The 121,397-nt window shown below is 43.2% G+C and overlaps 6 protein-coding genes across 6 annotated transcripts in view; 1 reads left to right on the forward strand and 5 right to left on the reverse strand.

Moving 5' to 3' along the window:
- Window positions 1–18,048, reverse strand: part of ATP6V0A2 (ATPase H+ transporting V0 subunit a2) — a 40,895-nt gene extending 22,847 nt beyond the window's left edge. Inside the window, exons 1-6 of the mRNA XM_052655058.1 lie at window positions 17,932–18,048; window positions 13,069–13,147; window positions 9,936–10,033; window positions 8,212–8,349; window positions 7,038–7,126; window positions 5,703–5,829 (exon numbers count right to left, since the gene is read on the reverse strand). Coding sequence (XP_052511018.1) covers window positions 5,703–5,829; window positions 7,038–7,126; window positions 8,212–8,349; window positions 9,936–10,033; window positions 13,069–13,147; window positions 17,932–18,048 — 648 coding nt within the window. The remainder of the gene's footprint in view (window positions 1–5,702; window positions 5,830–7,037; window positions 7,127–8,211; window positions 8,350–9,935; window positions 10,034–13,068; window positions 13,148–17,931) is intronic.
- Window positions 18,049–23,173: 5,125 nt separating this feature from the next.
- TCTN2 (tectonic family member 2) lies at window positions 23,174–51,776 on the reverse strand. The gene is made up of 18 exons (XM_052654766.1): window positions 51,695–51,776; window positions 51,421–51,528; window positions 50,914–50,990; window positions 49,428–49,623; window positions 47,356–47,456; window positions 42,219–42,409; window positions 41,044–41,170; window positions 39,933–40,074; window positions 39,646–39,711; window positions 37,972–38,106; window positions 37,641–37,718; window positions 33,694–33,774; window positions 32,684–32,795; window positions 29,046–29,152; window positions 25,619–25,775; window positions 24,727–24,852; window positions 23,995–24,083; window positions 23,174–23,337 (listed from the first exon to the last, which is right to left on the reverse strand). Exons 1-18 carry the CDS (start codon window positions 51,774–51,776, stop codon window positions 23,234–23,236), a joined length of 2,079 nt encoding a protein of 692 aa, XP_052510726.1. The 3' UTR covers window positions 23,174–23,233.
- Window positions 51,777–54,561: 2,785 nt separating this feature from the next.
- Window positions 54,562–74,154, reverse strand: GTF2H3 (general transcription factor IIH subunit 3). The gene is made up of 13 exons (XM_052654861.1): window positions 74,101–74,154; window positions 70,497–70,576; window positions 66,449–66,555; window positions 65,855–66,018; window positions 62,656–62,718; window positions 61,384–61,413; window positions 61,187–61,215; window positions 58,755–58,829; window positions 57,569–57,622; window positions 55,577–55,645; window positions 55,040–55,175; window positions 54,724–54,760; window positions 54,562–54,631 (listed from the first exon to the last, which is right to left on the reverse strand). Exons 1-13 carry the CDS (start codon window positions 74,111–74,113, stop codon window positions 54,562–54,564), a joined length of 927 nt encoding a protein of 308 aa, XP_052510821.1. The 5' UTR covers window positions 74,114–74,154.
- Window positions 74,155–74,275: 121 nt separating this feature from the next.
- On the forward strand, window positions 74,276–86,903 carry EIF2B1 (eukaryotic translation initiation factor 2B subunit alpha). The gene is made up of 9 exons (XM_052654668.1): window positions 74,276–74,403; window positions 75,266–75,367; window positions 76,982–77,118; window positions 77,233–77,349; window positions 79,377–79,493; window positions 80,152–80,216; window positions 81,759–81,834; window positions 83,711–83,836; window positions 84,549–86,903. The coding sequence occupies exons 1-9, from the start codon at window positions 74,391–74,393 to the stop codon at window positions 84,711–84,713; spliced, it is 918 nt and encodes a 305-aa protein (XP_052510628.1). The 5' UTR covers window positions 74,276–74,390; the 3' UTR covers window positions 84,714–86,903.
- Window positions 85,611–102,453, reverse strand: DDX55 (DEAD-box helicase 55). The gene is made up of 14 exons (XM_052654667.1): window positions 102,346–102,453; window positions 99,284–99,334; window positions 99,105–99,191; window positions 97,728–97,819; window positions 97,585–97,647; window positions 95,230–95,379; window positions 94,472–94,661; window positions 91,666–91,748; window positions 90,342–90,473; window positions 89,394–89,486; window positions 88,336–88,450; window positions 87,710–87,878; window positions 86,743–87,038; window positions 85,611–86,346 (listed from the first exon to the last, which is right to left on the reverse strand). Exons 1-14 carry the CDS (start codon window positions 102,451–102,453, stop codon window positions 86,170–86,172), a joined length of 1,806 nt encoding a protein of 601 aa, XP_052510627.1. The 3' UTR covers window positions 85,611–86,169.
- Window positions 102,454–105,638: 3,185 nt separating this feature from the next.
- On the reverse strand, window positions 105,639–115,156 carry TMED2 (transmembrane p24 trafficking protein 2). The gene is made up of 5 exons (XM_052654521.1): window positions 114,900–115,156; window positions 112,998–113,190; window positions 112,584–112,604; window positions 110,383–110,490; window positions 105,639–107,143 (listed from the first exon to the last, which is right to left on the reverse strand). The coding sequence occupies exons 1-5, from the start codon at window positions 115,077–115,079 to the stop codon at window positions 107,019–107,021; spliced, it is 627 nt and encodes a 208-aa protein (XP_052510481.1). The 5' UTR covers window positions 115,080–115,156; the 3' UTR covers window positions 105,639–107,018.
- Between the last annotated feature and the right edge of the window lie 6,241 nt (window positions 115,157–121,397).

A 121,397-nucleotide genomic window follows, 5' to 3' on the forward strand; every position in this document is an offset into this window, starting at 1 on the left:
GGTCTGGGAGGCAGGGGAAGATTGGGAGGGAGTTCAGTTTTAAGCATCCTGTGGAAACGTCTTCAGCGAACTTCAAAGTTACGGAGGGGCCAGTTCAACAGAAGTCTGGTATTTGGGGCAGAGGTCCAAGCCAGTATACCCATTTGGGAGATGGTATTTAAAAGGTGGCTTCAAAAGCCGTGAAATAACGTGGGATAGGAAACAGGCCGGGGACCTTCAGGCAAAGCAGAGGCGGTGGGATCCTGAAGGTAAGGACACAAGGTGGCTGGGGTCGGGGGAGGCGGAGGGGGGAGGCGACGGCTGATGTGGCTGGATACACTGAATAAATACCTAAATTACGCAATTCGTGAACTATATTGTCGATAAGGGAAGCCAGATTTTTCACTATCAGAAGAGAGTGAAAAAGACAGAAAAAGAGACGTCTAGAACTGTAGCATATAGTCTGCACAAATGGCGGGTTTGGAGTTGCTGTTTTTCTTTTTTTTTTCACTCTTTTGGCTGCACCACAGGACATAAAGGGTCTTGGTTCCTGACCAGGGATTGAACCCACATGCCCTGCACTGGTGGCATGGAGTCTTAACCACTGGAACACCAGGAAAGTCCCTGAACAAATGGTCTATGATAAATGTGCGCAGGTAGCTGCAGAAGTGGTTACAGCTGTGTGTGCGTGTGTGTGTGTGTGTACATGTCTGACTGCTAAAAGGGCCCAGAAACAACAGCACTCCAGTACACAACGAGAACTCGAACACCCAGAACCTGGTTTCTAAATTCCATCCTCTACTAAAAGGTACCAGCGGTCCTTGAAGGAACAGCTGACTCCAGGCGGAGACCAGGACCATCCTATGTGACAGGAAGTAAGGGACTCCCTGCTGAATGCTGAGAACGTGCCAAAGGCCAGAGAAACGTGCACAAAGGGACTCCCAGTGGCCAAGTCACGGACCACAACAGAACACAAGTCATCCAACAAAGAGGAAGGTCTGACTGAGTTCGTGGATGAATAAGTGACTGTGAGGGCAGGGAAAGCACTGCCTTCTGCAGGATGATAACCAGTAAGCCCAGAAGGGAAAATGATGGCAACTGTGAGTGACAGAGGTGACAAGTTCCAGAGAGTCGCCACGGAGGCCGAGGCTGGTGGGTAGAAGTTTGGTGAGGATTGACGCCCCAAAGACCAATAACCTTGGAATATCTCCTAGCAACCACTTAACAGTTAAATAGGGCAGAAGGGAGACATGAACGTGGAGGAACCTGGCGGACACCAACATGACCAGGCCAACATCACATGCCCCCTGGTGGGAGGTGCTGAGAGGACCAGAGCATCCATGTTCCCATCAGCAACGTGTGCTCAGAGCCTGGTCGTGAGGAAGCACTGAATGGACCCCAAAGGAGGGTCGTCCCACAGAACACGATGTCTGTCCCGAATGCAAGTCACAGTCTCCCCTAGGGCAGTGGACTAGCAAGGAAACAAGGCAAACTGTGAGGAGTCTGCAGGGCATGTTTGTACTGCACCAAAGTGTTGTGTGCATGTTGATTTTTCTCATTTGGAGGGTTGTATCGTGGTTACTGGGCTTCCCCGGGTGGTGCTAGTGGTAAAGAACCTGCCTGCCAATGCAGGAGACATAAGGGACATGGTTCCATCCCTGGTTTGGAAAGATCCCCTGGAGGAGGGCATGAAAACCTATACCAGGATTCTTGCCTGGAGAATCCCATGGGCAGAGGAGCCTGATGGCTTGCAGTCCAAAACAGCATCCCTGTGATGGGCAATGGACACTTTCCATGGCTTCCTCTCAGAAGGTCTGCAAGGAGACGAATGAAAATGGGGATGGGACTTCCCAGGTGGTACAGTGGGTAAGAATCAGCCTGCCAATGCAGGGGACATAAGTTTGATCCCTGGTCCGGGAAGATCCCACATGCTGAGGAGCAACTAAGCCCGTGTGCCACAACTACTGAAGCCCACGTGCCTAGCGCGTGTGCTCTGCAACAAGAGAAACCACCACAATGAGAAGCCTGCACACCACAACTAAAGGGTAGCCCCCACTCACTACAACTAGAGAAAGCTTGTGCACAGCAGCAAAGACTCAGCGCAGCCAAAAATAGATACTTTTTTTTAAAAAAAGAAAATGGGACTAGATATGCAGCAAGTGGGTAACAGTACATGCAGCAAAACGTAACAGTTGGGAAGGAGCAGGGGAAGTCTTTGTTCTCTTCTGGCAACTTTTCTGTAAATTAAAATTATTTCCAGATAAATTATTAAAGAAACTACACTGGAAGAGAAATGGCATTTATAGTGACTTTTACTTTGAACATTCCTTAATGATTTTAAAAATAGTACTGTGTCAGGGAATACAACCACCTAAGACATAATATGGAACAGGGATAAATATAATATAAAAAACACAGATCCGAAACCACATGCCTGAGTCTAGCTTTGACAGAGAGACTGGTCAGCGTCTAAAAATGATACTGACAAAGGAGAAAATGGCTAGAAATACACTCTGGGGTTCATAAGGACTTTCAGAGGTCAGACATTGGACCCAAAAGATACTAAACATGACGCTACAAACAAATCCTAGAATCTGAGTAAAAGTTGTCAAACCAAATCCCACATCCTCCCCAGAGTAAGGACTAACAGAACACACACGGAAAGGTAAACAGTAGCCCTGTCTGAGCAGGGGGATTACCGGTGACTGACTGATTTCCATCTCTGTGTTTTCTATGTTATTCTCAGTTTTCTAGAACGAGCTCACATTTCCTTCATAATCGTTGGGAAGGGAGGAATTGTGGCTTTAAGATACACATTTCTATCAATTATACTTCAACAAAAAATTAGAAATAAAAAAAGTTTTTAAGAAAATTAAAACTTTTAAAATTTTCCCTGGTGGTCCAGTGGCTAAGAATCTGCCTGCCAATACAAGGGAAGCGGGTTCGATTTCTGGTTCAGAAGATCCCAAGCGCCACAGGGCAGCTAGGCCACAAGCACTGAAGCTCAAGACCTAGAGACTATGCTCTGCAACAAGGGAAGCCGCCGCAATGGGAAGCTCATGCACCACAACTAGAGGATAGACCCCACTTGCCACAGCTACAGAAAGCCCCTGCAAAACAACAAAGACGCAGCACAGCGCAGCCAAATACAATCAAAAATACAGAAATATTTCATTTTTAAAAAGAAAATTAATACATATATATACACACACACACATCTCTATCGATGTCTCTGTATTTCTTCACAGACATTTAATGCCCTTTAACCTACTGGTATAAACTCAGCACCAAAGAGCTTAGAAATTGTATTTTTAAAAATTTTTATGTTTTGCATGAGAATGATAACGTTCTCAATAAAGAAAAAACTCAAAGAATATGTAAATGCTACTTCAGAACAGTTTTAATCTTCAGCTTTACATGGAGAGGTCTCAGAGGTCACAGGTGATGGATAATTAACATATTGCTAGTGGCAATTTTAGGAGGCACAAAAAATATTCTAAGTGTATGGTTAATGAACAGCTTGACCGATTAGATTTTCCAACATGTGTGATTTACTCAGGCTAAACCTTATAAAAATCATTTCACAGCCAAAATCCTTTATGTCAAAACTATTCCCTCGAATCTGCCTGCAATATAGGAGACCTGAGTTCCATCCCTGGGTCAGGAAGATCCCCTGGAGAAGAACAGAGCAAACCACTCCAGTATTCCTGCCTGGAGAAGAACAGAGCAAACCACTCCAGTATTCTTGCCTGGAGAATCCCATGGACAAAGGAGCCTGGTGGATTACAGTCCATGGGGTCGCAAAGAGTCAGACACAACTGAACAACATTACAGCCAGAATTCCTAAAGCAAATCCAGGAAAGAACACATGAACACTTCTCTCAAATTAAGAGGCCCAAGTCCCTTTTCTACCTTTAGTAGATCAGTTCATCTTCATTTAGAGCAAAACAGTTATTTTTATGGTTAAAGTCTTCAAAAAAAATTAAAAATCACAGCTATTTTAAAAGGTGATTATGGCTCTTTCTTCTCTGGCTCTTCTGCTTCCCTTCCTGAATAATTCATTCCTGAAGCCTTAGACGTGCGTTCGGGGATGGACCTGGAGAGGGGAGGGGAAGGGCAATAAGGGCCCAGGGCAAAATCAGAGGCCAAGCAAAGGGAGGCAACATGCCGCAGGGGAGCCACCCAGGCAGGGTGAGCAGGGCACCCACACCAAGGAGCCACTCAGTCCAGGGGCTGGGGAACTTGAAACTCCGTATGGAGAGAAGGGCAGGGCAGCAGAGATAGGAGATCAGAGGGCAGACTGGTCACATACAAGGGGACTGATCAAATAAGTATATTGACAATAATGGGAGTTGAGTTTCTCCCCACTGAAGAAAGGAGTTACAAATCTAGAAATGAACCCTACAAATGAACTCTACAAGTCAGGATGAACCAACCCTATGGCGCTGGAGAGAATTGGATGTAAAGCCACAGCTTTCACAGACACACACAGGTACAGAAATAAAGTTGTGAGTGGGTGAGCCATTTGCACGTGTGCACCCTCTGTCCACTGACAGAGCTGGGAACAGCATCACCTCGTTCACAACGGGCACACCCAGAAACCACGGCGTGGCTTCTAATTACCATTCTCCACTATAGAGAACTAAGCTCCTTAGAGAAATGGCTAATTCCAGAGCTGCATGAGGGAAATCACAAAATGAATCTGCATATATTGTTATCAGGAAAGCAAAGAAGTATTCAAAAGATGATGGGAACATGCAAAAAGAATATAAAATCTAGCTGAATAGGCTCCAGCTGGCTAAATCGAGAGAATTTGAATATCAAAATAAAAAATTTAAGTAACAGAGTATAACTCATTGAATAAAACAGGAAATAAATTAACTGATTGAAAATGTGATGAGGAACTGAGTACTTACAGAGTTTCAAAGCACTTCCTCAAAAACATGTATTAAATACAAAGGAAAAGGAGTTACAAATTCACAGCGGAGATGACTAGGAGTCACTACCTTGATCAAGAGATCAAAGTGAACATCACCAGTATTGATCAAGAGATCAAAGTGAACATCACCAGTAATGGGACAAACGAATCGTGTGCCCCTGATGGGAAGCAGTGAGAAGGCAACATCACTTCCAGGACATTCTTGACAAAGACACATAACCTGAATCTTGTCATGAGAAAACATCAGACAAACCCAAACGGGGGGCATTCTACCCAAAACACTGGTCTATAATAATTTTTAAATGCCAAGACGATGAAGGTCAAGGTAAGACTGAGAAATTAGCCCAGAATGAAGGAGACCAAAAAAACATGACAAGTAGGAATTCCCCGGCAGTCCAGTGGTTAGGACTCTGCACTTACACAGCTGAGGGCCCAGGGTTCCATCTCTGGTCGGGGATCTATTCAATAAGATTCTGCAAGCCTTGCAGGGCAACCAAGAAAAAAGACATGACAAACAAATCCAAAGTGTGATTCGTAACCAGGTCCTTTGCTGTAAAAGACAGTACTGGGACAACTGCCGAAACCTAAACTGGATCTGAAGCTAGAACGCAGTGGTGTGACGACGTTAAGGAGAAAGTCCTTATTCTCAGGAACTCCCCCCAAACGTATCCAAGGGTAAGAAGAGATCCGGTCAACAACTCACTCAAATGCTTCCCTCCGGACTGTGCCTCCAGCTCTGGGGCAAGTCTGTCACCGCTGAAAGGAGATGGTGACATTTACTCACTGTTTCAGGGTCTTCCAGGGGCTCATCCAGCTCTGCATAGGTCACGATGGTATACCCTTTGCAGACCCTCCACAGCATTTTTTCAAATGCTTCAACTTTTCCTTGGTTAATTAGGCCAGATACAAATCTATGGGACAATAAAGGCTGTGGTCAAGTAAAAGCAATGAATATTATCAAACTGCAGTAAAAGGATGATGAAGACATTTATTTCTGGCAAAATGGGGAAGATACCCTGAAAGCTCTCCAACTGAACAATATCTGAAATGCTGGATGAAATATTTTTGAAACATCCTCTTCAATGTAAAGCTGAGCTCATAATTTAGAGAAATTCTTGAATCCAAAAGTAAAACAGGACTTCATAGTTATGTCCTGATGTATTATACGGAGCCAGTATCTATACGTAACCAGTATCTCAGGGCCTTGAGTTTCAAGGCCACCATGGCAGAGGAGCCCTGGGTCTATATCAGGTGAGGAGTTGGAACTAAAGCCCCACAATCCCCTCAATGTTGGGACTCTCACCCCCCTCAACAAAGGACTACACCTTAAGTGAATGGGTAGGCTAGAAAAGAATCCATCTTGCAAAGGAGCCTACATGCAAACTTGTTCATTTCCATTCAATTTTGAGAAGGGGGAGAATATTCCTTGATGATTTACAACCACAGGTTAGAACGTACTCAGATTTGTGGAGGAAACTCATATTATGTGCAGGGTGAATAAACAAACAGGAAAAAAAAAAACCTCAAGCAGAAAAATTAATGTAAAATGATTCCAAATAGGTGGAGTGCTCCCAAGTACCTGACATATGTAAAATTAAGTTCTTTCTGAAGGATATGGCCTCACACTAAACATCATGGAATTCCTACAGATAAGCAGCAAAGGAACCGAAGTTCATAGTAAAAAGAGATTACAAATCACATGAGGAAACAAGTTGCCATTAGCTCAAGTAAACAGACAGAATAAATAGTAGAGAGAGCCCCTTAAAATATGATTAATAAATTACCCAATTCAGTTTAGCCCCTATGTTCCCACCAAACAAAGCAGGGCTTTATGCTTCAATAACCAACTATTTGAAGCTTATGGAGTAATGATGAATGGGATAAATGTTCTTTCTTTCCAGTTCATGATACCAAAAGAAGAAATTCCCATCATATTTACTTAAAAAGTCAATACAGCTGAGTGATTCAACTCAACATATACTAGAGTACAGTGTTTTCTTATACAAATATTCACTTTCTTTCATTCCACACAGGCTTGCAGATGGTGGCTGCTCATCTACTCTCATCTCCCACTGACAAGAAGGACAGTGTGAAGCTGGCCAGGCCAGGTGTCACCTACCCCAGTTTCGCTCCCAGCCTCTGCATACAGCTGTAGTCCAACAAAGACTCGTTTTCCAAGGGAGGGAATTCTTCGTAAGTGGGTTCAAACTACAAAGAGACATGAAGCCAAGTGTGTCTCACTGAAAGTGACACTTTAATTCCCAAGTCCTGTTTCCAAACAAGTCTGCATGGCATCAGAACTACTCAGATCTGGGTGCCAAGGTAACTCAGACATGTGAGTCGGCTCTGATAAACAAAGAGGATAACCTCCCCATTCCTTATTTGTAAACTACTTGATGACATTTACGTATAAAAAAAGTCTGGTTATAACATATGTCATCATCTTAACCTAACACAGAGTAACTGTATCAGAGGTCACACCTGGCACAGGAAGTGAAACGAAGTTCAGAAGGAATATACTTTGCCCCTCTCTGATGCTCAGCTGAGTACAGTACTGTTGCATACGCTGTTCTTTATTCCTATATAGATTTTCTTTTTTAAAAACTTCCATTACTTTTAGGAATTTGAGAAGAAGGAAAGAATAAAACTGAAATTTTGGAGTTTGATTTTCACCATTCAATTTTTTCTCATGATCATAAAAAGTCTTTTTTTCAATTGTAAACTAAAGCATTTTACAAATAGGAAGCTATGGTTAAAGCCGGGGCTTCCCAAGTGGCTCAGTGGTAAAGAATCCACCTGCCAAGCAGGGGACTCTGGTTTGACCCTTGGATCTGGAAGATCCCCTGGAGGAGGAAATGGTAATTCACTCCAGGATTCTTGCCTGGAAAATCCCATGGGCAGAGGAGCCTGGCGGGCTACAGATCATGGGGTCACAAAGAGTTGGACACGACTTAGCAAACTAAACAACAGCAAATGGTTAAAACCAACATGGAATCCAACTGAAAAATACAGCAAAGATCAAAATGTATCTCTTTCATTTTTTAAAGATGTATCTCTTTTAAAAAGCAGTATTTCTACAGGAGTTGATAACAAAACCTGAAAACCTTACGGGAATGAGATTTGTACAAAAGAAACACACTCCTGGGACTTCCTCAGTGGTCCAGTGGTTAAGACTCCACTCTCCCAATGCAGGGGGCCTGGGTTCAGTCCCTAGCCAGGGAACTAAAATCCTGCATGCTGTGTGGCCAAAAGAAAGAGAAAGAAAGGCACTTCCTCCCAAGCATCACCAGTACCTCCACATTGCGCTTGACGAAGGTCTTGGTCACTCGCAGCATGTGGGTGTACTCAATCAGCTCCAGCAGGTTCTTCCTCAGCTTCTCCTTGTTCTTAGTGACCTCTCTCAGCTCAACCTCCAGCTTCTGCAACTGCTCCTGAAATGAAACGACAGCTGGGTTACTTCCAAGTCTGGCTCTAACACTCTTTTCACAGCACCCCAGAACCAGGAGAGGTTTTAAAAAGCCAAAATGTATATGAGAGTTTGATAGGGATATGAAAACATGCTCAGGTTTCCAAAGTTCATCATTTTCTGTTTCGTATTAATTCAGGTACCCGTGATGGCAAGCACTGGGGTGCCATGCTGACTCCGCGTGCTAATCTTGGGTCTTACCATTTCTTCTGGTTTCCCTTCACCTGCTTACAGATTACCACACACTAAAGAGTCTTCCTCTTTTAAGACTACATTTCCGGGAGAATGGCATTCTATCATGTATACTATCATGTAAGAATTGAATCGCCAGTCTATGTCTGATGCAGGATACAGCATGCTTGGGGCTGGTGCATGGGGATGACCCACAGAGATGTTATGGGGAGGGAGGTGGGAGGGGGGTTCATGTTTGGGAACACATGTAAGAATTAAAGATTTTAAAATTAAAAAAATAAAAAACTATAAAAAAAAAAAAAGACTACATTTCCTTTTATTTGTAACACAGAAAAACACTCTTTCCCAAACATACCTATTCCTAGTCTCTAGCCTGAGTTTCTATGCAGTTGCACTTATTCAATTAATTAGACATAAAAATACTTGAGACCAAATCTTTTAACAATTAGTTGTGTACTAAGCATCCTTACCAATACTTTAAGTATTAAAACAGTAGAAGCAGAAATCTGTAAAACAACCCACTGACTCAATGACAACTTGTATTCAAACAAATCCCCTGACACACTACATTTATTACTTGTGCTCTGCTTTACAGAATTGATAACAGCTAGCAATCACCGTATTTGTAATTACATCACAACCAACACACCAAACAGGCCAAACCAGCTGACTGCTCTCACTGGACTGTAGAGTCGTCTCCAGAGTCCGTTCATATACCAACTGCTAAATGACTTCCTCCCAGTAAAACAAACAGAGCAGTCGGCAATGGAATGGTCCTAGTTATACAGTACTAATTGTTTCAGAAGGGCTGTAAAAGCTCTAGCCTATTTCCAAGTGTGATGAATGCTCAGATGAGGAGACCAAAATCTCAACAGATAATTCATGCGGGATGAGGGGGATGCTAATAAATGAATGACCCCATGCTCTCACAGTGTATCCCCGACACTGAACTCCAAGAGAAGGAATCCTGCTGGCTGACCATGGGGAAACACTTTCACACTAGCTCCTGATAATTCGAGGGGAAAGGGTCAGAGTGAATCAAGGGAGAATGTGAAGGGCACAGGCCTGAAGCCTTGATGACCTGCAAAGCATGCTAAGACCTGCAGAAGCCCACAGGTTACATGACCAGATCTCATGATCTAATTCTTGTCAATCTCTGTTCAATACCACCTGTCTTACACTAAGGGGAAAACACAGTGGTAAGAAAATCTGTTACCGAGAGTTCATCATAACGTGGTGCTTTGACTTTCATTCCACAGTCTTGAGAAGAAAGGCAGAAAAGCACTAGACAGTATAGAGCAAGTGACCAAGCCCAATCTGAGGTTAGTGACCCAAAACCCTCCTTCCGAACCAAGTTACCTGCATTTCCAGCACTTGTTTCAGAGGCGGTGCCGGAGGACTGGTCTCCCCCTCAGGGAGGGGAATATCAGCTCTACTGATTTCCTGCACCAAGTAGGCTGTGGAAAAGTTAAACAAATTAGACTGAAAAACTTACTCCAGGACATTTCAGTGAGAACATTTCATGTCCCCACTTTTCCCAGGTCATCTAAAGGGACGAAAGTCTTCACTGTCCCAACTGACAGATGACTTTTGTCACCTTGCTTCTGAAGATCTGTAAACCAATTCTGCCTAGAGAGAGCAGCACAGAGTGACAGTAACCTATACACAGATTTTCTGAAATTCCCCACCCTTCATCACTAGAACTCTAGTTAAAGAACTTTGGAGTCACACTTGCCTCTGCCACCTGTAGATGAAGCAGGAAGTTAAGAACACACTCGGAAATGCCAGGAATAAGCCACCAGAGATGTCAGTGTGAACTCCCTACAGATGCCATTAGGAGGAAATATACATCCATCAGGAAAAACACAACAACCTTTCTCAGTAAAAAGAGCAACCTCAGGGCAAAGAGCCTGGCTCTCCCAAGTCACCAGTTAGCTGTGATGCTTTGACTTAGGACGATTTACATTAGATTCATGAAACTAATACTCAAACAGCCAAAAATAACTTAAATTCTTTAGTTTACATTTTCAGTTCCTTGAAGCATCCTTTTCTGTAGGATAAAAGTCATAATACCTGGTAAAAAAATCATTACCAGATACAATATTTTAGAGAAGTCTTACTAGTTATTTTACTAGGCAGGAAGGAAGGAAGGAAGGAAAGGAGGGAAAGAGGGAGAACGAGAGGAAGGAAAACAGGCAGAATGTCTTACCAATAAGGAAGCAATGGGCTTAAGAGTTTTTTGGAAATGGATGTAAATTTTTTTAACCTATTTTACTTAAATTTGGGCTTCCCCAGTAGCTCAGCTGGTAAAGAATCTGCCTGCAACACAGGAGACCCCGGTTCGATTCTTGAGTGAAGAAGATCTCCTGGAGAAGGGACAGGCTACCCACTCCAGTATTCTTGGGCTTCCCTGGTGGCTCAGACGGTAAAGAATCTGCCTGCAATGTGGGAGACCTGGGTTTGATCCTTGGCTTGGGAAGATCCCCTGGAGGAGGGCATGTCAACCCACTCCAGTATTCATGCCTGGAAAATCCCAATAGACAGAGAAGCCTGGCGGGCTACAGTCCATGGGGTCCAAAACAGCAGGACACAACTAAGCACAGAATAACAAGGCACATACCTAAATGTACTTGATGGTTCATTTTCTTTTTAAGTCTGGATTCTTTATGAAACAGTTTAAGCTACAGGAGAAGGCAATGGCACCCCACTCCAGTACTCTTGCCTGGCAAATCCCATGGACGGAGGAGCCTGGTAGGCTGCAGTCCATGGGGTTGCGAAGAGTCGGACACGACTGAGCGACTTCACTTTCACTTTTCACTTTCATGCATTGGAGAAGGAAATGGCACCCCACTCCAGTGTTCTTGCCTGGAGAATCCCAGGGACGGGGGAGACTGATGGGCTTCAGTCCATGGGGTCCGCGAAGAGTTGGACACGACTGAAGTGACTTAACAACAATAACAAAGCGACAGGAAGCCCTGGGCATGTCTAATGTCCTGTCAATCCTGCTGTGTCTTTGAAAACTCATTCCAAATATACAACCTGTCCAATGACTCATACACGTGGCAAAGAAGGAAGTGTGATGTTGCCCTGTCTTTCACGATCCACCCAAATGACTGGGATCTCAAACAATATGCAGAGGACTAGGCTGCTGATGACCCAAAGGTTTCTTTTGATCTTAAAAATCCTGGGTAAAAAATATAAAATCCACAATAATTAACTATTAAAAATCATTCTAAAAGTCACATTTATCTCACTTCATCAACTCTCTCATCCTCAGGTTTTTCTGACAGTGACTTTGGAACTGTTCCCCTCTCTGTATTTCAATCAAAACTTCAACGTTTGAACTGATAAAGACTATTTTATTTTAAAAGATGCTTGCTCCTTGGAAGAAAAGCTATGACAAACCCAGACAGCACATTAAAAAGCAGAGACATTACTTTGCCAACAGAGGTCCCTATAGTCAAAGCTTTGGTTTTTCCAGTAGTCATGTATGGATGTGAGAGTTGGACCATAAAGAAGGCTGAGTACCAAACAACTGATGCTTTCGAACTGTGGTGTTGGAGAAGACTCTTGAGAGTCCCTTGAACTGCAAGGAAATCCAACCAGTCAATCCTAAAGGAGATCAGTCTTGAATATTCACTGGAAGGACTGATGCTGAAGATGAAGCTCCAATACTTTGGTCACCTGATGTGAAGAGCGGATTCATTAGAAAAGACCCTGATTGAAGGCAGGAGAAGGGGACAATAGAGGATGAGATGGTTGAACAGCATCACCAACTCAATGGACATGAGTTTGAGCAAGCTCCAGGAGATGGTGAAGGACAAGGAAGGCTGGAGTGCTGCAGTCCGTGGAGTCTCAAAGAGTTGGACTTGACTGAGCGACTGGACAACAACATTTTATTTTAGGCTAAGATGTTAAAAGTTTTACAGATGAAGGAAGTAGCCTTGAGCTGCTGAGTTTTAATGGTTAACAGTCAGAGAACACTGATGTATGCAAAGGAAATAATGCCTGAGGAAAAGGAAATTACTAACCAATCTATCTACCACTTCCTACCTCCCTTGTGCTCTGATTCAATTTTAAGTAATATATTAACATGTATATGTTGTTTCTAAGTTATAACAAACTACAAGGGATTGGCTAAATAACTCATAGTATATTAATACCATAAAATACTATGCTGCTATTAAAAACAATGATGTGTCAATCTGTTTACTGACATGAAAAGATGTTAAAGTATCATTCAATGAGAAACAAAGCTAATAACAAAATAACCTGATTATTATATATGTAAATCCTTAATTTTATAGATGAACAGTAAAAAGTGTGGAACGATATTATAAACCTACATAACAGTGATTACATGGGGAGAATACAGATGACTTCTTTTTTCTTTTCTACGTGTCTAGATTTTCTAATTTTTCTAAAGTGAACAAGGTTTGCTTATATATTCAATTATACAAAATAATTATTTAAGTTGTTTAAAAAAACTTACCCAATATTCGCTCCAGTTCTTCACATCGCTTCACCTCACCAACAAATTTTCTTTGGAAAGAACTTACATTCTGGTTGAGCTGAGAAGAAGGATGAAAATTTTGCTCTGAATTTTCTAAAATTTAAAAATAACTTCGATTTTATAAATAAAGTACGACTGTCAGGGTTTAAGGGAAAAGCATATCCTTGTATACTACTGAGTGGGAGTATAAACTGACACATCTTTTCTGGAAAGCAATCTGGCAACTGTTATCCAAAAAAGCCTGGGGACTTCCCTGGTGAACCAGTGCTTAAGAATCTACCTTCCAATGCAAGGGACACAGGTTCGATCCCTGGCGGGGGAACTAGAAGCCCACTCACCACAACTAGAGAGGGCAGGCACCACAGTAAAGACCCAGCTCAGCCAAAAAAGATCCCCCCCCCGCCAAAAAAAAAAGCCTGAAAAATATCCTCTAGTCCAGAACGATCCAGAAAATTAAACCTCAAAGAAAAAACTATGGATACGGACAAAAACGTATGAAAAGGATCAACTTCAAGGATAGAGAAAAAACTACTGACCGTGGAAAACCGGCTAAGGAGATCACCGTCTACATCCACACCGCGGACCAGCAGTGAACAGAGGGGGGAAAACAACCAAGGAGATCACCGTCTACATCCACACCACGGACCAGCAGTAAACAGAGGGGGAAAAACAACCAAGCAGATCACCGTCTACATCCACACCGCGGACCAGCAGTAAAAAGAGGGGGAAAAAACAACCAATACATCAGTATCAGGGAGAAGACACCCAGAAACGATGCAAATGAAAGAAGACACGAAGGGTCACAGATTGTGTGACTGCATTTCTATGAAATGTCCAGGCAAGGAAAATCTAGAGGCAGAAAGTAGATGAGTGACCGCCTGGGTCTTAGAGTGAGGAGGGGGATGACCTGTAAATGAGCATAAGGGACCTTACTGGGATGGTGTCATGTTCTAAAACTGGCTTGTGGCAACGGACACAGTACTCAAAAAATTTTCTAACCAACAAATTGTACACTTGCAGCAGGTGAACTTTATGATACACATCAATAAAGTTGTATAAAAATTATGGGTCAGTAATATAATTGATTACTATACATTTGTTAAAAGTGATGTTTTAAATGACTAGGTATTTGATTATATTAAGAAATTATTATTAAAAATTTAAGGTGTGATAATGGTATCTTTTTAGTGTCCTTACCTTTTAGAGGTACTTCTTGAAATATTTATGAATGAAATAATATATCTGGGATTTGCTTCAAAATGATCTTGTCTGATGGGAGTTTTCTTTTTTTTTCTTTTTTGCACCATATGGCTTTCTGGGGTCCTGGTAGTAAAAGCACCAAGTCCTAACCACTGGACCACTAGGGAATTCCCAACATGGGTTTATACAAATTCACTGTTTCTCTCTACTTAATATCTTATCATACAAAGCTTAAAACAACAAAAAATACTACAAAAGAATATTTAATAAAATGAGGAAATTAATCACAACTTGTGTGTGGGAAGAGGAGATTAAACATATTATCAGTGTGGGGCTTCCCAAGTGATACAGTGGTAAAGAATCCACCTGCCAACACAGGAGACGCAGGTCTGATACCTGGGTCAGGAAGATCCCCTGCAGGAGAAAATGGCGACCCACTCCAGTATTCTTCCTTGGGAAATCCCATGGACAGAGGAGCCTGGCAGGCTGCAGTCCATGGGGTGACAGAGTCAGACACGAATGAGCACGCACGCATGCACACATTATTAGTGTGGCTCCAATTATATAAAAATATCTATGCATGTACTTTTTAAAATATTATTAGAAAAATAATGTTGGCCAATGTTAACCAAAATGGTAAAGTGTTTATTTCTAGCTAATGGGATTATGGAAATTATCTTAGGTTTTCCAAATTTCCCACAATGGACATATACTACCATTATGACTTTTTAAATTACAGTAATTATTTACATTGAAAGGCACATGGGGCAAGAATTTTACATTTACTCCACGCAGCGTTATATGGGGTGGAAAGTGAAAGTTGCTCAGTCGTGTAGGACTCTCTGCCACCCCATGGACTATACAGTCCGTGGAATTCTGCAGGCCAGAACACTGGAGTGGGTAGCCTTTCCCTTATCCAGGGGATCTTTCAAACCCAGAGATCGAACCCAGGTATCCCACATTGCAGGCAGATTCTTCAACAGCTGAGCCACAAGGGAAGCCCACATGGCATGGGGCACTCTCAAAATAGAGAATTACAAACAGCGTGGCATGCAGCTGCTTGAACAACCTGAGAACATCTACCCTAAAGCCTCAGTTCTTGTTCAGTTTTCCAAACTTCTATAAAGAACCAGAAGAAAGGCAAAAATTCTCCTCTCACTTCTGTTTGTCACATGTGCACTCATTTCTGGACGTCACACTAATGCAAACCAGTCACCACTTTCGAGTTCCTAGTGATTCAGATACCCTCTGTCTGGTAAGAACTAAGAATGAGCAGAGGAAGCCACCCATGAAAAGCTGTCTATAAATGACATGGCTTCTCAGTTTTGATGTCTTTTTCTTCAATATCAAACACTAGTGAATTCAAATCGGACACCAGGGTTCCACAAATAGTAGGATCTTCATGAAGAGGCAAATTTCTGTGGCAACAACACACACGTGACTGGCTATGATATCTGCCTTCGCCGGCTTACACAGCATGGTAACTGGTTTTTCCTATTGTGTGGTTTCTTGTGTGAAGTTTAGCTTCTGTTTTCTTTTTACGTGGTAACAGCACCTTAATTCCAGGCTAATGCTACGAAGTACATTTTAACACAGATTCATTTTAAGGCTAATAATTAATCTAGAAAAACCTGCACAGGCTGCCTAGTGCTGTTTTCACCAGTATCCACACCTGCGATCCTAACAGACAGAAGGTAAACACTGTCCCCAGACTCCAGACCCTTAGAAAAGTGGGACGGCCTTGCCCTTCGCTGAGTCCTACTGGTGAGGTGAATCACCTTTCTTTTCCAGGTCTTCTCTTTGGCTATCATTGCAGAAACTCTGGTCTTGCCTCTCTTCCCTTAGAAGGATCGCTAAAAGGGGGAACAGCTCCCACCTGCGCAAGCCAGAAAAGACTGGCGTCAGTGATCCCACCCGTTGAGCACAAAGTCAGTAAGAAACTCCAGAAGAGAACAGAAAGTCAGGTATGATGGAGCTCTCTGCTCTAGATGCTTGGCAGTCATCCTGAAGACAGACACACATACACCCTTGAGCTCTGAACACCAAGCATGTGAGCATTTCCACTTTATTTCACTTCTGAAAAAGATGAACAGCATTTTCTTTTTCTTTCCCTGATTTTCAGTTTAGAAGAATCGCAAGTGTCCTCTACTACCTAATGTAATGGCATTCAACAAAACTTGAATCTTCACAGTAATTAGAGCATTTGTTCAGCTTGACTGAAGTCTCTTGGCCTGAGGACTAACAGGATGGAAGAAATCTATTATAAAGAAGGGAGCCTGTTTCTCAAACAACTCTTCACTGAATCTCTCTGGGGCTCCTTATTCACAGTTCAGCACAACCCCTGACAGCAAAGTGGGCATCATGTGCTGAAGCCCAAGTGGCTCCAAGAACCAGGACAAGCTGGGCCCTCTCTGTAGCCTCACCTGTCATTCAGGAGTTTCTCTCTGACCTTGCAATTGCCTTGGGGGACCAACCCAAGGATTGCTGATACCAAATATTGCATAGAAGAGTTCCCTCTTGAAACTAAAGCACCCTCAGAAAGATGAAGGGAAACCAAGGCAATGAAAGGTGGGTCCCAAGAAATAAAGTGTTCACTCAAGTGACTTCGAGCTTAATCAGCCAGGTCCTGCTTCATAATCTCCTTTTCACACTGTTTTTTCCTGCATGGCACTTATTACAGCTCATAATCAGAGTGTGTTTGTTAACTCTCCCAGATTGTGAGCAACAAAAACACAGGGACTTTGTCCATCCTGCATCCAGCACCAAACTCAGCAAGCACTTGATACAAGCTTGTTCATTCATGCCTATTAATGCCTACAAAGCCAGGGGCTGTACTTAGGAATCAGGAATGAACAAGACTCTTACCCCCAGGGGTAGACAGTCCATGGTGGAGCCAAACAAAAAACAAATAAACAGATATATAAAACAAGTATTTATTACTACTTGTTGTGGGGACAGCTCCCTTTCAACAAAATCTGACTTTACTCCTATTCCGTACGAGGTAGTGCTATGTATCAATACATCAAAAGGCAGAGTGAACGACAAAAAATCCCGCCGCCCGGGAGTTTACACCAAGTTCATTCCTAATTCAGGTTCCTGGCTCTTCCTGTTCCCTCCACCTGGGTCCGTGTCCCCCAGAACTTCCCAGGACTGGCTCACTCCTCATTCAGGTCTCAGCCCAAGGACACCTCCTCAGAGAGGCTTCCCTGACCGCCCCTACCGGGGGCACCATCTCACCATTCCCTTTTATTGTCAGTACAGCAAACGTATTCCTGTTTACGTATCATTACTTAATATTCCTCCCCTCCTCCGTAAGTTCCAAAAGGGCTTCAAGAGGCCTTAACAGATTTGTTCTCCCGCTTAATTAGCCCAGTGCCTGGCTCCGAAGCATCAGATGGCACGACCCGAGCTGATGAAGACAAGCGTTCCTAACTAACCCAGCCAGGGCGGCGGCGGACCAGACATCCGGCGACCCTGGGCTCGGGCCCCGCTCTGCGGAAGCTCTGGCCGGAAAGTGGACCTCAGCTTCCCTGTCTAGGAAATGGGCGCCCTTGCTGCCCGCGGAGGAGGAGGCCCGAGCGAAAGGTGCAATGAGGCCGCTTGGCGCGGAGCGACAGCCCGCATCTCCCGGGCGACACTCACGTCTCGGAACTCGACCAGGCCCTTCTCGCCCAGGACGCTGAGGCACTCGTAGGCCGTGCCGGACTGCAGGAAGAGTTGCGCCAGGCACATGGTCTCGCTCCGGAACAGGGACCCCATGGCGGACCGGCCCGCGCCCCCCGGCGGGACCCGACGGGCGCCGGCGGCTCCGGGCTGCGCGGGCCCGCACAGTCAGCCGGGGTGACCAGGGGATCGAGCTTCTCCTGCGGCCTGGCCGCGGCTCCGAACCATGGGGCTCCGGGCTACAGCAGCTGTCCCCAGTCCAGCCACCGCGGCCGCAGCTCCAGCCGCCACCAACGCCGCCCTCGAGGCCCCGCCCCCTCGGCGACAGCCGGTTCCGGTTCCGCCCCCACGCGCACGCACGCGCGCTCCCGCCGCCCGACCAATGGCGCCGGGAATTGCGGCCGAGGGTGGCTGCGGGGCCAACTGGCGCTAACTAACTCTGCGTCAATGCGGAGGATTCACGAACTCAGCCCCAGCCTGACCAAAAGCTGCTCCTCTCTCTGCCGTTCACAGCTTTATAGGAGGAGTTTTATTGATTTCACATGCTAGAAAGTTCACCCGACTAGAGTATTACAATTTTGTGATTTTTAGTAAAGTTACTGAGTTCAGTGTCGGGATCAATTTGAGAACGTTTCCATAAAGATTTCTCCCGCTCAGCTACAGTCAGTCCCCTTATCCCCTAGGTCCCGACAACCACTAAACAACCTTTTCTCCATAGATGTGTCTGTCAAGATATTTCTTGTCAACGGAATCACACCCCCTGTGGTGGTTTTTTCTGGGATCCTGGCCCCTGTGCGGACAAAGCAGGGTCTGGTGCCAGGCTGCTCTTGCTAGGATCCTGCACACAGCAGCTACAGAGATCTCTAACAAGACGAAAATCGGATGTGAGCTTACTTAAAATCTTCTGACTTCTCCCACTTCGTTCTGAATAAAGTTCAAACTGCTTACCAGGGCCAGCAGACACACCACCTGGTCTAACCTCTGCCTTCCCCAAGCCCTAGTCTCCACCCACCCACCTGCCTTCTTTTTCCAGGTTGGTGCACTTGAACTTGCTAACTCTTCCCTTCTCTCTGCCTAGAACATCCTTCTCCAGGACCTTCTCAAGATTAGCTCCTACAAGTCTCAGCTCAAATGTCTCGGCTTCTAAGAGCCTGGTCCTGACCACTAGCAGAAGCGTCCCTCCACCCCACCCTAGGCAGTCCTGTTTTATTTTCTCCATAGCACCTACCACTGTCAGACATTATCTTGTCTATGTTTATTGCCAATTTTCCCCCAGTAGAATGTAAAACTTCCTGGACAAAAAAAAATCACCTGCCATTTCAGTAAGCAACGATGCCACAGCCATCAAGCCATTAGCCACTGCAGCCACCCCCAAGGGTTAATCCTGAGGGGATTCAGAAAGGAGAAAAACAAGTTACCAGTCCTAAATAGTTAAGATGCATATCTAAGGAATAATTTCCACCAACCCAGAGTCTTCCACCTTGCCACATGTGGAAAAGTGTTGCAGAGAAGAACCAATTCTGACTCCATGTTTCAACTGTTTCTTTGCCTTATCATTGCTGTTGTTATAATCATACAAAATGGCCTGCCTCAGAGGACCACTGCGCCTCTGCCTGTTAAACTAAAGTGCCTTTGTTCAGCTCAAAGAGAGACTCTGACCCTTTGCACCTGTGAATGGCTGTGAGAAAAAGAGATTAACACATGCCTTCCTGAGGCTGGCTGTCCTGGACATGTACTGCAAGCCTGATGGCCCTTTTTACTTTACTTCCTCATTGCTTTTCCTTCTCTATTCTGTCTTTTGACTTTAGTTCCTCGTGGCTTCTCTCTCTGGTCTATAAAAGAACCTGGCATCCAGACCCGGACAAGATGGTTATTTTGAGACATTAGTCTGCCATCTCCTCTATCAGCCAGCTTTCCAAAAAGTCATATTCCTTGCCTCAACACCTTGTCTCCAATTTACTGGCCTGTCATGAGGCAAGCAGAGCGAGCTTGGACTTGTCAACAAAAGCACTAAAAATCATTAACTTGGGGTGGCTGTTCTTTGTGATTACAGTAATCTTTTGATGTACAGCTACATGGTTTTTCCCCTTCGACAAAAACTCTTGTATATCCTGGCTTCTCCCTTACCATTTCAGTTTCACAGCAATCTGAGAGGCTGCCTTCCTGAGCTATAGCCCTCAGTAAGATCCCCAAACAAAACATAACTCTCAACTTTCAGAGTTATGTTGAAGTTTTTTTTTTTTTTTTTCAGTCAACAATTCTACCAGACAGGGGACATTGCCTTGGTATCTCCAGGGTTCAGGGCAGTAGTTGATCAGTAAATACTTCCCAAATGCATATATGAACATATAAACTCTATATAGTAAGGTCTTCCCTGTAGCTCAAATTGTAAAGAATCTGCCTACAATGTAGGAGACCTGGGTTTGCTCGACCCTAATCCCCTTCCACTGTCAAAGTGAGTTTTTCCCTTCTCAAGTGCAAAATCACCCTAACAAAGCCCACAAAATCAGGCTAAATTCCCTGTCATTTGGAAATTTCACATTAACTTCTCAGACCTAGTTATGCTAACTGCCAGGGAAAGACTCTGAATCACTGCAAAGAACCAGTCAGTTGGGTATTTCCTTTGCTTTAATAAAAGACAATTTTCAATTCCTAGGGGGTGTAATCACCTCAACCCACAGAGATCCACATCCAAGAAAGAGTGCAGCAGAGTGGGGAGAAATTCAGTGTTTCCATGATGTTGAGGACTTTAAAAAAAAGTATTCACAACCTAAAAGTGGAGAGTTATGTTTTATTTGGTGGGAATTTTTAGGACTTCAAGCCCAGGAGACAGTGTCTCAAGTAATCCTGAGAGAACGGTTCTGAGGAGCAGGGGGAGAAGTCAGGTTATAAAGAAGTTTGCAACAAGGGGAAGGTAGTCTGAACATCGAAAGATTATTGTTAATTAAGAAAAAACAGATATCTGAAGTTAAGGAATTTAGTGATTTTCTATGTATGGCAAGATGCAAGAGTCTGGGCTCACTGAAACCATTCCTTTCATATGCATCTCACCTATCTGGGGCCAGTATCCTGTTTTCACATCCCGAGCTTCCCTTCCTTGGCCTCACCACAGGGAGCAGCTACAGTCTTGGCTGTTAGATAGCAGGTATTCATCTTCCTGAATTCCCTTAGGGCTCAACAGCTCACACTGAAGGGCTGCAACTGCTATTAACTGTGACATCTTTATTTACTGATATGGCAGGAAACACTCTATTTCACATCATATTCTGAGGTTCCTCAAGGCTCCACCATAGGGAGTGGCTACAATCTTGACAGCTTCTAGGTGGCAGGTATTCTTTCCTTCCTGAGTTCCCTTGGGGCTGAACAGCTCACCAGTCACTGCAATCACTGATCACTGTGACATCCTTTGTTTACTGATACGACACAAAATATTCCATTTCTCACTGTATTACAAAACAGTAGTTTGTAGTGCATGGGTTTGATCCCTGGTTGAGGAAATAAAACCCCACAAGCTACATGGTGTGGACAAAAAAAAAAAAAAAGATGCAACACCACATTGTACATAGCACCAGGATGTCAAGAGATGCTCAGAACTCAGAGAGAGAAGAGAACTGCTTTAGAAAATTCCATTTACCCACAGTGCACAAAGTCCATCTGAAACAATGACTAAATTTATCTGGCCCACCAAGAAACCTCACTGGAGGTGGCAATGTGGCCACATGGCTGTGGTTGGAGCCAGCCGCTCTGCGCCCCCTCCCCATGCTGCATCGTGCTGTCTGTCCCTTTGTAAGAGGCCCCAGGAGGAATTTCTCTCAAGACTCAACTAGGAAAAACTGTACTTCATTGAAAGCCAGATTATTTTTTAATCAATAGTCCCCATGATTCCTATAGCTAATCATATTTTGGATTTTTTGCAAACTGAAGACTATATTAGGGACCTACCTTTACTAAATGCAAGGTCATTGGCATATTTTTTCATGGGCTTGTGTTCAATCCTGGTTTTGTTTTACTTACCTCCTACGTTAGGTCCTTTCTCCTAACTCCTACATCTTGCCTCATCCATTTTTTTGGATTTTCATATTATACACACTTTTTAAGACTTCAGAAATGGACTATTTCCTGCCATATCAAAGACCTCCTGGAGAAGGATATCACAGCCATGAGCAATTGCAGCCCTCCAAAGTGAGATGGTGAGCCCTAAGGGAATTCAGGAAGGAGCAGAACACCTGCGATCTAGCAGTCATCAGACTACGGCCACTCCCTACAGTAAGCCCTGAGGAAAGCAACCTCAGGGTGCAAAACCACAGGCTGTGCACACATGCTCAGTCATGTCCAACTCTTGCAGAAGTGGACTGCAAACTGTAGCCCACCAGGCTCCTCTATCCATGAAACTTTCCAGGCAAGAATACTGGAGTGGTTTGCCACTTTCTACTCCAGGGGATCTTCCCGACCCAGGGATCAAACCCTGTCTCCTGTGTCTCCTGCATCAGCATGTAGATTCTTTACCAATGAGTCACCTAGGAAGTCTAAAAATACAGGAGAGTGGCTCTATTTAGCTGAAGTACATTTGAAAGGAATGATTTCAGTGGGCCCAGACTCCTGCAACTTCCCATATACAGAAAAGTGCAAAATCCCTTAACTTGGGATATCTGGTTTTAATTAACAATAATCTTTTGATGTTCAAACTACTTGCCCTTTGTTGCAAAACTTCTATATAACGTGACTCCTCTCCTCACCTCCTCAGAGCAATTCTCTCAGGATCATTCGAGACGGTGTCTCCCGGGCTTAAGTCCTAAAAATTCCCACCAAATAAAACATAACTCTCAACTCGGAGGTTGTGAATATTTTTTAAGGCAATAGACTTTAATGCATGTCTAATCCTTTCTTTGGAATAGTGGAAACTTATCATTTCAACAGAAATACATAAAAAATTCAAGACTGACTCTCTATGGTAGGAATAACATTTGGACCAAAACTCCTATGACTTTCATAATCTGTGATGAAACTTATCTGTAATAGGTTCCTAATTACACTTATTGACACAGTTGACCCTCTCATGCATTTTGCTCACTCTGGTGCATCGGTGAGAACACCCACTCTGAATTGCTTTGAACGTCTGGATAGCTACATATGTGAATTTAATTTGTGGAGCACTTAATAAAATTTCCTATAAAAATAAAACATTTCATTTATTAAGATTTTACAGAGAGGCACACAGGAGGACAACAAATCCCTGACGTAGAAGCTGATGATCTGTAAGAAGTCAGACGGTAGTTGAATTCTACGCTTTGTGTATTCTGATCCAGGGGTTACTGAGGAATACAGCTAATATGATGAAAGATACCAGTAGTAAGCTCTTGGCAACACACTGAGAGTAAGGCTCTCCTGCAAGACAATGAATCAAACTAAACAACTTTTTTTTTTTGTCATTTTCATCATCATTATTTTATTTTTTAAAACTTTTTATTTTGTATTGGGGTACAGCCTATTAATAATGTTGTGATAGTTCCAGATGAATTGCAAAGGGACTCAGCTATACATACATACATATATATACATCTATAGATGTATCCATTCTCCCCTAAATTCCCCTCCCATCCAGGCTACTACATGACATTGAGCAGCCTTCTCTGTGCTGTACAGTAGGACCTTGTTGGTTATCCATTTTAAATACAGCAGTGTAAGCAACATTTTTTTGGTCTTGTGGGCATTCCTGGCTGAGCCATACAGCCTGTGGGATCTTAGTTCCCTGATCAGGGATCCAGAGATCAAACCCATGCCCTCTACAGTGAATGAAAGTCTTAACCCCTGGACCACCAAGGAATATCCAGGAATGTTGTTATTTCTTAACTTTTTGGGTAACTAGGTAGAAATAAGCCAAAACATAAAGAGTGATCATTTCTAAATGGCAACATCAGTACATGTTTTCTTTTTAAAACTTTGCTATACGTTTTAACTTTCCTGTGACATTTATACTTTTTTCAAAAGTTTTTTAATTAACGTAACATAATGATAAACATTTCAGAAAAGGGCTTTACCTACCTTGATAATATTGGGTCAGTGGATACAGAAGTTGTGGCCAACAAACCTCATTTCTGTTACAGTCGTACTCTGTAAAATTGATCTGGAATCTACAGAACATTTTAGAAGGTTATAATAGCTATAACAAAACATGCTTTTGATGAGTTGCATCAAAACCTCATTAAAGGGCTTCCCTGGTGGCTCCAGTGGTAAAGAATCCATCTGTCAGTGCAGGAGACGTGGGTTCAACTCCTCACCAGGGAAAGTCCCATGTGCCATGGAGCAATTAAGCCCGTGTGCCACAGCTCCTGAGCCTGTGCTCTAGAGCCCGAGAACTGCAGCTACTGAGCCCACGTGCCTAGAGCCTGTGCTCTGTGACAACGGAAGTCACTGCAATGAGATGCCCGCAAACCAAGACTGCAGAGTAGGCCCTGCTCTCGGCAACTAGAAACAGTCCCCAGGGGCAGCAGTGAAGACCCAGCACAGCCAAAAACAAATAAAGAAAGCTATTTTTAAAACCTCATCTAAAACTTGATTAAAGAAGTGAAGCGTTTGTTTGTTTTCTACTTATTCAGCAGCACTACGTGGCATGTGGGATCTTACTCCCCCCACCAGGGATCAAACTCATGTCCCCTGCAGTGGAAGCATGGAGTCTCAACCACTAGATCGCCAGGGAGGTCCCTAAACTTCTTAGTTTTGAACATATATTTTTCTGCTTCCTGATCATGTCACTGAGGTCAGCAAACAGATTACCTTGTAAGGGGACGGGGTAACTGTGCGGGTATCTTAATAAACTGGACCGATGCGCTGATGGGGAAGAGGTCAGCCTTGTCCTCACAAGTCAGTCCACACTGGAACTGCCAGGTCACGGAGGAGAACCTGGGAGGGAAAGGTCACGCAGGCGACAAAGCCCCTGCTCACTTCCGGTCTGCTAAGAACACTGGGTAACTGACACAACAACAACATGACCTGGGCTTCTCCTACACACAGTTCACGTTTTCCTGGTGCTGCCTTTCCCCCTTTGTAGTGTGTAAATTTTCAAATGCACACACAAGCTGAGACAGCTGTATAATGAACCCTTGCGGACCTATCACAGGCTGCAACAACTACCAGCATTTTGCCAGTTCTGCTTCTTCTCCTCTCCCCCGTCATCTCATTTCATTCTGGTGCTTTTAAAGTTCATTTGCTTTATCACTTGTTTGTCTCAGACAACAGTGTAATAGTAGTAACAGCAGCAGTAGCTAACGATTTTTGAGGGCTTTCTATGTTATTGCTGCCTTTTTGCCTATCCCAGCAGCCCTTTGCCTTTCTTCTAGTAATTGTGCCCCAGTTTTCCCCAGAACTAACCCTCTCCCACTCTCAGTTGAGCAGACCAGAGGGGACTCGCCTGAACCTAGGAGTGTGCCCATCAATCAGATCTGCCTACTCTCCTGGCCATAGTGACTGGTTCAGAATGGAGCACATGACTGAAACTGAACCAACGAAAGTCTTCCTAGACCATTTTTGAGAAAGATGGGGAAACGAGGCACCCTCTTTCCACTGGACTTGCTAATCTGCTATAAGCCTGAAGTTGCTGGTGTTCTTCTTTGCCACCTCTTGAGGAAACTTCCCTGCGAATGCACAGTTAGCCTCGATGCCATCATACCTCGTCTCGACGCCAAGTATCTCCTGCTGAGTCATCCCTTCCACGGCTCCAGCATCCGAGAAGAGGATGCGGATGTTCAGCTGCGCAGGAATGTCCAGGCAGATGCCACTCACGTTGCTGTCGGGTGGGTCTGCGTCTGCATCAAGGGCATCCGCACCTGGAGAGATGTTAAGTCGTTCATTTTGGAAAGAAGAAGTTAGTTTCAGTTTTCCTACAGTACTGTAATGTAACCCCCCAGATTGGAAATATTATTAGGCAGGAATCAGAGGATTGAGCCTTTAATCTCTAACAGGCTCTAGTTATATGCCTCCCATGGCTTCCCTGCCTGCAATGTGGGAGACCTGGGTTCGATCCTTGGGTTGGGAAGATCCCCTGGAGAAGGAAATGGCAACCCACTCCAGCACTCTTGCCTGGGAAATCCCATGGATGGAGGAGTCTGGTGGGCTACAGTCCATGGGGTCGCAAAGAGTTGGACACAACTGAGCAACTTCACTTTCACTTTTCGTGTTCAAAATGTCTCCTTGGGCTTCCCTGGTGGCTCAGTGGTAAAGAATCTGCCTGCCGATGCAGAAGACGCATGTTCAATCCCGGATCCAGGAAGATCCCACAGACTACGGAGCAACTATGCACCACAACTACTGAGCCTGTGCTCTAGAGCCCGTGAGTCGCATCTGCTAAGCCCACGTGCCACAGCTACTGCAGCCCGAGCGCCCTAGAGCCCGTGCTCCACAACAAGAGAAGCCACCGCAATGAGAACACCCAGCATAGCCAAATAAATAATTTAAAAAAAATACTTAAAGAAAAGTGTCCCCTTGTATGTTAACTCAGTCACTGGAACTTTAAAATCTTTGACTCACCTAATAAAACCATATATCATGATTCAGTTCCCAAGCTCCTCATTGACATCTACCCAGAGTTTGAACAGAAATATTGACTTGCAGTAAAAGGCCATGAGACTTAGTCTATGTAGTCACTGTTCTAATAAAAGCTTGTGTGAGACACTTAGAATCCATACTAACAACTTTAGTTACTACAGATTAAACTGTTCAAAAGCAATTTCCTGGTGTGCTGCCATAGCAGTAATATAAATGGAAGAGGATAAAACTGGAAAAGAGATGAATTATCATTCATCTCGAAAACTGGCCTCTGCGGGGGTGGGAGGAGAAGAAACAGCAAGGTCAGTCGCAGGATGTGAAGCCCTAGGGCCACTCTGGGGGCATTTCTTTGTTTCTTCAGGGATCCGGAAGGCTGTCACCAACAGGTTCCTTCTCCTTGATACATGGGCTCAGCACTGTTCCTCTTCTGCTCATTAACAAGGACCAGGGCTGACTTGCAGCTTAGACACAAAACACAAGCTAACAGCTTCCACCATGAGGGCAACACAATGCCATCACCTCTGACTTCCCAACTCTGGCTTTCTGTCTTGAAATTTCCCATGGTTTTTACTTCTCCGGTGCTTTATTGACCCCTTCCCTGCATCCCACAGGCACCTCCACGGCCCACCTCACTGGCCGGCAGGTTAACAAGGAGTTGACAAGCCCCGACCCCTGGGTTCTGTTTCCAAATGAGAATCTAACTCTGGGCTTAGGGTCTTGAGCACAAGTGGGACAGGCAAACCATGTGTCTGGCCAGACCCCACTGCCTGAGTCAGAGAGTGGTCAGCAGTACCTCGGCCAGGTGTACATATTACGTGATCCCTGGCCACCCCCAGGGGAGAGGACAGAGGGGGTTGTAATGATTCAGACCCTAATCACAAGGGGTGGGGAAAGTGCAGGGGCATGTGTCTGGTTGGTCCTTTGTATGAATCCCAGCCTGATGAGCTGAAGTGACTTCCGAAGGTGTGGAAAGGGTAAAGACAGGACTCGGTGTGCGGGGGGCAGGGGGAGGGTTTGCACTCCCAGCAGCATCCACAGGGACGGGAGGGGACTTAAGAAAGCAGATGCCGCAGCATCAGATAGCTCGTTCAGGCCCCAAGAGGCAATCCCAGGAAGGAGAGGAAGAAAAGACGCTCTCTCTCTATTCAAAGTGCCTTTATACACTCAAGCATGCATGCTCAGTCACTTCAGTCATGTCTGACTCTTTGTGACCCCATGGACTGAGAAGGCTGGCAGGCTACAGTCCATGGGGTCGCAAAGAGTCGAACAGGACTGAAGCAACCTAGCATGCACACATGGACTGTAGCCCGCCGGGCTCCTCTGTCCATGGGACTCTCCAGGCAAGAGTACTGGAGTGGGTTGCTGTGCCCTCCTCCAGGGGATCTTCTCCACCGAGGGATCGAACCAGAGTCTCTTATATCTCCTGCATTAGCAGGTGGATTATTTACCACTAGCGCCACCTGGGAAGCCTCTTATGAATTCCAGACTCCCTGAGAAATCAGAGCAATGCTACCAGACTTGCTGGCTGGGAGGAGAGGAAGAGCTGGGAACCCTGGGTTTAGCTCCAGCTCTGCCACAACAAACTGTGACCTCAGACCACCCCTGTGAGGCACAGCTCAGTGACCAGATGGACACTCTGTAACTGGAGTGGAAATCGGGCTCATCGGGGCTAAGTCTGTTCCACGTACTCCCTGCAGTATATCTCTTCTTCACACACCAAACCCCTCTGACCCCAACACTCAGAGCAAATGCCTCTGACCAAAGACGCTGGAACATCAAATCTTTTTATCTGGCCTCGGTGACTCCACTATTATTAGCACTGTTACACCTTAATTTCTTTCATTTTTAATAGCTTTACTGATATGCCAAATAGTTCACCTACTCAAATTTAAATGTATAATTCAATTCAATTATATTCACAGAGTTATGCAACCAGCAGCAGATTCAACTTTAGAACATTTTAGTCACCCCGCCAAAAGAATTCCTATACTCACTAGCAATCACCCTTCATTTCCTTCCAACAGCCTGAGCCTTGGGCAACCATTAATCTGCTTTCAGTGTCTATAGGTTTGCCTTTTCTGGACACTGCATTATAAATGGAATCCTATAGTATGTGCTCCTTTGTGTCTAGCTTCTCTCACTTAGCACAATGTTTTCTATCACCTTTTAAGTTAACAAAATCGCTTTTGTAAATTATAAAACCAGTTCTCAACTGTCCATATTGCTGGCAATCAAAAATAGGAATGCAGACTGACATGCACTCAAAATCCTTAAATTTTATTAAGACTTCCTTTTCCAAAGACCGTTAGATTGTAAAACAACTGGGCAATTTGAACTTCCTGTAGATTTCCTCTTTAAAAAAAAAAAAGCCATTGTGAATAAGAGGCAAAAGACATGAAACGCCTCCTATCTGGAGAGCTAACCTCTAAACAAATGTCTGTTGGGCACAGCAAAGAAAGACGGCTGCTGAGTCAGGCTTTAATACCACATCTGACACTATATAGTCACAGCGACCGAGGTACATCTTTTACACGCGTGCAGCTTTGACTTACGTATTATTTCAAGCCAGCCATCACTGAGATCGTTGTAATCGGAGTTGCCTCTCATTGCAACATGAGTCACTTGTACTAATGAATCAAGCAGTTCGACAGCATTCTCCCTGCAAGAGAGGAAGACATTTCTCAGCTCCTGGCCAGCAGGTCTTGTCCTGAAGTCCTTTCTGAGGGTGCCCAGGTTGTGCTTGCTGGATGCCTAAACAAACAAAAAAAATGCCAGGGGATCTAGGCTGGGAGTCTCACCCCTCAAGGATGGTCTTCCCGAGATGAACTTACACAGCAAGGGGAGGATGTATGGAAGCAATCTCTCACTTCAGACTTAGAACATTAGTAACTTACACTAGAATCACGTGCAGGCTCCTTTGAGTGTCACAGAACTTGGCAGGTGGGTAGATCACATGTCAAGTTACCAGGATAAGTTCATGGGCCAGAGTAACCCCATAGTAAAAGGAACCTAAATAATTAGCTAGAAGTTTGAGCTATGAAATGAGGTGAAGAGGACTTCTCTGGTGGTCCAGTGGATAAGAATCTACCTGCTAATGCAGGGGACAGGGTTCAACCCCTGCTCTGGGAAGATACTACATGCCAAGAAGCAACTAAGCCCATGCGCCACAACCACTGAGCCCACGTCCTGCAGCCACTGAAGCCTGTGTGCCTAGTGCCCATGCTCTGCAATGAAGAATCACCCCTGCTCGCCACAGCTAAAGGAAGCCCAAACACAGCAACAAAGACCCAGTGCGGCCAAAAGCAAATTTTTTCAAAATAGGTTTAAGATTAAGAACTAGAACTTAGCATCTCTCTTGTTCCAGTGACCTCACTGGAGGTACAAATCTTATGAACCACAAAGGAGAGACTTTGACTGTTGACTCAGGCCTCGCAACCCTTCCATCAGGAGCCACCGTGGGTAACTTATTCCCACACTTTTTCTTCCCTTCTCAAGGTCACCTCCACCTTTTTTCTGCTCTCCAAAGAAGTACACCACTTGGGATATATTTCAGATGAGATGGGTGTAAGAACGAAAGTGAAAGTGTTAGTTGCTCAGTTGTGTCTGTGTTGCTCAAATTTTGCGACCCCATAGACTATAGCCTGCCAGGCTCCTCTGTCCATGGAATTCTCCAGGCAAGGATACTGGAGTGGGTTGCCAGTGTATTTATTTCCTTCTCCAATACATGCAATCAAAACCACAAGAAGATACCACTTCACATCTACTCAGTTCAGTTCAGTCGCTCAGTCGTGTCCGACTCTTTGCGACCCCATGAATCGCAGCACGCCAGGCCTCCCTGTCCATCACCAACTCCCAGAGTTTACCCAAACTCATGTGTATTGAGTTGGTGATGCCATCCAGCCATCTCATCCTCTGTCGGCCCCTTCTCCTCCTGCCCCCAATCCCTCCGAGCATCAGGGTCTTTTCCAACGAGTTAACTCTTTGTATAAGGTGGCCAAAGTATAGGAGTTTCAGTCTCAGCATCAATCCTTCCAATGAACACCCAGGACTGGTCTCTTTTAGATGGACTGATTGGATCTCCTTGTAGTCCAGGGGACTCTGAAGAGTCTTCTCCAACACCACAGTTCAAAAGCATCAATTCTTCGGCGCTCAGCTTTCTTCACAGTCCAACTCTCACATCCATACATGACTACTGGAAAAACCATAGCCTTGACTAGACAGACCTTTGTTGGCAAAGTAATATCTCTGCTTTTTAATATGCTATCTAGGTTGGTCATAACTTTCCTTCCAAGGAGTAAGCGTCTTCCCAAAAAAATAAAGTCTGACACTGTTTCCACTGTTTCCCCATCTATTTCCCATGAAGATATATATGGGACCAGATACCATGATCTTAGTTTTCTGAATGTTGAGCTTTAAGCCAACTTTTTCACTCTTCTCTTTTACTTTCATCAAGAGGCTTTTTAGTACCTCTTCACTTTCTGCCATAAGGATGGTGTCATCTGCATATCTGAGGATATTGATATTTCACATCTACTGGGTTGGCTATTATTCAGAAAACTGAAAAATAACAAGTGTTGGGGAGGGGGAATTCCCTGGCAGTCCAGTGTTTAAGTCTACAAGCTTCCACTGTAGGGGGTGAGGGTTCAATCCTTGGTCAGGGAACTAAGAGCCCTCCTGCTGAATGGCATGGCCAAAACAACAAACAAGTGCTGGCAAGGATGTGGAGAAACTGGACCCCTTTTACACTGTTGGTGGGAATGCAAAATGGTACAGCCTCTGTCGAAAACAACATGGCAGCTCCTCAAAGAACGGAACACGATGATCCAGCCATTCCACTCCTGCGCACACACCCAGAAGAGCTGAGAACAGGCGCTCAGACAAAAAGTGACCCAAGGCTGTTCAAAGCACAGTTCACAACGCACTATTCCACAAATGTGGAAATGTCTCAAATATCCATCAACTAAGGAATGAATAAACAAATGTCACATATATAGATATATATCTATATCTCCATACAATGGAATATGATTCAGTCGTGAAAAAGAATGAAGCACCAACACAGGCTACGAACATGGATGAATCTCACCAACAGAATGCTAAGTGAGAAAAGCCAGACATAAAAATTCACAAAGTACAGGAGACCATTTATATGAAATATTCAGAATAGGTAAATCCACAGAGACAGAGAGTGAATTGGTTGTTGCCAGAGCTGAGGGGAGGGAGGAATAGAGAGTGACTTCTAAAAGGTACAGGTTTCAGGGATGTCCTTGGTGGTTCAGCAGCTAAGGCTCTGAGCTCCCAGCACAGGGGGCTCCAGTTCAATCCTTGGTCAGGGAACTACATCCCACATGCTGCAACTAAGACCTGCTGCAGCCAAATAAATATTTTTTTAAATTAAAAAATAAAAAGTATAGGTTTCATGTTGCAGAAACAAAAATGTGTTGGAACTAAACAGAGGTGGTAGTTGTACAACATTATGAATGCACTAAATGCCAGTCAACTGTTAAAATGCTTATGTTGTGTGAATTTTGCATCAATTAAAAAAAAAGAATGCATATGAATATCCATAAATTTTCCAAATCCCACCCAGATAACCTTTATACATCATGTAACAAAGCTTAAAAATTCTTTAAATGTTAATCACCAATGACACTTAGCTCCAACCCTTTCTCTGATTTTCTAGGAATGTGGGGTTTCCAGTGATGTGAACAAACTTCCCAGAGAAATTTGCATAAATACGGATGAAACGTCCAAGAGTGTCTATCTGCACTTATACGGAGGTTTGAATCAACTCTAAACTGTACTGGAAGTTTGTACTGTTTTTTGTTTTTTTTTAATTTATGTGTTATTTTTTGGCTGCGCTGGGTCTTTGTTGCTGCATGTGGGCTTTCTCTTGCTGCAGAGCACAGGCTCACTAGCCGTGGCCTGAGGGTTTAGCTGCTTCGAAGCATATGGGATCTTCCTGGACCAGGGATCGAATCCATTTCCCCTGCATTGGCAGATGGATTACTAACCACTCGACCACAGGGAAGTCCCTGGAAGTATGTACTGTTTACTATCACATAAGTTTCATTCAGACGGAAGTTTTTCATGCTGTCTTTAAATACTCATGGTGTGGGGGAGGGGGGCAGTGAATTAAATTTAAGCAAACCACTCAAAATGTAGATAAACCCATCAGTGAGACACTCACCTAAGCCTAGTACAGTTTTCATTAATTCCAACTTCTAAAAGGCACCCAGATAGTGCATTTTCTCCAAATAAAATGGGTTTGACAGCTGCTGTTGAACACAAACTCCTTCCGGCTATAAAATAGAAAGATTATTTTCTTGCTATTTTTGCAAAACAAAATTAAGTAAAAGATTTACCTCAAAGTTTTTATTAAGAAAAAAACAAACAGAGAACAATAAGCAGAAATAGTTTCCAGTTCTCTAGAAATGAGGTCATTGTTACTCTAATCCTTTGAAAGCTGAACAAAGGCTTCTTTCTGTATCAAAATACCTGGACAGGGATCAGGGGTTTATTCTGAATCTGAAACTTCATGCCTTCTGGCACATGTGGGTAATTACCACTGACGCAAAGATTTTCCAGTTTGGAATGAGACTATTTTTCTGTCTCCGGTTAGCACCATCTTGGGTTAATCAATGACAACAAGGACAATGGACTCTCCAGTCACTTTCATATTTAAATCTCTCCTATTGAAAGTCAGCACTTCAAGTGAAAACGATGTTAACATTTTTTATAGAAAAAAAGAAAAAAGGAAAGGAAGCTGTAGAAGCATGGAAAACAACCACCCCTAGGCTAAATAAACACACCAGGCTTTAAAGTAATTGGTTACTCGATCAGATTCAAAATATGGCAATATTTCCAATTATAGTTCACCAGCTGCTGCTGCTAAGTCATTTCAGTCCTGTCCGACTCTGTGCAACCCTATAGATGGATGGCAGCCCACCAGGCTCCACCGTCCCTGGGATTCTCCAGGCAAGAACACTGGAGTGGGGTGGCATTTCCTTATCCAAGGCACGAAAGTGAAAAGTGAAAATAAAGTCGCTCAGTCGGGTCCGACCCTCAGCGACTCCATGGACTGTAGCCTTCCAGGCTCCTCCGTCCATGGGATTTTCCAGGCAAGAGTATTGGAGTGGGTTGCCATTGCCTTCTCCGCTAGTTCACCAGAAAGCTAGTCATATCATCAAATCAGATTACCAGAATACCAAAGGTGTAAAGTTGTGACATTATTCGTCCCATTGGTGCTTAGAGCTCGAACAGGCTTGCCAAGTTGGTAACCTAGACAAACACAACACAGGAGAATGAGCATCTTTCCCTCTTAGTTTATTTCAAAGCAGCAGGCGCTAGCTCATCAAACAACAGAAGGAAGGAATCCACAACGAAAGGAAATAGGCGCTCAAAGTTCTTTTTCAGAATAGCTTCGAGAGAAGGACATCAATATCACTCCTTTAATTTGTTTCGTTTTTTATTGAAGTATAGTTGATTACAATGCTGTGTTAGTTTCAGGTGTACAGCAACGTGACTCAGTTATAGACATGTTCTTTTTCAGACTCTAAAACACAGATGTTAGTGTGGCTCTTTGAAGACACTTTTAAAGTGAAATCTGAGAAGTGAAAACTAGGCAGGAGTCAGTCTTAGAACTCTCACCTTGGAGAATAAGCTGCTGGGCAGGCCAGTTCATGAACACTCACTGAGTGATTAGTACAGCTTATCACAGGGGCTCATAGAGGAAACGTAAAACCAGAGGAACTTTCCCATGTAGCCTTTTTCCAGTAAACTAATTCAACCCCAAGGTCTGATTTAGCTCCTATTCCCATCCATTTCCTAGCAATCTAGCTTATGGTTTCCACCTTTTTAATGTGAAAAAGTTCAAAAGCACAGGAAAGTTAAAAGTAACACCATGAACCTCACTTAATATAGCCGCCACCTAAAGTCAACAACTGTTAATATTTAGCTGTATTCTTCTTAAGTAAGTGTCAGTCGTTCAGTCATGTCCAACTCTTTTCGATCCTATGGACTGTAGCTTGCCAGGCTCCTGTGTCAGGAAATTCTCCAGGCAAGAATACTGGAGTGGGTTGCCATCTCCTTCTCCAGGGCTCCTGTAGGGAAAATTAGAATTGGACACCTCAAGTCCAAGGGAACCCCTGGGCCTATTCATTACCGGAGTGTTCCTCTCCTTTGTAAAGCGTGTCTGACTGCTAGATTGTGAGCCATTCAGGGCCCACTGCTCTTCTGATCGTAACATATCTAATGTGCACCCCAAAGGTCTTTCCTTCAGGATAGATCAAATATTTCCCATTTTTAGAAGCTTTATAACACCAAAACACATATTTCAATAAAAATAGCACAAACAATATATTAATTTATATTAATATGAAATATAATAGATATTTGTTTTATCTATTATAAAAGTATATATATTTGGGGTGAGAGGGGCAGGACTATTTGAAAATAAGTTGTAGGCATCATGACACTCACATCATGAAAGCTCCATCAGACATCTCTCAAAATTAAGGATATTTCTCTACACCATCGTGATGCCAATATTTCTAAGAAAATTAATAATAATCCCTTATAATCATATCATATCATATCCAGTTCATATGCATATTTCCTATGTCCCTTCCAAAAATGCATATTACAGGAGCATTGTTCTCAGTTGGTAAAAAATCTGCCTGCAATGCATGAAACCCTGGTTTGATTCCTGGGTCGGGAAAATCCGCTAGGGAAGGGAGAGGCTACCCACTCCCGTATTCTTGGTCTTCCCTTGTGACTCAGCTGGTAAGGAATCTGTCTGTAACACAGAAGACCTGGGCTCAATCCCTGAGTTGGGAAGATCCCCTGGAGAAGGGAAAGGCTGGTACTCCAGTATTCTGGCCTAGAGAAGTCCATAGACTGTATAGTCCATGAGGTCACAAAGAGTCAAACACGACTGAGTGACTTCCACTTTCACTTTGTTCATATAAACTGGGATACCATTGAGGTTCCTGCATGGTGTTTGCATTTCCAGCTTTACGCCCCACCCTTCCCAACAAGCAGCCTCCCCTCTGGCCATGGGTCTAATCCTGCCAGAGTACACCTCATGCTCATGTCTGCCTCCTTGGCTTCCCCCAGGTTATTCCTATCCCCAGCACCCTTTCCAATTATCTGCTTCTCAAGGCACAGTCTCCTCCTCCACGCAGCCCACAGTGGAAACACACCCAGGGCAGGGTTCTGACTTGCTCGGTGCTTTTCCTCCAGTCTAGGAACAAAACCTGGCAGGCGGGTTTTCCTGGTGGCCCAGTGGTTAAGAATCCGCCTTCCAACGCAGGGGACTTGGGTTTGATCCCTGGTCGGGATCCCACACGCCTCAGGGAAACTAGATCCCACATAGCAACCCAATACACCCAGATAAATAAATAAATATTTTTTAAAAAACAAAACAAAACCTAGCACGTGCTGGACATTCAACACTGTTCCTTAGTGATGCAGTCTGGGTAAATGGTCAACATTCTACTCCTCTGAATCCTGGAGTAACTGAGCCTAGTAACTGACCTCATTTATTAATTATCTTGGGTCGTTTACTGTTGTTTCCTGTGACTTAGTGCTGTCAGCTCCAAATAAGAGCGTCCCTGAGAACAGGGCCCGTGTGAGATAGTCCTCGAAAAACCCCATCCAGCCTCAGAAAGTATTAGAGAGACACCGCCTCTGTATATACAAGCTGCGTCTCTGCCTGATTGGTTCTGGCTCCTGATGTATTCTTTGTTGATGAGAGCATCAACATTTCTCATATATTCTGACAGGTTTTCTCAGAAATCTTCTCAAATTAAGTCAATGACATTAAAATTCTTAAATTTCAGGAGCCTGGTCTCTTTTTTCTTCCCCCTCAGTTACCTTGGAGTTTATATAAACTAAGAGAAAAAAGTCATAATGTCTTCATGCAGTACATACGTCATTCTTTAAATAACAATTGTGACTTATAACAGCAATAATTAAGGAATGCTGCACTTGTGATCCATACAAAACACCAACATTTAGGGTGTACATAATTTAAAGAAATGTCCCAAACACCTCTCGAAATACTGTAGTAGCCAATAAATACATAGAGGAATGCCTTAGGTGGCCATAGGCATGCAGTTTAGAAAATAAAGAAAAAAAAAAATCTCACTAGAACTACTTCATTTCTTCAAAATCACCAAGTAGGAAAAGCAACATTGAACTTCCATACTGATTTTACATAACTTCTATACAGTACCTTGACTTAACCAGGAGTCTGCTCTTAAAAGCCAACAATAAACCCTAACATTAAAAGCCTATTTAAAAGGAAAATATATATATATAAAGAGTTGTGTATAATTAAATTAGTATATATAAATATTGAAGATCATGCAAAGCAAAAAGTTACTAGAAAGTTTAAAAATGTGGTTCCTTCATGATTAATTACTGCGTGGTGAAGAATAGTAAGGGAATTCTCTAAAAGTTTAAATAAAAGTTGTTCCTTCATGATTAATTACTGCGTGTTGAAGAACAGTAATGGAGTTCCCTGGCGATCAAGTTTAGGACTCCACACTCTCACTGCTGAAGCCCAGGTTCAATCCCTAATCAGGGAATGAGGATCTCAGAGGTGGCAGAGCACAGCCTCAACCCTCCTCCACCAAAACCAAAAAAAAGAGGGAGGGAGGGAGGAATTAGGAGTTTGAGATTAGGAGATACAAACAATTATATACATAAAACAGATAAACAGTGGGGACCTACTGTGTATCACAGGGATCTGTATTCAGTGTCTTGTGACAGACCACAGTGGGAAGGAATACAAGGGAGGAGTATATACACGTGTATGTAACTGGGTCACTGTGGTATATATCTGAAAGTAACATAACACTGTAAATCAACTATACATCGATCAAATAAATTATTTCATTTAAAAAAAGGCCAGTAGCTAAAGAGAAAGACTGTTTTAGCTTTACAACTATGACTATATATAACACTTCGTGAAAAAAAAAAGTAAGCTGTTAGCAGGAAAAGAATACAGTGTCACAAGGGAAAAAGAGAAAGGTCAGAGTCACAGGCTAAAATTGGAAACAATTACTTACAGTCATCGTTATAGCACAGTAGTGTCAAACTAAAATGTGTTTGTAAGAGCAGTGATTGATATGCACTCTCACCTGGGTTTCCAGACCATTCCTGTTCATTACCACTGTTATAGCTTAAAAATTTCACTGTAAATCTCTGTGTCATGATTCCTAGAAATAAAATAAAAATATAATGTCACCAATTTACTAAGAAATTATCCACCACAGTGTTGTTTTCTTTACCTTATAATTGCATTTCAACATGCAAAAAAAAAAAAAAAAATCACTGTTTTCTGATTAAATCATAAACACAAATAAGAAAAACAGGTCTGAATTAGTTTATCTGTTATAATTATGAGAATCGTGAAGAAAGGAAAAAAACGCTTTAAATTAAAAGCATTCTCGCTGCCCTTCACAAAGTTACCTTTCTGCTGGGCATTAATTTCTGCCCTAATAATTCTGACGTTTATTTCACTGATTGTATTATTATTCCACCTGAAAATATAGTGTTCTTCCATGTTCACGTTCCTGGGGGCTGGTCCAGTACTTAAAAGTGTTTCTGGAAATAAGAGAGTACTTACATAAATTAAAGACCTAAAAATAAAAAAAAATTAAAGACCTTCTTTGGGTTCAAGCCTATTATTGGCAGTTCCCTCTGCCTGGGTGGCCATCCCCCACCCCCATCCCTGCCCTGCAGACCCAATTCCTTTACACAGCAGGGTCATAACCTCCTCAAGAAGCTGTCCTCAGATCTCCACCCAAGACAGCATTAGCTACCTCCTCTTTCCACACCATCCCAATAAACTGAGTGAGCTCCATCCCTTCCCTTTCTTAAAAATATTTACTTTTTATTTATTCATTTATTTGGCTGCTTTGGGTCTTAGTTATGGCATGGGAACTCTTAGTTGCACCATGTGGGACACAGTCCCCTAACCAAGGATCAAATCTGGGCCCCCTGCATTGGGAGCATGGAGTCTTAACCACGGACCACCAGGAAAGTCCCTGTCCCTTTCATCTTATTTCAGCCTCCCTGGTACCCAGCTCATGGCCTAATGCAGAGCATGGGCTTGGAAGAGTATCTGTTAAATGCAAGATTACAGAAAGATTATATCTGGTAAAGATTACATCTGTTAAAGGAAAGATTACAGAATGTCAGCTCTTTAAGAGCAGGGGCCTGGTGTCTAGTTCACTAGTATATTGTACTAATAGCTAATGAAGGAAAGAGTAAGTTCCAAGAATTATAACACACTGAAAAGAAACACAAGTAGTATCTTTCATGGAAAAACAAAAGTCCTGGTAATACTGGCCAAATTCTATGTACTTTAGTTGGCTGCATTACAATAACAGAGTTTAATGACTGGAAAAAGAAAAGCAAGCAAGAAGTGAAAATGCTGGGTCCTAAAGAACCCTTTAACTCTCTGAAAAACACTTAAGAAAAAGCCCACACACCCAGAGAACAAGGAGGGACCCTGGAACCCACATAATCCAGGACTGAGAAGGATTGGGTTCAAGGTCACAGATGTTACTTCACAGTAAGTCAAGACGGAACAAGGAACAAGCAAAATGCTAGCAGGATATTTCTCTAACAACTACAAATCTCCTAAAATTCTTAATGAAAATGTGTTCTGCTCTGGGACTACAGTAAGTCCCCTGCATACGAACTAGTTCCATTCCAAGGGCATGTTCAGAAGTCCAACACGGTTAGCCTAGGCACCCAGCTGATGCAATTGGCTCTGTACTGTGATAGGTTAATAATAGTTTTCACACAAATAATACATTGAAAACAAACACAAAAAATGAAGAAAACATTTCTAATCCTTCAGTACAGGACCTTGAAAAGTGCAGTACCAGAGCTGGCATACAGGACCTGGCAAGGAGGGAGAGGAGCTGGGAGATGGTAGAGCTATAGGATCGTCAGCAATAGGAGACAAAGGACAAGATGAAATTTCACTCAGGCCTGATGGTGGTGGAACACGCGTTTGCATCTTGCAAAGTTCAAAACCTGAAGGTTCGTATATAGGGACTTACTGTACATATTCCGTGTGAGAAATGATATATATTTCCATAGAAATGGTATAAAAGTATAACATTAAAATACCTGTATTGGTGATGAATCTGTCTAAGTCAGTTGCTTCCTCATAGATTACTTTCGGTGTAACTATGCCTGAAAAAACATACATAAATGAACTTCCATAGGAGTACATGAACCTTACATGTTCACATTTACCTACAAAAATGAAAGTTTGCCAAACAAATACAGTGCCTATGCCTGCCCTGTACGCCAACTACTCAGCTCCCCTCCACTCCCCAAACACCATCAAACAACCCACTATTCTTGGCATCTAATTGGCATCTAAGGTCCACACTCAAATGGACGTAACTTACCTCCCATAGCACCATTCTTTATCTTTGCACTGGTAATTCCATCTCGTTCTAGGTACTCCTCCAGGCTAGTAACGCACTGAACATCAAAATTTTGCAGGAAGGCCACAGGAGCGTTGTGCACACACTGCCCAGCCAGGGACACCTGAGGGCCGGGGGGAGAATGCAGACAGATTTATGACCTCCTTTCTGATCATAAAAAAAGAGATCAGTGTCTTGGAAAAGCATCCTTTCTGCAGCCTGCTTCTACTGCTGGGTTAGCTCCAACAAAGGCTAGGGCATTCACTAGTTAACTGACTTGAGCAGAGTATCTACTTGACTTGCTAATCAAACTCTGGAAGCCACTGGCTGCAGGGCCACAGTAAGCACAGTTTCTAAGGAAAATTCCCTGCTCTGCATCATTTACTTTGCAGAAACATGATTACATTTGGCTTCAGTTTCTTTTCTGTTGTTTTTTGTTTTTTCACTTTGGCCATTCCAGGCAGCATACAGGATCTTAGTTCCGCCAGCCAGGGAGGGAACCTGCGTCCCCTACAGCGGAAGCACAGAGTCTTAAACACCGGACTGCCAGAGAGGGTCCCTCAACTTCATTCTCTCTCCCTCATTACAAATGCATTTTTGTTAAAGCCGTAAGAATGGATTCATATGGATAGTAAAGAGAAACAGTTTAGCCTCCCATGTCTTCTTCCCATAAATACTTTTTCCTCACAATTTTGAACTTAATAAAGTTAAGATTTCACATAAAACTCGAGTCTTAAAATATTTTTCAAAATTCTATTTAATATTTAATTAACACAACACCATAAGCCAAATATACTTCAATAAAAAATAAATAAAATTTTAAAAGTATTGGCTGTTAAACTAATACAAGTGAGAAATGATAGTTATTTTCATGGAAACTTCTAGACAGTCTTTTGGTTTTATTTAGTAAGTTCACTCTGAGATTTAGCAAAGACAGATTGATTTAACAGTGACTATCAAAAGAAAAAAACACAATCCAGAGACCTTAAATGGCTGAGGAAGAGATTTTTTTTTAGAATAACATGAGTTAAATTAGTAAGAGGAAGGGGAAAGTGAGAAAAAGCCTCTGGCATATTAAAACTGAAAGGATTACCTGCGGAATAGTAAAATATGCCTTATCTACTGTCATAACGGGGTCTCCTTGTTTGTAACCAAAGTCTGAAAAGTCTTTTAGATCAGTATGCAAGTACAAGTCAAAGGAAACTTGATGTCCAGAGGAACTGCAAATCGACGACAGAAACCACCATTAACATGATAAAAGCAATTCTTTTAAATTTTTTCTCTGCTTTTTAAATGATCAAAATCATACTTGTACTAAGTGCCACTGAACTGTGCGTTTTAAAGTAGTTAATGACTAATTTATGTTCCATGAGTTTTACTTCAATGCTAATAACAAAGTTGCTTTAGAATGTCAACAAGACAGAAATGTAAAAGACAGAAAGTTAAAGTCCCCCATGAGCCCATCACTCTTTCCCCCAACCCAGAGAATCGCTATTAACTATTTGTCGTATCAATTTCTTTTCAGTGAGGGCTCCAAAATCACTGTGGATTGTGACGGTAGCCATGAAATTAAAAGACGCTTGCTCCTTGGAAGAAAAGATATGACAAACCTAGAGACATGACTTTGCCGACAAAGGGCCCTATAGTCGAAGCTATGGTTTTTTCAGTAGTCATGTACGAATGTGAGAGCTGGTCCATAAAGGAGGCTAAGCACAGAAGAACTCATGCTTTAGAACTGTGGTTCTAGAAAAGACTCTTGAGAGTCCCTTGGACTGCAAGGAGATCAATCCAGTCAATCCTAAAGGAAACCGGCCCTGAATATTCATTGGAAGGACTGCTGCTAAAGCTGAAGCTCCAGTACTTTGGCCACCCGAGGCAAAGAGCCGACTCACTGGAAAAGACCTTGATGCTGGGAAAGATTGAGGGCAGAAGGAGATGGGAGCAACAGATGATGAGATGACTGGATGGCATCATCAACTCAATGGACATGAGTTTGAGCAAACTCTGGGAGATAGTACAGGACAGGGAAGCCTGGCATGTTACAGTTCATGGGGTCACAAAGAGTTGAACATGACTTAGCGACTGAACAACAACCAGCTCTTTCAAATACTTAACACAAAATAAACTTACTATGTGAAACCTAGAACTGAATCTAGAATGGAGGGATTGAAGCATGGAGCCTCTGGAGAGGTCCTGAGGAGGACCTGGCCATATTCCAGGGCCACCTGGGTGCACACCCCTCTCCCGGGGTGCCCTTCGGACACTTACATGGAACCATGGTAGAAGTACCCGAGGAAGGGTGAGTTGGCGAGCTGCACACACAGGAATGGAAACCAGTCGGGGACTCCATGTGCCATCTGCACGGAGCAGAGCTGATCAAAGGGAGGATTAACATCTCCTCCAAAAACACCAGGGAAACAGGACTCCCTGAACAGTGCTGTTAAATCTGATGAGCATTCCTGCAAAGAAGACGTAGAGGAGCTCAGAGAAGATTAAATCCCCCCTCTGCCCACTGTCAGGATCTCCTGGCCAGCGTGATGCACTTGCTGCTGGAGACCAGCAGGACGCAGTACAGGAAGCAGGAAACAAACAGCTGGCCTCCAGGCTAAGAGTGTTTGCGCTCACAGCAAGTCACAGCAAGTCATCTCCCTACGAGGCTCCAAGTCAGGAACTTCAGACCTTCACAGCATTTACATCTTAACTGGGGACCTAAGATATGCCTACAAATAAGATGAGAAAAAGAAAAGGTAGTATGAAATAGACCACAGGTGGAGAATTTTCAACTGGCATCACCACTCACGCCAGTATTCTTGCCTGGGAAATCCCATGGACAGAGGAGCCTGGCAGGCTACAGTCCATGGGGTCGCAAAGAGTCGGACACAACTTAGCCACTCAACAGCAGCAGCGTTCAAATTCCTAGTCCAGAGAAATCTAAGGACAATTCCAGAAGAATCCTTGAATCATTCTTGTTATATCACGACCCGATTGGTATCATCAAGAAGTCACTTTATTCGGATGGACCTAGAGCCTGTTATGCAGAGTGAAGTCAGTCAGAAAAAGAAAAATAAATATCATATATTAATGCACATATGTAGAATCTAGAAAAAAGACCCAGAGGAACCTATTTGCAAAGAAAAACTAGAGACACAGAGGTAGAGAACACACGTATGCACACCAATGGGGAAAAGGGGAGGCAGGATGAACTGGGAGATCGGCACTGACATATACACTACCGAGACTATGGATAAAATGGAAAACTAACGAGAACCTAGGTAGAGCACAGGGAACTTTACTCAGTACTCTGTGGTGACCTAAATGGGAAGGAAATCCAAAAAGGAGGGGATATATGTATACACATAGAGCCAATTCACTTTGCTGTACAGTAGAAACTAACATAACATTGTAAAGCAACTATCCTCCAATTAAAATTAATTTAAAAAATAAAAATTAAAAATATGTATTTGATCTGGGATTAGACAATGGATTCTTAGAAATGACACCAAAAGCATAAGCAACAACAATGACCAAAAAATGGAAAAAAGGGAGGGAAAATTAGATGAAAGAGGTCAAAAGGTACAAATTTCCTCTTGTAAGTACACACTAAGGATGTAATCTACAAGGACAATATAATTAACACTGCTGTAGACTATATGGAAGCTGCTAAGAGAGCAAATTCTAAGAGTTCTCATCACAAATAAAATTTCCTATTTCTTTTTGTCCTTTAAAAAACTTTTTATTTTATATTGGAGTATAGCTGATTAACAATGCTGTGATAGTTTTAGGTGGACAGCAAAGGGACTCAGCCATACATAAATACGTATCTATTCTCCTCCAGACTCCCCTCCCATCCAGGCTGTCAGATAACATTGAGCAGAGTTCCCTGTGCTACACAGTAGGTCCTTGTTGGTTATCCTTTTCAAATGTAGCAGTGTGTATAGGCCACATTCCTCAAAATGGTAAGTGAACTGGAAAACCACAGAGTTCAAGTAGTTCAAGGTCAAGAGAGAAAAAAATACGTTTAGTTTTCAGAAAACTAAATCCTCTCCAAATTGATTTTAAAATATTTTTAAATTCTGAAAATCTATTGTAAACCATGCGTTCTGTAAACTATAACAGGAATGAAAGTTCCTCACCTACAACATAGGCATATATACACAGCTCTAAATGGGTCTATATTGGATTCCAGAATGCACGTGCGTGTGTACAGACGCTCAGTCATGCCTGACTCTTTGCGATGCCATGGACTGCAGCCTGCCAGGCTCCTCCGCCCATGGGATTTTCCAGGCAAGAGTACTGGAGTCGGGTGCCATTTCCTTCTCCAATCCATGAAAGTGAAAAGTGAAAGTGAAGTCGCTCAGTCGTGTCCGACTTCGCGACCTCATGGACTGCAGCCCCCCAGGCTCCTCCGCCCGTGGGATTTTCCAGGCAAGAGTACTGGAGTGGGGTGCCATTGCCTTCTCCGACAGGCATATATACACAGCTCTAAATGGTTCTGTATTGGATTCCAGAATGCATGTGCATGTGTACAGACACTCAGTCATGCCTGACTCTTTGCGACCCCATGGACTGCCAGTAGCCTGCCAGGGTCCTCTGTCTATGGGATTTTCCCGGCGAGAATACTGGAGTTGGTTACCATTCCTCCTCCATCTATTTCTTTAATTTTGTGTCCATATGAGATGATAGATGTTCACCAAACTTATTGCGATACCACTTCATGATGTATGTAAGTCAAATAACCATACTTTAAACCTTAAATTTGTACAGTGACTGTGTCAATTATATCACAATAAAACTGCCAACAAAGGTCCATCTAGTCAAAGCTGTGGTTTTTCCAATAGTCATGTATGGATGTGAGAGTTGGATTATAAAGAAATCTGAGTGCCGAAGAATTGATGCTTTTGAACTGTGGTACTGGAGAACATTTGAGAGTCCCTTGGACTGCAAGGAGATCCAACCAGTCCATCCTAAAGGAAATCAGTCCTGAACAGTCAATGGAAGGACTGATGATGAAGCTGAAACTCTAATACTTTGGCCACCTGATGTGAAGAACTGACTCATTGAAAAGACCCTGATGCTGGGAAAGACTGAAGGCAGGAGAAGGGAACAACAGAGGATGAGATGGTTGGGTGGCATCACCGACTCAATGGACACGAGTTTGAATAAACTCCAGAAGTTGGTGATGGACAGGGAGGCCTGGTGTGCTGCAGTCAATGGGGTCGCAAAGAGTCAGACACAACTGAGCAACTGAACTGAATTGAAAACTGGAAGAAAAAAATTGATAAAGTGGACTTTATCGAATTAAAACTTTTGGGCTTCAAAGAACACCAACAGGAAAATGGACTTCCTAGACAAGTAGGAGAAGTCTTTGGCATATCATATATCTGACAAGGGACTAGAATCCAGAGTGCATAGTGAACTTTGAAAACAAAAGACAATTTAATTTAACAACAAAATTAAACAACAAAAAGACAACCTAATTAAAAACTGGCCAAAGGGTCTCAACAGACATTTCTTCAAAGAAGACATATAAACATTCAATAAGCCTTTAAAAAGATGTTCAACATCATTTGCCACTAGAGAAATATGGATCAAAATAACAATGAAATGCCACTTCACACCCTCAAGGAAGGCTGTAATCAAGATTATTATAGCCATTGTTGGTGACATCATAGAAAATTAAAACCCTTATACACTGCTGATGGGAATGTGAAATAATGTAGCTACTTTGAAAAAACAGTTCCTCAAGGGAATTCCCTGGCAGTCCAGGGGTTAGGACTCATTTTCATTGCCAAGGACACAGGTTCAATCCCCAATCAGGGAATTAAGATCCTACAAGCTATGTGGCTCACCCAAAAAGAAGAAAAACAGTTCCCTAAAAGGTTAAACATGCAGTTACCATGTGACAAAGCAATTCCACGCTTAGGTAACATAACCAAGAGAAATGGAAACACACGTCCAAACAGAAACTCGTATACAGGTTTATATTCTTGTATCATGAAGCATTCTTCATAGTAGCCAAAAAGTGAAAACAATCTAAATGTCCTCACTTGATAAATGGTTAAGCGCTCTGTGATATATCTATACAACAGAAGATGATTCGGCCATAAAAAGGAATGGAACACTAACACATGCCACAACGCAGGTGACCCTTGAAAGCATGATGCTGGGCAAAAGATGCCAGACACAGGGACTTCCTTGCTGGTCCAGTGGCTAAGACTCCAGGCTCCCAGTGCAGAGGGCCAATCCCTGGTCAGGGAACTAGACCCCACATGAGGCAACCAAGACCTGGCACAACAGAATAAATATTAAAAAAAAAAAAAGCCAGACACAAATCCTACAGACTGAAGGATTCCATTTACATGCAATGTCCAAAAGAGGCAAATCCACAGACACAGAAAGTAGATTAATAGTGACCTGGGAAAACAAACTAGTGAAAATAACAGAAAAGAAGCAGACTCACAGATACAGAGAACAAACCAGTGGTCACCAGCGGCGAGAGGGGTGGGGCAGGGGGCAACACAGGAGTAGAGGATGAAGAGGTACAAACAACTACATATAAAATAAATAAGCTACAAGCATATACTATTGCACAGCCCAAGGAATATAGCCAATATTTTATAATAATAACTATAAATGGAGTATAACGTTTAAAAATTGTAACTATGTTATACACCTGAAATTTACATAATTTGCAAATCAACTATACCCAGATAAATATACTTAATTTCTAGTGAAAACAAACAAACATAAAACAGTCTGGGGATGATGGGCATGAGTGAGAGTGACTACAAATGGACACATGGCTTCTTTTCGGGGGTGCTGGAAACATCCTCAAATTAGATTATTGCGATGGTTAAATTTACTAAAAAAAAAAATCACTTAAAACATCTATTTTTCTCTCCTTTTTATATTTTCTTAAAGGCTTCCAAGTAAGACATTAAAATCATCCTCTCAGTATCATCACAATCAGGACTTTATTCAAACAGACACATTTTTTTTTGTCCGTAATTGCTGCTTAGTCACTCAGTCATGTGCAACTCTCTGCAGCTCCATGAACTGCAGCCCACCAGGCTCCTCTGTCCATGGAATTTTCCAGGCAAGAATACTGGAGTGGGTTGCCATTTCCTATGCCAGGGGATCTTCCTGATCCAGGGATTGAACCAGTGTCCCTTGTATCTCCTGCACCGGCAGGTGGATTCTTTACCACTACCGTCACCTGGAAAGTCCTTTGTCCACAAACTAGGCTGAAAAGGCTAGATAAGAAAACACTCAATTGGAAAACATGACATACAATCTCAGCTTTTGAAAGACCATGCACTAAAATGCTATTGATGGGGACCTGCTGGTGCCCTCTACATGCTATCAGGTACCACAGTTTTGCACCCAATAATCAGAAAGACCATACCTGGTCACAGCAGCAGCGAATGTCACAGGCCTCCGCTGTCAAATTACAAGGGCAAGGACCAAGGGGCTGATACACCTGGTTAGGAATGACAGTCACATTTTCTGAAAAGTACAAACAACAGAGAAGTTCAGCTGTGAAACACTGATGAGACATGGCCACATTTTAGACACTCAAAGAAAGCTGAGTTGTATCACAAATCACCATTACCAGTATTCCACATCAAGGTGTCCCTGAGATGGGCTATATCTACTAAGGCCTGCATCTACTCCTCCAACAAAAAGCCAAATAGAAGAGAAGGTCCTAGTTATACAAACTGAAGAAGTCACAGTTGATCTTGAAGATGATCAAGTCACTAAGATTTGCAAGTTAAGACAAATGCAATGCACTGACTTTTCAATACACTGCCCAACTCCTTTCATAACACAGACTGATTGTTAGCATTTACTCCTCCAAATCCATTACCTCTTTCAACAGATAAACCTGAAGCCATGACCTAAATGTCCATTGACAGATGAATAAAGAAGACGTGGTACATATAGACAATGAAATATTACTCAGATGTGAAAAGAACAAAATGGGGTCATTTGCAGTAATGCAGATGGACAGAGTCTGTCATACAGAGTCAACTAAGTCATAAAGAGAAAAACAAATATTGTATATGAACGCATGTATGTAGAATCTAGAAAAATGATACAGATGAACCTATTTTCAGGGCAGAAATAGAGATGAAGACGAAGGGAACAAATGTGTGGACATGGAGGGTGGAGGAATTGGGAGTGGGTATGCCCACTGCCACGTGTAAAACTGATAGCTAGTGGGAACCTGCTACAAAGCACAGGGAGCTCAGCTCGGCGCTCTGTAGCGACTAGATGAGTGGGAAGGGAGACCCAAGAGCAGGGGGTTGTATCTATACACATAGCTAATTCACTCTATTGTACAACCTTGTAAAGGAACTACACCACAATTAAAAAAAAAAAATCTGAAGCCATGGTGACATTTCAGTTTATCTAGAAGCCATCTGACCACAAAATCTCATTTAACTGAGCTACACACTCAACCTCAAGTCCCATCACACTGTGAATGCAAATTTTCACATCCTGATTCTGGTTCAAGTGTGGGGGAAATTAGTAATTTTCACACTGATTGGAAAAGGAATATGTTATATTACATTTTAGCCTCCTAATTCGGAATCCAGAGACTAACAGTTGGAAAGCTATGTACACGACTATTTGTGTAAACTCTATGTATCAGTCAACTTCAATAACAGGATAACTGAAGCTTCTAAAGAACAACAATTATATATTCTATGCTATAATATAGTAGAACCCTAGTATGTCAGTGGAATCAAGAACAAGAAAGTCCGAATAAGAGACCATGTCACAAGGGTAAGGGTTTGACCCTCAGTATAATCAAATCCATGAGATGTAAGCAAGGCACTTTAGAATAGGGTTTTACTATGTGATATATAGATAGATATTTGTGAATCTATCTATATGCCTCCCACATTGTTGGCTAGCTTCCTTGTTACCAAGCATACCGCTTACCTCCTGGCTGTCCTTCCATCTTTTTTCTTGTTCTGATCTCTGTCTGACTGGGTGCAAAATTTTTCATACCTTCATGGGGTCAGAGTGGACATCTCATAATTACCAATATATACAGACTCTAATTTTCCTAAGTTTGGCTATTTGTACAAGGACATTCTGAAATATTACCTAACTATATTTAAGCATATTTTTTAAAAGAAAAAAAAGTTGCTGCTCTGAATGGTACAGTTACTATTAAGCCCTCCTGGGCTTAATAATTTTCTTTTTTGGCCATGATGTGTGGCTTATGGGATCTTAATTCCCCAACCAGGGATCGAACCCATGCCCCTTGAATTCAAAGTGAGGAGCCCTAAATCACTGGACCACCAGGGAATTCCCTGGAAACTGTTAAAATAAGAAAATTAAACAAAAGAAAAATAAGTTTAGGAAAGCAAGACAGACTCACAAGCGAAGCACACAAACTGCATGGCACACACTTACATTCAAACGTCTGCAGTAAACATTTTGATAGTCGGAGACTTTACTTGCCTGATGCATTTTGGCCCAGAGAGGAGTTGGCATAAATTTCCACATGAATGAGCAGATGTGCTAAACAGGATGTATTATGAAAGGCTGAAACAAGAAGAGTTTGGACAATACACGGGGCCTCCAGGAAGGGATCTGTCTCATTAGAGGAACATGACTGCAGATCCCTCTTCAACCTCACGGTCACTTCCAACGAATTCTGAAAGGAAAATATCACTGTACTTCATATGGTGACTCAAAACAGCATCTATAAGAACACATAAGGTTAAGTAAGCTCAACCTGCCTCCATTCATTTTACAAAAGGCAAACTGGACCAAGGATGACATCATTCTGCTCAATTTTACCCTGTAAACCTACAGTAGTACACAGGCCCTGATTCCTAATCCTCAGCTGAATATACAAGCAAACAAGTTGTGGCTGCTTGTTGTTTGGTCACCAAGTCGTGTTCAACTTTTATGACTCCATGGACTGTAGCAGCAGGAGTCTCTGTCCATGGGATTCTCCAGGCAAGAATACTGGAGTGGGTTGCCATTTCCTTCTCTAGGGGATCTTCCCGACCCAGGGACTGAGCCCAGGTCTCCTGCATTGGCAGGTGGATTCTTTACCACTGAGCCACCTGGAAAGCCCTTTGGCTGTTTAGAGAAAGCTGAACACAGGTCTGATAAAGGTATTTGTCTGGCACCTTTATTATCCTACCAGCAGAAGATTAAATACACACAAATAAAAGTCCATGGAACAGGCCCTGGTTCCTAGGGTGCAAGCAAAGTCTGTCTGTCTCTTTTATGTTCGGAGTTGATGTTTTGCAGATACTAGGCACTCTATGAAGTATCTATTAAGTGGAAAATATTTCATTTCTCCAGGCTTGAGTGTGCTTACACATAAGCCCAGAGTTGGGTGAGACCAGCAATTCATGAAGCTCTTCTGAGTCACAGGTTCATTTGATAATCTGACAGAAGCTGGAAAGCCTCCCATCAGAAAAAAATGCACACACATATAACTTTATACACAATTTTAGAGAGTTCACAGCTTTTTTTTTTTTTTTTTTTGCCTGTGCCATGCAGCTTGTGAGATCTTAGTTCCCCAACCTGGGAATGAACCTGGGCCCTTGGCAGCGACAGCATGTTGTTCTAACCATGGGACCACCAGGGAATTCCCTCACAAGCTTCTTGAAACTCGTCCAAGAACCTCTGGGCTGAATGAGTGCCTACAGGATCAGATAGCCTACAGTTTCATGGTGGTTCCAAGCACTAAGTTCTATCTTGTCTGATTAAAAGAACACTGCAGGGGAAGTTCCCTGGAGGTTCAGTGGTTAGGACTCGGCGCTTTCACCGCCTTGGTCCAAGTTCAATCAATCCCTGCTCAGGGAACTAAGACCCTATAAGCTGCTGGGCGCAGTCAAAAAGAGAGAGAGAAAAAAACAACACTGCAGGAGCACCAGATGCAGGACTCCATAGATGCTACTGAGAAGGTTTCCACCTCTGGCCTTACCACAGTCGGGGTGACAGTCAAACTCCAGTCTCCTGTCTCATTGTTCAGCTTGCCACAGGTGGGAACTGGCAATACACCTACAGGAGAGATTAGAATGCAAGAGAGTATTGTCCAGCCACCAAGGTATGCACTCTGGAGTCAGATTTCTTAGGATGGAACACCTTTCCAAGCCTAGGACTGGACTCTTTGCAAGCTGTGTGACTTTTGACCTGTGACAACCTCTCTGAACTTCAGTGTCTTCATTTGTTAAAAGGAACTAAAAGACATTACTGTTCTTATTAGGAAAATGAGGTGATGTATCTAAGTACATGAGATAGCTCAGTGAATGCTAACTTGTAATTTCAAGCTTTCTTTTACTCATCCTGTCTGTTGGTCCTCTGGTCCACAGCAGCCCCCATCCCGACTTTGCAGGGGACAGCTCCAAGGGACTCAGAGGATGCCACCTGGCCAGGCTTCTTGGGCGGCCTGAAGCTGGCCCAACCTCCTCCCTCCCCACAGACTCTTTACCCATCTCGTCCCGCAGCTGGGTCAGGGACACAGTCACATCCTCGGTGCCTCCGACCAGAGACGCGCTGACCACAGGGCCGGACATGCGGATGACAGAAGGAATGAAAACTAGGCGGGAAGAAAGGGACAAGGAGGAGTTAATAGTTGCAGAACCGCTGGGTGATGGCTTTCTTTGCGGTGTCTTCCGCAGCTCTGGCGGCAGTCCCAGATTTGGCCTCAAGAATCGTCCTCTCCCTCATCCCCGTCTTGCAGGCCCCTGCCCCGCCTTACACACCCAGATCTCCCCTCAGCGGCTTCAAGACGCCTTGCAGAAGGAGGAGTCCCAAAAGCAAAGGGACCGGCGGCGACAAACGCATGCCTGGGGGCTCGCCGGGCCTGCACAACAGGGCTGCGCCCGCCTTAGAAGACTGGAAGCGCGGGGACTCGGAAGCACTGCCCGGGTGGCCTGGCCGCCACCATCTTGTCAAGCGAACGCCTGGAGCTATGGCAACCACCAATTGGCCGCCGGTCTGACGAAAGGCGAGCCGTGATTGGACCAATCACGAGCCGAGAGAGCCCGCCCTCAAACCCATCCGCGGCAGCCTAGCCCTGCCACAGGCCTTAGGTCCTTCTAGCGGCATCACTCCATGTAAAGTATCACGAAAAAGTAGGAGTCCGCGTCTAGTTTAAAACCCCGAGTTTCTCCAACATGGAGTTAATTCAGTCATTCTGGAGTTAATGCAAATGCGAGGCCGCAGGCACTGGGTTCTAAACAAGCAACTTTTAAACTTGATTTTTTATGAGAATTTGGGGGGAGGGACAAAAAGGGGGTGAAGTTGCAGCGCTGTAATTGTTCTGTTGTATTGTTTTTATTATTCTCCGTTTTTCAGAGGTTTTGTCTGTTTCTACCACACAGAGTGAGACAGTGAAGGATAGGGAAGCCTGGCGTGCTGCAGTCCGCGGGGTTGCAGAGTGGGACAGGAGTTAGCGACTGAACAACCACCACATAGAGCTCTCAGATCTCTGAAAGTAGGTCTTCTCAAACTACACACACGAAGTTTTAGCACCATTAGAACAGATGCAAAATTACCAAAATTCTGCCTGGGAAAAAAAAAATTCATTTTTCTTATGTCAGCAGCCTCAAAGGATCGCAAGCGTTATCATAGCTCAGTGACTTAAAGGTGCAGGGTCTGAGGTTGGACTGCATGGTTTGAATTTCACCTTCCTTTATGTTAAGTGATCTTAGGAAAGTCACTTAACCTCTCTAAACTTAGGTTTCCTCAGCTTTATTTCCCCCCCCCCCCTCATCTTTAAAGGAGGTAATAGTCTCTCCCAAATAGGGTTGTGTGAGAAGTGAGGCAACACACCTAATAAGCTTAGCCTAATGCCTGATGTACAGTAAGTACTCAATAAATGTTCACTCATTTTGTTAGCTATTAGATGAGTGGTAAACCAATTCACGGGCAGAATCCATGTACGGTGCATAAAAAATCTTCTATTAAAAACTTCATACCAATCTATAGTTGTATAGTATTTGTAACAATATTTTTGTGTATAGTTTTAGCAAGATTGAAATTAAAGTTCTTCAGAGTTGAATAAAAAATTGACATGTGAACAAACCCAGTTAAAAAGTACACAGTTGAAGATGAATGAGCATGAAATAACCAATAAGAAGAAATAACTCAGGGAAATATGAAATTTTTAATTATTTTATTATAAAAATTTATACAAAATAAACCATAAACACAACAGCTAAAATTTAAACAGAATTAAGACAGCTCATAAAACATTTCAAATGAAAAAGTAGTAACAAAAACCTTATAAGCTTGTTTGAATTTAGTCATCTTTAGATATATGATGCTTTATTTCCTAGCCTTAAAAATAGTGATCTCCATTACACTTAGGCTGTGAAACATTAAATATTATTTTAAAAAGACATTCTTAAACTCAGAGATTAACAAATACTTGGAAAGTGACCTGATCACCAAAATCTTCATGTATCTGTTAACAAAATTGTAAATCCAGAATATAAAACCTACCTGAAATAATCTAACCAAATACCAAATTATTTAAATATTTGAGATAATTTTTGAGATGGTATCAAAAGAAAATTAAAATCTTATTTATATATAATGTTGTATACACATATAGGTTTCTGTCAGTATATTTTCTAAAAACAAATCAAACTGGCCACCATTCTTGAAAACCCTTCCTACACTATGCTGGAATTTATAAGGACTTTTAGTAACTTCCAGGTTACATAGAAAAATAAGTTGTTTACTGTTGAAATTACAAATAATTTTTCTTTTGAAATGATACAAGTTTTCAGTATTAAGCCCAAAGTTTCCAAAGAACCATTCTCCAGTATTAACGCTTTGTCCCTCCTCTAAAAAGGAATGAATTCTATGTGGGGAAACACTTAGCTTGAAAGAATCCATTCTCCCGAAGAAACTCCCCTTGTGAACCCAGACTTTGGCTTTCACAAATAAGCTCTTCACACAACTGGTTTTGAAAAAACAGTTCCTTCCTGACTACTGTACTCGCTTTCCATACTCGTTTAAAATCAGATTTTGGAGATACTCAGTGACAAACTCTCATTTAGGTAACTGTTCAAACATGTGCTGTCAGACAAAAGAATAAATACCTGATTATAAATGGAGCTAAATCTCAATTGAGAAAATAAGGATTTTATGAATACTGTTGAAGCTAAGTGTTGACTCAAGTAAGATGTTCTATCTTGATTGATGCCATTACTCCATAAATAGTCACTTTTTTCCAGAACTGGGTCCAAATTTCATGTTGTACATTTCACAGTAAGGACCCAGACTTGGGTAGGTTCTGATACCTTCCATCAGTCAGGACAGACTGTCTTTGACAAATGATCATCTCATTTAAAAAAAAAAGTCTCAAATTTGTGCTTTCTTCCCCCATTTCTGGACAAAAACCAGCCAGAAAAGACTTTAGGGTATATTGCATAGAATGACTCCCTCAAATAAATCAGCCCCCCAGAAGCACAGGATAAGGATGATGTTTCACAATATTTCCTGTAAGAAAGCTCATTATCTTACACACATCTCTATTTTTTTCAGAGCCTCCCTAACAAAGATTCTGCCATATAATTTCTATAACCAGCCTTAAGTGATAGGGAAATGATTTTTATTATCATGAGGACATTTTCAGTTTCTTTTTCTTGGCCTTCAGTACAGGAGGCAGAGAAATCTTAAAGGCTGTCCTGAAATAATACACAGAAAAAAATAAAACATTTTTTAGTGCTCTAAATCTCTGGTAAGTGGGAGCCAGCCACATAACCCCAAAGATACTTACTCGCATGTGGTACAGATTGGGCTGAAATTGCAGAATACTGTACATTGAAACAAACAAAAAAAACACCAGGATGATTTAGAAGCAACACAGTTGAAGATATCTTCTGCACACTCCCCTCCAACATAGAAAAACTGAGTATGGACTCAGTCCTCAGTAAGGACTTCCCTGGTGGTCTAAGAGTTAAGACTCCACTTCCACTGCAGGGGGCACGTATTCAATCCCTGGTCAGTTAGCTAAGGTTCCACACGCCACACAGTGCTCCCTGGCCCCCACCAAAGAAAGACGTTAAAAAGAAAAACTCAGTACACGAACTTACTTGACAAGCACACAGAACAGACGTAGCCGATTTCAATGAGATTTCGATGACAGAAGCAAGCAGCCCGGTAGTCAACATGAACTGGGGGTGGGAGGATTAACTGAGACCTCTGATCTTGATCAGGAAGAAAAACCCACTATATGAAACAAACAAATAAACAAAAAATGACCACGAAATTTTTATTTAAAACACAGGGGAAAACAACCAGAAGCCAAGATATAGATATTAGACATCAGCCAGTAAACACTGAGAATACTAAACTGGATTTCCCTTGAATGTCTGTTGAGAAATGTCTATTTTTCATTCCACAATTACTGAACACCTCCACACACAGGCACTGTGCTGTAAACAGTCATACAACATTCTACATAGAACTTACACGGTCCAAAGACTACTGGAAGCTGGAATTCCCTAAGTCACCCCTCTACTCCTTTCTTCCAGTTACTAGGCATCATCCGTCTTGTTCCCATTCATTCCCCAGGAAACAAGGGTCTCTCTTGACTCAAGGCATTAGGTTCTCTGTTGACGTTTCCTTACCAGGAGATACTGCAGAAGGGAAGGCATCTGGGGCACCTTCAAGTACAGTCCCCCTGTGATGTCACAAGCCTGTAAGACACACAAAGGACTCACTGCCACATGTGCACTAGCTTTTACAGACAGAGGTCATTCTCACCACCAACTCTTCAGGTCTACAACATAGCAAATTAAAAGGGCGTCTCTTCCAAGAGTGAGGGAGGACTCGAAACTTGCAGCCACCTCTCCAGATGTTCAAACAGCTTGTGTCTTCCCCTTGGTCCATGCCCTTTCACCCTTGGAAGCCTGCAGTTATAAGACATTGCAAGTCCTTTTTCCTGTTTGTTTGCTGGTGGTAAATTTTTATTCCTGCCATGCTTATTCACTCTCATTATATTTTCCAGTTAACAGTTTGAGATGTAATTCACACACTATAAAAGCTATCCTTTTAACGTGTACGATTTACTAATTTTTAGAATATTCACAGCTGTGCAACTGTCCCTGCTATCTGGTTGCAGAACATCTTATCACCCTACATCCCCATTAACAGTCACTCCTTTCCCCTGGCAACCACCAATCTGCTTTCTGTCTCCATGGACTTGCCTATTCTGGACACTTTGTATCAACAGAATCAGACAAGCTATGTCCTTTTATGACTGGCTTCTTTCACCTAGCATAAAGTTTTCAAGGTACATTCATATTGTAGTCTTGTAGCATGTATCAGTACTTCAATTCCTTTTTATGACCAAATAATATTCCACCACATGGACAGACCACAGTTTGTTTATCCGTTCATCCACTGATAGGCATTTGAGTTGTTTGCACTTCCAGGTTATTACGAATAGCACAACTGTGAATATTCATGGACAGTATTTTGTGTGGACATGTTTTCATTGAGTAAATATTTAAGAATGGAATTGCAGACTCAACTGGTAATTCTATGTTTAACTTTCTGAGGGAGTTTCAGATCGTTTTCCAAAGAGGCTGTACCACTTCACATTCCAATAAACACCATGCATCTACCATCAAGCTTAAGAAACAGGACAATCCTAGAACTTTTGAGGCTGGTGTACTTTCTGATTGTAACCCTCTTCCCCAGTCAATCCCCAGCAGTAACCTAAACTCAAAGTTTTCTGTAATTTTATGCTTTTAACTGATCTTTTAGGAAATAATGTTCCTTGTGATCAAAAAACATTTATCAAAAGTTTAGTATTGTCTTCAGTCTTATTTCCAGTTTTCTGGTTTTCCTTTTCCTTTTTAGTTAAAGTAAAACTCATTTTCATGTTTTGATTAAAAGTAACATCTAACAGTGCCATCCAAGAGAAACATAATATAAGCAACTTACATAATTTTTAATTTTTTAGCCACATAAAACAGAACAATGAAGAGATAAAGTTTTAGTAGCATCTTTTATATAACTCAATATATTCAAAGCATTATCATTTTAACATGTAACCAGTATAAGAATCATTAATGAGATATTATACATTGTTTTTCATCCTAAGTCTTTGAAATTCAGTCTGTATACTCACATACTTCTCAATTCAGATCAGACTCTTTTCAAGAGCTCAACAGTCATATGGCTACCATTAAGGACAGCACAGATCTGGATCCTATTTTTATAAAATGCTCTGCTTAGTGATCTACTCTTCCATCTGTATGTATAGAGCAATCATGCTGGTCACCTAACATTAACAATAACCTCGGGATGAAAGGATTTGAACAGATTTTTCTTTTTTTTTTTTTTTTTTACTCTTTTTAAAAATACTTTTCTGTGCTGCTTGAATTCATTCTAATGAGTGAATTATAATACTTTTACAAAGTCAATCAAATGATTATGTAGACTATAAATAAGAATTTCAAAGGAACCAGAGAGATGCTGGTGCTCTAATCTAAAGTATCATAAGGGATAATCCCTAAAGCTGTGTGAAGACTGGTGGGTGAGAGGCATTTATCACAGGTAACAGAACTCACTATGCTTTCAGAACCACCATCAAGCATTCATTTAAAATATACCTGTTGGAGGAGTCCTGAATCAGAGTCTAACACGCAGGCATCGATCAAAATATTCTGAAATGGACATTTCAAAAAATATTAACAGGAATAGTGAAGACTACCTTATAGTGAGAACCTACTATATGCCAGACTCTATTCTTAAAACGACTCATTTAATATGCATGGTTACACTGCAAGTAGATATCTGATGTGCATTTTACACTGAAACACCCAGGCCTTGGCTGGGTGGTGGTCACAGAGCCAAGGGCAAACAATGCTGTCACCCCCAACCTGCCTGTCCCCGAAGTCCATGGCCTTTTCACTATATCATGCTGCCACTCCAAGACGGAAAACTTTACAGGTGACTATAGCAGCATTTTAGGTTAAAACGGAAGTTTGTTTTTTTTTAAAGTTTTTTGGCCATACCACCACAGCATGCAGGATCTTAGTCTCCTGACCAAGTATCAAACCTATATCCCATGCCATAGAAGCATGGAGCCCTAACCACTGGACCATCAGGGATATCCCAAAACTGAAGTGTTGTTTATTTTTTAAGCTGAAGTTTTAAGAAAGTTTTTTTTCAACATGTCAAAGAAGAAAATGTATTAATGATAACTCATCTGAACACTTGAGTTATTTACAAATATTTATTGTTGTTGTTTAGTTGCTAAGTTGTGTCCCACTCTTTTGCGACCCCATGGACTGTAGCCCACCAGGTTCCTCTGTCTGTAGGATTTCCCAGGCAAGAATACTGGAGTGGGTTGCCATTTCCTTCTCCTGGGGATCTTCCTGAGCCAGGGATTGAACCCGCATCTCTGCATTGGCAGGAGGGTTCTTTACCACTGTGCTACCTAAAACCTCCCTAAAGCAGAAAGACAAAAGAAATTGAGGCCACACATGCAGCAAACTGTTACAAAACTCAGGATTCTTAGCCTGAAGTCTAAGGATGGGCTAAACAGGGCTGTAACTATACATGTAGTTATAAACAAAAGTGAGTTTGAGTGCATATTCTTCTGGGGATCCACTAGATTCTCAAGGGTGCAGGACTCAAAATAGAAAAATGACTAGTACAAAACATGGATTCCAGATTCCCAATCCCTTAGTAAGTATTCAGTCAGACTATTTCTTTAAGCAGGCCATTCAAACAGTAAAATTAACTCCTTCATTATGAAAGCAATATTCTTTAAAAAGGCGGCTCTCGATTCACCTGCTTCTGTGCTGCAAAGATGACATTCATGAAGTTCATATACTGCAATGCACTGTCTTCTGCAGCCTTAATCACCTAAAAATCATATGCGTGTTAATACCTTTCAGCCACATTCTAGTACTCTTACTCAAATGTCAACACAGTATACAACAAACTACAGTCAATGTCATCTTTCTAATTTATCTTTGTAGTTATTAAAAATATCCCCCAAATCCTATCATTCAAGAGATAATCCTTCTTAATGGTTTTTAAAGAGCGTCTATGTGGACATGTATATACATTCACATCCAACAGACACAGACACACACACACCCAGGATGATACCCTAGTATTCTGCAACCTGGTTTTGCAGTCCCCAATATCTGGGGGAAACAACCTTATGTCAATAAATATGAGTGTATATCATCCTTCATGCTGAGTTCCTAGGTTTTGACTATTTAACCAATTACCTACAGAAGACATTTAAGCAGTTTCCACATCTCAGTTTTTTTTTCAAACCTCAATTTTAGACAATGCTCTGATGAATACACCCATCTACCCTTTGCACAACTGACTGGCTCCTAAGATAACCAGTGGGATTACTAAGTGTCTGCACATTTCATTTTGATACATATTACTGACCTGCCTTTGAGAAAAGCTGTACTAATTTACCCTCTCATGGGCGACACAAGAGAAGAACCACTAGTAGGGCTGCCATGTTTCCAAACGCTACCTGGTCCTTTGCATTTCCTCTTCTGCAGACTGCTCACGTTTCCCACCTGTTCCTTTGGAGTCAACCCTGACTTTTAAAAATTAATTTACAAAAGCTCTTTTTTTATTTTAGAAATATTACATTAATCCTGTCATGTAGTTATGTTGAAAACACATTTTCCTAATAGATTTTTTCTTTTCCCATCCTTGCTTTGGGGGTTTTATTTTTTTGAGGTCTTAAGCTTCCTTTTAAAGTTTTACATCATGCTTAGGAAGATACTCACCAACTGAAGATGATAAACACATATTTCCTTCCAGCACTTTTATGACTCGAATTTTTACACTGACATGTTTGATCATTACTAGAATGTGCTTAGGGGTAAGCAGTGAGATCTAGCTTTGTGTTCCTCCTGATGGCCAACCAACTGGCCCAGTATCTTTTACTGAATAATCTACTTCCTTCCCATACATTTGAAGTGTTTCATTTATCTTGTGTCAAACCCCACTATGTACCCCTTATCTGTTTGTATACTACTGTACCAGAACCACACTGTTACTGTAGCTTTAAATGTGTCTGAATGCCCAAAGGAGTGTGAATAAAGAAGAACAAAGAGCACTGCTCCCCACCCAGTTCTCCAAGGGTTAAATGGGAACCCACTGCAGCTGCCCACCGACCGCGCACCCTGAAAGGAGTCCAGGATGAAAGGCAGGATGAGGCACTCAGTAACAGGCCCTTAGACAGTCAGATGGGTATCTCAGGAAGAATTTCAACAACCCCAGATTCCTGCCTCTTTGTAGGCAAGAACTGAAAAAATAGAAAAGCAATAAAATCACTAACTTGAGATATCTGTTCTTTGTGATTAGCAGTCATCTTTTACCAAGAGGTATGCTTGACTGTGTGAATTTCCTAGCCAAAAAAAAAAAAAAACCCACAAAAACCGGTCTCTCCTCTACCTCTTTGGGACAGTTTCTTGACAGCTGAGTGGCTGTCTCCTGAGCTATAATGCTCATAAAACCCTGAATAAAACTTAAACTCACAACAGAGTAATATTGTGTGTTTTTAAGTCAACTGGAGCAAGTGCCTGCTTACTATTCTTTCAGAAAGCTCCTGGCTATTCCCACTGATTTATTCTTTTAGGTAAACTCTTATTGACTTTTTTAAATCCCCCCACTCTGCCAGGAAAAAAAAAATCTGATTAATATTCTGAGATTGCACTTGAACTTACAGTTTAACCTTAGACAAACTGACATTCAAGAATAAAATATGGCTCTCCACAAACTATCGTTTACCAGTGGGGAAGAGGGAAGAGGAGATGGGCAACACAGTGGTAGAGATTTAAGAGGTATAAACTATTACAGACAAAAAAAGCTACAAGGATATATTACACAACATGGGAAATATAGTCAATATTTTTATAACTATAAATGGAATATAACCTTTAAAAAACTGCATATCACTACATTATATACCTGTAACTATATAATATTGTAGATCAATTATACATCAATAAAAATAACTGAAAACATTAAAAAAGAAAAAAATATGGTTCTTTTTCTTCAATACTTTTATGTCTCTAAGAATTTCAGTTTTTCATCATAATCAACTTTACACATCACTAGTTAATTAACTCTGGAATCTTAATATTTATTGCTTCTATTATAAATGGGTCTTATTTCTCAGTCTGTTTTCTAACTGGCTCTGGCTAGTATAAAAATATAGTACAGATTTCTTTTAATCTTACCAATATCCTTGATTTCATTTCCTGATTATCTATAAAGAGATAAAAACAGATTACAACTGAATCTCACTGAACATTTTATATATAAAGTTTTCTCACCAATTTTAAAACAGTCCCTCAAAGTTACAGTAGTAAAATAAGAATTACAGTCTCAAAAAAAAAAAACAACTACAGTCTCATAGAAGATTGCAGGCTCTCACCTTTAACTTCCTTGTTCATTCTATGAATGTCTTGTTTTCTTAGAATTAAGGAATTTAAAAATATTGTTTCATAAACAATAACAGTAAACAGAACAAATAAATTCAAATCATAGTTAAATAAATTCAGCATCCACCTACCTGAAAAAAAGGAAAAGCTCCATGACTCACAATAAACACACAAAAGAGATTGGGAGCTTCCAATTACTGACTTTGCAATCAAGTGGGTTTTGCAACCTGACCGAAATATGATTATTCTCCAAGAAAATTAAAATTAATAGATTTGCTTGTTCTACGGCTATCTATCATGTCCTAGATGTGAATACTGGCACAAGTAAATCAATACACCAACCAAATGAGATGACGAATTTGTAAACCATACACAGACAATCAGACACCCCCAGTCACAGTCTGGGAACGGAGGGATCACTCGATACTGTACAAAACAAATTAAATTACATAAGACTGAAAAAAATGTCACACAAACAGATTATCAACATGCTTATAAAGGTGGGCAAAATAACTAGTTCTCCTGGGGAGAACCAGCTGCTCATTTAATAAGTCCCAGGGTCAGTAAAAGTCTTTTAAAATCAAACACTGTTTCTAACTTGAGAGAAGGAAAAAAAAGTTTTAATCTGTCTAATAATAAACAGAGAAACATCCTGAAGAACAATTCATTGTGAGCTCTTAAGACATACTGGAGAAAGTAGAGTTTTCTCATTCTTACAGCTTCTCCTAAAAACATGTTAAAGCATTTTTATTATCTTCTGCTTTAGAATACGCATGCCTTCCAGTAATGTGGGCATCCATGGTTCTAAGAAATATCACAAGCTAAGGTATCTTTATTAAAGGAAAACACAAAACAAACTTCTGAATGATTAAAACACCAAGGATACAGCAGGGGTTCCCTGGTGGTCCAGTGGTTAAGAATCCACCTTGCAATGCAAGGGACACTGGTTCGATCCCTGGTCTGAGAAGATCCCACATGCTGCGGGGCAACTGAGCCCGTGTTGCCACAGCTAATGAGCCTATACTCTGGAGCCCTTGAGCTGAGACTGCTGAGCCCACGTGCTGCAACCACTGAAGCCTGCGCGCCCTAGAGCCCAAGCTCCACAGCGAGAGAAGCCACGGCAGTGAGAAGCCAGAGCACCGAAGTGCAGAGTAGCCCCCGCTCGCCACAGCTAGAGAAAGCCCCCAGGCAGCAACAAAGACCCAGCACAACCAAACATAAAATAAATAAACACATATTAAAAAAGGAAAAAAAACCAAGGATACAGCAAAGAGCTTTGGCAAGGGATCCTGCCAGCAGAGTCTCTGTGTGTTGACCCTCTATGTCACCTGTAAATAACAAAAAGCATTAAAAAGAGAATATTTATGTACTTTCTTGAACCAAAATCATTTTTAAACCAAAGCATTCATATTCATGAAGGAAATCAGATAACATTTTCAAAACTGGGTTTATAAACACAGATAAGTAATTGTTAAACATTTTCTCAATTTAAAATACCCTGGTGGTTGGGGGCTGAATGGGGAGCAATGAGGGGTGGTTGTTTAACGAGTATAAATTTTAAGTTTGGGATGATGAAAAAGTTCTTGAAATGGATAGTTTTGATGTTTGCCCAACAGTGTGAATGTACTTTATGCTATTGACCTGTACCTTGAAAAATGGTTAAAATGGTAAGTTTTGTTATAAAAATAGATACTAAAAAGTATCCTAGTGTTACTGGGGAAGGTTCTGGTTTCTCAATGATCTGAGTAGTACAAAAGTCTGCGAGTGACCGAGGGCAGCCTGCACAGAGGTCCCTGGCTAGGCTCTGAGCCTTTCCTATCACCTCTTCCTTCCCACTGCCCCGGGAAAGCTGGACCAGTGAAAAGAGGACTGGAGCAATTGCCCTGGCTGTGGGAAGTAGGGACAAAGTTCACAGCTTATCTGGAGACTTGAGTAAAAAAAAACAACAACAAAAAATCACTCATAAAAATCAAAATTCTAAACATCCAGTTCAACAAGGTGGGAGTCCAGATTAATACCCTGTAGGAACAGGGCTTGAAACTGGTCCAGGAGTGCTGATGCCCCATGAGGAGGTCAGACCGGGAAAGGTCTGGACCACTGTACTGAGAAGTTGGGCCTTTACGCTGGAGGCCAGTGGTTTCCAAAATCTGATTCTAGAACCCACTGGAGGAACATCACCTGGAAACTTAAGAAAAATACAAATTCTTGGGTCCTCCCTGGTGCGGTGCTGTGCTATGCTCAGTCGAGTCTGACCCTTTGAGACCCTATGCAGTGTAGCCCAACAGGCTCCTCTACCACGCAAGTCTTCAGGCAAGAAGACTGGAGTGAGTTGCCATTTCATACTTCAGGGGACGTTCCTGACCCAGGGATCGAACCTGGGTCTCGGTCTCCTGCATTGGCAGACAGTTTCTTTACCGTGTGAGCCACCATCCAAAGCACTCGACCCTCCCTAGACCCACTGAATCGGAAATGATGAAGTGGGGTCCAGTATTTCATGTTATTGGGGTGTAACTTACAGATCTCAAAATTCACTCTTTTTAAGTGCACAAGTCAATGATTTCCAGTAAATTTCTAGAGTTGAAATCATCACCATGATCCAACTGTAGGACATTTCCATCACTCCAAAAGATCACTTAGGCCCATTCCCAGTCCCTTCCTGCTCCCCCTCAGTCCCAAGAGAAATCACTGGTCCACTGTCTCTAGAGTTGCCTTTTCCCTACCAGTGATTTGGACAAAGGAGACAGTTTAAAACCACTGCCTGCAGGCAATAGGGAATTAGCAAAAGTCTTTGAGGCAGGGAATACTAATTCTGATTTTTAGAATGATAACTCTAGAGGGCTGAGCGGAAGGACTTGAATGGGGAAAGAAGGAGAAAGAAGCTGTTATAATGATTCAACCGGGGCAACTGTGCCCGAAGAGGGTCATTTGGTTTGTACCTGCAAGTGTGCTCAGTCAGTCACGCCCAACTCTTTGTGACCCCATGGACCACAGCCCACCGGCTCCTCTGTCCATGGGATCTATAGGCAAGAATACTGGAGCGGGTTGCCATCTCCTTCTCCAGGGGATCTTCCTGACCCAGGTTTTGAACCCGTGTCTCTTTTGTCTCTTGCATTACAAGGCAGATTCTTTAACAACTGTGCCACCTGGGAAGCCCCAGCTGGGGGATATTTTAGCATCCAATTGGTTGAGGCCAGGGATGCTGCTAAGTGTCCTCCAAAGGGCTTCCCTGGTGGCTAAGATGGTAAAGAACCCACCTGCAATGCAGAAGACCTGCATTCGATCCCTGGCTGGGAAGCTCCCCTGGAGAAGGGAATGGCAATCTGCTTCAGTATTCTTGTTTGGAGAATTCCATGAACAAGAGGAGCCTGGGGGCTACAGTCGATGGAGGCGCGAAGAGTGGGACATGACTGAGCAACTAACTCTTATCTTCCAAAGCACAGGAAACACCCCCAACAAAGAATTCCCCCACCCAAGATGTCAGCGGTCCCACGGTTGAGCTATATGGCAGGTAATAAGGGGTCAGACTTTGGAGGTACTTCTGAGACTAAAGTAATAGGATTTTATAGATGATTAGATGTTGGTTTAGAAGGAAGCAGTCAAAATGAAAGCTTTTGGAAAAGCAGGTGGATGGGGGTGACAAAAATGAAGTGGTGGTGTAATTGAGGGGAAAGAAAATGAAACTAGTCTCGGGCTTATTAATGAGGCTGAGGGACACTTCAGTGGGGACATGTGCAGTGTGAAAGAAAGGCTGGATTAGAGACAAAGACTGGGAAGTGTTCATACACAAATGACAATTAATGGGGAGGTTGGACGAGAACATACAGAGGAAGAAAAACATGGTGTGGAATTAAAAAAAAAAAGTTTTTAAAGAAATAAAATGATAGACTTCCCTGCTAGGAATCTGCCTGCCAATGCAGGGGACACTGGTTCAATCCCTGGTCTGGGAAGATTCCACATGCCTCAGGGCAACTAAGCCAGTGTGCCACAAGTACTGAAGCCCACGGGCCCTAGACCCTGTGTTCCGCAACAGGAGAAGCCACCACAATGAGAAGCCTGCTCACTGCAACTAGAGAAAGGCCTGAGTGCAGTGACAAAGACCCAGCACGGCTAAAAATAAATGAACAAAATCAATATTTTTAAAAAGTGAAGAAACAAGATGAAGGGAAAGTCAAAAATGGAAGAAAGAATGGTCTGAGAAAGAGGAAAAATGGGTCAAAACAGGCTATCCTCAGACACTAGAGTGTTTCAAGTGGAGGCTGGTGACCAGTGTCCATGCTGCAGAGGTCAGGCAAGCATCACACAGGCTTTTGTGGGCATGATTTTTAAAAAGAGAGAGAGAGAAAAGAAATTAAGTAAATAATATCAAGAATCTCAAACTTTTGGACTCAAAACCTCACGGACTTCCACATTCAACTCCATCTGCAAATAGCAATAATGGGAGGAAGAAAAGCTGAAAGCAATTACTTTTGGTCATTAGATCTTTGATCTCTTCAGCGATAACTTCATTTGCTGCTGTCAACAACTCGTATTTTCCATCTTTACTTCCTGAGGGAGTAAATTCAGAAGGGTTTCCTGGGTCTCCAAAGAAGTCTCCAAGTCTGCCGTTCTTTCCAGGGTATAAGAATCGACTGAAATAGAAAAACAGACAAAAAACCCCCTAGTTATACCAGGCCTCAGTGCCCTCACTAAACATCAAAATAAAATTCAGCAGAGATAACAAAGACCACACCAATTCCAGAATCTCAAGAGTCCATCATAAACTTCAGTTTTACAAAATGTATGAAACAGGCAAATTGGCAAACATGAGTCTACCACCATGGAATGTTTTGATGATTCCACTGTTTTCTTAAAAAATGAGAGAAATAAAGAAGGTACTCAGTTACAGCCTCTTGAAACGCTTTCCGGTGGTTCTCACTCTTCAGATGACAACTGAAGAGAATTCCTACCAAATTCTAATTTACTACCAGTTTATTATTTGAGGTATGTTTATCTACCCCAGTAATATCTCATCTCAGGGTCCTTAAGCACTGAGCAGGAAGAGTAATCACAATGTCATACCTTTCCTGAATGTGACTTGCTATCACTGCAAGTTTGTTGGAACGATTCATGAACAAATGAGAATTTCCCAGCACCATCACGGCATCAATGCATTTTGACAGAGTAAACTGTTGAAACAGAGAAGACAAAAGAATCTAAAACAGCTACCCAAAATCACTATGTCAGATAATTATTCACGCTAAAAATCTGCTCTGGAGTTCCCTTCTCCAAGGTCATAAGCAAAAACATTGGAAAGGCATAGTTTTCTGATTCTGAACAGCAGAGACTTGCCCATTTCTGACTTGCTTAGAAAAACAACACATGGCAGGTCAGGTCTCATGGAAGAGAGCAAAAGGAAGGAAGAGCTACTACTGCGGGATGGGATGGAACTGGGGAAGCGGGAGGAGAGACGGTCATTTTTTATAAACACGATGATTGATTTGTGCTCCAGTTGACCTAGACCAAATTTAGTCAGTAGAATCAATCTTTACTAATGCTAGTTATCAAGAATCGTCCTTTCTTTCTCCTCCCATAAAGAACTGTCTACCAGGTACAATTTTATCCTCCCCAATAATCAAAACTGTCTAATTTGAAATAGAAACTCAAGAAAGACTAAAATTCCAACTGAGACAAGAAATCACACGCAAAGACATCCATTTTCACTGTTATTGTTCCAGCTGTTATACTGTTAATCAATACAACTTATTTGTTCATAAATAAATGTATTCATAGCAAAAATATGGATCATCAAATCTGAAAAAGAAACTATAGTTTTCCAATTTTACTTATGAGACCACTTCCTCATCAGTACAATATTCCACAAATGTTTTTTGTATAACACTCAGGGAATAGTAAACATGTCACATCTTCTGTGATAAAATTACTAGCCAACTATTGCTACACATAGAATAGATAATACATATTGATTAAATGGGTAATTGTAAAGTCTTTCAATTAATTCATTCACTAAATATGCTAAGAACCTATTATGTGCCATGTGAAGACCCTTTTTTTTCATGGAATTTACATTCTGACAAGTATTAATATTACTAAAGAAAGAAATACTTTAAGCAGAAAACAAAACCGATAAATTTCACTCACTCTATTTCTTAAAATGTACAACAAACCTATTAAAATTTCTACACACAACAAAAAACAACTAAACCAAAATGAAAGGCAAATTACAAACTGGAAAACTGCAAGACACGAAAGACAATGAGTTAACGTTTTAACAAAAAGAGTGTTCACAATCCAGTTAAAAAAGAAGGGTCACCCAAAGAGGAAAGTGGGAAACTCCCCCAGAGGAAAACACAAAGGAGGAATACAAAGGGCCATTAGATATACTAAAAGAAGACTCAGAGAGTTTTTGGTGCATCATACTGGCAAAAGATAAAATAAGGAAACAGAGCATCTTGTGTTAGTACCAAAAAAAGAAAGGAATCCTCATATACCACGGATGAGAGTTCAAAGTAAGACAGTCTTCCTGGAGAGTATGATAATATGTAGTGATATGCTGGACCAGCCACACAATGGAATTCTACTCAGCAATAACAAGAAATGAACTACTGATCCATGTAGCAACATGGACAAATGTCAAAGTAACTATGCTGAGTAAAAATAACAGACCAGTAGACCAAACAAGAAAAAACCCAATAACAAAAACCAACTATATATACTGTTTGATTCCAGGTATGCTGCTGCTGCTGCTGCTGCTGCTGCTAAGTCGCTTCAGTCGTGTCCAACTCTGTGAGACCCCATAGACAGCAGCCCACCAGGCTCCCCCGTCCCTGGGATTATCCAGGCAAGAACACTGGAGTGGGTTGCCACTTCCTTCTCCAATGCATGAAAGTGAAAAGTGAAAGTGAAGTCACTCAGTCGTGTCCAACTCTTAGTGACCCCATGGACTGCAGCCTACCAGGCTCCTCCATCCATGGGATTTTCCAGGCAAGAGTACTAGGGTGGGGTGCCATTACCTTCTCCATGATTCCAGGTATATACATACCTTAAAAATGCAAATGAATCTATAGTGATATTAGGCAGATAAGTGGCTACCTCCAGGAGGGAACAGGGAGAGATGGGTGAGAGAAATTCAAAGGAATATGAAGAAACTCTGAGAGTGATGGATTTATGTGTTTTTGTTTTGTTTTGTTCTTTTGGATACGTCGATCCGCTTACAGGATCTTAGTTCTCCAAACAAGGATGAAAGCCAGGCCACAGCAGTGAAAGCACTGAGTCCTAACCACTGGACTCTCAGGGAACTCCCATGGATCTGTATTTCATCATTTTGATTGTGGTGATAATTTCATGAATGCATACATACATGAAGACATAACACTTTCAATATGTGCAGCTCACCGTACATCAACTTGATAAAGTTACGATCAAGTACATAACTTGTTCTTAATGGTGAGAACATGTCTAATTTAAGAATTTAATTAAGAACATGTCCAATTTAAGAATTTAAAAATTGGACGTAACATTTTTATATGAATTTCATCAAAGAAAATATACAGATAGCTAGTAAGCTTATGAACAAAAGACTCGACATCATTAGTCATTAGGGAAATGCAAATTAAAACCACAATGAGGTACCACCACTTACCCTAGAATGACTATAATCAAAATGACACATGACACTTTCCTGGCGGTCCAGTGGTTAAGAATCCACCTGCCAATGTAGGGGACGTGGGTTCAGTCCCTGGTCCGGGAAGACTCCACATGCCATAGAGCAACTAAGCAATGTGCCACAACTACTGTGCCTGCGGGCTGCAACTACTGAAGCCTGTGCGCCCTAACGCTGGCATTCCACAATAAGACAAGCCCACACACTGCAACTAGAGAGGAGGCCCCGCTCACCAAGACCAGAGAAAGCTGCATGCAGCCACAAGGCCCAGCAGAGCCAAAAATAAAAAATTAAGGAAAGTAATTAATTTTTAAAAAAAGGATAGGAATTTCCCTAGCAGCCCAGTAAAGACGCCACACTTCCACTGCAAGGGGCATGGGTTTGATCCCTGGCTGGGGAACTGAGATCCCACATGCTCTGGGTCATGGCCAAATAAACAAATTAATTAAATAAATAAAACAGCCTAGTCCCAGGTTCTCTTAAAAAATAATAAAAGAAAAAAGCTACCATCAAAAGCTACATACTATAGGATCTATTTATGGAACAAAATTATAGACCTGGAGAACATATTATTAGATTAGTACCAGGGACTAGAAAGTTGCCAACAACCATAGAGAGAGCACCGGGGAGCTCCTTGGGATAGAACAGCTTTGTGTCTCGATTGTGGTGGCAGTTACACAAATCTCACGTGTGCTAAGATTGCAAGAACTAAACATACACACACAGGTGCACGCAAAACTCTTGTTATCTGAATAAGGTCTGGAGATTGTACTGATGTCAATGTCCTGGTTTTGCTCTTTGTACTGCAGTTACAGAAGATGTTAGTACTGGGGGAAGCTGGAGCCAGAGCACACAGACCTCTCTGTACCAGTCTTAATTTCCTGTGATTCCATAACTATTTCAAAATACAAAGTATTAAAAAAAAAAGACTATATATTATATGGAATCAGTATATGAAATGTCCAGAAAAAGCAACAGAGAGACGGAAACCAGATGAGTGGTTGCCTACAACTCGGGGGAGGGCTTCCCAGGTGGCTCAGTGGTAAAGAAACACCTGCCAATGCAGAAGATGTGGGTTCAATCCCTGGGTCATGAAGCTCCTCTGAAGAAAGAAATGGCAACCCACTCCAGCATTCCTGCCTGAGAAATCCCACAGACAGAAGAGCCTGGTGGGCTACAGTCCATGGGGTCGCAAAGAGTTGGGCATGACTTGGTGACTAAACAACAATAACAGCTAGGGCGTAGAAGCAGTGACCAACTGCAAACAAGCACGAGGGAACCTTCTGGAAATAGAAGTTATATAAAATGGAATTGTAGTAAAAACACTGAATTATACATTATAATGGGTGAATTTTACGGTATGAAATTATACCTTAATAAAAAAGCAATATACACATATACTCAGTCAAATCAGAACTATCCAAAAGCCTTCCCAAGCAGCCTTACCTGAGACTCCTTTAATGCTTGCTTTCCCCACCAAATAGGGTTGGTATCAACTATGATAACTAGAAGATTCAATTCATCTTCTGCAAATATTAACAACAACAAAAAATTAGCCTCATAAAAGTGAAACAAAGCTAACATTTCCAAATTGTAAATTAAATCCAAAGCAAGCACCACTACATGCCTTTCTATGTATATAAGCTACCATCATAAAAGGAACACAAGATCAAGTTTTTTTTAGACTTAAAGCTCTGGAGGCCCTTAGTGAGCTCTTGCTTGCCTTCTGCACATTGACACCTCTCATGCACTGCAATAGCCACCTCCAGCCTTTTTGGCACCAGGGACAGGTTTCATGGAAGACAATTTTTTCCACAGGTTGTGTGTGTGTGTGGGGGGGGGTGATGGTTCATTCCAGGATGACTCAAGAGCACTACATTTACTGTTCACTTTATTTCTATTATTGTTACATTAGCTATACCTCAGATCATCAGGCATTAGGTCCCAGAGGTTGGGGACCCCTGCAGTAGACTATGAACACTGTGCAGTGGGACTTTTGTCTCTTCTGTCACTGTTTGTTCTCTGCTCTGAACACAATGCCTAGCATGGGGTGGATGCTCAATAAACATTTTATGACCCCAAAGATACATGCATCACAGATGTCTGGTCAAGGACAGAGGGCACTGATGGACCAGCACTAAGAATCACTAGCAGAATTTCAGGCATGGGGTAGGGCTGAGTGGAGAGAGATTTAAAGGGAGACGCAGAAATCAGTCTGGCTCCAGGTACATCAAATCACCTTCCAGCAAGGCCAATTACAATTAGTAACCAATCTTTAAAAGGTAAAAACCAGAGTGAAAAGCAATGGCTGTGTAAAGACTTTATTGTGAAAAAAATTAAGCTACTCTCTACAAAGTGAAAGGCACAACAAAACAGGCTAACACATTAATTAATTCAACAAACACTTACACTGAATTACCAGTGTTAGGTGTTGGGGATACTGGATGCAAGCCCTCAGGGAGACTATATTCTGAGGTGACAGACATATGAACCAGTAAGCATACACTGTTATAAAAAACCCAGGATGCTCATTTAATAGCAGAAAGCAGCAATGCCTTGTTTATATACCCATATCCTATTTACTCTCCAAGGTCCCAAACCTTGCTACCTCCTTATTCAACAACAAGTCCTGGCTCCCTCATCTCAGAAGATGGCTCCCCCATCTCAGAAGAGAGGAAATGTCAGCCTTTCTGTGTCAGACCTCGCACATGTAATCCTATCTTCCTGTCCCATTGCTGACAGCTCAGAAAGGGACTTAATGCTATCTTTCACTTGTTGTTGTTGAGTCCGACTAAGTTGTGTCTGACTCTTGTGTGACCCCCATGGACTGTAAGCTGCTAGGCTCCTCTCTCCATGGGATACTCCAGGCAAGAACACTGGAATGGGTAGCCATTCCCTTCTACAGGGAATCTTCCTGACCCAGAGATTGAACCCATGTCTCCTGCATTGGCAGGCGGGTTCTTTACCAATGAGACACCAGGGAAGCTATCTTTCACCAATTATAAGATGTACTCCCTCCTGTTTTTTTTTCAACATTTGAGAGTTGCTGAACTCAGGAAGGTACCTACCATTATGACTGATCACATTTTTTCTCTTAGTGATCTATCAAATAAAGTAAAAGCATATTTCATAATCATATTGTCTTAGATCAGATGAAATATGGTATTCCTATTTTGCAAGAGAAAGTAACTTTCTCTAAGTCACATGGCCTGCTAACAAGTGGCAAAGCTAACACCCAGCTCTGAAGACAGATCTGCTTGACTCTAAAGACCGTGGCTAAAAATGACACAGATGAACCTACTTGCAGGGCAAGAAGAGACACAGACATAGAGAAGGTACATGTGGACACAGTTGGGGGGGACGAATTGGGAGATTAGGACTGACATATATGCACTACCATGTGTAAAACACATAGCTAGTGGGAAGCTGCTGTTTAGCACAGGGAGCTAAGTGCAGTGCTCTGTGATGACCTAGATGGGGGCTGGGGGTGGGAGGGAGGGAGATCCACGAAGGAGGAGATATCTGTATACAGATAGCTGATTCACTCTATGCTGTTGTACAGCAGAAACTAACACAACATTGCAAAGCAATTATACTCCAACAAAAAAACTGAAATAAACACTGTGGCTTTTCAATGCCCTATTGCCTCCTTCTGACCACCCACAGTGCTGTCTCTCTTCTGATGACAGGACACACGACCTCATTTTACACTTAGCTGTGCTTCTGATCTCTCTTCCCCACTCAGCCCTCTTAATCGTGGACTTCTTAGAGAATCAGGAATGTTGTGTAAATCACAGAACAAAGTGTTTAGCACAGAAGAGTCACTTAATAACTGTCTCTCCCACAGGCCCTCACTCCTCTGCCCAAAAGTCTTTGGCCTTATATCTCCATCAGGTTCCACTCCCCAATTCTCAGAACCATACATTCCTTGCTACTATCAAGCCTGAGAAAAACAAAGCGTCACCTGTCAGGAGAGGTGTGAATCCATACACATGGAATGTCCCTGTGGCTTTCTTTCTTTGGGTCTCTACCTCCTCGTTTGTAGACAGGGGCCATACCAGATCTGCCTCCTTCATAGAGTTGTGATATTAAAACAGAAAAATGATGCATGGACAATTGTTACTGCCCCTGAAAGGACCTATTTCTATTCTTGCTCTCCACAGTCCATTTCCCACACAGCAGTCAAAGTAATCTTTTAAGATAGTAAATCAGGGAATTCCCTGGCAGCCCAGTGGTTAGGATTCAATGCTTCCATTGCAAGAGGCCATGGGTTGGATCCCTGGTCAGGGAACTAAGATCTCGCAAAGAAAAAAAAAAGTCGTAAATCAGTAATACTTTCTTGTTAGGAGCCCTAAAACGGCTTGTATTACACTTAAAATAGAGATCTGGTCCCAGAAGGGACCTGCACCTGGCTAGCTAGCTTTCTGATCTCATCCCTCTATCCCACCCTGCTCCCACCACCCTGGCCTCTTTTTCCTCCCTTTAAGACATCAAGCTTCGTAACTGGTAGTTTAACGTATAAACGAAAGTCTCCACCCTCCTCAACCCGCAGGTGTCCCCTTTCCGTCTTCCCATTGCAATGTATTGGCTCAATTTGTCACAAGGCCTTCACAGAGCCTTTATAAAGTCACTCAAGTTTTAGTCTGAATATCACTAGTCTTCCCTGGACCCATATCGAAAGCAGCTCCTCCTGTTTCATCCCTGAATCGCAATCGACACCATCATCACTTTATACTGTCGTCACAGCTCTTGTCACCCTTCTAAATTATTTTTTACTTACTTGCCTACTGTCTGTCTCGCTCACTAGACTGTACCCTTCGCTAGTCTGTCATATTCTCTATGTATCTCCCAGGGCATGAAATAACGCCTGGCACACTAAGAGGCTCTCCAAAAATATTTACTGAATGAATGAACGAATGAATACATTTGCTACTCCTTTAAAGAACAAACAGGCTCCACCCAGCCCCCAAAATGCAGTCCATTTGGTAGGTCATCGCCGGGCAAAGTCTGCTTAGTCCCGGGGTCCGGCTCCCGCCGGCGCGGCCCTCACCGTCTGAGACCATGGCGACCAGAGTCCCTGGGCGAACAGCCACTTGCAAGCAAGCCGACCTACAGAAGAGTACAAACCTCGACTTCCGGCGCCGCCGAGTGACGTAAGAGACGGCGTGGCTCAGGCCGCGCGCCTTACCCACAGCCCCGCCCCCAAAGCGCCGGAAGTGGAGTGTAGAGCGTGGCTGCGCGCTGTCAGTCAGTGTGGTGTAGAGTCCGCGCGGCGGCGGGACCAGTTCAGGCGTCTCGTGCGGCTCTGGGCCTCTCAGGCTCCGCGGTCCAGAGTGCACCATGGACAACAAGGGTAAATTGGGATGCGTCGGGCCTGCTGGGCCTAGAGCGGAGCCGCTCAGGGATCCCTCCACCTCACACGTCCAGACTGGGCTCCGGGCGCGGTCAGTTTTCAAGCTCAGGCGGTTTGGTCGGATGTGGTCCCTCTAGTCACAACTAAAACCCTCTCGCTGTTCGTGTATCCAGGGAATGGGTCTTGGGTGTATCCCCAGACATCCCTTCTGCCCACGCTTTCCAGTGCCCTCCAAAAAACGTGAGATTTCGGACGAATGTGCGGGTCTTCGAAGTCTTGATTTCTTCATATGTGAAGTATGAGTAAGACTCCCTGAACCTGCCCTGTTGAATCTGGTACCAGAATCAAAAGAAGGCGTATTTGATGTGCCTGTCTAGAGTGGTTATCAAGGTGTTTTATTAAGAACAAGGGCAAACTAATATGTATATAGTACCTTTCATGTAAAAAAGCAGAGTAGACTTCTACATCACATTCATATGTATGTAGGTGAATAGGCTTGACTTGGCATAGACTGTCTGGAGAGGTGCAGGAGAAATCAGTAAGCAGGTTGGCTCTGGGATTTTTTGCAGACTTGGGGTTAAGAATAAGGGTGAGAATGACCTTTCACTATCATTTGGTGAAGCTTAAATTTTATTCCATATTACATGGGCTAGATTTTTCAAAATGAGAAAGAGCTTGCAAATAGTAAAGTGATGTCATCTCTATTCACATCAATATTTTCTGTGTCCCTGAAGCCAAACACCCTGCAAAGGAACTATTTTTTAAATTAGTTTGCTTTTTAAAGTGAGCAGTCATTGATAAGCTCTGTGATTGTCTCTCCTGCTAAATGAATTCGCTGAATCACTTTTTTCTCCCTTCCCAGAGTTAATCGAATACTTTAAGTCTCAGATAAAAGAAGATCCTGACATGGCCTCAGCAGTAGCTGCCATCCGGACTTTACTGGAGTACTTGAGAAGAGATACAGGTAAAGGGGGTCTGCCTCCATTGCTCCAGGTGTTAGGAAAGTCTGCTTGTAACTGTTAAAATTGTAGAAAGTGAGAGATGGATGTGTGCTGATATAAGGTAATACAGCCTCAAGCTCAGTTTCTCCCTTCATTTCAGTCCTTTCAACTTGGAGAGAGCCCTCAAATGGGTCTCTTTTCGCAAATGAAATATACTTTTTTTTTAAATTTTTTTTTATGTGAACCATTTTTTTTAAGGTCTTTATTTGTTATCATGTTGCTTCTGTTTTATGTGTTGGTTTTTTGGCTGTGTGGCATACAGGATCTTAGCTCCCCAACCAGGGCACTGTTTGATAACCAGCACCCCCTGCACTGGAAGGCGAAGTCTTCAACCACTGGACTGCCAGGGAAGCCCCTGAAGCATACTTTGAATCAAGAAGGACCATATTATGCCAGGTTAACTGTGAAGCTTAAATTATAGCAATCGTTCAACTTTACAAGTGTTTATTAAGCTTCTGTCTTGTGACAGATTCTTTGCAGTTGCTATAGAGAATGTTCTAGTATAAATTCTAGCTTTAATATCATCATTGTGAGCACTGCGAATTCAGTCATCCCAAATGTAAACATCTGGGTATAAACAAAATAATAATAAAAATAATAAAGTATTCTTTAATTTAAAGGGCTGACCTAGAGATGCATGTCTCTAAGACAACCTCCAGCATCTTCCCATTATACTTGTACTAATATCCAAACATCTAAGCCTTACCTGCACCACCCTGCAGACCTCTTCTGTCACTACTTAATTTCCTTCCATGCTGTCCCTCGCTGAACTGTGCTTCACTCTGGCCTTTCTCATACCAATTTTATTCCCATCTTGGGCCTTTGTGTTGGTATAGTCTGCATCTGAGACTTTGCCCACTGCATCTTTACTCAGCTGGATACTTTCTTACTCAGGTCTCTGTTTAAAAGGCCCGCATTCCAAGAGATCATCCCCTGTTAACTCTTGTCTGAAGTAGTTCCACCTTTTGCATCATTCTGCTTTTTTCTGTCCTCAATTCAATCTGAATAACTTGTTTATTTCTTTGTGTGCTTGTTTACTGTCTACCTCTCCCAGTAGAAAGAGTGTCCTGGAAATTCCCTGGCAGTCCACTGATCAGGACTCTGCACTTCACTGCCAAGGGGATCAGGGGAACTAAGATCCTGCAAGCCAGGCAGCACAACCAAGAAGAAAAAGAGAAAAGGAAAGGAAAGGCAGTTTCATCAGAACAGGGGCTGGTCATGTTCACCAATGTTATCTCTCGCATCTAGGAAGTGTGTGTGCTCAGTTGCTTCAGTCGTGTCCGACTCTTTGTGACCCCATGGACCATAGCCCACCAGGCTCCTCTGTCCATGGAATTTCCCAGGCAAGAGTACTCGAGTGAGTTGCCATTTCCTTTTGCAGGGGATCTTCCTGACCCAGGGATCAAACCCACATCTGCATTGTAGGCAGATTCTTTATCTGCTGAGCCATCAGAGAGCCTGGCTACAGCCTACACCCAGTCCACTGGCTGAATGAATGAATGAATGAATGAGTCACAGACCCATCAAGGGGCTGTGATACTGAAATGAACATCATGTTGCTCATGTGATCATTCTAGGAGAGACAATCCAGGGCCTGAGGGCGAATCTCACCAGTGCCATAGAAACCTTGTGTGGCGTGGACTCTTCCGTGGCCGTGTCGTCGGGCGGGGAGCTCTTCCTGCGTTTCATCAGCCTTACCTCCCTAGAATACTCTGTAAGCCCTGCCCTCCCCAGGTCACGACTCTGCTTCTGTGTTTGGCCACAAGTATTCTCAGCTTGACCTAGATCCTCCCCTTCCCCTCATGTTGCTCTTTTTTTTTTTTCCTAGGATTACTCCAAATGTAAAAAGATCATGATTGAGCGGGGAGAGATTTTCCTCAGGAGAATATCACTGTCAAGAAATAAAATTGCAGATCTGTGCCATACTTTCATCAAAGATGGGGCGGTGAGTACGTCATGATCGTGGGTGGTGATCGGGAGCAAGGACTTTGGCATCAGACTTCTGGGGTAAAATCCCGCCTCTGCCACTTACTTGCTGTGTGATCTTGGACAAGTTACTTAAGCTCTCTGTGCTGTACTTTACTCATCTTTTCAAATAAGGGTAAGTATAGTACTTAACTCATAGGGCTGCTGTAAGGATTAGTGAGATGGTGTGTGTGAAGACTCTGCAGTATGCCTGGCACGCACTAAGCAGTGTCTGAAGGTAGATGCTATATCATAGGCAGTTGTCATTTTAAAGAGGCAGAGGAAAACCCTGGGACAGCATGGATGATTCTCGATTTGATAAGCTGTCTTACTAAAGAAGTGTTTTTTTCTTACGGATATGTACTAAACTGATCTGAATTAAATCAGCACAGCTCTTGTCACTGGTTCATCCTGACTCTCTTCCTGCCGAAGGTTAGCACTGGATTGAGATTTCTTCATCGTCATTCCAAATGCTGTCACAGAGATGCAGAGCTGCCAGGTGTTGATAACCTAAGTGAGGAAAGACAGGAGCACCACATTAAGTCAGTCTCCCAGCAAAGGGGTCATGAAACTTTTATGACGTCTCTTCCACCAGCACATATCCTTTCTGCCAACTAAGCCTCCACCGACTGTAAAAGTATTTACTTGCATCTGGACTCTGAAATCTTGTCCTCTGTTTTATTACTCCCTTCCCAGCCTCTGAATTATGTTATTAAATAAATGATGTAATAGATGCCACTGGCACTGGTACAAAAGCCAGCTTCAAACAAAGCCATTCTGAGACCAGGTGGAGGCAAGCTGGTGACTGCTTCTCGCCGAGGCCTCCTCCTTCCCAGCAGTTGGACTACAGGGTTCGTTCATCCTCGTGGAGTTTAATGTGTGGTAACCACCTGCATCAGTGCTGTTTAGGGTAAATTATGAGCAGAGTGGCTTAAATTCAAGCATGCAGGTGAACCACCTGGAGATCTTTTAAAGTGCATATTCTGGGACTTCTCTGGCAGTCCAGGGGTGAAAACTTTGCACTTCCAATGCAGGGGGCATGCTTTCAATCCCTGGTCAGGGAACTAGGATGCCCCTGTGCCATGCAGCACAGCCAAAATTTTTTTTTAATATAAATTTGTAAATATAAATTAAAATGCACATTCTAGTTCAGTGAGACGAGTGGGGCCTGAGAACATGCACTTCTAACAAGCTCTCAGGCAAGACCCAGAAAGGAGCCAGGAAGCTGGTCCCTCCACCTTGCTTTACTCTGTCCTCTGCACTCTGTTCCTTAGAACATCTTGATTCCATCTAAGTATCTGCAAATTGTATCCAGTCCATAGTTGGGTTGTGTTTACCCCCAAATTGTATAAAAGTTTTAAAAAATGAGTCAACACTGAAATACTGGATTTTAGCTCCTCTAGAAAAATCAGAGGATCCAGCAACAGTGGGCCCCATGTGACAACAGCCGGAGGTCAGCCTTCGTACTCTGCTGCTGGCCCCACCAGCCTCTGCATCTCTTTATGCCAGCTGCCTGGTGCTTGAAGCCCCAAGTGTGCAGGCTAGGTCTTAGAATTAGGGAAACCAACCCAAAGGAACCTAACAGCCTTCAGACAGAAAGGCTTTTGTATCTGAGTACCACCACATGGAGATGCCACTTCTGTGCTTGCTATGAAAAGATGAGACCCATGATATATTCCTCTGGCAGAAAACTTATTTAGATTGTATCAATAGGGACTTCCTGACCATCCAGTGGTTAAGACTCCAAGCATCCTTGCAAGGGGCAAGGGTTTGATCCCTGGTTGGGGAACTATGATCTCGCATGCATCATGGTGTGGCAGAAACAAAAAGTATCAATATATGGGCTTAAATTCAGTGTATTGTCAAGGATCTGCTTTCTGATTACAATTGATTTGTGTGAAAGTATACAGAGCGGCTTTAGGGTACCAGGAACACACACTGGTGTGGCAGAGAGTCTGAGTGATTGTTGGAAGTTTACACTTATGACGGAGCTTTCTCTACCCACAGAGAATATTAACGCACGCCTACTCCAGAGTGGTCCTGAGAGTCTTGGAAGCTGCCGTGGCAGCCAAGAAGCGTTTCAGTGTGTACATTACAGAGTCACAGCCTGATTTATCAGGGCAAGTATCTTTCTATGTGGTCATGTGCCCAGCAGTCCCTTTAATGAGCAAACTGAGGATGAGACTCCATTGTAAAAGGAGCCAGATGAAGTCCCCGATTTGTCTGTCAATCAGCATTGCCTTTCACACTGCCCATCCCTGCTCCTGGAAGAAAAATCACCATGAATTTGGAGTAGGTCACAGTACAGCATCTAGGGATTTTATTTAGTACTTAAATCAGATATAAACTGAAAGGTTTATATCAAGGAATAGGTAGTTACATTTCTTATGTATCCAGAACATAATAAAACCCCTTTTTTTCTGAATTTACATATCCCTGCACAGCCCCAAGAGCACAGTTTTCCTAAAATACATACTTCTAAAGAACCCAAATGCTTCCTTAGTCCAGAATCTTGAGATCAGCCCCTTAGTCCATTAACTGAGGGGACTTCCCTGGCGGTCCACTAGTTAAGACTCCATGCTTCCAATGCAGGGAGTGTGGGTTTAAGACTTCAAATATGGTCCACATTTAGAAAAAAATTAACTGAGTTTCTAGCTAATGTGATTTATCATTGTCCAAATTAAGTGACTATATAGATAGGGACTTTCTTGGACCACCAGTCTCTATGATAGGGACTTTCTTGGACTTTTTCTAACATTCTCAAAATGTCACTTTCAGTAAGAAGATGGCCAAAGCCCTCTGCCACCTCAACGTCCCTGTCACTGTGGTCCTTGACGCTGCAGTTGGGTAAGCACCCGGCTCCCCTATCACGGTTACATTTCCTCACCCACCCACTCCCAGGGTTGGCTTGGAGCAGGGTTTCCAGATGGAGGGTCCCAGTCTCATTCATAAAACGAGAGTGGGCAGCATCCTGCCTCCTAATTGACCGTGGCACTAAACCAGCAAGTGTTCATGATAAGAACCGGATGTGTACACACAAGACAGGGCTGTAGGATGCTGGGGAGAGCTGGATACATAGTGTCATGGTGCATTTTTAAAAAATACTTATTTGTGTCAGGTCTTAGTTATGGCATCCAGGATCTTTAATTGCAGCATGTGGGATCTAGTTCCCTGACCAGCGATGGAACCCAGACCCCCTGCATTGGGAATGCAGAATCTTAGCCACAGGACCACCAGGGAAGCCCCTCATGGTGCATTTTAAGAGCAAGGTGCAGTGACTGGGTCAGCATTCGTAATCAGTGCTCTCTCTTCATCTAAAGACATGGGTTGTCGTCAGTGGCACTCCAGAATTTTTCATCTCCTGTGTACAACTTCACTCCTAAAGCTGAGGTGACACGCTCCATGGATTGGCAGCGTGGCTCATAAGAGAAAACAGGAATAATAATCCCTTGGGAAGAAAACACACAGAGAGATACTTAAGGAAATTAGGAATGTGTTTGCTGCTGCTGAGTCACCTCAGCTGTGTCTGACTCTGCGACCCCATAGACGGCAGCCCACCAGGCTCCCATCCCTGGGATTCTCCAGGCAAGAACGCTGGAGTGGGCTGCTATTTCCTTTTCCAGTGCATGAAAGTGAAAAGTGAAAGCGAAGTCGCTCAGTCGTGTCTGACTCTTTGTGACGCCATGGACTGCAGCCTACCAGGCTCCTCTGTCCATGGGATTTCCCAGGCAAGAGTACTGGAGTGGGTTGCCATTGCCTTCTCCAGGAATGTGTTTAAGAGTAAACATTTTGGGGCCTTCGCTGGCAGCCCAGTGGTTAGGATTCTGTGACTTCACTGCATGGGCATGGGTTCAGTCCCTGGTCTGGGAACTAAGATCCTGCATGCTGCACATTATGGCCAAAAAATAGGGGGGGGGCGGGGGGGAGTAAACATTTTGAAGGATTCTAGTAATTGCTCATTTTAAAAGGTAAATTGGCCCCCACCCTACCTGCAAAATTCTTGAATAGCGTAACATTTTTTTCCAACTTCAGATCACATCAGGTTTTTAAATTTTTGTTTGTGTTGATGTAAAACGAAAAATAGTGTGCCACATGCAGTAAAGATAAATGCTGGGTCATGAAATCCTTCCTTCAGCTGCACGTGTAAGCGTGTGCCTACTGGGTGGCAGCATGAGTTACACACCTTATCGCGGTGTCATCAAAATGGGTCTTGGTGCCCCTGTAGCAGAACCAGTAACAGGGCCAGGGGCTGTCTCAGGTGTTCAGTGCTCTTTGGAAGACAGTTACGAGAGGAACACACTTTGCTGAAAATGGGAGGATTAATCTTTGCAGGTGATGTTGCAAGAGCAAAGAAAGGGAGCATTAAAAATTTGTTTTTCATTTCTGTAGCTACATCATGGAGAAAGTGGATCTTGTCATAGTTGGTGCTGAAGGAGTTGTTGAAAACGGGGGAATCATTAACAAGGTAGGAGCATCAGTTCTCCACAGGTCCTTCCTCAGGGCCTGGAGCTCCACTAACGACCTTGGACACCCAACCACATTGTGTCATGGTTCATTCCTCTAACCCTGCTTAGCTTCAGGATTCCACCATTGCAACCAGTGGTTTCCAAGTTCCTGAGCCACTGCAGTGGGGTCAATCAGATTCTGGTCAGACTTCTTTCTGCTTTGGAGATTGATCTGTGTAGATTAGGAGAACATATTTAAACATCCTTTACTTGGAATTGGGTTTTTTCTTTTTAATGGAGCATATTTGACATCAATATAATATTTAAAATTTATCTGTTGCTTCACATGGAGACCTCCTGATAGTCTGTTGTGTTTGATAAAGTATGTATAACGTAAAGTTTGCCATCATAATCAGTGTACAGTTCAGTGTCATTAATTACATCTCACATTGTTGCCCAGCCATAACCACTGTCTTCAAAACTTTTCAAAAGAACTGTCACAAAACTCTTTTTCTCTCCCCCATCCCCTAAGCTATTTTCTGTCTCCATGACTTTTTCCCATTCTAGGTACCTTATATAAGTGGAATCACACAATTATCTTTTTTTGAGTTTGGTTTATTTCACTTGGCATGTTTTCAAAGCTCACTTGTACTGTACAGGTATCAGTGCTTCATTCCTTTGTATGGCTGCATAATGTACCAATGAATGGTTGGACCAGAGGTGTCTATCCATTCAGCTGTTGATGAATACCTTTTGACTGTTATGACTAATGCTGCTAATAACATAGGTGTACAATTACTTATTTGAGTTTCTGTTTTCGATTCTTTGGCGTATATACTTAAGAGTGGAATTGCTGGGTCATATGGTATTTCTGTGTTTAGCTTTTTGAAGAACTGCCAAACTATTTTCCCCAGCGGCTGCATCATGTTACATTCCCATCAGAAACACATAAGGATTCAAAGTTTCTCTATATCCTTGCCAGTACTTTTTTGTTTTTATTATAATCATCCTAACTTGAAACTCAGCCTTCAGAAAATTAAGATCATGGCATCTGGTCCCATCACTTCATGGCAAATAGATGGGGGAAAAGTGGAAACTGATAGATTTTATTTTCTTGGGCTCCAAAATCACTGCAAATGGTGACTTGTAGCCACAAAATTAAAGGACGCTTGCTCTTGAAAAGAAACGCTATGGCAAACGTAGACAGCATATTAAAAAGCAGAGACATCCCTTTGCTGACAAAGGTCCATATAGTCAAAGCTGTGGTTTTTCCAGTAGTCATGTACAGATATGAGTTGGACCACAAAGGCTGAGTACCAAAGAACTGATGCCTTCAAACTGTGGTACTGGAGAAGACTCTTGAGAGTCCCTTGGACAGCAAGATCAAACCAGTCAATCCTAAAAGAAATCAACCCTGAATATTAATTGGAAGGATTGATGCTGAAGCTCCAATACTTTGGCCACCTGATGGGTAGAGCCGACTCATTGGAAAAGACCCTTATGCTGGGAAAGATTGAAGGCAGGAGGAGAAGGGGACAACGGAGGATGAGATGGTTGGATGGCATCACCGACTCAATGGACATGAGTTTGAGCAAGCTAGGAGACAAGAGTTGGACAGGACTTAGCGATGAATAATCCTAGTGGGTGTGACACAGTGTCTAATTGTGGTTTTGACTTGTGTTTCTGTAATGACTAAGACTCCTGAGCATCTTTTTGTGTGTTTATTGGCCATTTGTAGATCTTTGGAGAAACAGCTATTGCTTTCTTTTTTAAAAGATCCTCTTTAATTCCAAAGCCAGAAGTACATGTATTACGTTCACTCATAGACTTTCTGTTGCTTCCACTACAGATGTGCTATAAGATCTCACCTTTCTCCACTGTTCTCTGACTTCCCAGATTGGAACTAACCAGATGGCCGTGTGCGCCAAAGCACAGAACAAGCCATTTTATGTTGTTGCGGAAAGTTTCAAGTTTGTACGACTCTTCCCACTAAACCAGCAAGATGTCCCAGATAAGTTTAAGGCAAGAGTTTTACATATTATAAGGGGTATTTGAGTCTAAACTGAAACCTTTGAAAAAATGCAGTGCTAAGAATGTTCCAGTAAGTTTTTCACTTCACATTGCTATTTTTTCTAATATACAGGATACAAAGATAAATTGTTGGTTGTTGAACAGTCTTACTTGTCCCCAGAATTTGTCTTTTGTCTCTCACTTAAGCACTAGATACAGGCCAAGCAGGCAGGGAAAGTAGTTAGGTAATAGTCTAAAGTTTTGGGTCAGCTCTCTGGGCTCACCTGCCATCTCCATCACCTATTAACCATGTGATCTTAGGCAGGTCCTTTCACTGTAAGGTTTATGAACTTGTTATCTGTACAGGGGTTGTGATGCTTCAGAGATAATCCATGGAATTTAGCACAGCACCTAGCATTTAGCTTTCTATAAATGCTCTAAACAGTTGTCTTCAGAGGTCTGGAGGGGTTACTCCAGCACACACTGGGGTTGTCTTGAAAGGTCTGGAGGGGTTACTCCAGCACACTCACGGGACACATGGCTTAAGGCTTTCTCTAATGACCTGGCTGACCTCAGTCCCCTGGCCAGTGTGCAACACAGTTGGCCTCCCAGTTTCCACCGGGCACTTTGAGGCAGGAGCACCTCAGTTGCTCAGGCCAAGGCCTAACCAGTTCAGAGCCCTCAATCTGTGGGGCAGACTAATGTTGGCTTCCTGTCTCCTCAGTACAAGGCGGATACTCTGAAGTCTGTACAGACTGGACAGGACCTCAGAGAGGAGCACCCGTGGGTCGACTACACCTCCCCTTCCTTAATCACGCTGCTGTTTACAGACCTGGGGGTGCTGACGCCCTCGGCCGTCAGTGACGAACTCATCAAGCTCTACCTGTAAACACCGGGTCCTTTCCTGCTGGTGGATGTCGGATATGGGGAGTAGTCTCTTGGCCCCTCAGTGAGCCAGGCCAAAACTGAATTGTTTTTTCTGAAGTTTTATGGACTAAGGACTTAAAATCCTAACTCTTGGGAAATTTTTTATTCACTTCAGTCCCATCTAAAATGCATTCATGGTTCCTCTAAAGCCCAACCTAAATTGTGCTCTTACGGTTACCATATATTTCCAGACACTTTCATTCATGTCCAGTTTCCAGGAATATAAGATTATTGGCTGTTTGACTGATGGATGAAGATGTGCCCACTCTCCCTCCCTTCACCTTCCCCACATTCTAGACTGATTTGCCAAAAGCATCCATGAAAGATAAGCAGGCCCAAGAGGGCAGCGGTCCAGACTACAGCCAGGTGCCCCTCCAGTAACCAGAAGCTGCCCAGGACCAGGCTCCACGCAGTGCTGGATGAAAAAGGCAGGCAACACTCAGGCTCCCAGCGGTGAATACAAGCTGAGGGCTGTCATCTCCACAAAAGAATCAAGGCAAAGAGAGTGGATACTATTGCAAGAACCCAAGAACAGGTATTAGTGGCCTCTTTGGCCGGAGTATCCTGCACGGCTCATCAGTTATGGAGACGCCTTCCAGAATATTTGCAAACTTAAAATTCTATATCTGGGAAAAGATGTGACTTGAAACATATTTGGGTCCTGAACAGCTTTTTAAAATTGTTCTTGGGAACAACCTCAGCATCTTTTCAAATAAATTACATGAAAGATTTTGATATGGCGTTGCACTGCACTTCAAGCTGACCCCGGCCCAGCCAGAGGGCTCTGACACGAGATGTACCGTCCATCTTGGTAAAGACACTAGGCAGCCACCTTCACGTACTTAAGGCACAGTCGATTAGAACTACAGTTTATTCAACAGGAGGTATAATCATTTTCTTTCCCAGAATGACTTGCTGCTGCTTTTTCACATACTCACCAATAAAATGGTACTACGGGCTTTGTGGGTGTTCGGTGCAGTATATCAAACAGAGAACTGAGGGTCCAGAGGTAAAGACACCCAGGGAAGGGAGATCAGGAGCTGGGAAACACTGAGGAACTTTTAAAAGCTCTTAAATCAAATCTACTTCAGTAGCTTTATATTAAGTAAGTTTTAATAAGTATAAAATAGCCACCAAAAAATGAGCTCTTTAAGTAACCCATCAAAATAAATATTGACATCTATTATTTACAGTTATGTAAATTTACGTTTTCTTTCTCTTAGACTTCAAGGCTGGTATGTTTTTAGTGAAATGCTCATGAACACGAAACCCCTCACACCTGCCGTTTATGCAACAGCAGCTCCCCGACAGCTGCTGAAAGTTCTGATGTTCCACAGAAGGAAGCTCGAGCTGTCTGCCGAGTAGGGGCCGGCTCCCCGCATTCCCCACTCCTGTGCGTTTGACCTGAGGGGTGGGAATCAGCAGTCATCTTCCACATCTGAGATCTGCAAATCTGCTTTGTTCGTTGACCTTTTGCCACTTGTCAACAGCCCCTTCTCAAATTCCTCTTCAGTAATTTTGCCTTTCTTTAACTTTTTCAAGAGCCTCGTGTCATTCAGAAGTTCCTCCATGTCTTCATCCTCCATATCAGAACCCTGAGTGCACAAGAGACCAACAAGCTACTGAATTTCTCAGCAAGAGTGTTCTAAGTGAAACCAGCAAAATTTGGGGGGTTTTTTGGCCACTCTAGGAGGCTTGTGGAATTCTAGTTCCCCAACCAGAGACTGAACCTGGGCCCCTCAGCAGTGAAAGCGCAGAGTCCTAACCACTGGACCGCCAGAGAAGCCCCAAACCAGCACTTTTTAATCAGTCGGGAACTACGTGCTCTTAGATCAGCTTTCACGAACAGCACGTTCCCCAACCCAAGCCACCAAGAGAGAACGAAAATCTGGGAGTCCTATGCAGTTCCTACTAAAAGGCACAATATACTACACTTCCGTGAGATTTGTTCAGAATTCTAAGTATTTAATTTTAAAAATTGCCATCTTTACCTCCTCCCTTTTCCTTTTTTCATTCAGTTTTTTCTTCTTTTCCTTTTTGGCCTTCTGCTTTGACCAAGCTTTATTTTTTATGAATTTTCTTCTCCCGTCATTTTCTGTTTTCTCTTTTCTCTGCTGCTCCAATAATTGCTTCTGCCTCTGCTTTTCTCTGATTTTGTCTTTAAATGGAATGGTATCTGGGTTGACATCCACAGGCACGAAATCTGGAAACTGCTTTCCTCTCAACTCTGGCATTTTGGGCATCCTCAGCAGGGCAAAACCTCGAGCAAGACTAGCAAAATCAAGATCTGATTAAACCAAAACATCAAGAGTTAGCACACCCAAAACAGGACTGTAAGCATCAAGCAATAGAATATTCACAGCAATGTAATTTTTTTTTATGTGATCTGATGGACTCATTTTAATTCTAATTAAAATAATTACATTTTTATTAAAAGAATACTCACAGCCAGTACCTAGTCAAACCCAAGGAAGACTTTTATTTTTATTTTTGGGGAGGCTATGCCACACAGCATGCAGGATCTTAGTTCCCTGACCAGGGATCGAACCCTTAATCCCTGCAATGGAAGCTCAGAGTCCAGGCAAGGTAAGTCCCAGAAAGACTTTCTTTTAAATGCTTGGAAAACATTAACCCTGACATGGACCTAAGACAAAGCAGTTTCATATTTGTGCTCAACACAGGTGCTCAGCTGCTAAGTGGTGTCCAACTCTGTGACTCCATGGACTGTAGCCCACCAGGCTTCTCTGTCCATGTGATTCCCCAGGCAAGAATACTGGAGTAGGTTGCGATTTCCTCATTCAGGGGATGCTCCCAACCCAGGGATCCAACCCATGTCTCTTATGTCTCCAGCATTGGCAGGCAGGTTCTTTTCCACCAGCGCCACCTGGAAAGCCCTTCATATTTGTAATACCTGTAAAAACCGTCAAATGTTTCAGATGGTGAGCAAATCAAACTTACCCTTTAATCTGAAGATGAGGTTGCACTCATGCTTGGCATAAGCCTGGACGTATGACACAAAAGCTTTCATGCCCTTCTCAAACACGGCTCTGTCGGCCAGGGCCATGGCCTTGAGCTTTGGAAGGAGGTCGGCTGTGTTCTTCTGGAGTTTCATCTCCTGCAGGGGGCACTGCACAGGGACCACATCGTCACTTCTGGCTGGGACCACCTCCCGCCCAAGGCTACCCCATCAGAGCCAGTGCCAGTAAAATCAAAGGCAAAACCACTCATTTTAATCTTATCCAGTGGAGGCTTTGAAGCCCAGATCCAAACCAAGTATTTTACTTGGTCCAGAAAGTTATTTTAAATTTTCTAAAGCAAAGTTTAAAATCAGACTTTACATAACAATCCTGATTTCTGGTTGGAAAATATGGTAACATAGGCCTGTGTTCCCAAGTAATGACGCTCAGCTGGGGCCAGCAGTGGACCCCAGAGCCTCTCCACAGCCTTTTATAAAGCTATAGACAGGTTCCCACACTGACACCACCAGCCCGGCCCCAATCTACATTCTGGACCACTTTCTGGAAAAGAACTTTTCCAACTACCCTGGCTTTGGGAATTCCACAGAAAAAAGGAAGAGAGCTTACTTTTTGGTTAATTGCAAGGAAGTTGATATACGACTCTTCCATGGGAAGGAGAAACACGAGCGCGCTGCCGCCATGACCGATGCGGGCCGTGCGGCCACAGCGATGCACGAAGGCACTGGAACGACACAGGGCGGGGACAGTTACCACCTGACAGCTCAGCAGAGCACTGGCCTCTGGCCACGCAGCTGACGCGCCTAAAATGACACCAGGAGCCGCCCGACTCCACGGCTCAGTCCCAACTCTGCCACTTACTAGTGTTAGAGAAGAACTGGTGATTAAATATACACACTGCAGACCAGAGAGCAATCTCTTAGACATTTAATGTCAACTATAAAACTTGTAAATTTATGCCCATCTGATGATACAGGTAGGAAGACGTGGTCCCAGCGGAAAATTTGGGAAACAATGAAAAGTAATGTAAAAGAGAAAATGTAAGTGATTTACCCAGAATTAACAACTATTGCTTAAGAGTTTGTATTTACAGGCATTTTCCTATGTTCGGAGGCATTTCCTAGAAATATATGCTTGCTCTCAGAATAACTGAAATCTCCATATGTAGGAGAAGGCGATGGCACCCCACTCCAGTACTCTTGCCTGGAAAATCCCATGGATGGAGGAGCTTGGCAGGCTGCAGTCCATGGGGTCGCTAAGAGTCGGACACAACTGAGCGACTTCACTTTCACTTTTTACTTTCATGTATTGGAGAAGGAAATGGCAACCCACTCCAGTGTTCTTGCCTGGAGAATCCCAGGGACGGGGGAGCCTGGTGGGCTGCCATCTATGGGGTCGCACAGAGTCAGACATGACTGAAGCGACTTAGCAGCAGCAGCAGTATATTTTTCCTTTAAACACTCTATTCATGTGCATTTCTGCAAGAACTTTAAAAGGTATCTGAAAATACAATACAGCATCACTACTGACCTATCAGTGATGACGCACCAGTTCCCCAACTTTTGCTATTTCATAATGTTTTGACAACCATCATTATGTTTACCTTCCTCACGATTCCTGTTTCGTTAGACTAGATTCCTAGACAGAGCAAGTAACGTTCTCTGTACCTGGCATTACTGGGAGGATCATACTGCAAGACCCAGTGTACTTCAGGAATATCTATTCCTCGGGCCATCACGTCAGTGCACACTAAAATCCCACTAGAAAATAAGAAAACACCAGCTGAGTAAGGAGACCACCATTTCCCCTCCATCAAGCAGTTGTTACTAATTTGAAGATGATGACAGTAAAAACAGATGGCAGAATCTCATGGAAGCAAATATATAGTAATAACATTTTGATTTTTCTTCCTCCTAAGAATCTCTAGGCCTTCACAAGTTCTCAGTGAAATTTGTAAAGAGGTGAGGAGATAATGAAAAGATGGATGAAAAATAATGAAAAGATTTTTTTAACTAGCATATTTCAATTGGGGAAGGAAGAAAAACAAAAACACTGTATGTGGTCTAATCCTTTGCAGCCATTAAAAAAAAATGAAATTTTCCCTCTCATACTGAGGTGTAATCATCAAGTCTATCACTTTGCCTAAAAGATTGTTTTTAATATAGCCAGAATCAATAAGATCACTGATCTTTTCAGTGATCAAGAAAAACAGAAAAGTATATCTATGCAGTCAAGTTACAGTCTCCAGAGACACAGCTTTCCTATAGTGTAGTCAACCCAGAACCTTCAATGGGTTTCTCCCATCCACTCTGTCCATCCATTCATTCAACAAACAGCTTACCAAACCCTGGGCCAGACCTGGGCCAGATAGTGGGGAATCCAAGAATGAACATACCACACAGGTTCCCGTTCTTATGGAGCTTACAACTGAGCAGGGAAGTTGACAAGGAAGTCAGTGCAGCAAAGTGTAACGGGCTCAGGGCAGGGGGAGAAGACGTGCTAACCGGGTTAGAGGAAGGAAGAGGGTTCCAACACACAAGAAGGTCTAGAGGCAGAGCAACCTGCAGAAGAGCAGAGAGGCTGGAGATCTGCCATCTCCAGGGAAGCCAACCCACCTCTGCAATTTGCGAAACTCCGTGAAGATCTTATTGCGCTTGTATTTCATCTTTCCGTGAATGCACATTATCTTCACACCCTTCACCAGGGCCTCCAGAGCCTTTCCGTAGTATTCCACACAGGCGCAGGTGCTGGGGGAGGGGACAGGGGCTTTGATCCCTAGTCCAAGAACTAAGATTCCACATGCCGTGGGGCAACTGAGCCCTTGCACCACAATAAGAGAAGCCTGCCTGCCGCAACTAAAGAAAGGCCATGTGCTGTAACAAAGACCCAACACAGCCAAAATAAAAAACGTTTAAAGATCCGTGCCTAGTGACCGCTGCCGGGTTCCCCAGTTTTCCACGAGTCACATCATATATAAGGATGCAGTTTTTACACACCAAGGGCCACAACCCACAGATCTTGAAAGTAATCTGGGTGGGTCCTAAAATCAATTTAGTGAGTCTGAACCAGCATTTTTAAAAAATCAGAGCAGAACAGAAAAGAAAGCATCAGAATGCCTCCCACCTAGTCAAGTGCAGTTCTGTGAAATCCTTGTTTCAATTGCATGTGTGTGTGTGTGTGTGTGTGTGAGACAGAGAGAACCAGGTTGTATTTCTAACTATGGGTCAATATAGTTACTGCAGGTGGGTGGAAAAGAAACATGAAATTCTTTGGGTATGCCAAAAAACACCACTGTGGGTATATATGGAGGAAAAAACAGCCCAAGAATGCATGCACTCTGACAATAGGACATACCCCAGCATGGCAGACACTAGGCTGGCTGATTAAACAGCATCCCAACCACTTCCTCCCTCATCTCCCACTACTGCAGAGGCTGGGACAGCTACCCACTCATTTATCCACCTCTCACAGTGAGGGGCTGCCAGGTGACCCATCTTTGGCTCATGCAATGAAAGCAGAAGTCAGCCAGGGTCCGGGGCAGGTGTTGTCTGGGAAAGCCTTTTGCTTTTCTGATTAAGAGTCAAATAGAGTAAGTACTGCCCTTCCCCCTGCCTTTCCTCTTTTATCTGCTTCTGGTACAGATGTGACAGGGGGTGTCAAAGCGCTCATCTCAAAACTAGAGCTGACCTACAGGAAGGAAAGGCCAAGACACTCACAGAAACACTGGCCTTGATGTTGCTGAGACAGAAACCAATGTTAGGAACTGCCTACCTCTGGACTCCTTTTCACAGGAGAAAAATAAACCCTTCCTGCTTGAGCTGCAGAAGTTGGGTTTTCAGCCACTTGCAGTTAAACACACTTCTAACAGAGAAGCAACCTAAAAGGAATTCCAAAACTGAAGACTACACGCACATGCACATTGAACCCCAGAAGGACTACCTGAAGAAGACCAGATGTTTCTCCTGCTTATGGTTTCGAAGAAAATGTACCAGCTGATTAAATTTCTCATCTGCCTTACAGACCTGCGAAATAAAAAGGAAAACCGATAAAGACAAATTTGCTGACAATAAAAACAACCCCACAACTATTTTCAGTTTGGGCCTTAAATTTTAAGGACTCTAACTGCCTCCATGAAGAGGAAGACTTCCACCAGGATGTTACTCAGTCCACTGAGCTCAGAACATCAGCCCCTGCTGCTGTCACATGTTATATCACATAATCATGTAACTGAGGACAGTGAGTCCTCAGTGCAGTAAGTACCTCCCAAACCCCAACATGCCAACAGCACCATGCCGGCCGTAACACCATCTCCAGGGGAGGGCTTTACAATATACAATACAGGTCCTCAGATACAGCCTAAAGACCACAGATCGCAGCTCTGGAAGTGGACCCAAGGGTCAGTATTATTTAACAGCGCCCATGAGATTCTGAGGCACGGCCATGTTCAGAAATCACTGCTCTGAGGTGAACACAGATTCCCAGAATGGACTGCACAGAATTACTTCACAGACCTCCATGGAGACAGACTGGATCTCCTTTCAGGCTCCCAAATTAAAGACATGTAAATCCACCTGAATGCATTCCCCCTATTTTTATTAATATTAAAACCAAATCCTCAATTTGGAATTTCTTTCTCACACACTCAGACATTTCTAAATGCAGTTGCTTAAATGAATGCAAAAGAGCAGAATGCAACAGCAGCCACAGTGGGTTCCAAAGCTAATTTATTAGTATGTACTAAGCATTGGCCTAAAACCTTCATGTGTTTAATAAACCAACCCTCACAGCAACCCTATGAAGTGGGTGCTCCCTGAGCCCCTATTTTACTGGTGATGAACTGTAAGTCCACCTGGTTCGGTTAGGAAGGGACAAAGCCGAGCTGCGCACCGGGGTGGCCGTGCCCTTGTGCCTCTGCTCTTAACCACCTCACTGTCCATGGCCTCCTCTCTCCCCTATGAAGAGCCGGCTGCCCAACTTTACCAGCCTGGCTGCAAGCGGAAACAGCAGCACCAAGTATAATACCCCCAGTCTGATTTCAAAAACATCCTCCTGACAGCTGCACCAGAGGCAGTTTTCTGATTTGCAAACTCTTTTGCCTTGACCCGCCTACCCCCGGACCCTCCAAGAACTGACACAAAGAACGGCAGCCTCCTCGCCCTTACAGTCCACAGCACTAGGGACACTGGTTTGGAAATGGCCCACTTTCTCTGCAAACACATCACCGTGCTCAGGAGCTGGGGAGTCCCCCTCGGCCAAAAGAAAAACACTGTTCCCTGGCTGACGATATAGAGGTGCCCTGTAAAGCAGGGACACTGGCCTGGCCACCCTGGCTGACCATCCTCTCTAGATGCCTCCTGGCTTGAGCCAGTGACCAGAGAAGACAGAAGGAGGGGACTCACTACTAGCAATCACATTCCAAAAAGCCCTCCCACTGCCTGGTGAGGAAGGGCAGCAGCAGCTAGGATTTACTGCTACAAATTGAAAGAAAGTGAAAGTGAAGTTGCTCAGTCACGTCCAATTCTTTGCGACCCCATGGACAGTAGCTTGCCAGGCTCCTCCGTCCATGGGATTTTCCAGGCAAGAGTACTGGAGTGGGTTGCCACTTCCTCCTCCAGGGGATCTTCCTGACCCAGGGATTGAACCTGGGTCTCCCACATTGCAGGCAGGCGCTTTTCCATCTGAGCCACTAGGGAAGAACTGAGCAACTCTCAGCTGCAAAATGAACACACCAAACATTTAGGTTCCAGAGCAGAACACTGTCACCCAAAAAGGCTCCTTCAGAGAGTCTATCATTAGATTTTGTGTTTGAGCTGCTTGTCTGGCTGTGCCCTTCTCTAACTCAGGCTCATACTGACGGCCCAGGAACCGTGTGTCCCATGCCTGTATCCAGCACACCCCATGCACATGTCAAAAAGTTTGATCACTTGGGGGTAGGAGGCCCAAGGACACCATCCCTGGAGAGTATGCTTAAAACACAGTTATGCCCATGTTTAATTTATTCATTTACTTGCTGAATGACAAGTATCATCACACATACCATGTATCCCAGCCCTGCCCCAAATGCTGCACTTTCAAATGTGCCTCAGGGTATCATTTTACAGACTCAGTTACCTAGAAAACTGAAAGCTAATCCACAGAGCACTCATCATTATTAATTTTTGCTTGCTTTTTGTTTTAACTGCTAAGAGTTAACATATATTAGTGGGAACATGGTGTATCATATTGATAAAACATACAGACAGTGAAAGTTAAGAAAAAAGTACTTGAAAATCATTTTTCAATTAAGTAAAAACTTATTTAAAAGTCTAATAAGCTGTTCAAACAATTCTTATAGCTGATCATTTCAAAGGAAAAATGGAATTGAGCTTATTGAAAGTAGTACGAGTCAAAAAAAACTGGTAATTTTTTCAGTAAACTGCTTTGACTAACAATACTGGTTCTACTTTTTTCCAGGTTTACTGAGGTACAATTGGCAAATAAAAATTGTATATTTAAGCACATTTATATAGTAAAAATATATACATTTAGTAATATACGTTTAAGGTGTACGATGTGATGACTTAACATACATATACACAGTGAAATGACTGTCATAATCAAGTTAATACACCTATCAGTTCACTTCACCTTTTGAATTTTTGTGAGAACGCTTAGAACCATTGTTGGCAAATTTCAATCTCGGTAAACATCACTGTGAACCACAGCCCTCGTCGTCACTGGCTGGCAGGGGTCGGCGCATGCTCACCATGTAGTGGTTCTCCAGGCGGGAAGGGGTCTTCTGGGTGCTGCTGGCCGCCACGCCCTTCTCCTTCACCGAGATGCGCACGGGGTTCCGCAGGCCAGCTCTCACCAGGTTCTCCACCTCCTGGGTCTGAGTGGCCGAGAAAAGGCCCGTTCTCCTCTGCTTGGGCAAAAACTCCAGGATGGTGTTTATGCTAAAAAGAGAAGGGCTCATCTTAACTCCTTACTTATCAGCATAAGGAACAAAGGGTGTTTTATGATACTAAACAGGTATTTTAGAAAACTGGAAACCATAACACTATTTACAGTAGCTATTACTGGAAGATGAGACTATGGGTGATCTCTATTTCTTCTTTATACTCTTATTTTCCCAACGTTTCTTCAATATAAACATATACGTGAACTCTTATATAACGGGAGGACAATTAAAAGAGTGAAATTAAAACAAAACTTTTTGAGACTAAAAACTATTGAGCTGCACACTATTTAATTGAGCAAACTGTAACATACGAATTGGATCCCAATAAAGCTATTTAATTCTTTAAAACACACAAAAACTTTTAAAGAGCCATGAAGGAAAATGCATCAAAGAACAACTGAAATTTAAACAGTGTGGGAGAATTTGATGGATCAAACAACCTAGTGATATGAAATTCACGTGCAGCTAACAAGAGATATAGTCACCAAGTGATAAAGGAATTCCACCTTGGGGTCCTTTCCACCCTGTGTCACCCAACATCCATTAAGTCCAAACTTCAGTACCTTGTCTCGAAACCCATGTCCAGAAGCCTGTCTGCTTCATCCAATACCAGGACCTCCAGGGACCTCACGCAGCTCGCCAGATCGAGGCCCTCAGCCTTCCTTCGGAACATGTCCTCCAGGCGGCCTGGGGTTGCCACGATGATGTTCCCACTAGGAAAAGAAAGTTAACATTTATCGCACTCAGTGAATCTCAGGGACCTTTGTGATTCCAAACACAACTGATGTATCCCCCCGTGCATGACGGCTCAGTTGTGTCCCACTCTTTTACGACCCCATGAATTACAGCCCAGCAGGCTCCTCTGTCCACGGGATTCCCCAGGCAAGAATACTGGAGTGGGTTGCCATTCCCTTTTCCAGGGGATCTTCCCAACCCAGGGATCGAACCCCAGTCTCCTGCACCTTCTGCATTGGCAGGTGGATTCCTTAACACTGTGTCACCTGGGAAGCCCTATCCTTCCAAAAACGTCATCTAAATCCCACTCCTCCACAGTGGGAGGAGAAGGCTGCACCATGAGGAGACAGGTCTGAGTTCCAGGCTGAGATTGAGGGCAGGGCTCAGCAAACGCCCTTTGGCCAAATCTGGCCCCCACTGTTTCTGTGACATTTTATTGGCACGTCACTCCATATCCTCCTTCATTCATGGGTTGCCTCTGGAGGCTTTCACACACTAACAGCAGAGGGGAGCTGTAATGACCCAGACTGTGTGACTGACGAAGCTAAAATAATTACTATCCGGGCCTTTACTGAAAGGACCCTGTCTTTATTCGACTGCTTTAGGCCCCAGGTCACTCATCTATAAAATGTGAATGTCAACAGAACTAGAGACAATTTTATGTAAAGATCACAAACTGGCAGACTGAAAGCCAAATGTGCCCCCCCACAGACTGGGTCCCTGCAGGAAAGTTATTATTATTTTTTTAAATGTGAATTACATCCAAATGTTAAAAAAAATCTAGACTACAAAAAATTAAAAACCTGGCAATACAGAGTCCTGTAGCAACATGTCAACTGGAGATGAGTATTCAGGCATAAACTAGCCAGTTTCTCCCAATCCCCACCCAGCCCCACTTCACAGGTTTATATTTTCCTCCGACTCCTGTAGGAACTCGAGTTTGTGACCCCCGCTGCAAAGCATCTCCCATTGTAGCTGGACACAGCGAGCACTCAGAAAAGTTTTCTTTATCAAGAATTCACCGACAAACTGGGCACAAAATCTATCACTGCTCATTACAAACTATTATTCATAGTGGGACAATAAAATGCCACAGGCTGACTGCCATCCTGTATTCAAATGTTTATTCTAAATGTTTAGTAAACACCTGCCGTATGCTCCCCTCCTTGTTAGGCCCTGAAGGTAAAATGCAGCGAGACTAACACCACCCTGACTTTCATGAGCCGCCTGGGGATGCACAGGAGCCGAGCTTGTACAATAGCTGGGAGAAAGCCAGCTCACTGTAACAGCAGGGCGGACTGGAAGCCAGCGGCAGCACAGAGTGCCCACACCTACATCAGGACCCATCCTAAGGGCCAGCAGGGGCCGCTGAAGTGCTTTCAGTGAGGGACACGACCTGGCTGGCACTCTGGTGGCTACATGGAGTGGATAACCCGGGCTAACAGTAGAGACATACAGCAGAGGGACTTCCCTGGGGGTCCATGGTTAAGAATCCACCATGCAACCCAGGGAACATGGGTTCGATTCCTGGTTGGGGAACTAAGATCCCACATGCCAGCGGGACAGCTGAGCCCTCGAACCACAGCTAGAGAGCCTGTGTGCTGCAAGATCCCAAGCAGCCAGAAATAAATAATAAACAATTAATTTTTTCAAAGGTAAAGCAACACACAGGAGAGAAAGAAAGAGCAGTTACTGGCGTTCAGGGGAGAAACGAGCAGAAGAGCTGGTGATGGGAAAGTTGACCAGTTAAGAGATGTGCTTCAGAGAGAAAATGCCAAGGATCTGGTGATGATTAACTGAGAGGAGGGATGTGGGGACGGTGAGGAGTCAAGGCTGATTCCCTGACCTCAGGAGAGGCACACAGGGGAAAGATGAACAGGAAACTCCACATGAGGTACGAGTCTAGGGATGAAAATTCCAAGCTCTTGTTTTAGATGTTTCCGCAAAAGCTGTGAGATGCTAGTCAGATGCCAGGGAGACAAGTGGATTATCTGGGGCTCAAGGCAAGGTCAGGGACCGCCTCGGGAGAGACAAGACCATTAACCAGTGAACAAAATGGGAGGCTGGCAGGAAGAAAAAACTTTTTGTAGGGAGGGGAGTGACTGAAGGGGACGTTTCCAGTTAGGTCTTGATCATGCATCAAGTTCAATGTCAAGAGCAAGCAAAGCAGCAAGGCAACTCACCCAAGCTCCTTAAATCTGGCGACATCTTCTCCAGGATTCCTGCCTCCAATCCAGAGAATCTGGCTGAAACGAGAGGAGGGTCTCTGAGGTCAGGAGGAATTGCAGCCCATGGCTGAAAGTTTGGGACTCTGCCCCCAACTTACCTAAACTGTGGGAAGGGCTTCGTGAAATGAGACAGGACCTCCTCTATCTGAACAGCCAGCTCTCGCGTGGGTGTGATGATTATGGCGCCCACCTAACCACGTGGCAGGAAGGGACACGATTAGCGGAGCCTGCAGCTTACAGAGCTGAAACTCCACAACCGGCACCCTCCACCTCATGGAGGAAGGTTTCCAGGGCACTTCCTGGGCTTTTCCACAGTGCGTGGCCATAGTGCGTATCAACTAGAGCTGAACCTTGAATGATGGGGGTGGCAGGGGGTGGTTAGGGGCACCAAGCCTCTGCAGAGTCGAAAAAGCACTTGTGTCCAGTCGTGTCCAACTCTTTTGTGACCCCACGGACAGGAGCCCATCAGGCTCCTCAGTCCATTGGATTTTCCAGGCAAGAATACTGGAGTGGGTTGCCATTTCCTCCTCCAGGGGATCTTCCTGACCCCAGGACTGAACCCGAACATCCTGCATCTTCTGCACTGGCAGTCAGATCCTTTACCACTGTGTCACTTGGGAAGCACAGTTGAAAATCCGCCTGTAATTTAAAGTCGGCCCTCCATGTAACAGGGTATAACTGGTTTGATTCCTCTGTAACCCCATTCCACATGGAGGGATTAAACTATCAATTGGCAGAGACCTACAGTCACTCACTGCTGATAAAACCCGCACTTAAGTGGACCCGCACCACTCAAACCTGTTATTCAAAGGTCAGCTGTAGTCTGAATCACAGTCAGTTCTCTACAAAGCAGCCAAACACTACGTTAACAAATATTGAACCATGGCTCCTAGGGAAGTGAGGTTAGGTTCCCGCGAGCCTCTGGTCATCTTTTTGTCAACCTAACAGTACATAAGCTTGTTTTACACACATGTCTGTTTAAAGACACCTTACTTTGTAAGTCAAGTATACTTCAATTAAATAAATAAAGGTATCTCATTGAATATACACTGTTGATTCATAACTTTCGGCACTATGTTTGGGGGTCATTTTAAGCAGTGAAATCACCACACACACACACACACACACACACACACACACACACACACACATCACAGCAGTACGTAGACCAGGAAAAGGACCCGTGTTTACAGTCTGAGAGCAGGAACCAGAAGGCAGTCACCCTCTTCAGGCTCAGCTGGGAACGTGCCATCAGTGTCACTGCCCCAGGCAAGGCCCGCATGAGCACGAAAGCATGGTGACTGCTGCCTGGGGAGCTACAGATACACACTAAGGAGCAGCAAATTCATAAACACAGAACCTGCGAGTCATGAGGACACACTGTACTTTTCTTCTTTTTTCAAGCTTTTGACTAGCTTTTTCCTCAACTGTGAACTCTGATGACTAGGGGAAAATAAAGCGCTTGGTCTCCTCACCTGACTCTTCTTTAACTTCTCTTCCCTCCTCAGGAGAATTTCCACGATGGGGATGACAAAAGCGAGGGTTTTGCCACTACCTGTGACCTGAAAGAGGAGGAAGCTGCGGTTTGCTTTTCCTCCAAGTTCGTTCTGGAGGGCAAACGGGAGAACAGGCTGCACTGCCATAACGTACTCACCGCTTCTGCAGCAACGTCTTTGTTTTTCATGAACAGAGGGATGGTTGCGGACTGAAAAGATAGATGGCAAATTACCAGTTATGGGATGCTGTGACACCACAGACGAGGCCCAAAGCCCAAGGAACACAGCACTGGCCTTGGTCACACTGGATCCACTGCAAAGTGGACTCTGATCAGTCACCACCAGGGACCTCAGTGTGGTCAGGTAACACGGCGTGGTGTCTATGCAGATGGCGTGCAGGGGAAGTGAGTCGAGCTGGGAGTTGGGGAGTCCTGAGTTCTATCCCTGCCTTGCTTACTCTTCCCCTCTAGACCAGGAAGGGGCTGAAGACAGTGGTTTTAAGGTTCCTTCCTGTCCTCATAGCACAAAACAACGATTCAAACGGGCTCTTTCATTATAAACACCACCGAGAACCTGCAGGTTTACCAGGGCCCTGGCCCTCTGATTGCAGCAACAAGCAGCTGAACCTGAACCCGACTCAGATCTTGGCTTCAAAGTTTCCCCCTCCCCACCGTCCAGGATTCCACTCCTGGTCCTCAGAGCCTGAGCTCACCCACTGCAGCACATGCAGAATTTTCCTAACTGCCTCGGCACAAGTAAGTCTCAGGGAACATGTGGCAGTTATTCTAAGGTAACTGGAGATGTTGTAAGTAGTCAGAACGAGGTAGGGGAAGCAGGAGGTGGTTTGTTTCTAGCACCTAATAAGTAGAGCCCAGAGATGCTGTTAAACAGCCCACAACACCCAGGGCCATTTCATATAACAAAGAATTATCCAGTCCAAAATATCAAGAGCGCAGACTGAGAACTCTGCTATGGACCACTGCTGCCCAACAGAAATAAATATGATAAGAGATCAGACTTGTGGTTGCCAAAGAAGAGCGGGGGAGGGAGGGGACAGACCGGGAATTTGGGGTTGATAGGTACAACCTATCACATTTAGAAATGGAAAAACAACAAGGTCCTACTGTATAGCACAGGGAACTATATTCAATCTCCTGGGATAAAACATAATGGAAAAGAATATTTAAAAAAGAATGTATCTATGTATAAAACTGAGTCACTTTGCTATATAGCAGAGATTGACACAACACTGTAAATCAGTTATACTTTAAAAAGAAAAAAGAAATATAATGTGAGCCACATACTCATCTAGTAGCCACATTAAGAAAAGTAAAAAGAGGGACTCCCCTGGTGGTCCAGTGGCTAAGAATTCGCCTTGCAATGCAGGGGCCTGGGTTCGATCCCTGGTCAGGGAACTAAGATTCCACATGCTGTGGAACAACTAAGCCTGAACACCACAGCTACTAAAGCCCACACACTCTGGAGTCTGTGCCCACAGTGAAGGATCCTGCATAATGCAACAAAGAGCTGATGTAGCCAAATGAATAAATAAATAAATTTTAAAGCAAAAATAGACAAAATGAATTTTTATTTATATTTTATTTAACCTAATATCATCCAAAATATTGTCGGCTCGATGTGTAAGCGATATTTTTTAAATGAATATTTTTCATTTGTCTTTCATGCTAAGTCCTCAAAATCCATCATAGATTTTTATATTTAGAGTACATCTCAATTTGGACTCACCATGTTTCAAGTGTTCTTAATAGTCATATGTGAGTGGCTACCACAGTGGACAGCACTGAGACCACGGACTCTAATGGCAAATATTGGGTCCTCTCTGCCCAGCAGTCCCAAGGCATGACACACAGCACTGCCTGCCTCCTCCACACCTTTCCTGAGGAGCCTACGCACATCTCAACATTCCGAAACAGGACTCTAGATTTTCCCTTTGAAGACTGTTACCCCTGCCAGCTTTCCTCACCTTAGTAAATGACCCCACCAGTCACCCAGTCACTAAAGACAAAAACCTCAGGGTCCCTCTAGATTCCTCTTTCCTGACCCCCACATCTGGTCCCTCAGCAACCCGAAAGCTATCTCAAAAGCGACTCCTCAATATCCACAACCTCCTCTCTATTCCAAGCCACCATCACCTCTAACTTGACAACGGCCTCCTAGTGGATGGCCTCGCTTCTTCTCTTACTCCCCTAAAGTCCACTCTCTACACAGCAGTCATGGCCCTTCTCTTCCTGCAGCCTCCCATGTAAGACTGCTTCTCACTACATCCAGAATAAAATACAAGATCCCCCAAGTAAGACCCTGCATGGTCAGCCCTCAATTTGCTCATCTCTTACGCTACTCATGATGCCCCAGCCACAAAGGCCTTTCTGTTCCTCCAAGCTCATTCCACTTGTACTGGCATTTCTCTTTGCTGGAATATCCTGCCTCCAGTCATCCCTTGGCCTCCTTCTCATTCAGGTTTCAGCTTAATGACACCTCCTCCAAGAGGCCATCTCTTATCTTACCTTCTGCCCTGTACTTTCTTGTCACTGTCTCCTCCACAACACTGATCACCAGCTGAAATTACCTTATTTCTTTACTCCCTTCTCTCTCTTCTGCATTAAAAAGCAAGGGCCATGAGTGGGGACCAACACTGCAAAATCCCCAGAGTCTAAAAGAGTACCTGATACACAGTTTGTCCTGGAGAAACTGCTTGAATAAATGAGTGAGCTGTACCAAGACACTTCACTTTGCCCACATAACAAGACAACAGGTTACATTTACTGAGTGTCGGTAACATTGTCTTAGGTAATCCTCACAACAATTCGTAGGTAATACTATTTTCATCATTTCACACGGAAAGGAAATGAAGCTCAGAGAGGTTAAGTAATTTGCTCAAGGTCTCACAGATCTACAGAGGGCAGGGCCAGGATAAGAACCAGGTACTTAAGAGCAAGATACGAATTTAAGAGTAGGATACGAGCCAGGCACTTAAGTCCCAGCACCTAAGAGCGGATGGAGGAGAGGTGTTATGAAAACCCTAGTACAGGAGCGCCGCCGCCTGCCGCCTCTGCCTGGCGATCATTAACCAGCCAGGCATCACCCAAGTCGGTGAAGCAGAAAGACGACATGACAAAAAAGTCCCAGCTCTGAGTTTCCCTTTCCCAACCTGCCCCCTTCGCACCGAGGGCCCTCCTCCCCCAGGGCCTATGCCGAGTACCTGCACCGGCGTCATGTACGGAAAACCGAGCTCCCGCAAGACACTCAGCACCTGCGGATGCAGCGGCACCGGTAGCGACTCCCAGGAACCCTCCGTCACGTGCTCCATGGTGCGCTGAGCCACCGAGCTACTACGCGGACACCTCCCGGGAGCACTTCCGCTTCCGGTCGCCAAGCCGGCCGCCCGGAAACTGCACTCCCTTCGCAAAGATCCGGAAGGCGGGAAAGGCACCTTTGGCGCAGGAGAGTGGAAAGCCGACTTCTGGCGAATAAAAGCGGGCGGCGGGAACCGGGCTGGAGTAGTGCCATTCGTCCAGTGCAACCACCTAGGCTCCGGGCGCCTTTCCACACCGAGCAGGCATTTGGGCGGGAGGGATTTTGCCCCGGCTCTCACACTCTCCCCGCCGGTCGGAGGTCCCCGCCAGTCGGAGACAGATGGCAGCACAACACCGCATCCTGACCAAAGGACAGTAGGTCCGGAGGGAGTGGACAGAAATGTACCCCAATTCCGGAGCCCTAGATAGGCAAAATAGACTGATGGTGCGGATCCACTGCCTGGGAGAAAATAAATATTGATTTACTTCCATGAAGTTAGGTCAGAGACCTAAATAAGAACACTGTATCTTATTCCTGTGTTCACTACTGGATTGTTTCATGCACGTGTACAACTGATTCAGGAAGCTGTTCAGTTCAGTTCAGTCTCAGTCGTGTCCGACTCTTTGCGACCCCATGAATCGCAGCACGCCAGGCCTCCCTGTCCATCACCAACTCTCGGGGTTCACTCAAACTAACGTCCATCGAGTCGGTGATGCTATCCAGCCATCTCATCCTCTGTCGTCCCCTTCTCCTCCTGCCCCCAGTCCTTCCCAGCATGAGTCTTTTCCAATGAGTCTACTCTTCGCATGAGGTGGCCAAAGTATTGGAGTTTCAGCTTCAGCATCAGTCCTTCCAAAGAACACGCAGGACTGATCTCCTTTAGAACGGACTGGTTGGATCTCCTTGCAGTTCAAGGGCCTCTCAAGAGTCTTCTCCAACACCACAGTTCAAAAGCATCAATTCTTCAGCACTCAGCTTTCCTTATAGTCCAACTCTCACATCCATACATGACCACTGGAAAAACCATAGCCTTGACTAGACAGACCTTTATTGGCAAAGTAATGTCTCTGCTTTTGAATATGCTGTCTAGGTTGGTCATAACTTTCCTTCCAAGGAGTAAGCATCTTTTAATTTCATGGCTGCAGTCACCATCTGCAGTGATTTTGGAGCCCCAAAAAATAAAGTCTGACACTGTTTCCACTGTTTCCCCATCTATTTCCCATGAAGTGATGGGACCAGATGCCACAATCTTAGTTTTCTGAATGTTGAGATTTTACTGACCAGCTATTATGCGTTGGGCTTTGCCAGTGGCTGGGCTTCCCTAGTGGCTCAGACAGTGAAGTTATCTGCCTGCAGTGCAGGAGACCTGAGTTCTATCATGGATAGGGAAGATCCCCTGGAGAAGGGCGGGCAGGGCAACCCACTCCAGTCAGGGACTTCCCCGGTGGTCTCGTGGTTAAGAACTCGCCTTTGGGCTTCACTGGTGGGTCAGACAGTAAAGAGTCTGCCCACAATGGGGGAGACCTGGGTTCCATCCCTGGATCAGGAAGCTCCTCTGGAAGAGGAAATGTCAACCCACTCTGGTATTCTTGCCTAGAATATTCCATGGATGGAGGAGCCTGGGTGGGTTACAGTCCATGGGGTTGCAGAGTCGGGCACAACTGTGTTTCGGTTAAGACTATTATGCCTTGAGCCCGTATCTTCAGCTTGGCTTGCTCCCTACATCCATGAGGACTTTTGAAATGTCACCAGTGATACCTTCCCTTCATCACTAAAACTGTTTGCCCTTTTTCACTTCCCCCCATAACATATTATTAATATGCCATATAATTTATGACTACGCTCATCTCCCCCACTGAAAGTTGGATAAAGGGGATTTTCCTCTATTTTATTTCAGTGACTACAACTGGTAGCACCAGACAGTCACCCAGATATTTTTAGTTCAGTTCACTCAGTCGTGTCCGACTCCTTGGGACCCCGTGAACTGCAGCACGCCAGGCCTCCCTGTCCATCACCAACTCCTGGAGTCTTCCCAAACTCATGTCCATCAACTCGGTGGTGCCATCCATCCATCTCATCCTCTGTCGCCCCTTCTCCTCCTACCCCCAATCCCTCCCAGCATCAAGTTTTTTTCCAATGAGTCAAGTGTTCATATGACGTGGCCAAAGTATGAGTAAATGGGAGTAATACTGTAAATTGCTGGAGAAGGCAATGGTACCCCACTCCAGTACTCTTGCCTGGAAAATCCCATGGACGGAGGAGCCTGGTAGGCTGCAGTCCACGGGGTCGCTAAGAGCTGGACACGACTGAGCGACTTCACTTTCACTTTTCACTTTCATACATTGGAGAAGGAAATGGCAGCCCACACCAATGTTCTTGCTTGGAGAATCCCAGGGACGGGGGAGCCTGGTGGGCTGCCATCTAGGGGGTCGCGCAGAGTCGGACACGACTGAAGTGACTTAGCAGCAGACTGTAAATTGCAGTCATCTGAAACTAGGTGAGACTAAAGCCTGAGGCAACATTTTCACTTTAATGGGATCATCACATCCTTAAAATGCCTTTGACAGCTATTTCCAGCCAGGTCTGAAAGCAAAGACAGAGGGAAACAGCATAGCTGCTTTTGCATTTGGGGGTCTACTTACTCATTTTCTGATCTGGGGATCCTTTCCAAGACTTTATTTCCATAATGAGGATTATAGTAGTACCCAAGGTAATGGATATTTTGAGGAATAAATGAGACAGACCACCTAAAGCACTTAGCATGGGCGCAGGACATTACCGTGCTGGAGAAATTGTACCTTTATTACCAGCAGGCCCTCAGTGCAGCAGAGGAAGAGGAACGGTTCCTCAAGGCAGAGATCTAGATTCTGGTCACATCAGTCACTCATCTGAGAGGCCTGGGTGAAGCATTTAATCCCTTTTAAATTTACTGCCAACTACCATAAACCAGGTGGCTGAGTTAAAATAAACTTTTGTTCCAAAGAAAAAAATACTTCATCAAAGAAAACCACACAGGGAAACCTAAAATTGGATTCCTGTTTACTATTATCAAGTTTACAGACATAAAAAGTAACAGATGTTTATAACAGGTATCATTACTGGCAAAACATGACATGTCTCATTTCAGCTTTGATTAGAAAGCTGGTATTTAACAAATGTGAATTAATCATAAATATATAAAACACAGAATACCAAGGCTGTTTTTAAAAAGAACTGTTTATTTACTGAATGTGGGGCAGATCAGATATACAACCAATTTTAAATTTACATCTTTTAACTCAATTTTGAAGTGTTTGCACACACACACGCACACAAATTGGCATGCAACAGTTGTCCTAAGGTAAAACTTAGTCACCTTAAACTGTTGCAAGTATTTTCACCCAAGGCTGAAAAATTGTTTACCCTGAACATGAAAACCTGTAACAAATTTGATTATACAAAACTCGTGACTTGTAGTTTTCCCCTTGCAAAGATCCAAAAAAAAAATGTACAAGTAACCAATATATATCAGTCACAACATAATCCTGGATCATCCCCACAATAAAACCAGATGCTCCTTGATTTTTAAACCCATCATCAGAGACCAAAAGAAAGTTGTTTCGTTCTATACAAAACAAAATTCACATGTGCCAAAAAAGAAAGACCCAAGAAAAACAAAAACCCTAGTACTGACAGTGATGTTCAGTACCCTAATTAAATAGTGGCCAAAATGCCACTGATCAAAAATAAAATAGTGGCTGTATATCACTGCAAAGAAATCCAAGAGGCTTTAACCCTTTGGCATCGGAAATCCAGATTTTTCCAATTACATGAATGCATGCCTCCTACATGCCAAGAGTAGAGAAGGTGGATGCGCCAGCCTAGAAAGAAAAAGAGCTACTGTCTGCTGAAACACCCAGAGAACTGGCATTAACAGACTTCTTACAAGGTTAGGCAGAAACCAAAAAATGGTTATGAGCTGCTTGTGTCAACAATTCTAAGTGGAGGTGATTGAGTTCTAAGGTTCAAAGTGAAACTTTGGAGGGGTGGGTAAAGGTTGTTGGTTTAAGTCTTATCTTTAAAGCAAAAACAAGATAGACAAAGTTTAAAAGTACCAACCTGGTCACATACTCTAGTCATAGAGCTCTACCACCAAGCTGGATAGAAAATGTCAAGATTCAGATTGTTGTTTCTCAACAAAATGAATCTTTCTAATGACTTGAACTGCAGGATAAGGGATCCCAAGAATAGAGTCATTTTAGTAAAGTACTATCCTGAACAAACTGTATTTTATAATGAAAATAAAAAGAAAGAAAACTAAGGACTCTACACCTATATTCGGCTTACAGTGTTTGAGTTTTGGGAGGGCCTGTATAATGGAGGCAGAATTCAAATATGAATTTATGCCAATCAAATGTCGAATTTTCACTATAGCTTTCCTAAAAAAAGTGTTTTCCCCCAATATCTACTAATCACAAAGAAACATAAGCTCTGAAGATACAGTTCAGAAAATAAAAACACAGAAACTAATGACATTATTATGACCAAGATGTTTGGTAAACAGTGAATTATGAATTTGGGATTATGGGGAAAAGGCTTTTAAACAACCCTCCGGACTTCGAAGAATCTCTTCAGGTAGTAGATCTGTCCCAATGTCATGGCAACTAGAACAAGAGCTTCAAAGAAGGACCAAAGGACCACTCTGCTGTTTGTGTTGTCATTGACTGTTGAGGACAAACAAACAAAATTTAACCACCAAAACAAACAAGAGAAAAGAAACAGCACAGACATCCAAAATTACCCACTAGCCTTAACTTCACGTGATAGTTAATACTTCACACAACATTCACAGTATACAGAATACCTTTGTCTTTTGTCCCCAAGCACTTAAACACACTTAAAAGCAGAGTTTTACATTTAAATGAGACTTTTAAAGATTAATGGAGCAGTCAAGTCCACTCTGCTTATGCACGAGAACAGAGAAGAAATGACTTGCCCAAAGTCACATTCTAGAGTTGAAACCCAATCCAACCTTCTCTCTCTCTAACAGGTAGAAAGTCCCTAACATTAGAATCCTTTTTGCTGAATCAGAAAATTCAACCTTATTCTTTCAAGGTAAGTTACCCAAGAAGCACTACCTACTAAGTTAAAATGTTTCAAAGTGCCTTTTCTTTAAACATTTATTCAGTATTTATTGAGCACCCACTATGTATTTGGCGTTGGTTCTAGATCGAAAGTTTTCTCAGTCTCACAGACCAATGCTGACAGCTGTTACCAGACAAACTTAAACTAGTTACAGGATTTACCCCATTTTTAAGCTAAGAAATTGATCAAAGGAGTAGTATGGCTATATTAATTTATAGCACTCAATTTATGTGAAATTCTTTCAAGCTCCTGATCAAAGTCCTTTATGTTTAAAAACTACTGGGTAGTTTCTCATTTTTCTGCAAATGGCCAACACTAAAAACAATTATAATTAGCAACTCAGTAAGAGAGATGAATAAGTGGCGTATTTTTAGATGTATATGTATCATTTATAAAAAGAGAAACTAGAATTGCAGTAACTGCTGGACTGATGATCACACAAAAAGAAGTTAAAAGCAATTAAATGACTCCAGAAAGATAAGTTATACTTACTCAAGGAAAGAAAATGACTTTTTTCCCCCAGAGTAAGAATAGACAAATGCCCAAAACCATAAACTAGAATTCTAAAAACCACCAACACTGAAATTTTAATGTTCATTCCATGGCATGAAATTTACTTCTGCTGCAAACTTTATACGGAGAAGGCAATGGCAACCCACTCCAGTACTCTTGCCTGGAAAATCCCATGGACGGAGGAGCCTGGTAGGCTGCAGTCCATGGGGTCGCGAAGAGTCGGACACGACTGAGCAACTTCACTTTTACACATTGGAGAAGGAAATGGCAACCCACTCCAGTGTCCTTGCCTGGAGAATCCCAGGGATGGGGAAGCCTGGTGGGCTGCCGTCTCTGGTGTCACACAGAGTCGGACACGACTGAAGCGACTTAGCAGCAGCAGCAGAAGCAAACTATAATCCATTTCTAGCATAACTTAATGACTAGCACTTTAACCATACAAAAACAAGTATTTCTCTCTCCCTTCAATAACAGAAAAATGCATCTTTAAACTTAAATAGAACACACTGAAGCATATAACAGGAAAGCAATCATCGAAGAAAATATGTGTACATAAGATACTGTTCTCATGTCGTTCACATATTTGTTGTTGTTGTTTACTTACTAAGTTGTGTCTGTTTCTTTAGCGACCCCATGGACTCTAGCCCACCAGGCTCTTCTGTCCATGAGATTTCCCAGGCAAGAATACTGGAGTAGGTTGCCATTTATTTCTCCAGGGGACCTTCCCGATCCAGAGATTGAACCCAAGTCTTCCGCATTGGCAGGAGGACTCTTTACCACTAAGTCACCAGGGAAGCTTGGTTCACACGTTAGCCTGATCTAAAAACAGTACTATTACAACACTGTAGTTTTTAAAAAAATCTCAATATAGCCATCTCTGAGGAGTGAGTGTTATAGGATATACAAAAAACAAACAACATTGTGGGAACTATTGGATTTATAAAATTAGACTGAATGTCTAAAATTCTATTTTGTTTGTGAAACAAATTCAGGAGTATCTCCACTCAAATTAAGGATGAGAGAAAAAGGTTGGATGCCTTCAGACACCAGAAGATGGGGGCCTTCTCTGGCTGCTATGCTAGCTGAGCTGCAAAGCAGTGAAAGTTCTGAGCCCTTCTCATCACAGAATGGGCTGGCCCCCTCCTGGGAGAAAAATAACCAACAGGTGATGGAGAGAAGGTAGGGATCCTAGAAGGTGAGAAGATTAAGAGCACAGGCCAGGAGAAGGAAAGAGGTGGAAGAGGCAAGAGTGGCTGCATATAAGCCTCAGTCCATCTCATGCCCCAGTCCACCCCAAAAAGCTAAGAACAGAGGCACCTGTCCAGTCCGTCACATCTACTCCTTTTTCTCCCAAGGAGGGGTGAAGTCTGGGCTCTAGGTCCTAAAGGTGCCTTTCCATCACTGGCAAGAATGGAGGCAAGAGGGTGGGAAGAACAGAAACTACATCTTGGAGAAATTCAACCTGTTCTCATCTATTTGAGTCACTCCTCTCTCCACTCCCTACCCCACCTTCAAAACAAAGACTTCGGACATAAGCCACTTTGCATTTACAGACGAGCTTGCGCCCAGTGAGGCCCATCCCCAAGGGTGAGCTGAAGGACGAAGATGCTGGACAGGTGTGGACTTGGGTCTAAAATATGATCATCTGATCTGTGGATCAATATGGTACCTCTTTAATTTTAAATGCAAAAGGATCATAATTAGTGCTATACCAAGGGTTAAAACAGGCTTTGCAACCTAGAGTGAGATTCCAATTATCAATGTTTCTGAAGACAAACACACTCACAGCTTCGTTTGCAAACTTGGGAGCCAAACTGATCTTTACCTGGTGAACACCTCTATTCATGTTTTAATGCTTTTTATTTGAATTAAACCATACCCCAGGTTTTAGAAAAACAACTAAGCCTCAGCATGTAATTAATGATAACAAAAATTTCAGATATCGGATTTAAAACCAACACAATGTCCATTTTATGTTTTTCCTTTCTGCTTTATGAAAACCATTAGCTTACTCCCTAGCTGACCACACATTTTTTAAAACTCATAAAAGCTAGTGCTGAATCTAAACAGCATGGTTTGGTTTAGAATGAATGTCCCAGTAATAAATTAGTCTAATACAAAGCTCTACAAACAAATGTATATACTCAAATATCTTTGCATAGGTGCTTTTTTTAAAGTCAACCCCTTAGTATGTTTATGTGTCCAAAATTTCCAAATGAGGAAAACACAATCCAGCTCTTGGATAATACAGGTCACCAATTCATGGCCCTCAGATACTGCTGCAAAGTCAAAAGCATTAACTTACTTGCTCTGTGTATTCTCTCTCGAACTTCCATGTATTCCTGTTCATGCTTCACAGCTGTCATCGCCACTGCAAGCTCATTAATCATTTCTTCTAGCTTGTTCTGGTGAGCTACAAAAGGATTTGAAAATGGATTAGAACATATCTGGCAATCTCTTTTTGAAAAATTCTTAAAACCAGGGGAAAAAACACCTCCTCCAGAGAAGGCATACAAAAACAGCCATTTTCCAGAAATGACTCAGACATCATTTTGGACCACTGATGACAATTTAATCCCCCAAGAATTTTTTAAAAGTTCGTTCCCAGTAGAGAAACCTCTTTCAGAGTAGGAAAAATGCTATACAACATTTACTAACTAAAGGAACACAGCCCTAAGAAATGTCTTCTAAGAAATTGCTAAGTGTAGTTCATCAGACTCACTGCCAACCATAGGGGAGATTAAAAAAAAGATGGAGGAGGGGCACAAAATACAAATTAAACAAAACTGTAATAATAACACCCTAGTAATAATCCTACAAATAACAATATTTAAACTAAATAAAAATCTACTCTTGAAAATCATGTAACTCTAATGTTAATTTAGGAAAAGTATAAAAGCTGACTTTTAATCTTTATGAGGCTAAGCAGAGAAACACATGAAGATGTTCTAGGGAAAATCTGTACCAATGTGGGAAATATAGCAGACACTGCAAGTGAAAATACAAGTTCTCAGCTGCTTAAGGTCTAGAACCAGGCATTCTCTTTAGCAAGGTAAACTAACAGTTCTGAAGAATTTAAGTGTATGCTTATAGGTAATGCTGTATTATGGCAATGTACAAACAGGTAGGAAAAAAATATACAAGGGAAGACTGCCATCAGAGGGGTCTCTTCACTATTGCCCAAAATCCGGCCTCATCCAGAATTCCAAATTGCCACAAATAATCCTCAGTTTTTTATGAGAAGCCAAGAGCCTCTACCATTTTAAAGCAGCTGGGCTGGAATCACAAATAATCTCTCACCAGCTTCATCTCAGAAGCCCATGCACTAGGTGGAGCCTTTAAAGCAGAGTTTCTCAGGAGAAGCATTGTGGACATTTTAGACCACATAATTCTTTGTGGTGGGAAGGTGTCCGATGCAGTGTACAGCCACCAACCTATTCAGGAAAATCAAAAATGTTTCTAGATATTGTCAAGTGTACCCTGGGGAGCAAAAGACATCCTGAGAACCACTGCTTTAGAGGAAAGCTTGATTTTATAGCTGTCATTCACCAATATGAACAAGCAAAAGCTAGACTGTTAAACATCATGTTAAAGGATTATTTAAGGAAAATATTCACACTCACCAGCCAACATTTAAATAGCCAACTGTTTAGAAAGGACTGTCTTCCAGAAAATGAACAAAGTCAAAGCCCCTCAAAACTAATTTTCCTTGAGAATTAGCCCAGTGCTGAACTGCAAATGGCCTTGAAAAGCAAGCACAGAAATTTCTGAGTAGTAGGATTCTTTAAATTCTATAGATTTCAAAGCCTAAAAAGAGTTCACCTTACTTATGTAAATACTCTATGAAGTGCTCACTATCTGCTGCTGCTGCTGCTAAGTCACTTCAGTTGTGTCCGGCTCTGTGTGACCCCATAGACGGCAGCCCACCAGGCTCCCCCGTCCCGGGGATTCTCCAGGCAAGAAAACTGGAATGGGTTGCCGTTTCCTTCTCCAATGCATGAAAGGCTCACTATCTAGGGCAAATTATATCACATTAATACTATGAAATAAACTACTAGTTTCCAAAAGTCCTGAAATATACCATGGCCCCCCGGCCCACCCCACCTCGGTCCCCGGCCAAAAAATCCTTATGTACAGGCTCCTGGTAAACAATTTATCCAGAAGAATCAACTTAGGGCTCACTGCTGTTAAGCTGAGCAATAAAAATTAATCCACCTGCAACATATGTCTGACAAAGCTTTTGTCACCTTATCTAGGGTAGACGTGGCTCCTAGAACTGCATTTCACGTCTAGTCAAGTTTCACATACCTACCTCTATCTCGTGTGTAACAAAACAAAAACCACAAAAAAACAATCACGCTAAAACTCTAAATTAGTTGTAGGGTTTTTTTAAACTAGGAGAAAAAACACTGTCATGCTAACAGACTGAGGTTAGAAAGGAAAGCAGAAATTAGACAGTAGGCCACAAAAATACGCAGAAAGACTGTCAGAAAATAATCCACATACCATCCCAGGTATCTCCACCACCTGAAGAAGAGTGTAAGATATAAACACACACATACAAAAACAACAAGTTTAGCTAAAGTAGTCATTTATACAAATGAGCAACTAAAGATGCATATACCAGCGTAGGCAAATTAACAGAACAACCAACCTAGGATACGTATAACCTACCTGCTGCCAGAAATGGCAACTGGAAAGAACTAAAATATAAACATGAACCTCCAATAATTTCTTTTTGCTAATGAGAAGATCTGGATAAATAAAAAGTATATTTCACAAAAGGTTTTTGGTTGTAAAGACAGTCAGTGAACCTAAAATAAGCCATCAAAAATAAATACTACATTCAGATGGAGAAAACGTACAGGACTAATATTAACTCTGAGAAAGGGATATAAGTCTTCAGAATGTTCATCTAACCTTCTGTTTCCATGTCTTGTCCTTTGGGGGCTTCCCCGATATCAATGGTGAACATCACTATCTTTGGAGTCATGGTAGACATCCTATTGCTAAAACAAAACTTATATGTTCCATCCATGTGAGCAGCAAATGTGTATTTCCCGCTGGACTCCCGGTCTCCTTTATAAATTCCTTTATTATCAGGTCCTGTAATCTGGAGGCAGAAGAAAAATTCATGAGATAACTCAAAAGATTCAAAATCATAAATGAGGAGGGAATAAACTGGGAGATTGGGATTGATGCAGATATACTACTGATACTGTGTATAAAACAGATAACCTAATGAGAACCTAGTGTACAAGGAACTCTACTCAATACTCTATGGTGACCTAAAAGGGAAGGAAATCCAAAAAAGGGGATACATGTATACCTATAGCTGATTCACTTTGCTTTACAGGAGAAACTAACACAACATTGTAAAGCAACTATACTTCATTAAAAAATAATTTTAAAAATAAAATCATTAAGTGATGTCTATTGACAGTCAAACATTCACTAGGAAAATGTAACCTGAACTTCGATCCACTTCAGTTAGTGACAGTAATCTCTTTGGGCTACAGTTCTCCGATTTAAGAAACAAGGCTCTCTGAATACCTTTCAACTCTGACTACATTTGTCTTAATTTTCCAACTCAGTAAACCAATCAGAAACAGATACCACACCATACACTTGTCTTCAAGTGGCCCAATACCACCAACAGACAAATATATAGCTATTAATATCAAAACAACAACAAAGAAATCTCTTTTAAAACTAAGAACTTTGAGCAAGCCTACACATCGAGGTTTTCCTGATTACTGCCTACTGGTAAAGGAATCTGCTTTATCTTATATGCCTGAGGACTTAAGGAAAAATACTAGAGAAACTGGAAATTCAGAAACCCATGTTCTCATCCCAGTGTGCTCCAAATCAGTTGTTAGACCTTGCTCAAGTAGTTCCTCTTATGAAGCCCGTGACACCTGCAGACTGAAAGAGCTGATCTCTTAAGAGCTTAGCTAATTTTAACAGTTATTACCTCCACTATCCCCTTATTTCTGAACTTCAGTTGTTTTGTGTAATTTATGCCCAACTCTACTGACGTTAACTGTTAGATGGGAAAACCCATAGACACAATTAATCATGCTAACCGGTAGGTTTAAATATTCATTCCATCTGGTTTCCTTAAAAGAGTTAGAGGCGAGTCATTCTTTTGGTTTAAAGAAAATGATATACGACAAAATTTAGGGACTGCTGGTTTCTTAAAACGATTTTCCGTTTTCTCCAGATACTTCACTGCAATCACTTCTAAAACGCATAACCCAACTCCACTCTCTTAATCAGAGATGACTAACCGAGATATCCGAAGGTCTGCGTAAGAACGGGTTAACCCGGGTCGTTTCTACGAAAAATAAAGGCAAACACAACGCGAACGTCTACCTAGCATTCCTCAACAGCTTCCGATTTACTTTTTCAGAAGTTTCCATGCCACGTCCCAACTTTAATTCGCGCTAGGAAGGGAAGCAGCTGCTGCCCGGATCGAGACCTGCCATCAGCTAAACAAGACCGTGTAGCGCCTCCTGGGCCCAGAGATGACACGCGGCGCCTGGTAGACAAAGCTCGGCGAGGGGTTCCAAGGGGAACCAGCCGTTCAAGCTGAGAATCCAAAGCAGCCAAGCAACGGTTCCGTCTCCCGAGCGGAGCTCGGAAACCGGGCGGGTGCGAGGGAAAGGGCCGTTAGGGGGTCGCCGGGTGGCGGCCCAGGCCCCTCCCTGGAATCGGACAGCGGCCTCCGGGTCCCGCTCTCCACGCTGGCCCCACGCGGGCCCCGGGCGCCGCCAACCCCCGAGCGGCCGCGGGCCCCCGCTTCGGGCAGCGCGCCCGCACCTCCACGTCGATGTCCAGGAAGCCGCCCTCCGCCACCTCGAAGATGAGGCCCATCTTGGTGCCCGAGGTGACCCGCTCGAAGAAGCACTCCTCTGCATGCGCGTCAATGCTGACGAAGTAGCCCGAGGCCGTGGCCAGGAGGGCGGCCAGGAGCACCAGCAGCTCAGCGAGCGTCACCATGGTGGGGCTGGGGGCGAAGCCAGGACCGGGACTGCGGCCTCCGGAGCCGCCGTCGTCGCTGCCGCCACCGCTGCCTTTTCAGCCGCCGCCGCCTCAGCTCCGCCCCTTCCGGCTGCGCCGCCCGAGGGGGCTGATGCGGGCGCCGCGGATTGGCTGGCGCCCGTAGCTGCCACGTAACGGACGCACGGCGGCCGCCGAGGGACAAGAATGCTCCGCGCGTCTCGAGCCTGGACGGTGGCTCAGAAGGACCAGAAACCATCGTCTCCGTCACTAGTTCCATTTATGTACTGCCCATGGGCCATACTAGAAAGCGGTAGTATCAAGAAACCTCTGCTTCGTGCGAGACGCTCTTAGGATTATCCATAAAGATAGCGAAAGATCTGGAGGCAGCACTAGGAGTATAAGGAGATGGGGCTGAAGCCAAAGGCTTTGAACTTTTATGTTAACTTCCCGTCACTCAAAAAAAAAAAAAAAAAAACGACGGGGAAAAGACGGGGGTGCGTATAGATTGGGAAGGGGCACGAGGGAAACTTAAGCGATGTTGGAAATGTTATATCATATCGTCACTAAATGATGGGTAGATGTTAATGTAAAAGGCTTCCCTGGTGGCTCAGATGGTAAAGACCCCGCCCATAATGCGAGAGACCCAGCTTTGATCCTTGGGTCAGGAAGATACTCTGGAGAAGGGAATGGCAACTCACTCCAGGAAGATGTTGGAAATGTTTTATCGTATCGTCACTAAACGATGGGTACACGAGTGTTTACATATGCTTTTTTTAATAGCTCAAGCTGTATCCTTGAGTAGCGCTCCATATTTTTTGCTTTACTGTATGTCTATATTACAACCACATGCACACAAAAAAACCTTTGCCTTGGGTACATCCTCCAAAATTAGAAGTTTCTCACCTCCCCAAAAGTCTTGCACCCCCTTAAATATTGCCAGCTACTAAGACAATTTTTTCCCCACCCTTTGCCTCCTGAGGTACTCCTACACATCCCTCAAAACCCAACTCAAATGTCATCTCTAGACTTCCCCCTTGCACAATACTAGCCCCTTCCTCTGTGCTTAGAGTTACAGTCATTTATTTACCAGTCACTCCCGAGGCACTAGTTTTTGCATACCTGTGCTTGTGTGCTGTACTCTTAGGCCCTACCATAAAGAAAGTGAAGTCACTCAGCCGTGTCTGACTCTTAGCGATCCCATGGACTTTAGTCTACCAGGCTTCTCTATCCATGGGATTTTCCAGGCAAGAGTACTGGAGTGGTGCGCCATTTCCTTCTCCAGGGGGGTCTTCCTGACCCAGGCATCGAACCCAGGTCTCCTGCATTGAAGGCAGACGCTTTACCCTCTGAGCCACCAGGGACGCCCCACAAAAAAAACCTCACCCATGACATGGTAGTTGACATATCAAGTTCACTGAACTGGCCTGAGCATGAGGAGATCTGGGTTGTTACTCCAGCTTTGCACATAGCTGTGTGACCTTATTTATGTTCCATCACCTCTCTGAACCTTAATTTCCCTATCTGTAAAAAATATGACACCACACTCTTTGCTTATCTAGTAAAGTTATCATGAAAATCAGATGATGCCATGCGCTGTGCATGTTTTGGGGAATTATTTCTTCAAAGACTAACAGGCAATAGGGGGCAGTAATGGCCCAATATCCAGTTTCCTGGGCAGGTGTCAAGAAATAAGTACAATTAGGGTGATGATGGAAGTTTCCTGGCTATGATGGTATGTTACTGAACTCAGTTCAGTTCAGTTCAGTCACTCAGTCGTGTCCGACTCTTTGCGACCCCATGAATCGCAGCACGCCAGGCCTCCCTGTCCATCACCAACTCCCAGAGTTCACTCAGACTCACGTCCATCGAGTCCGTGATGCCATCCAGCCATCTCATCCTCGGTCGTCCCCTTCTCCTCCTGCCCCCAATCCCTCCCAGCATCAGAGTCTTTCCCAATGAGTCGACTCTTCATGTGAGAGGTCCAAAGTACTGGAGCTTCAGCTTTAGCATCATTCCTTCCAAAGAAATCCCAGGGTTGATCTCCTTCAGAATGGACTGGTTGGATCTCCTTGCAGTCCAAGGGACTCTCAAGAGTCTTCTCCAGCACCACAGTTCAAACGCATAAATTCTTCGGCGCTCACAGCCTTCTTCACAGTCCAACCCTCACATCCATACATGACCACAGGAAAAACCATAGCCTTGACTAGACGGACCTTAGTCGGCAAAGTAATGTCTCTGCTTTTGAATATACTATCTAGGTTGGTCATAACTTTTCTTCTAAGGAGTAAGCGTCTTTTAATTTCATGGCTGCAGTCACCATCTGCAGTGTTCTAATAATGGTCCCCTGATTCCGCACCCTGCAAACTGCCAAGGGCCCTGCTTCTCTTGGCAGGTCAGTTCTGCAGTGTCATCCTGGAAGCCATCACTGGAAGGAGGCTCAACCTAGAGCCTGCTCTTCCAGCTTCACCAATCCATTTGGAAGCCCTATAGTGGGCTTCCCTGGTGTCCAAGTGGTAAAGCATCTGCCTACCAATGCAGGAGACGCTGGTTCAGTCCCTGGGTCAGGAAGATCCCCTGGAGAAGAAAATGGCTTACCCACTCCAGTATTCTTGCCTGGGAAACCCCACGGACAGAGAAGCCTGGCGGGCTGCAGTCCAAGGGGGGTCACAAAAGAGTCAGATACGAAGACTTAGCGACTAAATAACAACAACAACAACAACAACAATTTCCCTATAGTAAGTCTCTTTTTGCTTATAATACCATCAGAGGTTTCCTATTAAACTGAATTAAACTGGTGAATATCATCTTTTTGACTTCCCAAGCAACCCAGCTCTGTAGAAAAGTGACAAGAACAATTCTATTTTTATCTAGACATTAAATACTAATCTTCATTTTCAAACTGATTCAATAACATTCTAACCCCACTTGTCAGGGATTTAAAATGTGAATATTTATCATATCACTGAACCACAGTGAATTGTATATTATGGGAGTTTTATTATATAAGTCAAGGGACTCACTTTAGGAATCAGGCAGTTTATATGAGACATGGCACCAGCTTAAGGCAATAAGGAGTAGGAAGGACTGTGGCAAACTGGAGCATAGATTCTGTATCTGAATACATTCAAGGGACTTCCCTGGTGGTCCAGTGGCTAAGACTCCATGCTCTCTATGTGCAGGGCACAGGTTCGATTCCCAGTCAGAGAATTAGATCCTACATGACGCAACTGAGAATCCTACATGACACAACTAAGACTCAGCGTAGCAAATAAAATAAATACATTCAACTCCAATTTTTGAAAACATGGTGGTGGGCCAAGCCAAAGACGACACCAGAAGTCATCTATAAATTTTTATATTATAACAGTAACAGTGCTATCTAAAAATTGGAAAAGAGACAAAAGTAACTCTAATCACAATACTATATGATCTGGTATATTTTTATAAACTTGATATATTTTCTTCTTTGCCCAGGTTTTTCTTCTTAGCATCCTTGTCATAACTACTCAAGCTTCCCAAGTGGCCCTAGCCATGAAGAACCCGTCTGCCAATGAACCCGCCTGCCAATGCAGGAGATGTAAGAGATAAAAGTTTGATCCCTGGGTCAGGAAGATCTCCTGGAGGAGGGCATGGCAACACACTCCAGTATTCTTGCTTAGAGAGTCCCATGGACAGAGGAGCCTGGCGGGCTACAGTCCATGAGGTCGCAAAGAGTCAGACAAAACTGAAGCAACTCAGCACCCATGCACGATGCATAATTGGTCATCAGGTATCTTTCAACAATATTTCAGGATTTGAAAACAAATTAATTCAAAGAACTACAAGTTCTCAGGACTTGTCACCCACAGAGTTGTTCAACCATCACCACTGTCTAGTTTCAAAACACTTCATCACCCCTAGAAGAAATCCTGACCCATTAGCAGTCATATCCCATTCCCCATCCCCCTGACCACGTTTTGTTTAGCCATTCACCCACTGATGGACTTTGGGTTCTTTCTACTTTGGGGCTATTATTAGGAAAGTTGCTATGAACATTTCCGTACATATTCTTGATGGATATAGATTTTTCAGTTCTCTTGGGTATATACCTGGAGAGGACAAGATCAATGATTTTTTCTGGGAATCAGAAGCTTGTTGTGGCAGAAACCAGGAAACTAGGGTAGACACTGACGAGGCATTTGCATCAGTTGCATAGTCAGTTCTCGGATGCTGACAGGTTTTAAAGGGAATAACAAAGGCTGCTTCCCCAGAAAGGCTAGATCAGCTTTCTGCTGTTTGGGTATTAACATTCCCCTTCCCTTCTGGTCCCACGGAAGTTCTCTCTTAAAAAGTAGAGAAGAGTAAAGGAGATGAGAGAATTTTCTTTCATTTTTCTTTTCTTTTTTTCATTTTCAGTTTTTAAATGTTACTTTATGAAGAACAATATTGATGTAAAAATGAAAATTCAAGACAAGTTTAACCATAATGTCACCACCTAATCAAATAAGCCGTCCTGGGAGATGCCGTGCTAGGACCTTCATCGCACACCCATCCTGGCCCTCTCTGCTCACCTTTGTATCACAAGGAAATCTGTTTCCCAGGCTCCCTTTCACTCTGCTTCCTGGTAGCTTCAGCCAGTCGCAGGCACTGGCGAAAGATTGGAGGGCTGAGGAAGGAAGAAGCCAGAGCATTTGTCTCCCTTGCTGCTTTGGGAAGCATCTCTGCCAGTGACTGCATGTTCGAGGCTGCAGATCCTCTTAAAGCCCAGTTTCTACTGGATGGTCCTGGCTCCTGGGCTCTGATAGTCCTACTTCCTCCCTTCCTTTCTCTAGTCCTAAATGGATTAATATCTTTCTGCTGTTGATAATCTATGCCTTTGTCTCACAATCTTTGGCTCCTCAGCTCTATCATTGCCTATTGCAATGGTTTCAAAATATATCCAGGAGTTCTGTGATCTTCCTACCTTTAAAAGGTGGAATCTAGGGAATTCCCCGGTGGTCTGGTGGTTGGGGCTCCATGCTTCCACTGCAGGGGGCATGGGTTTGATTCCCATATGCTACAGCAGCCAAAAAAAAAAATTTTTTGGAGCCTAATTCCCTCCCCTGGAATGAGAGGCAGAACTTAGTGACTGACCTCTAAAAGAATGTGGCAGAGATGACTGTCTATGACTTCTGAAGCTAGGTCATAAAAGGAATTGTTGCTTCAGTGTTGTCTTGACACTTCTCTGAGGGAAGCCAGATACCATGTCATAAGGACACTCAAGAGCTCTGGAAGACAGTCCCACAGGGAGAGAAACTCAGGCCTCTTATTGATAGCCACACGAGGGCACCATCTTGGGCTCCTCCAGCCCCAGTCAAGCCTTCAGATAATGATGTAGCCCCTGCTGATATCTTGACTGCAGTCTCCTGAGAGATCCTGTATCAGGACTGCTCAGCTAAACTGCTCCAGAATTCCAGATCTGCAAAAAGGATGAAAGATAATGATTATTGTTGTTCTAAGCCGCTTAGTTTTGGGACAACCTGTTACACAGCAGTGGATAACTTAGGCACCTGAGCTTCCAGAAGGAAAGTACTACTTTTACCACAAGCAAATAATAGGGAAAGTCCAATTTACCCGAAAGTTCACTGATGGATAAATGAATAAAGAAAACGTGGTCTATCGCTATGACAGACTACTATTCAGCCATTAAAAGGAATAGAGTGCTGATTCAAGCTACAAGGTGGACCTTGAAGAGATTAAACTAAGTCAAAGAAGTCAGTCCCTAAAGGGTTATGCACTGTATGATTCTACTTAAATAAAATGTCCTAAACAGGCAAGTCCATAAAGACAGAGTAATTAGTGCTTTCCTCAGGCTACAGTCGAAGTAGGGAGGAAACGGGGAGTGACTGCTAATGGGGCTTGGTTTTTTGTTTTTGTTTTTTTGAGTATAGTTGATTTGCCTTGTGTAGTTTCTTCTGAACAGCAAAGTGAACCAGTTATACATATAACCTCTCTTTTTTAGATTCTTTCTCATGTAAGTCATTACAGAGGACTGAGTAGAGTTCCCTGTGCTTTATACTAGGTCCTTATTACTTGCCTATTTTTTTTTTTTTTGGAAGCACCCCACAGCATGTGGGATCTTAGTTCTTCATCTAGAAATCGAACCTGTGCCCCCAGAATTGGAAGTGTGGAGTCTTAACCATTGAATTGCCGGGCAAATCCCCCTAATTATCTCTTTTATATACAGTAGTGTGTATATGACCAGTCAATCCCAAAGGAAATCAACCCTGAATATTCATTACAAGGACAGATGCTGAAGTTGAAGCTCCAATACTTTGGCCACCCATGTAAAGAGCC

This window comes from Budorcas taxicolor, chromosome 17 (genome assembly GCF_023091745.1).
Source record: "Budorcas taxicolor isolate Tak-1 chromosome 17, Takin1.1, whole genome shotgun sequence".
NCBI lineage: Eukaryota > Metazoa > Chordata > Mammalia > Artiodactyla > Bovidae > Budorcas > Budorcas taxicolor.

Excerpts from the sequence above, each read along its gene's own strand:
- EIF2B1 (XM_052654668.1), top strand. Across the intron at positions 79,494-80,151 it reads AGCCTGATTTATCAGGGCAA|AAGATGGCCAAAGCCCTCTG; the intron begins GTATCTTTCTAT and ends ACTTTCAGTAAG. Across the intron at positions 83,837-84,548 it reads ATGTCCCAGATAAGTTTAAG|TACAAGGCGGATACTCTGAA; the intron begins GCAAGAGTTTTA and ends CTGTCTCCTCAG.
- TMED2 (XM_052654521.1), bottom strand. The coding sequence starts at position 115,079 with ATGGTGACGCTCGCTGAGCTGCTGGTGCTCCTGGCCGCCCTCCTGGCC. Across the intron at positions 113,191-114,899 it reads TCCTGGACATCGACGTGGAG|ATTACAGGACCTGATAATAA; the intron begins GTGCGGGCGCGC and ends TTCTGCCTCCAG. Across the intron at positions 107,144-110,382 it reads AGAGAGAATACACAGAGCAA|TCAATGACAACACAAACAGC; the intron begins GTAAGTTAATGC and ends TGTCCTCAACAG.
- GTF2H3 (XM_052654861.1), bottom strand. Across the intron at positions 58,830-61,186 it reads AAATGAAATCAAGGATATTG|GTGATTAAGGCTGCAGAAGA; the intron begins GTAAGATTAAAA and ends TATGATTTTTAG. Across the intron at positions 54,761-55,039 it reads CTGTTCTGTGTGCTTGTCAA|TATTCTGCAATTTCAGCCCA; the intron begins GTAAGTTCGTGT and ends TTCAATGTACAG.
- DDX55 (XM_052654667.1), bottom strand. The coding sequence starts at position 102,453 with ATGGAGCACGTGACGGAGGGTTCCTGGGAGTCGCTACCGGTGCCGCTG. Across the intron at positions 99,335-102,345 it reads CGTACATGACGCCGGTGCAG|TCCGCAACCATCCCTCTGTT; the intron begins GTACTCGGCATA and ends CTATCTTTTCAG. Across the intron at positions 86,347-86,742 it reads AAAAAAGGAAAAGGGAGGAG|GGTTCTGATATGGAGGATGA; the intron begins GTAAAGATGGCA and ends TTGTGCACTCAG.
- TCTN2 (XM_052654766.1), bottom strand. The coding sequence starts at position 51,776 with ATGCGTTTGTCGCCGCCGGTCCCTTTGCTTTTGGGACTCCTCCTTCTG. Across the intron at positions 51,529-51,694 it reads GCCGCTGAGGGGAGATCTGG|TTTTCATTCCTTCTGTCATC; the intron begins GTGTGTAAGGCG and ends CTTCCCGCCTAG. Across the intron at positions 23,338-23,994 it reads ACTGACCCAATATTATCAAG|GAGAGCCTTACTCTCAGTGT; the intron begins GTAGGTAAAGCC and ends ATTGTCTTGCAG.